This window comes from Dermacentor andersoni, chromosome 10 (genome assembly GCF_023375885.2).
Source record: "Dermacentor andersoni chromosome 10, qqDerAnde1_hic_scaffold, whole genome shotgun sequence".
Taxonomy (NCBI): domain Eukaryota; kingdom Metazoa; phylum Arthropoda; class Arachnida; order Ixodida; family Ixodidae; genus Dermacentor; species Dermacentor andersoni.
In genome coordinates, this window is record NC_092823.1 from 16,581,524 (window position 1) to 16,703,419 (window position 121,896).

General features: G+C 47.0%; 1 protein-coding gene across 1 annotated transcript; it reads left to right on the plus strand.

Annotated features, from left to right (window-relative positions):
- Positions 1-26,970: 26,970 nt before the first annotated feature.
- On the plus strand, positions 26,971-116,180 carry LOC126519321 (chymotrypsinogen A-like). The gene is made up of 9 exons (XM_050168952.3): positions 26,971-27,157; positions 38,760-38,926; positions 53,412-53,652; positions 55,628-55,747; positions 63,296-63,521; positions 73,440-73,539; positions 81,815-81,974; positions 89,740-89,891; positions 115,812-116,180. Exons 1-9 carry the CDS (start codon positions 27,118-27,120, stop codon positions 115,992-115,994), a joined length of 1,389 nt encoding a protein of 462 aa, XP_050024909.2. The 5' UTR covers positions 26,971-27,117; the 3' UTR covers positions 115,995-116,180.
- The last annotated feature ends 5,716 nt before the right edge of the window (positions 116,181-121,896 follow it).

Sequence of the window (121,896 nt, forward strand, 5' to 3'; positions counted from 1 at the left end):
TCAGGAAGCTGGTTCTACAGATGTATAAATGTCAGGGCATGAATGCTCATACTACGGCGCACACATAGCACAAAGAAAACGTTTTTCAAGAGTTGTCCCTTCTGGCAGATATGAGTGGGCCATAAGCAGCAGAAACTTTATTGCAGGACATTGTGTAATACCGCTTATGAAAGAATGAAGAGAGTGAAGAGGCTTTTAACAGCAGTACCTCATGGTACTCTAATAAGAGGAATTATGAGCAAAAACATTTCTGGTAGAGCACTTAAACAGGAACTTTCTGAAAGACAGAAAGTTCGAGGTGAGAGTTGGAGGTACACTTGGCCCACACACACCAACAACACGGGCATACTACAAGAAACACTACAGCCTATGGTCTATGGGAAAGCTATCTTATACAGAAATCAAGAATGATGCAACGAGCCCTCGACAACACTGCAGACTTTCTTGGCCAGTCTGGCCTCTTGCTTTCTGATCAGTCAGCTCATATCGACGTCGGAAAAAAAGAAAGACTAGAATCAAGAACTACCACAGATTGCACATTGTGATCCACATAGCTGGACAAATATTCTCGCAAGTCAACATCCACAAATCCTCAGCTAGTGTAAGCCCATGACGGCAGAGCCAGCATGTGGGTGAAACAATTATGCAATGCCTGGACGCAACTTCCACACCTGGTGAAAAGAATAATCTCGAAATAATGAGGGTGGACGAGTGGATACTATAGAAAATCGCAGATGCTGTGCTTGTGTCCAAGGTATGGTACGGTATGAATTACCAGCAGCACACAAAAAAGACAACTCATCGAATACAGGCATCGGGTAGTAATAACAGGTCTTTCCAACTTTACCATGCTTGAAGACCTCTATGAGAAAGAGCTAACGAACAAGCACCTAGACAGAGTAGAGTTGCAGCCTGCAGCACAAATTTTTTGTCTCAAGAGCTCAGAACCTCGTCCCAAGATACTATGCCAGCTAGCATATGAGATGCAGACGACTACCCGTCCCTTCAGAAACACAACCTCAGGAGTACCTGAACTTGAAACACAACAGGCCCATACTGTGGAATATGGGGGCAAACAATTAGGCCAGGAGACTATATGCAACTGCCAAACACACAGAGGAGGTTGCTAATCATGAAGATGCAAGCAAACATAAGGCACATATGGCATGGCAATAGCAGTGTAACAGTAGTATGACACTACATAAAACTAAACCCCATATAAGTGAGTACCATTCCAAGTCATCCTACACCTAGAAAAGCTGAACTGAAAGCAATCAAAGCAGCACTTGTAGTGCAGATTACACCCTGCACAACACCCTGCATGGATTCACCAGAAACTGTCTGGGCCTGCCCATCACACAAGCGGGCTTATAAGCCCGACATAATAACTGAAAACTAGATGAGTTTGTGTGTATTCCCTATTAACTAAAGTGCAACAGATAGACAACACACAAGAACGAAGTGCTCTGTGTGTTCACTTCGTTCTTGTCCACCGTATTTCTGTTGCACTATAGTTAATGAATTCATAAGGCTGCACAGGAGAAGAATGATACCTCTGCCCAAGGGCCCGATCTCACATCCAAATCCACGCGTGTGCACACACACACACACACACACACACACACACAAATGTTGCAAGAGTGCATAGCATGAAGCAGTATCAACAGGATGACACTAGATATGGATGAGGACTAACTTTCAACTGAGGTTCATTTATAAAAATGTGGCGAGTTATATAAATTACCAGAAAAAATAGGATGAGCAAAACGAGAACAAGGTGAAAGCAGGAGCCAACGTTTCGACAAGTGGACTTGTCTTCTTCAAGGTCCACTTGTGGAAACGTTGGCTCCTACTTTCACCTTGTTCTCATGTTGCTCATCCTCTTGAATTTCCGTCTCCTGCCTTCCCTGAGTTTTCCCCAGAAAAAGAAAGACATCTTTGAAGGATAGATAAAAATTGGTGCTTGATGCAGCCAAACATAAATAAAAATGCTACAGAAAGAAAATAGAGAAAAATTCCAAGTGCAGGAAAAAATCATTACAATTGCCAATCCTGCATGCCAGCACCTTTCGAGAAACACTGTTGTTATTCCAATAGACAGACTGACAGCTTGCTTATGCAAGCACATTCCTCCAGTTCCATGCCATTGGGAAAAAAATGAGTTTCCTGGAAGGTAGCCACATGCACACTTGGTGATCGCAATGTTTTTTTTTCCCTGGACTTGTGTATATATATATATATATATATATATATATATATATATATTTTTTTTTTTTCTCCCTTTCCTGCTTTTATGTTTCGTTTCATCAAGCACTAGTCTTTATCAGGTTTTATTGCTGTACTACTTTGTGGTAACCTTTATAGATCACTGCATTTTCACAATAAACCTTTTAATTAGAAGTTAGCGTACCCTGTTCTTACTGCTTCACACTGTACATTCTTGCTACATTGGCCAAATAAAAGATTTTATAAGGTATCACGAGGGCCATTAAAGTGACTTGTTGCAGTCTATAAAAAAAAAATAGCCTGGCTGCAAATGGCGCCAGAGAACACATAGGACAAACAGGAAAACCGAGATGATCTAACAACCAAAAGTTTAATGTACACATTGAGTAAATGTTCGCTGACAAGCAATAGACTGAACATACACAAAAAGAAGAAGCAAGAATTCATGTGCGTTTCCTGACACGAAATGCATCCATTTCTAACGGAGGCCGTGCTCACAAGATTAACCCAGCATTTTTAGATCTACAGCTTCCGTAATTTCTCTAGGCAGCCGATATGCACAGAATGCTAGCTTCTTCCTCTGCAATGCACGCTCAGATGTGGAGAGTGCATTGTAGAAGAAGAAGCTAGCATTCTATTTTTATTTATTTATTTAGTACCCACAGCGCCCATTCAGGCATTACAGTGGGGGGGGGGGGGGGGGGGTACAGATGAAAAACAAGCATCAAAATTGCAGGTTTGCATAAATTTGTGTAAGTCAACAACACATTATTATAGGCCGACAAAAAAAGAGGAAAAAAAAGAAAAGCACACAGCTAAGTTGTACACAGCCATATCGGAAACAGGCATGTTGCAGATGTCACATGTCACATTTGGAAAAAAAAAAAAAGAGTACATAAAGCACAATGATTACAGAGACTCATAATGAAAAAGCGAAAAAAAAGAATAACAAATCGAATAATAAGTTGCAAAAAAAAAAAGGAAACAATGTAGTGATTAAGATACAGTGCGACAAAGTGAAAAAAAAGGCACTAAAAGAAAATGTCATTTGCAGCTGGGATTGTTTATAGGTCATGATGATTGCTAGACGTACACGGGATATTTACCAAGCCTTAGGGATCACAAGATTCGATTGCTTTTAATGCAGAAAAGAACTTGTTAGGACAAGAAATTCCTACAATTGAGGAAGGAAGTCGGTTCCACTGACTGATGGTCCTTGGGAAAAACGAGCTGCTAAAGGCCGATGTATTACATTTGTATTCTCTTATCTTCTGTTCATGATCTTTGCGTGCTGATGTGTAGTGAGGCTGGTTTATGTACACGTCACGTGGAATTCGAGTATGAGAGTGATATATGCTGTGCAAAAGCTTCAGTCGAAACGACGCTCTTCGGTGCTGGAGAGATTGCCAGTTTAGCATTGCCTTAGATTTAGTTGCACTAAACTGCCTGTCATACATTGCTATATTTAGTACATATCTTGCCGCCATGGACTGAACTTTTTCTAGTCTTTCTTTGTTGGTTACTGATGAAGGATCCCACACAGGGCATGCGTATTCGAGCGCAGATCTTACATATGATTTATATAGTAGCTCCCGGGTTTGTTGTGGAAACGCACGTGTATTTCGTCGTAAAAATCCCAAGCTCCGACAAGCTTTGCCTACGGTATAATCTACATGGCGATTCCATGATAAAGAGGGGCAAAAGTAAACGCCTAAGTATTTATATTCACACACCATTTTTACTGGACAGTAGTTTATCGTATATTCAAATTTTCCAGGATTTTTTTTTCTGGAGAACCTCATACACACCGTTTTCTCGAGATTCAGTTTCATTTCCCATCGCTCACACCACTCGTGTATGGCATATAGGTCGTTTTGAATTACGAAGCAGTCACTTTCACATGTAACCTTACGGTATAATATGCAGTCATCTGCAAATAACCTAATATGGGACTGTACATTTTCATTAATGTCATTGATATAAAGTAGGAAAAGAAGGGGCCCCAGAACTGATCCCTGAGGTACCCCTGACGTTACATTACTTATTGCAGATTGTTCGCCGTTTACGACTACATATTGTCGCCTCTCGCGTAAATATTCGGCGATCCATGCAATAACTTGGGGATTAATATTAAAACTGGTTAGTTTCTGCAGTAACAGGTAATGTGAAACGGTGTCGAACGCTTTTTGAAAGTCAAGAAAAATACAGTCGACCGATGATTTGTCGTCCAGGGCTGCCGCTAAGACATGTGTGAACTCTACTAGTTTGTGACGCATGATAATCCTCGCCTAAATCCATGCTGATTTGGGTTAAATAAAGAATTACTATCTATATGTTTGACTACTGCAGTATATAAAACATGCTCTAGAACTTTACTGCACACAGAAGTTAGTTATATGGGACGGTAGTTATTAATAATGTTGCGCGGGCCAGTTTTATGTATAGGAGCAACCGATGCCATTTTCCAATCAGCCGGAAGGGAACTGTGTTCCAAGGACTTCTCAAAAATAATTTTCACATACATTGACACTATATGAGAGCAAGACTTCAACATAAAATTGGGTAAACAGTCAGGGCCCACAGCTTTTGCACAATTTAAATCACGAAGCAGTAATTCAATGCCCCAAGCTTCGATCACTATTTTAGGCATGGGTGTGGATTCGTGTTTTAACAATTTCAGATCTTTCCGATAATCTGTTGGGGCAGAGAACACTGATGTAAAATAAAGATTGAACAACTTGGCCTTTTCTGTGGCGTCGCAAATTGTAACATCGCCATCGGTCAAAGCGGGGATAGAAATGTTGTCTTTTTTATTTCGTTTTATATGCTTCCAAAGTTCCTTCGGACTTTGCTTTATCTTACTTTCTATTGTTTTAAAGTAGGCTGATTTGTTTGGATTGTAGCGTTGTTCACTTCCCGCGTTGCCAGTTTTAGTTTACAAAAGTTCTCTTTAGAAGGGTATCGTTTAAATGAACGGTAAATTCTTTGCCTACGCTTCACTAAAATATTCAGTTCTTTAGTGTACCATGGCTTACTTCGATTACGCCTTCTAGTCAATACCCATGACGGAACAAACCGGTTGCGCAGTTCAAAGATTTTTTCTTTAAATAGAACCCATAGGTTTTCCACAGAGTACTCATCCGCAAGTGTTTCGAACACAACGAAATATGCTTCCAGTGAAGCATTGATTGATTGGATATCAGCCTTGGCGTAATTGTACATGCACCGATTCTTCTCACTGTAAACGCTTACATGTTTCATATTTATTTCGCTTAGCACGACGTCATGATCACTTATCCCTGGCAATATTTCAGTGTTCTGGACCATTTCCGGCGTATTTGTGAAAAAAAGATCTAAGATATGATTTCCTCGCGTAGGTTTCAGCACAGTTTGTCTTAATGAAAGGAGGTTCATGAAATCGGCAATTTCAGATGTGAAGCTAGGGGAGCTTCCAGAGGCTATCGGCTGTTCATTCCAGTTGAGATTAGGCAGATTAAAGTCCCCACCCACAATGACGTAATCGGATGTGATTTTTGTAGCTGTGGCAGTGAAATGAGACAATTCCCTGGCTGAACCAATTGGTGGCCGGTAAAAGGAGCAGACTGACAGGGATTTGCCGTTCGGGAGTTTCAGCTGACACCAAACAGCTTCACTCCTATCTTCTATAATATTTACGCGTGTAGAAGGGATGCGCTGGTCTACCAAGATAAATACACCACCTCCGTGGTAATTTCTATCTTTTCGATAAACTGTAAAGTTATCAGGAAATACTTCAGAGCTTGCTACGTCTTCATCGAGCCATGATTCGGTGCCAATAACTACACTAGGTTTGACCATGTGCACTAAATTGCTGAAAGCATCAACTTTGTTTTTAATGCTCCTACAGTTGACTACCAAAAAGGAAAGTGAAGTCGGTAAAGAGTTATTGGGTCATTTGCACGGCACAACCTTGTCTGAAAGGTCATCATAGGTGTACTTGATGCAGTCTATGTAGAGTGTGTCATGCCTTAATTGCACACGTGCGTCCTTACTTTTGTGTTCCTGAGCAAATCGCCACAGGTTTCGCCTTCTCTTGCGCACTGGCTCAGAAAAGTCTTCCGACATACTGATACCTGTATCTTTCAAATTCTTGGCCTTTCTTAAAATCAAATGTTTTTCTTTCAGAGACCCAAACCTTGCGATCAAGGGTCGCGTTTTCCCTTCTCGAAATTTTCCAAGTCGATGGGCTTTTTTGATCGACTCAGGGTTAACTTGCAGTTTTGTTGCGCATACTTCCTTCAAAAGCAATTCAGATGATGACCAAGATTCGCGAATATTTGTATCAGGTATGCCGTAGAACACGAGGTTGTGCTGCCTACTACGATTTTCAAGATCATCGACCTTATTTTGGAGCAGCTGTATCACCCCGTGCTGTGCGTCATATTGTGCGATACAATCAGTAACGGCGGATTCTAAGTTTGGTAATACTGACATTTTTACTTCAATTGACGACACACGTGCAGTCAAATCATTTATAGCTGCCTTCTGTTCCGCTTGATTCGCCTCAATAGTATTAAGCTTTCGAACAATCACATTTTGCCCATCCAAAATTTTCTGTAGTGTCACATCAGTGCTAGGGCCGGGATTCATTTCAATATCACCACACAGTATTAATAATAAGAAATAAAAGGCATAACGACGCAACAACAAAATGCGATGCCTTGAGCGGTTTCTGGCGTCGGAATGCATACGTACACAGTTATACAGGATACGGGGTGGAACCGGCAAGATAAGAACTGCAAATGTTCTACATGGTATACATTCACTAACCTGCACGAGAAGCAGAACATACGTGAGCGGCATTGCCATAGCACTGCCGGTTCCACGCCCCAGAGGGACACTGCAGTCTGCCGCCTTTTGTAGGCCGGTGATAGTAGCTGTGAACCATGGTTCGTTGACTGTGGCTGGACATATGCCGGATTCCACTGGAGAAGACGTCACCGGTCCACGATCGCGTGCATTGAAGATTTCGTCGCTGTTGCATGCGAATACTTCGGTGATGTTGGCCATAATCCTGTGGTTGTCGCATTCGTGGCCTGTTGAAAGCGCTCTGGAACTACATGCAACCTGCACGAGAAGCAGAACATACGTGAGCGGCATTGCCATAGCACTGCCGGTTCCACGCCCCAGAGGGACACTGCAGTCTGCCGCCTTTTGTAGGCCGGTGATAGTAGCTGTGAACCATGGTTCGTTGACTGTGGCTGGACATATGCCGGATTCCACTGGAGAAGACGTCACCGGTCCACGATCGCGTGCATTGAAGATTTCGTCGCTATTGCATGCGAATACTTCGGTGATGTTGGCCATAATCCTGTGGTTGTCGCATTCGTGGCCTGTTGAAAGCGCTCTGGAACTACATGCAACCTGCACGAGAAGCAGAACATACGTGAGCGGAATTGCCATAGCACTGCCGGTTCCACCGTCGGCTGCCTAGAGAAATTATGGATGCTGTAGATGCAAATACACTGGGAGAATCTTGTGTCAGCATGGCCGCTGTTACACTTTCAGAGATGGATGCGTTTCCTGTTGGGATCTGTATGGACACGCATCAGATCTTGCTTCTGCTTTTTGTGTAAATTCGATGTATTGCTTGTCAACCAGCATTTACTTAGCATGTTCACTAAACTTTCATTTGTTAATACACCTCATGATTGTCTTGGTCTCTAGCAGAAAGGTGTTCATTCTTTTTACAGTGAAGCTGTATATGCCTAGGCGAAACACTCATGGTCCGATCCCAAAAACCTTAGTGTAGGGGTATGAGCCATTGTTTAAGGGGGTGTGAGCCATTGCATTCGTCTTGCATGATGGACGGAGACATTTCTTCTTGGGTAGACATAGCAATGATGCATTTCAAACATACATTTATCTGCGTATTATTGCAGGGAAGGGACACAGAGGGGGATGGGGTTAAGACAAGATCATGATGTCATTATTATCTCGCAGCAAAGGTGTGGTGGGCCATTGGCTAGACCGATAGTGACGTCGTTTCTCTCTAGCAGCAGAGCGCGCGTGCAGCAGTCTCTCTCCGACTTCCCAATAGGTTCAAAAATGTGTCCCTGTATTTAATTAAATGAAATGTGCAGCCCCGGTGTGTCACTTGGTAACTACAGTGCATAACTGAGTCATAAACATTATGATTTACGCATTACAAAACACAAGTGCGTAACATAATTCAGAAAGACTTTGATGGACCCGCTGGATTAACACAATGAACCACTCATTGCACTTTCCATGATGGTGATCTTGCAAAGTGCGATGTGTGGCATTCCAAATAAACAATGTGATAAACCCAAGCGAAACATGTGCATAACCTCATTAAGAAACATAGACATAACCAATAATATAGAAATACGTGAATAAACCATTGGAATTAACCCAGTGATAAACACCGGGGCCGCACATTACAGCTTCGCTGGTTTACCATCTGTACAGGGTGCGTGGACAGTAACTTTTTCTGTTATTGTTTGTTAAGTATTGTATAATGTTGTGCCAGTAAAACACGTTGGGCTAGTTGGTGTAATGTATTGGTACTGCTTTTTTTGCTGGTTTCTTTCTTAATGTTGTGCCCTTCTTCCTTTTGTAACAACTTTTTTATTCCCTCTTGCATAATACTCCAACCTTGCAGCCTGCGAGGTACGTAAATAAATAAGTACATAAGCACGTCATTCATTCATCTGCATACACCTCGCACCATTTCTTGCTCAACAAACGTCACTATGTTGATGTCTCGCAGCGTGTATCTACATTAACTGCCATTTGCGTTTCGGTACGGTTTGTGAACAGTGTAATGCATAAAGATTACATGACATTAAGGTTGTGACCTATGCGGTGCATAAGCAAACCTTGCAAAAGATCACATGTTGGATTGTTGAAAATAAGACAAATTGTATATATTGCAGTTACTTTAACAGATTTAATTGACCACTTGACAAAAGCTTCACTTCGCATAGATTTCAACACGTACACTGAATCTGCAGTTTTTTTTTGCTTATTAATGTAGTCGTTACTGCATGGCCACATAGTAGATTTGAAAACAAAGTTAAATAAATTTGTTTTTTTGCAATATAACAATGTGTAGATCACTGCGATTGTAACACCAGAACTTGATACAAACATGCACAGTATAGGATGCAGACAAATGCTCAGGACAAACTCCAGAATGTTTGCATCATGATACTTATGAAAGTGAACGGTTGCATTCCATGGCTGTCAATGAGAGGGAGAGAGAAAACTTAATTTTGTTCGTGGAACAAAAACGCATGGATAAGCTTAGACATATAGTTATTGCTTAACACTTTCGAAATGAATAATTATAGCTTGCTATCGACATTTAAGCAGCCTTTCGACAGCAAGAAAAGGAATCAGTTTTTCCAGCTCTGAACATTGAACTGCAGGAAATGCTAGCAGGCATAAAATTCTGCCAATATAATCTGTTTAGGAATACCAAATTGGAATAAACATTGAGACTTGCATTTGTACTTTCTCTTGCTGAGCAATCTAGTTTGAAATGACTCCCATAAGCATGCCGTAACAATGTTGATATAATACAGGTTAAATGCATGACTAGCTTAAGAAATCTGGATGATTGCTATAAAAACAGTGAAGAAACTATAATATCTAATAACATTAATAATATAATAATAATATTTATTTCCACAAAACAGGCTAACCGTGAGCGGCGTGCGAGGCTGAGCACAAAGCTGAAAAATTCTACGGCAAGTGCGCCTGCCGTGGGCCTACGATCCTGCATTATGAATAGCGCGTATTGATATGGTCTTCTTGTTAGAAGTTCCGAGTATACCACCAGTGCGAGACACGGGACAACAAAGTGGACGAGAAGCGTGTCTTTTAGAATGCTATGTTACAACGTACAGGTTTCTACAAAAGTGACGGTAACTGCTCGAAACATTTGATGCGTCGGCTTTTGCGCCTTTAGAAATATTTAGAGAGGGCTCCCACATATATATTCGCAGCGCAAGCACGGCGATGGACGAACCAGGCTAGCGCTAAGGTTGAATTTCACAACACAATTTTCGTTCCACGTCGTAATCACACAGATCGTTTGAGGCTTCGTTCACGGGCACACGCGGACGTTCGGGTTGGTGCTTCTTGTTGCATTTGGCGTAAGAATACGGCTAGGAGCAGGCACCACATATGCGTAATGACGGGCAATATACACGCATCATTTCTCCAGAAGCTGACGCCGAGCACGGGTAGCGCGAGGATCTTGTTGGGCTGACCCGACAACTTCGTGGCAGCCGAATTTCGAATACTGCATATGCGGTGAGGGTAGCTATATGAATTTGTCGATAGGTCATCTTGTAGATTGTTGTAGCGCAGGCAGAACGAAACGGTCATAGAAGGTAGATAAGACAACACACAGCGCTGAACAATGGAATAAAGAATCGCTGAACCACCTGCGAACAGCTGTTTACGTGCGCGATGTCGCACTGAACTACAGAAACCGCCGTCGCGCACTCCACGACAAATCTTAACTAACGTTTTTAAATTAGTAAACGTACATATTATTTGCTTCCAATCAAGATAAGTCAATAATATTATAGTGTAAACGTTTTATTCACTACAATAAAATAATTATGCAGCGTGTGCCACGAAACCTGGCAGTAAGCAACCCTGGGCGTCGCAACAGTCGCATTGTTAAAATCGCAATCATGTGAAATGAGCCCTCTAAAAACCGCATTGCGACGCGTGCGACAGCACCGATTTTCGTCGTTGCAGTCGCAGCATGTGAAACAGCCTTTAGGCGGTGAAACGTGTCGTCTGATGAAGACAAGTACACGTGTCAATACCCCCCTCTTAAAAAAGCATCGACCCGATGCTGCAAACAAACGAAAGTAATAAGAAAAGCACTTGTACCAACAAAAACAACAAAATAAGGAAGTTCGTCAGCGTCCGTAAAGGGGTTTAAGGCGCACCACGTGAACCACTTCAGATCGTGTGCGGCGCCGCTGTGAATACGGAATGCCGTCTGGCACGACCTCACAGTCCAGCGCGCCAATACGTCGGATGACCTTGTAGGGTCCGAAGTAGCGTCGCAGTAGTTTCTCACTGAGTCCTCGTCGGCGTATCGGTGTCCAAACCCAAACTCGGTCGCCGGGCTGGTACTCGACGAAGCGTCGTCGGAGGTTGCAGTGTCGGCTGTCGGTCCTCTGTTGGTTCTTGATCCGTAGGCGGGCGAGCTGTCGGGCTTCTTCGGCGCGCTGGAGAAAGGTAGCGACGTCAAGATTCTCCTCGTCAGTGACGTGCGGCAGCATGGCGTCGAGCTTCGTCGTCTGGTTCCTGCCATAAACCAGCTTAAACGGCGTGATCTGTGGTGTTTCTTGCACCGCCGTGTTGTAAGCAAAGGTTACGTACGGCAGGACCGCGTCCCACGTCTTGTGCTCGACGTCGACGTACATTGCTAGCATGTCGGCGAGGGTCTTGTTCAGGCGCTCCGTGAGACCATTCGCCTGCGGGTGGTAGGCAGTTGTCCTCCTGCGGCTTGTATGGCTGTACTGCAGAATGGCTTGGTTGAGCTCTGCTGTAAGCGCTGTTCCTCTGTCGGTGATGAGGACTTCAGGGGCACCATGTCGCAGCAGAATGTTCTCGACGAAAAATTTCGCGACTTCGGCTGCGCCGCCTTTCGGTAGCGCTTTAGTTTCAGCGAAGCGGGTGAGCCTCCGTCGCCACGACGATGCACTTATTTCCGGATGTTGACGCCGGAAACGGTCCCAACAAATCCATCCCGATCTGCTGAAATGGTCAGCAAGGAGGTTTGATCGGCTGTAGTAATCCTGCTGGCCTTGTCGGTGGTGTCTTGCGCCGCTGACAGTCTCGGCATGTCTTGACATAACGGGCGACGTCGGCGGTCAGACGCGGCCAGTAATACCTTTCCTGTATCCTCGACAGCGTTCGGGAGAATCCGAGGTGCCCAGCGGTTGGATTGTCATGTAGGGCGTACAGTACTTCTTGACGCAGCGCTGACGGAACAACAAGAAGGTAGCTGGAGCGGACTGGTGAGAAGTTCTTTTTTACGAGCAGGTTGTTTTGTAATGCGAGCGAAGACAATCCGCGCTTAAATGCCATAGGTACTACGTCGGTGTTCCCTTCCAAATACTCGACGAGGCTTTTAGCTCCGGATCTGCTCGTTGTTGTTTAGTGGAGTCTTTTGCGCTTATTATTCCGAGGAAGGCGTCGTCATCCTCGTAGTCTTCCGGCGGGGATCGATGTGGGCGCGTGATAGGCAGTCGGCGTCTGGGTGTTTTCGTCCGGACTTGTAGACCACCGACTTGTAGATTGGGCGAATGTGGTATCCTGTGTTAACTTCTGGTTTCGGTTTTGGGTCTTTACGTCAGGGCGCCACTCAGCGCCAAACGCTGTAAGTTGCCTCCGCAGAAATAAACATTCATTCTTTGTCTGGTACAGTACTGAAGCTGTCCGGCGCTTTCTTGCGGCGCTGCGCGCCCCGGCCGTTTAGGCTTCATGCCGTAAACCTTTCGTCCGGCTGCCCCGTCGAAGCTACAACAAACTGGCGATGAGGTAAACCGCTCACTTTACTTTTTACGTTCCCTTGCCTTTCTACTTCTGCTGCTCCCCTGCTTCCGGCATGCAAGACGCTACGCCCGCTTCGACGTCGTCCACCAAAACTCCCCCGCCTTTGTTCTCCGTGCCCAGCATGGCGTTCGCACCACCCATGCCACCTTTCCTTGCATCACCCGGTACTCCTTGGTACCGTGGCTCACATGGAAACGTTCTTTTTGCACGTTTCTTCAGGCGACCGGATGCGAAGCATTACAAGACGAGAGGAAGAAAGCCATTTTACTGAGTAATTTAGGCTTTGAGGGGCAGCGTCTCTACTATGACCTCGCGTCGCAAACGGACCAGACAGCCGCTACGTTCGAAGACATTCTTCGCATCTTCGACCAGCACTACGAAGAAAGCTCCAATGCCCTGGTGCACCGCATTATCTTCCGGGACAGGAAGCAACTACCTGGGGAAACCTTCCAGGACTTCGTCACCGCGCTACGAAGGCTAGCGCCTGGTTGTGCGTTCGGCGCTTGGCACGACGAGTCTCTTCGCGACCAAATCCTCCAAGGCGTTGCATCAAAAAGAGTACGAGAACGGCTACTATACGAAGGATCGTCCCTCACGTTCAAGAAAGCCGATGAAATCGGACGAAGCGTGGAGCAAGTTGACAAGGAACTTCAAGTTTTCAGCAGCTCGTCTATTCAGCGCGTCTCGACGCAACGCCAAGATGGCGTCGCCAGCCATCTCCTTCCTCGCCCGGGCGTGCAAGATGGCGGTCCCCGCCTCCCTTCTCCCTCGACCCGGCGCCTTCAATATGGCGATCAACGGCGTGGCGGACAGTCGCATCCTCGAGCGGCCGGCCAACGTGACGCCCGGCCCGAACTCTGCGAAGCCAGTCGAGAATTCGCACCCCGTTGCTACCGATGTGGTTTACCTCACCACATCGCATCCGATCCAGCCTGTCCGGCAAAGCACGTTACCTGGCGTGCGTGCGGAAAAGTGGGAATGGTTTGCCGTTCGAGGAACCGAACGCAGCGACAGCCTCCTGCTCGAAGGCACCTTGTTTCCGTTACCGCTGATACAGAATCAGTCTCTACAGTCCCGTTTGTGCTTACAATTCAAGCACTGAATTTTCGTCCGGCAACAATTCGCGCCGAAGTCCTCATTGCGAATACTACACTCAAGTTGCTTGTGGACACATGAGCTACAGTGTCGCTGATGAACAGCTCCCTATACGAAGAACATTTCAAGGTTTTTCCATTATCTCCTCCGAGTCTTCGACTCAATTATTCGCAGGAAGAAATTCTGCATTCAGGACGTTTCTCCGTGCTCGTCAAGTAGCGCAACAACGCTGCAGTAGTGACATTTCACGTCACGAACCAAGGCACTTGTCTTCTGGGCTTAGATGCCATTCAAGCTTTGGGCATTGACATTCAAGGGTCTTCGCTCACATGTCAAGTATCAGGACTTCCAGCTGACCCAAACGTTCAACCTCCGTCTCTTCCGCACAACGCTCCAACAGAGTTGGCCCATCTGTTCTCAGGGCAATTGGGACTTGTAAAAGGCTTCGTCCACGACGTTCGTCTCCGACCTTCCGTGCAACCAGTCTCAGCGAAACTGCGTCCTCTACCTCTGGTTCTCCGTGAGCAAGCCTCCGCCGAGCTGCAACGCCTGGAATCAGCTGATGTCATCGAACGAGTCACTGCGTCCGAGTGGATTTGTCCACTCGTCGTCGTTCGAAAGAAGGAGAATTCCATTCGACTTTGCGTCTATCTTCGAGACCCCAACAAGGCTATCATCATCAGCGCCTTTCCACTACCAAGAGCTGACGAACTGTTGCATCGACTCGCTGGTGCTACTGTCTTTAGTAAGTTGGACTTGCACTCCGCTTATTATCAGGTTTTATTATCCGAGAAAAGCCGTGAGCTTACTACTTTTATAACTCATGACGGTCTTTTCCGCTTCAAGCGTGTGTGTTTCGGTTTGGCATCTGCGCCATCCGCTTTCCAGCAGATCATGTCATCTGTTTTGAAAGACTGTCCAGGCACCTTGTGCTACCTTGATGTGCTTGTATGGGGTCACACTCAACGTGACCACGACAGAAATTTGCAAACAGTCCTGTCTATAGAGGATAAGTAATGCAGGCATGCAGCTTAACCGCAAGTGCATATTCAGTGTCCCAGAATTAACTTTCCTAGGACATAAAATTTCCGCAAACGGCATTTCGCCAATGGATAGTAAAATTCAGGCAATCGTGGAGGCACCACAGCCTAAGGACAAAAAGGCTCTACATTCATTTCTGGGCCTCACGTGGTATTATGCTAAATTTATCCCGCAGTATGCCGACGTAGTGGAAACGCTAAGGAAACTCCTAAGGCAAGGACAAGCCTTTGTCTGGGATCGGGATACTGAATGCAACTTTCAGGCTATTAAATATGTACTTGCATCACGCCCGGTGGTACGCATGTTTCAACCGCATCTGCCTATTGTTGTGACGGTTGATGCTTCTTACGTTGGTATAGGAGCCGTCCTACAGCAAAAATGCGGAAGTGAGCTCTTTACAGTAGCTTTTGCTTCTCGTACGTTATCTTCCGCAGAACGACGGTACTCTGTAGGCGAACGGGAAGCATTGGCATGTCTGTTTGCGTGTGAACATTGGCATGTTTACTTGTGGGGTCGACAGTCCACTCTACGAACTGATCACCAAGCTCTAGTCGCATTGCTATCTTCAAAGGGTCCTGGACAGCGACCGTTAAGAATTTCAAGGTGGAATGCAAGATTGCTATATTACAATTTCTCCATTCAGTACTGTAAAGGTGACCAAAATGTCATTGCGGACGCGTTGTCACGCCTACCTGAATGTGAACCAGCACTAGATGAGGAAATAGTGTCTTTAGTTTCATCTTGTATTACAAAGGAGGAATTCCAAGTAGCCACCCAGGCAGATCCAGTGTGCCAAGCATTAAAAGACAAAATAGTAAAAGAATGGAGAACTGCGGCGGACCTTCCGCCAGAGTTACAGTCGTATGCTGCTGTACAGTCCGAATTGTCCTACATGGATAATCTGCTCCTCCGAGGTGAACGTATCGTTCCTCCTGCTTCCTTGCGTCAGACACTCCTGTCTATTGCTCATGAAGGTCACTTAGGCATCACGAAAACCAAGCTCAGATTAAGCGGCATCTACTGGTGGTCTCACATGGATAGGCAAGTTGAGGAACTTGTGGGAAACTGCTTTGTGTGCCAGCAAGCAGATAAATCTGCCAAACCATCTTTTGCGCCATTACAACCTGTCGAATGGCCATTAAGACCATGGGAAAAGTTAGCCATAGACATAATAGGCCGTCTTGATCGTGCTCCACAGTATGCTCGTTTTGCTTTGGTCATGGCTGACTATCATTTCAAGTGGCCCGAAATTGCTTTTATGCCTTCCGCCACATCGGAAGCCATCATGCACAGTCTCATGTCCATATTCAGTAGGGAAGGATTTCCTGATACTATAGTGTCCGATAATGGACCACAGTTTGTTTCTGCACAGTTCGAAAACTTCCTGAAGGAAAGAGGCATTAAGCATTTCTTGTCCTCTCTTTGCTACCCACAGGCCAATGGCCAGGTAGAAAGATTTAACCGTGTCCTTAAAGAATTCATACAGATTGCTATTTTGGAACAGCGCGACCTCAGACTTGCGGTCTTAGAATACCTGGCAATTTACAGGTTTACTCCACATATGACTACCGGTGTGTCTCCAGCTATACTGGTCCATAGTCGACAACCACGAACTCGGCTGGACGTTGCAAACATGCCTCCAATTCATCCTGAATTTGCTTCTCCAAAGTTACGCCAGGAAGTGCAGAGTAGAGTACGTGAAAAACAGGAAAATACTAAAAAGTATGTGGATCGTCGTCGCGCAACCAAATGTCCTCAGTTTCAGCCAGGCGATCTGGTTAGGGTACGTACTTCACGGAAATCTGGCCCTAAATACTCCGGCCCGTTCAAGATTTACCGCAAAGTAGGTCGAAGTACTTTCCAGCTTGAAAATGGCAAGCGTTGGAACGCGTCTAAACTGGTGAAGTACTCGGTACGTCAGGGTGAAACAAATGAAAGGAGTCATTTCAATGACGGAACATCCTTTGACGATGGTTTTCCACCTTTTCTTCCAGTTCCCACTGGTACTCATTTTCCTGCTGCAACCCCTTCTTTGCAACTACCTGTCTCACCACCACCACCTCCGGGTTCACCCCGTGCAGAAAAGTCTCCTGAACATCCGTGCGACACTCCTCCCCAAGACACTGCCCCTGAAGGCACTCAGGTCTCTGACACACCTTCTAGTCCCTGCACGAGTAACACTTCTGCTGTTCCTCCTCTACAACCTGAACCAGTCCTCCGTAGGTCTACACGCCATAGACAACTTCCGGAACGGTTTAAGGATTATGTTTCCAAGTAGCTTGTTGCTTTAGGTTACTGTCTGCAGAGGTTTCAACCCTCCCATGCTAATTCGGCTCTTAGCGCCAAAAGTATTTCCTTTCATGTTTGTTAGGTGAATAAGACATAAGCAGTATCCTTCAAATGGGGGAATTTCTGGCAGCATAAACGGTGCTATGCGCACGCTGTACTTACTGCTATACTGCAGATTTATCCGTGGATCCTAGTTGTAGGAACACTTTTCTTCATTTCTTAGCATCCCCGCAGTAGGGATACCATACATTTCTTGTATATTACGTTTCTTGCAGCATAAACATGTAGTATGCACATTTTCACTACGGTAGTAGCCGCCATACTAATTTGTCTTTCATGCCTAAAAGTTTTTAACATTAAAAGTCGTTAGCATTCTTATGGGGGGGGGGGGGGGGGGGACTATGGAGTGTAAAGTGCTTTTACGCGCACAATGCCCAATCCACGACAGCCACAGAGACTGTCTCGAGTCAGGCTCAGGGCGAATGAGCCACCCATCACTGCTGTCCCAGGGGGCACACAGATGTTTGTTACTGCCTACTTTTGTACTTTGTGAATTATTTATGAGTTATCTGTGTGTGCAAGGCTGCATTTCATCGTCCTCCCAAGACTGGTACTGAAACTCTGCAGAACTGGAGTGCAATAGTTCATATTCAGTTTTCATGTTGTGCGTTTTTCTTAAATGGGGAAGACAAAGATATCATTTTCTATTGTGTAAAGATGTCATCACTAATCATGTGTGTTACAGTGCTAACATGTGTTCTTTGACTCGTGACTTACTTTTGTTGCGAGGAGAGCGAGTAGAGCATTTTTCCTTTCAAGGGAGAGGTGATGTGGTATCCTGTGTTAACTTCTGGTTTCGGTTTTGGGTCTTTACGTCAGGGCGCCACTCAGCGCCAAACGTTGTAAGTTGCCTCCTGTAAGTTGCCTCCGCAGAATTAAACATTCATTCTTTGTCTGGTCCTCTACTGAAGCAGTCCGGCACTTTCTCGGGGCGCTGCGCGCCTCGGCCGTTTAGGCCTCATGCCGTAAACCTTTCGTCTGGCCGCCCCGTCGAAGTTACAACAGCGAACTTGTGCCCTCAAAACAGGCTACACTCAAAGAACGGCGACAGCGGCGAAGAAAGTCGGCGATTGTCGAAAATCTGATCAGCGGGTCAAGCGCGTCGGCTTTTATAGATCAGTCGTCGAATGTTCCAGAGTAATCGCTGGGACCCGCATGCCTTCCACAAAGTTCTACATTATTCGCGTCGCGCACACATGCGATCAGATTACACAAGGTTCGGTCACAGACCGCGGATGGAAGCGTCGATAACATTCCAGAAACATCCCACACATGCAAGCGAGTCCTGCGCTGTGCGATAACATTTGTTAGGCGGTGAAACGTGTCGCCCGATGAAGACAAGTAGACATGTCAATATCATAAGCCTCTGGTGTTGTCTCCCGTACAAACTCTTTCATGTACGTCGCACGTGAACTCCGTCAACTAGTCCATAAATATAAGTTTGCTACGGATATCCGGCACATCAAAGGCACTGAAAACGAGGCAGCTGATGTACTCTCCCACATCGCCTCCCTCAGCCCTTCTACATCAGCTGTGCATTGGGAATGTCTAGCTCGGGCGCATACGGAAGACCCTGGGCTGCAAGTGCTGCGTGACCATCCCCACTGCCTCCACCTACAACTCGCTCCTCACCCATTTGTGCCTGACTCACTCTGGCGTGGCATGTCAGCGTCTGCACCTCGCCTCTTCATTCCGGCTGCCTACCGTCGTGCAGTGTTCCAATCCCTTCACGACATCTGCCATCCATGCATCCGAGCCTCGCAGCGTCTTGTTACACAGCGCTACGTTTTTCTTAGCATTAACGCCGATGTTCGCCAGTGCTAACGTTCGTGCCTCGCGTGCCAGACCGCCAGAGTGACCCGCAAGACGAAGACTCCCACGCAGTCTTTCTTGTCACCTGGCTGTCACTTTGACCACGCCCATCTTGATTCTGTTGGACCACTTCCTGCTTCTCATGACTGCTGGGACATTCTAACGATGAATGACCGCTTTACTCGTTGGCCCGAAGATGTGCCCATTCCGGACTTTACTGCGGAAACGGTCGCCAAACCCTTCGTTTCAGCATGGGGTTTTCCGCTTCAGCTGCCCCAGCATCGTGACCACTGATCGAGGCAGGCAATTTGACTCTACCCTCTTCACTTCCCTCAACCGCCTGCTCGGCGCTAAACACTGCTGTGCCACTGCATATCATCCCTGTGCGAACGTCATGGTTGAGTGGCTCCACCGCCAGCTTAAAGCTGCCCTCACTGCGCGCCTGGATCGGAAGCACTGGGTCAACCACCTTCTTGTGCTGCTTCTGGGCTTGCGCGCTGTCCTTTGTCTGGAGCTTGTCTGTTTTCCGACCGAACTCGATTGTGGTTCACCCCTGCGCCTTCATGGAGACTTCTTCGTTCCTTCGGATCCCTCGCCCCAGCCGCTGCAGTACCTTGGATGCTGTTGTGACAGGGGTCTGAAGATGGGGAATACACTTTGATCGTGGAAGAATAAGGGAACATGGGGCTGGGCCTGATATCCAAGATGCTTACAAATAAGTTTATATTACATATTTACAAGAAAATTCAAAGTACAGAGAGAATTCCCGAAGAATTAGCAGACGAAGACTCCAGCATGTCCGTCGCTCTTTTTATCCCCTGCATGGTCATTGTTCTGTCGCCTCCCCCAATCCGGCGTCAGGAGACCGATGACCTTAGGTCCGATCAATCCGGAGGTTTGCTGCCCTTTTCCTCCTAACAGAGCTTTGTCGGACACACACGCATATCACTGGGCACAAGCAGATGATGGGGGGTAGTACACTGACCCCGTTTCCGAGGTGGACGCGCCATTTGGGCGGCTGACAGGCAAAGGACCGTCGCCTCGCTACTTGCCCAAACCTTTCCTGACAGAGGTACTCGGTTGGTGGCTATAAATCATCCCATTTGAGAACAACCCTGACGAAGCCGTCGGCCCGTTTCCCATAATCGCGCTATCCGTGACCGGAGGTTGCCGCGGGGTGAACGGCCGACCACAACAATTCCTACAAGACTGCATCCAGCAACTGCGCCCTGTCCCGCCTCGATCTTCGGACCACAGCGTCTTTGTGCATCCGGACCTTGCGTCTTCGACCCACGTTTTTCTCAAACGAGACGCTGTGAAGGCACCTGTTACACCCTCCCACGATGGGCGGCACCGTGTCCTCCACAAGACGCCGAAGTTTGTCATCATCCTATTGAATGGTCGCGAAGAGGTTGTCTCATTAGACCGCCTCAAACGGACCTACTCCGAGAAACCTCCCAGGTAGCTCACCGCAGATGTCAGCGGCGTATCCATTATATCCAGCGGCGTATCCAAGACAGCCATTTCGTCGACGAGTACATTTCACCGTTCCGTCTGGGCGGGGGCTCCTGTAGCGCCCACCGATGCTGCTACGCGCGGACGCGAAAGGTCGGCGCTCTTGGCCGGCAATGCAAAAAGATGAGGAAAATAAAGTTGTGCAGCGCGTGCACGCTGCGCAAGCACGGCACGCGCTAGCCCGTTCTAAGGGGCTGCTACGCTGGTCCTCTGGATCTGGTGCTCAGCTGCAACCCCTCGGTTCGCGACGTCTTCCGCGATGGCCGCGGTCATTAGCTGTCAAAACGCTGGCGTGAGTTGAGTGGCAGCAGCATCGAGCGAAGTGACTTTCGTGCTGCATCTCGCTTCAACGTGAACTAAACGGCGAGAAGACCGCGCAGACCAAGTTATCAACCTTTGGCGCACCTCCAGTCTGTACTCATCGCAGATTGCTGTCAAGATAGGGCCCGCGTGGCCGCGCTCAGCCGCGTAATACGCAGCTGCAGCCGGAGTGATATAATCTCGACCGGGTGAGGTGGGTCCTCAGCGCAAGAATCGGGAAACAACGACGAAGCTGGGCATCGTAATGATGAAACGAAAGAAGAAAAAGGTTGTATTCACCTCATTGATACATGGATGTGACTGCCATCTGAGTCTCGAGCGGTTCTTATTAACACGTGGGCCAGCACGGCCTTAAATAACCACTGGTGCTCCTGTCGGCGTCGCCGTCTTCCTCCGGAGTCTGTCTTTCTCTTTTGCCCATCCTTAGTGACAGCTCGGGGAAAAGGGGTGACGTCCTCTTGACCTTTGGTTTCTGCTTCTATCTTTTTGTGTAGCTCAGGTAAAAGCGTGACGTCGTCGTGACGTTTGGTTTCTGCTTCTATCTTTTTGTGTCAGCTCGTGGAGAACGAGGTGGCGTCGGTTCAAAGAGAGTAATTATGTTGACGTGGGGAAGCCCGTTTGAATGCTTCTCACACCTGACAGGTCGATCATAACAGCCCGTCGGCCGCCACAGGAGGTCTCGAAGGGGCTGCAGTATTCGAGCACCTCGAAGAGACCGGTAGACATCGTACTTCTTGCTTCGTTCCGCCGATCGTTCTAGGGCCCGCCTGGTGACACCTTCTGGAAAAAAACACGCCCAGCCCAAGGCACAACAAACAGAGAGCACTCAACCAACCACAAGAACTGCCAAGTTCACACGTTCTTCACGTAACCTTACCAGAATTGTACCTGCAGCCCTCGTTTGAGATTTCTGAAAACTAACAAAGGAAAAAACCAGACTTCAGTGCGTATTTCAAGCAGCCTAATGCATAATGTTTTGTATTTCCTTTTCCCGAGAAAGCCACGTTTGTTGAGAGACTGAGAACGCATTGAAACCCAGCAATAGAGTTAATCATCAATTCAAAACGGACAAACAAAATGCCCTCGAAGAAAAGCAAAGAACAAAAGGCGACCTTTACAACAAACAAACGTATAGATGCGCCTAATTTGACAATGATTAACGCTTATAGCGCACTCAATTGGATCGTTGCCTGAAAGCTTTCGGGCCTCGCCGAAGGCACCAAAGGGCGCCAGGCATACGCTGCCCTTTGTCGTCGTCTGCCACTTTGTGTGCCCGTGACTTGCTTTTTCGTCCCCGAAAATGAGGCCGTAAACGCGGGAGGAATTGCCAGCTTCCTTTTTCCCTCATTCTCGCGGCGCATTCTACTGCAGTGACAGTCTGACTGGTCCTGGTGTTAACAGCGCAAAACGTAGACGAGACACGAGACGAGAAGACGACAGGTTTTACGCTGTTAACACCAGGATGAAAAACCAACAAGCCCAAGCCGCTCTTCTAGTGACTGGTCCTGTTCGCACACGTATATATCCGCCCGGTTTCAGCCGCACCCCTACTCGCGGAGACACGTTCTGATTCGTTGTTACGTGACGCCTTCGTTTTCTCACTCGCCACAACGAGCCCTTTGAGGTTCTGCGTGATGGCCTGTTCGCTTGTCTTACGGGCTGCGGTGTGGCGACTTTCTCTATCCTTTGCTGAGCCAAATACTTGGTTCGCTTGATCTTGCGCTGTTTAAGCAATTTTCGTCATGCCAGGCGGTGGCCTAATTCGCCTCTGAAGTTCCCGAGCGTTGGGTTCCTGCCCTGCTGGAATTTTTTTTTTTTATGATTCTGGAAAGCGGCCCAAGTGCGGAGGCATGGGGGAGTTTTTCAGCGCCTCCTTGAACCTTTTGGGACTGTTTAAACTGGTCTCGTCTCCGCAAGGAACGTCTTCCGGGATAGTCCGTGTTTCTACTTTTGCGACGTAATCGCTCTCTTCTTCATTTGCGATTCCTTCGACCACCTTCAAGAAGTCTGAAGAGCTTTCCGAATGTGTTAGTGCCAAATTGGTCTAAAATTTCTCTACTAGCCCTTGCTGTGGTATTCTCACTGACCCGAATACCTCCTCGCTAGTGCCTTTTTCACTTATTTCACTAGGTATGTGCTGTGCTTCCTGAATGTCACTGTCACGAGGCATATTTTTGTCTTCTTGCCGTGATTTATCTCTGCTGCGATATCCTCCGTTGTGGAACACGTGAGAGCTGGGAACGTATGGTCGCCGAAACTCGGGCCCTTCTTCTTCAAAAGTACCTCCGAGTGATTTGAAAATAAGTAGGGATAGTGTTTCGACAGATTTGGCGATACTGCTGCTTCAGTCAGCAATAGTCCAAACGGCCATTCAATCTTCACGCTGGCTATGGGCAAGCAAATGCTGTCCTTCTAGACTACCTGCCGGATCCACGCATATACCCCGGTGAAATCTTCAGGTTTCACAAAGGCAGGGTGGACAATGTCCATCGTCGCAGCTGAGTCCATAAGTACATTACACGGCATTCCATTCACTACAATGTCCCGAAAGTAGGGTTATAAGAGGGCCAAGTTGTCATTGCCATGTTTCACAAAATAAAAAATAAGACAATTCTAGGCTTCCGACAGCCGATCGCAAGGTGTCCAGGCGATCGGCTGTCGGAAGCCTAGAACAAACGATCGGTTTTCTAGCCTCAAACGCTTTTTCTGTTTCTCTCTCGCCTTTTATTGGGGCGTTATTTCCTCCTGAATTCTGCGCGTATTTGGTCCCACCTCCAGCTTTATCGTGGTGGGCACCTGTTTTCCTTTTTTCTGACTTTAGTGAATGACCTGACACATGTTTTCTCGGATTCGCGACGTGCGGCGAATTCATCTGCTAGCACTGCAGCACTTTCCGAGTCCTTTTTACCCGACCTATCTTGAGTCCATAGGCGCATCCCTTCCCTCAAGGAGCCATAGAACTGCTCTAAGCAGACTATGTCAACCACCTTGTCATAACAACCGAGCGCGTGTTCCCCTTTTAGCCGCTCAATAAATTACCTTTCAACTTATAAGTGAAATCTCGAAGACATTCGCCTGGTGTTCTAGCAGCCTCCCGAAAACGACGACGGAAAGCCTCCGCTGAGAGCCAGCATTTCCTTAGCAACGCAGCGTTTACTTTCTGAAAATCATCTGCATCGTTTCTCGTTAGCCTTGCAATTATTTCGATTGCTTCACAAGGAAGGACAGTCAGAATGTCTTGTGGCCAACTCTCTAGTTCCAACCCGGTTTTCTCGCAGGTTCGTTCAAAAATAACGAGAAACGATCCTAAGTCATCGTTTCCCTTGTGCGACTTCAAATATCCCTTATCTTTACTCGTATTTTATTTAATGAGATGTTATTTGCCGATTGCGTGGCCAGATTCAGCTGCACGTCTAGTTCATTTAGCCTTATTTTGTGAGCTCTGTCTTTCTTCTGAAGCGACTTGCTCAGCTTTTTGTCTTTCACCTGCAGCTCTTTGTTTAGCTTTCTCAGCTCTTTCCCTTTGTTCTGCAGCCTTTTGCCTTTCTTCTGCTTTCTCAGCTCATTTCTCTATCTCTTCCCATGCTTCTGAAATTTCGTTCTCATGAGCCCCGCACTTCTCAATCACCTCAATAAGCTGCGGCTTTCTTGACTTTTCCCGACCTCGATTTCCAACTCGTCACAAATTACTAACTCTGGCTTTCTCCATTTGCCTAAATCCACGGTCAATCCCGAACGAGGAATTTCTTACTCCGCTGTGACGTGAGGAAGCTTTCAACAGGATCCTGCACGTACAGAAACTAATTTAACTTGCAGTTTTAGAAAACACACGAACTAAAACGTGGCAAATCCTCAAAAAAAGTCAAGTGCTCACCATTCTGCTGAAGCCAGGACGAAGGGTAGAGTATCCCACTGCTGCCTACCAGTTAATATAATCTCGACCGGGTGAGGTGGGGCTTCACCCCAAGAGTCCGGAAACGACGAAGCCGGCCATCGCGATGCTGAATAAAAAACAAGAAAACAATTGTGTGCACTTCATTGATACATGGATGTGACTCTCATCTGAGTCTCGAGCGGTTTTTATTAACACGTGGGTCAGTGCGGCCTTAAATAACCACTGGCGCTCCTGTCGTCGTCGCCGTCCTCCTCCGGAGCCCGTCTTTCCGTTTGCCCATTCTTGGTGTCATATCGGGGAAAATGGGCGACATCCTCTTGACCTTTGGTTTCTGCTTCTATCCTTTTGTGTCAGTTCGGGTAAAAGCGTGACGTCTTCTTGACGTTCGGTTTCCGCTTCGACCCTTTTGTGTCAGCTCGTGGAGAACGAGGTGGCGTCGATTCGGAGAAGAGGGCAATTATGTTGACGTGGGGAAACTCGTTTGAATGCTCTCACACCTGACACGTCGATCATAACAGGGGTAAAATACCTCTACCTCTCCACTCCACGGTACCTTGCCAAAGCTACCTATTAAATGTCAAGGCCTGTCCAGTTCCCCCGTGACGTCACGGACCTTGTCCGACGTCTCGTTCGCGGCTTTGGAGAGCAGGAGCTTCGCCTGTAGCGTGTGATGGACAATATTTTTCTTTTTGCTCATTCTGTACTTTCGCTTTGTTTAGAGATTAAAAATAAAGAACGGTGGCTAACGACAAATGCATGCGAGGTGAGACAGGCCCGTGAGTATGCCACACTGGCACTTTCACTAGAAGTGAGGTATCGTTTAGTAACTTTACTTGTGCTAGACAATATTCATATGTAATTAGTCAAAAATAAGAATACCAGGCCTTGAATGTGCCACGCGTGACATAAGTATTATTTATTATAGCCAGAAGGAAGACACGAGGGCTTGGCAATAAACAGAATTGTTTTTGTTATTGATGTGAAAATGTTCGTTTTTCGTACCATACCTTAAGATCAGATATCGTGGAAGTAATGCTATAAAGAGTCTTGTGATTTTTCCTAAACAAACATGACTGCCTTTACTGTTCAGCTTCCGTTTTCTAATTACAATATTTGCCAGTGTGAATAATCGTAACTTTAATTAGCGAATACATTCAATTAGCTACCTGAAGATTTCGATTTCTCGTGCAAGTAATTTTCCGCCTACTTCTTCGTAGGCGCAACTGTAAACGCGGAACTATGCCATCTAGCTGTCCCAGGCAAATAAAGGAATTGTTCGAATTAAAAAAAAAAGAGAAGAAATATAAAGAAAACGGGCGGGCACTGCTTTGTTCTGTTTAACTCCCTGGCACTTCTCCGGACTGGTCGCTGTGAGTTACTTTCCATAGGCGCTTCCTATGCCATGGCTCTGACAAAGGTGGTCGTTTGTGCTATGCTCTCGAGTTTTCTTTCTTTTTTTTGTGGCTGCGAGCTGGGGGAACTGTCGATCGCATAGACGACTGCAGATATGAGAGCAGAAAACGCAGTGCGTCGCGGACAGAGGCAAACCATAGGCAGGGCACACTTGTGCCCCTGCCTGCATCGCGCCGCGTTTTCTACCGGTCGCGCTAGTCCAGTGGCTGAGACATCGCACCGCTTCATGAGCTCGAGGGTTCGGTCCCGACCGCCGTATTTCGGCGGGGTCAAAAGATGCTCGTGCGCCGAGATTTAGGTACACGTCAAGGAATCCCAGATGGTCAAAATTATTCAAGAGTACCTAACTGCACGGCGTCCCTCGTGTAATGAGATCGGGGTTTCGACACTAAAACGTCGGGACATGACTTAATTCGCGCTGTCTGTTCTTAATGGATCCGAATGACAAGTTCAGATACACCGGAGCAAAAACTGCAGAGGAAGCGACGCCCACTCGTATTTGTCACCCGCATGTCGAACTAGTGCACATATCTTACCTGATGATAACAGTTCTCTGTGATCAGGGCTATGTTATCTCGTCAGAACGCTTCGCCAAGCCGAAATGGCAGTGAAGGAATATCATCACTTAACCTGGACGATTGCCAGGCTCGCTATCTATGCGATACGCCGTAAAGGCTGCAGCGTAGCATGCACGCAATGAAGTGAATAATGCTGAAACCTCCGACGCCATTACATTGATTTCGTGGCGACAGTTCTATCGTGCGGTTGTATGAACAGTGGGTGTATAGAGACGCGCATATCACAGCAGGACAAGCCCGAGTCACAACTAGACCAGCCACATACTGCGTGCCAGAACGATGAAGACCCTGCTCATATGCATCATCGCTTCCGCGATAGGTAAGTTAGGTTCGAAGAATTTTGTGAAGGCTCGTGAGAAATTCCACCGCTCCGGTTAGTTAGAAGCCTGTAAGGAATTTCAAAGTGATTTTCTTACAGGTGACATACTGTATGTGCTAATAACCTTGATAAGCGCTGTGTGGATTTCCAAAACGGGAAAAAAGCCGAAAATCTGAATCTGCAAACACGATTACGCGCACTCGTGCACGGATGGGTCAGCGCGTGAACGACCGAACTGGCTGAGCTCGGAGGGCTCCGGTGTTCTCCTTCGTCTTTTTCTTGCGGGGTGAAACGCACGTGACACACCATAATAAGCAAAGCCTCTGAGGCACAACCACTTATTGACAAAGCATGGGAACATAAGAAAATGCGGTGTGTCGGCACTTTCGCTTCGAGAGATGACAAACGATATCGTAGTGGTGCGACTTCGTCAACGTGGATATATGTACATTGTCGCGTACCGAGCGACACGGTGGCGCTCGAGGAAAAGAAGCCCTTTACGGCATGAGCTGAAAACCGCGTGATTAGGTAGGCCTCACTGCGGCATTGTGGCGCCACTGTCCAGAGAACAATGTGGTGCGCAACAGCGAGCAATGTAGTACCTAATAAATCTATCGAAGAACAGTGCACAACAAAACGGTGGTTGAGCGACTATCATTAATGCGAAAGCCTTAAGTGCCTCACCGGTCGAACAACCCGTCGTCCGGGCGTTATCGAAAAATTGACCGTCCGCCGTTATGGCACCGAAATTCAATGGCACCAAATTTGATGGTGCCACCCACGACTATTGCTGGGAGTTGAACGCAGCACCCTTGGTGTTAATTAAGGCGAAGTTAATTAAGATACAGATAATTATGATAGAGTTGATTAAGGTGCTAGAGCCCATTACCTTCGGTGGGAGTCGAACCGACGAACTTAGGCGGCATATAAGGTACAGTTAATTAAAGAGTTAATTAAGCCACTCAAGCCTACGACCTTTGGTGGGAACAGAATTCAATGGCATCAAAACTGATGGTGCCACCATTGATGGTCGAATCCACAACCACTGGCGGGAGTCAGAACCACGATCTTTGGAGCTGATTAAGGCGACGTTAATGAAGACACGCTTAATTAGGATATGATTAATCAAGGCACTCGAACCCACGACCTTTGGTGGAAAAAACAAATAATAGGAAGTAACAACGCATTCGAATGGGAATGTCAAGTAATTTAATAAATGTCCCCTGAGCGCACAGTCTAAATTTCCCCTTCATCCTCTTTGGCTTACGCTAAAGTGACGGTCAACTTGTTTATTCCATGTTGTACACAAAGCGTGGCATTTCAGCCTTTGTTGTTGCGAAGAAGCTGCACTCACACGATTGGGACGAAAGCGAGCAGCCGGATTCCATTGCCTTGAACCCGGCCTCTCACTGCCTCGTTGCCTCATCAGTCGCCCGATAATCTAATCTTGCGCTCTGCTTTCTTTTAATATCCAGAGGCAGCTGCTGTGACCCATTTTTATGTAGGTGTAATTCCATACCACGCATGTGTGTGTCCGCAAGTAAATTTGGGTCATAGCTAAAAAATTTGCAGTAATTAAACACACGATTAAAATCATGAAATTACAAAAAGAAGCAAATTATCAATAAATAGGTGAACGGTAGCGCGATTCAAAGACAGGACAAAAGAAGACACACAGGTGTGTGTCCCTGTGTGTGTCTTCTTTTGTCCTGTGCGTAATTCGCGCTACCATACAACTATTCAGGATGCGTTACCAAGTGGCTCATATTGCAACCCTTAAGAACCTAATTATCAAGGCCATAGTACTGGGCGACAGAACCTATGAATGGTTCCTCGGGCGCTTTTAAACACAACAAGCCTTGTATATCATTAGACGAGAAAACAGCACACTTTGGGTAGAGCCGCGGGTGAACTGCAGGAGCACCTTTTATGAGCGTGAAATCTAGCGCGACAGCAACGATGAGGACGCGGCGACGTATATACAGAAAATGAATAACAAAGGGAACATCCGACATCCACCCGTTCGTAGCAATTACTACAAAGGAAACCTATCCCGGTTCCTCTAAAGAAAAGCCTCGCAGTTGAAGAAACGTTTGTCCTGGTCCGGGACTCGAACCCGGGACTGCCGCCTTTCCGGGGCAGCCGCTCTACCATCTGCGCTAACCAGGCGACAAGCAGATGGCAGGACGAAGTCGAATTTGTCAACAACTCGAAGCGAAGGCGAGATTTTGACGTAATAGTTTTGTGGAAACCCGGAAGGTGGAGAGAAGTAATCATTAAAGGGAAAATCAGACACCCACCTGTTCGTATCGATCGCTACAAAGGAAACCCATACAGGTTCCTTGAAACAAAAGCCTCGCAGTTGAAGAAGAATTCGTCCTGGTTCGAGAATCGAACCATTTTAACATTGCAATCTGGCAAGCTAGAGTTCAAACTTATATTTATGAATAAATGAAAACGCTACAGATTTCCCACCAGTAAATGGAAGCATAGCCCACTCTCATATATCTAATTAAGGTTATACAATTCGTCACTTATTACTCTGAGGCGCACATGGCGCTCAAGCAGCAGTTTTGTCAGCTGCTCTGCCGCTGTTTTGACAGTGACAGCACATCAGCTCACGTTCGGTGGTTCCTAGCCCTCTCTGAAATTCAGAAAACATTGATCAGCTGATGCAGGTAGCACACACTACTTAAATTAGCGTAGCAAAATAATAGCACATTGGCTGTTAAAAGCCTCAAACTGCACTGGCTCACGTAAAGGAAACAGTTTAAATGTGATAGCTGACTATTCAACCAACAAAATGGACCTTGCTTTAGCCTTGTTTCTTGCCTCATCATCATGATTATCAGCCTGGATACGCCTACTGCAGGGCAAAGGCCTCTCCCATACTTCTCCAACTACTTCGGTCATGTACTAATTGTGGCCATGCTGTCCCTGCAAGCTTCTTAATCCCATCCGCCCACCTAACCTTCTGCGGCCCCCTGCTACGCTTCCCTTCCCTTGGAATCCAGTCCGTAACCCTTAATGACCATCGATTATCTTCCCTCCTCATTACATGTCCTGCCCATGCCCATTTCTTTTTCTTGATTTCAACTAAGATATCATTAACTCGCGTTTGTTCCCTCACCCAATCTGCTCTTTTCTTATCCCTTAACGTTACACCTATCATTCTTCTTTCCATAGCTCGTTGCGTCGTCCTCAAATTAAGTAGAACCCTTTTCGTAAGCCTCTAGGTTTCTGCCCCTTACGTGAGTACTGGTAAGACACAGCTGTTATACACTTTTCTCTTGAGGGATAATGGCAACCTGCTTTTCATGACCTGAGAATGCCTGCCAAACGCACACCAGCCCATTCTTATTCTTCTGACTATTTCAGTCTCATGATCCGGATCCGCGGTCACTACCTGTCCTAAGTAGATGTATTCCCTTACCACTTCCAGTGCTTCGCTACCTATCGTAAACTGCTGTTCTCTTCCGAGACTGTTAAACATTACTTTAGTTTTCTGCAGATTAATTTTTAGCCCCACCCTTCTGCTTTGCCTCTCCAGGTCAGTGAGCATGCATTGCAATTGGTCCCCTGAGTTACTAAGCAAGGCAATCTCATCAGCGAATCGCAAGTTACTGAGGTATTCTCCATTAACTCTTATCCCCAATTCTTCCCAATCCAGGTCTCTGAGCACCTCCTGTAAACACGCTGTGAATAGCATTGGAGAGATCGTATCTCCCTGCGTGACACCTTTCTTTATTGGGATTTTGGTGCTTTCTTTATGGAGGACTACGGTGGCTGTGGAGTCGCTATAGATATCTTTCAGTATTCTTACATACGGCTCGTCTACACCCTGATTCCGCAATGCCTCCATGACTGCTGAGGTTTCGACTGAATCAAACGCTTTCTCGTAATCAATGAAAGCTATATATAACGGTTGGTTATATTCCGCACATTTCTCTATCACCTGATTGATAGTGTGAATATGGTTCATTGTTGAGTAGCCTTTACGGAATCCTGCCTTGTCCTTTGGTTGACGGAAATCTAAGGTGTTCCTGATTCTATTTGCAATTACCTTAGTAAATACTTTGTAGGCAACTGACAGTAAGCTGATCGATCTATAATTTTTCATGTCTTTGACGTCCCCTTTCTTATGGATTAAGATTATGTTGGCGTTCTTGCAAGATTCCGGTACGCTCGAGGTCATGAGGCATTTGCGTATACAGGGTGGCCAGTTTTTCTAAAACAATCTGCCCACCATCCTTCAACAAATCTACTGTTACCTGATCCTCCCCAGCTGCCTTCCCCCTTTGCATAGCTCCAAAGGCTTTCTTTGCTTCTTCCGGCGTTACTTGTGGGATTTCAAATTCCTCTAGGCTATTCTCTTCCATTATCGTCATGGGTGCCACTGGTACTGTATAAAACTCTATAGAACTTCCCAGCCACTTGAACTATCTCGTCCATATTAGTAATGATATTGCCGGCTTTGTCTCTTAGCGCATACATCTGATTCTTGTCTATTCCTAGTTTCTTCTTCATTGCTTTTAGGCTTCTTCCGTTCCTTAGAGCATGCTCAATTATATGGATATTATACTTCCTTATGTCAGCTATCTTACGCTTGTTCTTTAGCTTGGAAAGTTCTGCCAGATGTATTCTAGCTGTAGGGTTAGATGCTTTCATACATTGGCGTTTCTTGATCAGATCTTCCGTCTCCTGCGATAGCTTACTGGCATCCTGTCTAACGGAGTTACCACCGACTTCTATTGCACATTCCTTAATAATGCCCATAAGATTGTCGTTCATATCTTCAACACTGAGGTCCTCTTCCTGAGTTAAGGCCGAATACCTGTTGTGTAACTTGACCTGGAATTCCTCTATTTTCGCTCTTACGGCTAACTCATTGATCGGCTTCTTATGTACCAGTTTCTTCCGTTCCCTCCTCAAGTCTAGGCTAATTTGAGTTCTTACTATCCTATGGTCACTGCAGCGCACCTTACCGAGCACGTCCACATCTGGTATGATGCCAGGGTTAGCGCAGAGTATAAAGTCTATTTCATTTCTAGTCTCGCCATTCGAGCTCCTCCACGTCCGCTTTCGGCTATCCCGCTTGCGGAAGAAGGTATGCATTATCCGCATATTATTCTGTTCTGCAAACTATACTAATAACTCTCCCCTGCTCTTCCTAGAGCATATGCCATATTCCCTCAGTGACTTGTCTCCAGCCTGCTTCTTGCCTACCCTGGAATTGAAGTCGCCCATCAGTATAGTGTATTTTGTTTTGACTTTACCCATCGCCGATTCCACGTCTTCATAGAAGCTTTCGACTTGCTGGTCCTCACTGTTGTAGCGGGTGGCAGAGTGACGGATACGATCCAAGAGCACGTACCGCGCTGTTTTATTTCAGTGACAGCGAACTATATATATATAGGCTGCTTGCCTATGACGTAATATAAAAAGAACGAATCATGTTTGACACGTGTGGCACAGCACTTCGTATCACTTCTCCCTTTCTTTTAAAACTGCACTATTTGCACGGGTCTTCGTTGTCGTGTAGACCTCCGCAAGACCGGCGGACTTGGGGGACAGAGAGCCTGTTCGGCTGGGAGGGACGTTGGAGGTGTTGTCGAAGGAAAAGGCGCAGCGCCACTCGCTTCTGGAGTGGCCAGGCTGCACCGGCCTTCTGGCGTTGACGTTGGCCGACTCTTGTTGTCCGGGCTAGGTTGAAGGGACTCGGACGCCTCCGCTTTTGGAGTCACGGGTGACACAGGCACGCGACGGAAAATTTGGTCGAAGTGACGCCTGGCTAGGCCATCTGGAGTGTCGACCGTTACAAGGCGTGAACCCTCTATGCTCTTGACGATGCCTGGACGCCAACGCTTCCCTTGGCCAAAGTTGCGCACCCACACCTGGTCGCCGGACTGGAATCTGGGAGGCTGCGAGTAACTTCGAGGTAGAGAAGGGACGCAAGTATCCAAGCGCGAACGAATTTGGTAGTTCAGCAGCAGCTCTGAAGGAGACTTGCCGCACGGTAGTGGGGTACGTCGATAGCCTAGGAGCACTCGCTCTAGTTTTGTTTCGAGATCGTTCACCATTGAGTGCTTAAGAAGGCCATCCTTTATTGTGCGGACCGCACGCTCTGCCAGACCATCAGATTGTGGGTGGTACGGCGCACTACGTAGATTGAGTTATGTTGTTGACAGTCATGAACTGGGAAAATTGCTGACTTGCAAACTGAGGTCCGTTATCTGATACAACTGTTTGCGGCAAGCCAAAATGCGCAAATAATTCTGGAAGCCGCGCGATTGTGACTTCTGTGGTCGCCGACTTGACGGGAAGTGCCTCAATCCATTTAGTATGCGAGTCGACGACTACAATAGCATGCGTCCCTCTATCGGTCCAGCATAATCAAGGTGAAGCCTTGACCATTTGGTTCCCGTTTATGACCAACAGATAGGAACCTGTCGATGGGGCATTGGCTGAGCTTGTACACATGAGATGAACGAACGTGCAAGGCTTTCGATCTCACCATCCAACCCAGGCCACCAGAACAGCGTCCGAGCCAGTCTTTTCATCGCAGATGCACCCTGGTGTGACCGATGTAGCTCAGCGAGCATGGAGACTCGCGCTTTGCGGGGTACGACGATGCGATATCCCCAGTAGAGCAGGCCTTCTACACTTGACAGCTCCAGTCTTGTGCAAAAATAAGGTTGAAGGTGATTGTGACACGGTGACAAGCGTTTAGGCCATCCATTCAGTACAGAGTGCTGCACAACGCTAAGGTTTTCATCTCCGTTCGTCAGCGCCCGTATGGCATCCGCTGGCACGAACGAGCTGTCAAGGGTCTCTGAAGACAGCACGTATTCTGGTAAGGTGCCCGATCGACAAACGTCTGTTATCGGCACGGGCAAGCGGCTGAGTGCGTCCGCGTTGGCGTTTTCCTCGCCGGCCTTGTACTCTATGCGGTAGCTATATTGGCTTAGAAACAGAGCCCATCTCTGAATACGTGCCGACGCCATTGGGGGCACAGGTCGATCACAGGTTACTCCGAATACCAGTGCGAGCGCTTCCTTCTCGAGCTGAGAATAATTCTTTTCGGCGTGTGTTAACGTGCGTGAACGGAAGGCAATGGGCTTATCCAATTTTCCAATTTGGTGCGAGATTACGGCACCTAAACCCGCAGGTGACGCATCGCATTCCAAGCGCACTGGTTGGTTGGGATCGAAATACGTCAGAACAGGCGAACTCAGAAGTGTTTGTTTAGCCTTGAGATATGAATTTTCCTGCGCCGTTCCCCAGTGCCATTTATGCTCTTTTTCAAGCAGAAGATACAACGGGGCCAGCATCGTTGACATGTGTGGCAACAACCGGTGATAATAAGGCGACAGACCCAAAAACGAGCGCAGTTCGCTCACATTCGTAGGCCGTGGCGAGTCGCGTATTGCTGCTAGGTTCTTCTCAAGCAGATGCGAGCCGTCTTTGTCAATGCGATGGCCCAGGTAGACGATTGAGTCTTTGCGAAAACGGCATTTTTCGGCCTTCAGCTTGATACTATTTTCTTGAAGCCTGCGCAAAACGTCCCGAAGCACTGAGCCATTATCGTCTTGACGTTCCGCTATCAATACATCGTCCAAATACGCCTGCACGGCTGGAAGACCGGCCAGGACCGTTTCCATGCGCCGCTGAAAAATCGCGGGAGCCGAGGCAACTCCAAACGGAAGACGGTTATAGCAGAACAACCCCTTGTGAGTGTTTATCACGGCCAACTTCCTCGCCTCCTCATCCAATGGGAGTTGGTTATATGCATCCTTAAGGTCCATAGTTGTGAAAAATGATCCCCCACATAGCGACGCGAAAATGTCTTCAATGTTTGGTAAAGGGTACTGCTCAGTTATGCACGCAACATTGATTGTGGTTTTGAAATCGCCGCAGATGCGAAGGGACCCGTCTTTCTTCAGTACTGGTACGATTGGCGCCGCCCACTCAGAATGTGCTATGGGCGATAATATGCCTTGCTCTACTAAACGGTCCAGCTCAGTTTCCACTTTTTCACGAAGAGCATAAGGAATTGACCGCGTCTTGCGGAACTTCGGTTGGGCGCCTTCTCGAATGTGGAATTTCACAGGTGGCCCCTGAATGTATCCAAGTCCTGGCTCAAAAAGGGCAGGAAACTCGGTCCTGAGGCTGTCAGGATCTGCTGACGTCGATTGAACCGTAGCGAGAAACTCGGACGGCAAAAGCGAGAACGCTTGGACTAAGTCCCTTCCGCAAAGGCTGGGACCCGAGCAACTTGTAACTATCAGTGTGGCAGGTAGTCTTCCCCGCAAAATGGGCTTCAAGGTGCAGTTCACCGACAATGGGTAGCTTGCCCAAGTAACAGCTGAGCGTGTGTTTGCATTTCGATAAACGTGGCCAACTCAGACGGTGCTTTAGATACACCTCCTGTGGAATGATAGAAAACGGTGATCCCGTGTCAATAATCATGTTCAAGGGCACGCCACCCCAGCGGATAACTCTGCGGAACGCCTGGAGCAAAGATTTCTTTTCCCGCGATTCCTGCAATGTGAAGACTGATGAAATATCGCCTTCCTCCGTTTCGGATACAGCGCTCTCATAATGAACTGCGTTAGCGACGCCATCGCGCCTACGACCAGCCCGGAGCCCCGACCGGGAGCGGCATTTTCTTGCGAAATGACCAGTCTTCCGACAGCGAAAACACTGCTCCTTTTTGTGCGGACAGTCGCTTGCTTCGTGATCGTAGTTTCCGCAGCGTGCGCACTCAGTATGGCTTTGCTTATGTTTGGTGAAGGCCTGATATCGGCGCGATTTAGTCGCTACAGTACACACCGCTGCCTCATTATCAGGTCTAGTCATGGCGCTTACTTCCAGTGCGGCTGTCTCTGCCGCTATGGCAATCGTTTCAGCTTGGGCAAGCGTGAGCTCAGATTTTTCAAGCAGCGTCTGCTGCACCACCTGATTTCGTATGCCACAAACAGTGCGATCCCGTAACATACGGTCCAAACAATTATCCGCAAGCTTGCGTAGCTCAACAACATAGTCCCGGACAGATTCGCTTGTAGCCTGATCCCTTGTAAAGAACTTGTAACTTGCGGCAACCTCATTAGTCTTCGGCGCATAGTGGTTATTTAGGATGGTAAGTGCGTCCTTGTAACTCAGGCCATTTACTTCCTGGGGGGCGCAGTGTCCAGCAAGAATGCCTACCGTCTTCGTTGACAGTGTCGAAACCAAGAGCGCCCTTTTCTTATCATCTGTCTTAATATCTTTGCTTCAAAAAATGCCTCCAGTCGAGTCAAGTAAATATCCCACTTATCTTGATTTTCGTCGAAACTTGGGGTACCGAGGTTCGTAGCCAGGGCCATGACCGCCGATGCTCCGTAGACTCAACTACTTTCAGTACCCAGCAGGACTCCCAGCGCTACAGAGACGCCACTGTTCGTGGCGGTGGCTCCGCGGGGTGGTCACCCTCGTCGCCACTGTTGTAGTGGGTGGCAGAGTGACGGAGACGATCCAAGAGCACGTGCCGCACTGTTTTATTTCAGTGACAGCGAACTATATATATATAGGCTGCTTGCCTATGACGTAACATAAAAAGAACGAATCATGTTTGACACGTGTGGCACAGCACTTCATATCACTTCTCCCACGTCCACATCTTGTATGATGCCAGGGTTAGCGCAGAGTATAAAGTCTATTTCATTTCTAGTCTCGCCATTCGGGCTCCTCCACGTCCGCTTTCGGCTATCCCGCTTGCGGAAGAAGGTATTTGTTATCCGCATATTATTCTGTTCTGCAAACTATACTAATAACTCTCCCCTGCTCTTCCTAGAGCATATGCCATATTCCCTCAGTGACTTGTCTCCAGCCTGCTTCTTACCTACCCTGGAATTGAAGTCGCCCATCAGTATAGTGTATTTTGTTTTGACTTTACCCATCGCCGATTCCACGTCTTCATAGAAGCTTTCGACTTGCTGGTCCTCACGACAGGATGTAGAGGCGCGTAGACCTGTACGACCTTCAATTTGTACCTCTTATTATGTTTCACAACACCTGCCACCCTCTCGTTAATGTTATAGAATTCCTGTATGCTACCAGCTATATCCTTATTAATCAGGAATCCGAGTCGTAGTTCTCGTCTCTCCGCTAAACCCCGGTAGCACAGGACGCGCCCGCTTTTTAGCACTGTATATGCTTCTTTTATCCTCCTAACTTCACTGAGCCCTATTGCATCCCATTTACTACCCTCTAATTCCTCCAATAGCACTGCTAGACTCGCCTCACTAGATAACGTTCTAGCGTTAAACGTTGCCAGGTTCATATTCCAATGGCGGCCTGTCCGGAGCCAGCGATTCTTAGCACCCTGTGCAGCGTCGCAGGTCTGACCGCCGCCGTGGTCAGTTGTTTCGCAGCTGCTGGGGACTGAGGGCCGGGGTTTGATTGTTGTATTCATATAGGGGGTTGTGGCCAAGTACCTCACCAGCGTAGCCAATCCTGCTCTGGTGAGGGAGTGTGTTACCAGTTCTGGTCACCGGGATCAGGCCGCACTCCAGGCTTGTTTATGCAATTTTATCAACCCACGTATTTTTTTAATCCAGTGGAAAATGGCGCGGCACCGGGATTTGAACCATAGTCCTCTTGCACACGAGGCGAATGCTCTATCTCTACGCCATCGCTGCATTAATTATAATGCATAATGCATATAATGTATAATGAGCTATAGTCGGATGCCACTTAAGTCGGCAGTAAAGCCCCGCTCACGCCCTTATAACCGCTAGTCACTGTCCCTCCGCGAGGCTGCAAATAGTTCGTACTTCCAACTTTAGCTGTTACTTAAAGAAGGCGGTTACCACAAAAATGAAATTATAAGCGCCTAATTTTATAGGTTTTCATTCGGCTATTGTAGTGAAACGCAGAAAGCCTAATTCTTTAATGAACGGAAATAAAACGCTTGCTTCCCTGCAATTTATTGTCAAGTTTCACTTCAGTTGGCAGTGAAGTATCATGAGTAAAACAGGCTCAGCACTGAAATAAACTGTACCGCGGACTTTTGAAGAGTGAAGTTATCGGACTCCATACACTTTATCATGTTTGTTGCACACCTCGTCGCTTCTGCCGATGAAAAGACTCAAGAATAGCAGACGCTCCGGAGGTATCAAGTATGACGCCATTTTGAAAAGGTCTCATGACGACGATTGTGTTTGCGTTGGTAATTGGCTGGCGGAGTAACAAAACCCCGCGAGGTCAGTGTACCTTGGTTGCCAACTGCTGTTTTTTATGTTGTATCCTATGATAGTTGGTTCATAGCTAAGACGAGTTATGATCGCCGAACTGAGAGCGCGGGACAAAGGAAGACAAACAGGGACGTTGCTAATTCTCGGTGAACAGCGACATTCTCGTCTATTTCTCTTTGTTCCACGTTTTCAGTTCAGCTGGTAATACTCGTTTTATATTAAGTCACTTCGAGGCTGAGTGCGACTGTAGTTGGTGTCTGTGAGAAGTGGTTCTCGTGGGGAAAGGAGGAAATGCTGGCACTGTCTTCTGCAACCCATGCAGGAGCACTATGAGACCCGCATGTGATGCCGGTATTTGGCCCTTTCAGGTGCTTCGGCGCACAAATCCGCCGAAGTGACCGTCAAAGACAGCTTCAATGTGCTTATCACTGGAGCAACCGAGGGATACGTGGTCAGTCCTGGATTCGCGAACGGCACGAGTTACCCGGAAGATTTTTACGGCAGTGTGACGATTGAATCGTCAAAAAGGAGAAGGGTAAGGCTTTCCTGCTAAATTTATGCGGATTGCGAAAAGGACGCGCCGTTATGCTTTGCGATTCGAAATATAAGGCAGTCGCGTGAGGTATGTATAGCTGCAATCGAATGTGTTTTTTTTTCGGTCTACATACTACAGTTATTTCGATTTAATATATAAATTTTGTCCATAAGCTTAAAAAGAGCTCGAAGAGTCTGTTGGTCGACTACGTGAGTTTGTTAAGATTTGCGTGTGTACATCCACAAAAAATAATGATAGGAGCCTAAATATCAATGATCCTGACTGTATGTATTGTAAGGACTTAAAGCTCCCACGTTGCTAAGAGTGATGAGGTAGCTAGTGGCCCAATACTACACCAGGGAGGCCAATTCCTGTTCTGGTGAACGAGTGTCTGTTGAAGCTTTGTGGACCTTTCTAAATTGGTTGTACCTGGACCAGTATGCTCCACTGGCTCTCGGCATTTTTTTATGTAGAATGATGAAAGGAGCAAATTTGCATGGGCAAGTTCGAATAAGCTAGCGCAAGAGAGGGTAATTGGAGATCGCTGGGGGTGGCCTACGTCGTGCAGGAAACATAGAGGATGGTTATGATGATGGTGATGATAAAAACTTCCACAATGCGAATTCCGAATCACACTTTCTAGAGATGTCTCCCTCGAAGAGATGAGAGATGCCTTGCTGGAACAAGACCGCACCGTGGTAGACCAGTTTTGACAGGCGAGCAATGAAATCTCCGATGCGGTACTAAATAGCATGTCGTCGCTAAAAATTAAGATTTCTTCGTACTTCGTTTCAGTTTCAGTTTATTCGTTCATAACAATTTGTTACAAAAAATAGTATACAGACAAGGGTACCGAAGTCAGAGACTGCACCGGGACCCTTGGATTAGAAGTTATATAAAAAATAAAGCGGAATACAGAGCAGAGAAACAAATTGTGAAATATGCAAAATATAACTAAGAAACTGAGTGACGACACACATAAAAGACAAAAGGAAGAGAAAAGATGGACAATCAATGTTAATTACATAGCTTCTAAATAGCAAAATAACATTGTAGGAAATTAATCAGACAGCAAATAATTCTTAACTTAATATTTGAAAGAGTACAAGGTAGATGACAACTTAATGGAATATGGAAAACTGTTCCAAAGTTTAAGCGCGCAAAAAGAGGAAGGCATCTTTTCGTAATTAGTATGACATAAAGGCAACAAGAAATTTCCTTGTATTGCAAACCTTGTGTTATTGCGATTAAAAGGGAGATCAGAACTAACGAAGTTGTAAGGAACTTGTTGAGTCACTAATTTGAAAAATAATATCGCTAAATGATAGTTAAACAAATCAGTAACTTGAAGAATGTGGTTTGTACGTAGTTGTGAAGAGGCGTTAGTGAAAAAATGGCTTCGCGTTATAATGCGGATAGCCTGATTTTGAATGTGCTGAATAGAGGAAAGATGACAATGATAAGTATTACCCCAAGAAGCGATACCATAAATGATATGGCTATGAATGAAAGCGAAGTATAACGATAATAATGCTTCTATAAAAAAATGCGCGTGATTTGAGTAGTGCTCTAATGCCAAATGCTGTGTTTTGTTTGATATGTGCAATGTGGTTAGTAAGGTGGGTATCTAACTTGATGCCGATGAAAGAAACACAAGTGGAGGCAGGAATGTCATGCCCATTCAGAGTAGTGGTCGCAGAGCAAGGTAAATGTCTCTGTGATGACTTAAATAACATGAATTGCGTTTTCGTAGGGTTTATAACTAGAAAATTGGCGTTACACCATTCAGTAATTTTTGACAGATCACTGTTTAGTTTCAAAGTTAGCGAAAGTAATGATTTATCTGAGAGGGCAACAGTCGTATCGTCTGCGTATAATATAGGTAGGGAATAATTAAGGCAGTCAGGTAAATCATTTATATAAATGGGAAATAATAGTGGACCTAAAATCGAGCCCTGAGGTCAATAATTTTGCTTTCAGAGAAAGCCCCGCTGGCGTACACTGCTAATTCACGATTAAATAGGTAACTTTTTAATAAATTAAGAGCTGAACCAGAAATGCCAACAGACTCCAGTTTAGTAAGCAAAACTTTGTGATTTATTGTATCAAAGGCTTTAGTAAAGTCTAAAAAGACCGAGCCAACAAAGTATCCGAGATCAAGTGAATGTGGAATATAATCAGCTAATGCTAGCAAAGCCAAGTTAGTCGAGCTTCCTGAACGAAAACCGAACTGACAGGGTTTCAGCAAGCCAAATTTGTTGAGGTAAATGTTAATACAACGAAGTATTAATTTTTGTACAACTTTACTAATTCAAGGTAAAATACATATAGGACGATAGTTCGCGACTTGAGCTTTGTCACCCTTTTTATGAACAGGAATGACTTTAGCTTTTTTTAGGCTTCTAGGGAATATACCGGTTTTGAACATAAGGTTAATTAAGTTACTGAGAGCATCAGAAATAGTCGGAGCAACACTTTAAATGAAATGCAGAAATTCCAGCAAAACCAGGACTTATGCCCTTTAAGCTGTAAATCTCAGTAAGGACTTCTTCAGATGTTACAGGAAACAAAAAGAAAGATTGGTCGCATCGGTTCGTATGATAAACAGAAGGAACATGGCTAGTATTATAAATTTCATAAATGTGATTACTGAACACAAGAGCAATGCTAGGCGGGTCAGTGATATGCACATTATTGTAAATTACTTTTTCAATGGAACTGCCAAAAGGTGGTACATTCAAAAACTCGTTGATAAGTTGCCGTTGTTTTTTTGGATGAAACTTATTTTTCATGAATTCATTTTCGTAATATTGCCTTTGTGATTTCTTCAATAAATTACTGAACAAGTTGCAATATTTCTTATAGTCTAATGCTAAATTAACATTGAAAGGCTGTTTTTTAGTCTTCCTATACATGTTTTCTTTTTTCCTCATGCTCACAAGTAGCCCATTAGTGATCCAAGGATTATGCGGAAACTTAAATTTTTTTTTGCACTTACCAGTGACAGTGTTAGCATGAACAAGTTTTAAAAGTAAAGGGGAAAATAACTGAATCGCTTCTTCTGGATTTAGTTTGGTAGCTATAACTGTCCAGTCAATTTTGTCAATTACGTCAACAAAATTTATATTATCCAGACGAGACGTAACATAACAGGGATCTGACCTAGGAGGGTTAGATTTGAAAGTGACGAATACAGGGTAATCATCTGATATGTCTATGTCAATTACACCAGACTCTGGTGAAGGCGAAATATTAGTGAGGGCATGGTCTAAGAGGGAGCTGCTTCCTTGAGTGGAAATCCTGGTGGCCGAAGTTGTAAATTGCTCAAGCCCAAAGCCGGAAAAACAGTCCGAATAAGCGCATACTATACTATCGTCGACATCAAGCAAGTTAATATTTATATCACCTACTATTAGGATAGGCTTGTTTTCACTAGTAATTGTTTGAAGAACTAAGGTGACGAAGGAAATCAGGTATGGAAGAATATCATCATCATCATCATCATCATCATCGTCAGCCTGGTTACGCCCACTGCAGGGCAAAGGCCTCTCCCATACTTCTCCAACTACACCGGTCATGTACTAATTGTGGCCACGTTGTCCCTGCAAACTTCTTAATCTCATCCGCCCACCTAGCTTTCTGCCTCCCCTATACTACGCTTCCCTTCCCTTGGAATCCAGTCCGTAACCCTTGATGGCCATCGGTTATTTTCCCTCCTCATTACATGTTCAGCCCATGCCCATTTCTTTTTATTGATTTCAACTAAGATGTCATTAACTCGTGTTTGTTCCCTCACCCAATCTGCTCTTTTCTTATCCCTTAACGTTACACCTATCATTCTTCTTTCCATAGCTCGTTGCGTCGTCCTCAATTTAAGTAGAACCCTTTTCGTAAGCCTCCAGGTTTCTGCCCCGTACGTGAGTATTGGTAAGACACAGCTGTTATACACTTTTCTCTTGAGGGATAATGGCAACCTGCTGTTCATGATCTGAGAAGGCCTTCCAAACGCACCCCAGCCCATTCTTATTCTTCCGATTATGGAGAACGGTAAATACAGCCAATAATAATTCCGCCACAATAATTTGGAAAAGACAAGGCATCGGTTTCGATCCAAACAGTTTCGCAGTTAAATAGATCTATGGAAAGGTCCAGTCTACGTTTATATTTTATGTGGGGTGCCACGAAAATCGCGTTACCACCATGTTGATATGCAACACCGTTACAATACTCAGCCTGATAGACATGGAACCCGTATAAATTGCTATCAGCCGGGCCAAGCCATGTCTCAGTTATGCAGATGAATGAAAAAGTTTGGGAAAGAGAGTCGATGAATGAAGATATGTTATCATGATTCTTACGCAAACATCGCGCATTGAAGTGAAGCAATGAACAACCAGCAGATTTAAGCAGTGATGTAGCTTCAGAAGGTGAAAACAAAGACATGTTTGAGGGAATGACTGAATGACTAAAACACAGACTAATCGCAAATCAGCTTAAGCGATCACGCTGAGGTCAGACTCAGAGCTTATGAAGAACATTTTGCTATTTTCGGTCTTGCGCGGTTTATTCTGACAGTTGTCTGTCCAAAGGAACTGCCACTTATGCTGCTTCTTTAGAGCAAGAGCTCGGCTGAACAGACGTTTGTTCTCAAAGGTGAGGTGCTCATTGACATAAATAGGGCTATAATTATTACCAGAGAGCCCAATCATGGAGGTTCTCAGGCGTGCCTTTCGAGAATTACGGATGAAGTCATTCTTCTTGAGACGGGAGCAAAACCGAACAATTAAATTTTTATGGGGTGATTTACTAGCGACACGATGAACTGTGTCGATGTCCGCCACATCAATTTGACAGTAAATTGCATCAGCGACAGTACTCCAAAATGGCAGAGCAATCATCTCCTTGCGTTGACGATATGCCTTTAATTTCAATATTGTTCAGCCTGCTGTACTGCTCCATTGATGCAATTCTTTTTGTCAGGGATTCATTTTGTGCTGTCAAAGCCTTGTTTGTAGCTGACAGTCCATCAAAGGTGTATTAGGGTGTATTAAGGTGTATTAAGGAGTATTAAGACCGATTAGAGTGGATTAAGGAGGATTAGGGTGGATAAGGGTGTATAAAGGAGGATTAAGGTGCATAAATAAGGGTTAAGGCGTATTTTATATTTATTTATTTATCATACCCTCAGGGCCAGAGGCATCATATAGGGGAGTGGTACAAAAGAATATGTGGAACATAGAAAGTAAACAAAACGCAGAGATTAATATGAACAAAACACACTGCTATAATACAAGAAGTTCCTTTCTGTACAATGTTAGTTGCTGTGTCACTAAAAAGAAGTTCCTGGTTACACAATGTTAGCTAATGTTCCACGAAAAAGGCTGTTATCAGTAGTATTTACGATATCAGTGGGAAGGTGGTTCCAATCTATACATGTGCGAGAGAAAAAAAACTGGCAAAAATGCTTTCTGCGGCATAGATAGGTCGCAACTTTATGACAGTGATCAACACGCTGTGATACACAATGGGGTCTTGTAAAGAAGTGCGTGTGCAGTGTAGAATGATGTTGAATCCCATGAAAGAGTGCTAGACGTGCAATTCTACGTCGAACAGACACCAAAGGAAGAGTAAGATTATGTTTCATGGAAGAAATTTTATTTTCATTTCATTTATTTCTTGTATGAGACATACCGATATCTCAGGTTTAGGGTGAATGATCACAGTTGTCTTATAATTAGAAAAGATCAATCGAACTGAGTTATCTTGAACAAGTTATAAAGCCGTTTACAGGTTATCTTGGCCAGGATCCCATATAGAAGTAGCGTATGTAATTTAGGGCGTATAAGAGTTTTATAAAGTAGGTGGTTTAGGTTAGCGGGTGAGCTAGCGAAGTTCCGACACAAGAAGCCTAACGTGCGGTTAACGTTGTTAGTAACGTATTCGGTGTCAATCGACCATGACAAGTTCATAGTTGCATGTACACCTAAGTACTTGTAAGAGTTAACTATTTCTGAAGGAGCGCTGTTTAAGCGGTAAGTGGCATGTTGGTGGTAAACACGGGGTACATGTAGTGCTTTACATTTGAATATATTTAGTTCCATTAACCACGAGTTACACCACCTAGATATTGCGTCAAGGTCGACTTGCAACCTGTTAACGTCGGTTTCATTGGTTATTCCGCGAAAAATAACATAGTGATCAGCGAACAAGTTTACGTTAGAAGACAGTGCAGCAGGAGGGTCGATAATATATATGAGAAAAAGGAGAGGGCCCAGAACTGAACCTTGGAGTACCCCAGAATGTACATCGCTGAAAGAAGAATTAAAAGCATTAACTGTAACAAACTGAGTGCGCTTTGGTAGAAAGAGCTTAATCCACGTGAGAAGGTTAGGATCTAGATTTAGTTTATTTAATTTGTACAAGAGAGGTCTGTGGCAAACCTCGTCAAACGCTTTAGCGAAATCTAAAAATATACAGTCGGCAAAAGAAGAACGATCCAAAATTTGATGTAGCTCGTGAGTGAATGAAGCCAGTCGTGTTTCACATGAGAAAGAAAGCCGTGCTGAGCTGGGATGAAAAATGAATTATACTCGAGGAATTTAACGATGTTGAAAAAAATTATATGCTCACGTAGTTTACAACCCGTACTAGTCAACGAAATGGGACGGTGGTTATGTGGTGAATTTTGACTTATGTAGGGGGAATCACTTTCCCAATTGTCCGTTCTTTAGGTAGTGTGGACGTATCTAGGGACTACGGAAAAGCTTTGTAAGAATAAGCGACTTAATAGCATTAGTACCTTTTAGGAATTTTGTGTTAATTGAGCAGGGAGAAGAGTTAATATCGAGATAATTATTTAGCTTTAGAACAGCAGACGTTTCAACAATAATTGGAGGCATTTGTATATAGTCATGTTCACGTGTGGCAGGTAGAACACGTTTACACTTGGTGGAAAAGTTTTGACGAAGGTATCGTTTAGAGAGTAGCACATTGCTCACGTGGAAGACGGGACCCCGAAGAGTCGTCCAAGGCGATGTGGTCACTAGATAGGGGATTGATAGTTCTCTAAAATTTTTTAACGGTTTTTGTTAGCATTGATGGAAGAGTGGTAGACAAACATTTATGCTTAGCAACTTTTAATGCAGGTATGTAAGTACACAATCCTAATTTGTAAGCAGCCCACCTCGATTCGGCAGGTGAACTTTTAGCCAAGCGAAAAAAAATTTCTTTCAGTTGGCAAGCCGCTTCATATGGGGACCATACCAGGGTGCTTGTGGATTTAGAACAATTTTGCGAGTCGGTATGTGCTTGTTGGTCAGTTGTTTTACCTTAGCAACGAACAAGTTCCAGTTACTTTGGACTAAACGGTTGTCAAGATCAGGGTGGGAGTCGTCTAGAAGTGAGGTTCATTCTCCGTTAATTGCATCAAAGTTGGCCTTTTTGTAATCGTGTATAATCTTCCGCTGCTTAGTGGTTTTCGGACTACTTGAGTTGAAAGCGAAATGAAGAAGACAATGAACGCTTATGCCAGGTAAATGTGTGATTGAAGGTATCAGGTCAGGATGAGAGGTTAGAATTAAGTCAAGCGTATTTGCTACATTGGCGAAAAAACAGAACATGCGTCTACAAACTCCTTGGCTTGTTGGGAAAAAAGGTTACAGCGAGGGTTGGCCACTGTTCCATGTAATGTTTGAAAAGTAGAAGTCGCCAAGGACTACTATAGGTGATGAAGGAAATCGATTGCGTACATGGTAAATAGTGTCATGGAATTCACTGACAAATAAAGATGACGTAGAGGGCGGGCGGTAGAACACACCTATTATTATGGTGTGATAACCAAGTGTAATGGAAGACCAGAAAGCTTCCAAGGCCCCGATGACACTGATGGAAGATGAAGGTATGTCTCTTTATACAGTGAAGAGAACACCGCCTCCTCTGTGCGCTGTGCGATCGCAACGGTATAAAATGTAGTTCTGTGCGCAGTGAAAAAGTTCAACGTCACTGAAATGAGGTGACAATCATGTTTCGGTTAAGGCAACGATTTGGGCATCGCATGAGTCTATTGCGGATGATAAGGGGTCGTATATATTAAGAATTCTGCGAACGTTGGTAAACAGAACCGATGTCGGAGGATGTGATCAGGGTATACACAACCACTACCCCTCGCGTTTTCGTACGATGATACACGTGTCGCATGTGTGAGTGATTGTCAGTGTTGATTCTGTTGTCACGATGTGTCACGAATTCTGGAACGGAGGCAGTGGTAGCGTGAAAAAATAACACTTATCATTCAGATACAGCTTGTCGTGACGAAGCTTGAAATGTTCAGAAGGAGAAGCCTGTCTTTCTCAAATCGAAAAGCTTCTTTCTAGCGATGCGTGTAGCAGGCGAAAAGTCTTCGCTTATAGTTGTGCCTTTTCATTTCATTTCATTTATCAATACTGTTAGCCCATTTTTTGGGCCGTTACAGGGTGGAAAATATTTGTTGCAATGCAGAAAATGCATTGGCAATCACAGCCTTGCAGACGTGCAGATACAATATAAAATTAATGTGCACAACCTGCGGCTCACAACAAAATACAAATGCGGTAGTAGAAGCACACACAGCAACATCAATATTTCCAAGTAGGTGAAATTCGCTACAAACGATCTGTCGTGGTTAATTTGACAGGTCAAGGTAAAGATGTATAGATTTTCCAAACGAACTCACAGAGTCTGTTTGCGTTATGTGTTGTGGCAGCGAGTTTCCTTCTTCAATTGTTCGTAGGAAGAGTGAATATTTGAATGTGTTGATCTGAACTTGGAGGGGTGTAAGTTGTTGGTTGTGACTGTTCCACAATGTTCGGGCCGAGCACTGCGTTATGTACAGTCCGGTGTTTATGTTAAAGGAGTTACCCCGCAAAATATAGAGGAGTTTGAGTCTAGGAACTCTTCTCCGCTCTAGCAGCTGAGGTAATATAGGTTCTGACAACATCCCCGAGACTGAATCCGTGGACTTATATCTAGACAGAATAAATCTAGCCGCCATCTTTCGTACTTTTTCAATCCTTGCTATCTGGTTTTTTACTATAGGGGTCCCATACGATACAGCCATATTCCAAAGTTGGCATTAAAAGTGTCAAATAGGGGGTTAGTTTCGCTGTCGTGGTTGCCTGCCCTAGTTTCCAGCGCAATGTTCACATTTTTCTCTCGGCTGCACTACAGACGTTATGAATGTGCCTATCCCAATTTAAATTTTCACTTATCGTTATGCCTAGATACTTGAAGTAGCTTACTTTCTGTAATCTGTGTCCTTCAATTTCGTATTGAAACGGGAGAATATCTTTAATTTCGTTTGTTTTTCTTATGAATGACGTTTTGCTATGATTTATTCTCATTTTCCATTTTGTGCACCAGTCATGGACACTACTTAATGCCGTGCTTAACATAATTTGATCTTCTTTGGATGTTATATGTGAGTAAAGCAGGCAATCGCCTGCGAATAACCGAACCTTAACACCCGAGGAAACTGTCTACAATATCCTTGATATAACACAGAAATAAGACGGGACCGAGCATGGAGCCCTGGGAAACACCTGATGAAACACTCAGAATGCCGGATTTCGCGCTGTTGATTTCCACATAATGTGTTCTATTTTTAAGATGCGATTTAATCCAAGTGACAATAGTACTAAACATTCCAAAATTCTTTAGTTTCCTTATAAGTTCTATGTGTGTAACCCGATCACATGCTTTCGACATATCAAGACCAATTGCATCTACCTGATTTTTACGTTGATTGCTTTTGCTAACCAGTTTCTACGAGCTGGGTGATCGTTGACAATCTGCGTCTCAAGCCATGCTGATTAGGATTAAGCGGATTTTGGCCCTCAAGGTAATCAAATAAACTTGCCGATATTATATGCTCTAATATTTTGTATCATGTGGACGTGATTGAAATTGGCCTGTAGTTTTCAACACAATGTTTGTTACCGGTTTTGTGGACAGGTATAACTTTCGCTCTAAACCAGTCGGAGGGCAATTTTCGCTTATCCAATTTTCGCTAAACAGGTGCCGCACCGAAAGAAGTCTTTCTTTGGTTTTAAAACAACTGAACTTTACCATTGTTGGTTGACATTTATTTGGTGCTAAACAACCAATTCGGCGTGCTCGCTCGATGAGACTGGCAGAAACGCATTCAAGAACCGAGCTAAAAGGTGCAACTATTTTCTGTTCCCTTTCTTGCCAAGTTTCCTTGGCGTCCGGTGGACTATAAATGATTAAATTGTCACGACGGGGCCGCTCTTCTTGTTCATTCAGTCGAGATTATAGCAGTTCATTTCTAGTAGTGACCTGTTCAAGTAATTTTTGCATTGTTACGAGTTGTTCCGCGTACCGGTCTAGTGTTATTGTTTTTTCTTCAAGCATTTCTGGTCTTTTGTTCATTCCCCTAATTTTAGCATCTATGCTTTTCTGTCCGTTCTCAACCGTCTTATTACCTGCAGAAAATTCAGCTTGCAATCTGGTACTTTGAAGTGAGCGGTTATGCACACCTTTAATAAAGTGAAAGAGAACCTTGATTTGTTCAGCGGGGTGAGGGAATAGCTTTCTAAAATGGATTCGGAACGAGTATGAGGTCCAGGGATAGTCTCAATGTCACCGGAGCATATTAGTATAAAAGTCATAGAGAAGCATTCACATAACATCTCACGCGACACCCGTGGGCATGGGAACAGTAGCAGACACAGGGAATTAGACCGTTTAGCGTATAATGATAATTGTACACCAACCTGCATCACGAAAGGGAAACAATTAAGAGCCATGCCGGTAGCGCTGTTCGCGTGCCCACTGAAGTTGGCTGGTGCACGCGGCGTATTTATATCATCCGCTTGTACTGAAGAAGACGTTGACGATATGGCTGAACTCGGGTGAACAAGTCCGCCAGGTAAGGGTGCATCCAGGAAAGGCGCCATCTTGTCGATGTCGGAGATCAGCATCCGCAAGTATGTTGGTTGTGAAGGAGATAGGGCAGTAGCATGGTAATCAGCTGCCAGCCTGACCAAAAACCGGGCAATGAAGGCCTGCATCACGAAGGCGAAATGATCAAGAGCCATGTCGGTAGCGCAGTTCGCGTGCCCACACTAAGGAGGATTAAGGTGGATTGAGGTGGATGAATGAGATTTAAGATCGATTAGGGTGGATTAAGGTGGATTAGGGTTGATGAAGGAGGATTAAGACCGATTAGGGTGCATTAAGGTGGATCAGGGTAGGTTAGGATGGATTAGAATTGATGGAGGTGGATTAAGACGAATTACAGTAGGCTTTACAAGGCTTTTGCACTCGCGTCTCTTAGGTGCGAGTGCCTAAGCACACCTTGGATTTTTAGAATTTGCTTCGATCTGCACTTCCACGGGCGCATGAGTGGGCGACGATTATTATTTGGTTTTCTCACAGATACATGGAATGTGCAGGGGGTTTTCACATGATCGAGCGCTCTTGCTGTTGATATCGACATCTAGGCGAAGGACAGGAATCTTCGCTTTAATAGCGAATGTCTTAAAACCACCTTTCTGCGGTTTCGTTCTGCGAGGAACCCTTTTCCATTGATTTAGCACGACCCGAAATCATTGCAACAATGCGCTTTGACTACGAAGGTTGAACAATGAATCAAGATTGTGTTCATGATGTGGTAATGCAGAGAATGTTCTGCAGGCAGTAATGCTTAGCACTGCAACGTATTTCACCCTAATCCACCTTCATCCTCATTCATCGACCTTAAACCTCATTTATCCAAGATAACCCTTCGTTTACCTTAATCCACCATATTCCTCCTTAATGCACCTTCATCCTCCCTAATCCACCTACATCGACCTTAATTCTTCTTAATAAACCTTAATCCTCCTTAATACACCTTAATCCGTCTTATTACACTCACTAATCAATCATTTAACTTTGCTAATTAGTACTAATATCTAACACATGGCTGGACATGCTTTAGTTCGCTTCCGGCCTTCGTTGGGTCACGTGACATTTTCTATACTGCGCAACGCGACCTTGAAACGGAGACCTAAGGCTTTCGCTTAATAAGCCACACGCAGAGTGATGTGCCACGAGCAATACTAGCTCAGACGCACAAAGTAAAGGATTTCATCATGTGGCACAAAAATTGTCTCGAGTATAGAACTCGCCTTAAAGCTCCTTTTACATCGCTATACCTCGTTCATACGGCTTTAAGAAAAAAGAAAGAAATAACCTCCTCATAAACGTTGCATACAGCATTATCGATGCTGTTATCAGCATTTCCGAAAATTTTCCACATCGCAAGGGCGCGCAGCTGGCCCAAAATAACGCGCCTCCATGGAAGGCGGCGGCCCGGGGGAGGCCAGCGGCAGAGCGCGTGCCGTGAGCGCCGCCGGCGCCGCTGTCGAGTTCGGTTCAGCAGCGCAGCTTACTTTCCCGCAATCCTACCGTGGGGCTCCGAAGTATAAAAGTACGAATGACAGATTTGTACTTGCGATAACAGTACAATAATAATAATAATAATGACACGTGTACATGTTTATCTTTCTCGGGTGACCGCGTTTCACCGCTTAACAAATGTTAACACGCAGCGCAGGACGCGCCTGCATGCATATGAAGTTTCTGGAATTTTATCGACGGTTCCATCCGCTGTCTGCCACCGAACCTTGTGTAATCTCATTGCATGTATGCGCGACGCGAGTAGTGTAGAACTTTGTGGAAGACACGCGGGTCCCAGCGATTAGTCTGGAACATTTGACGATTGGTGTATAAAAGCCGACGCGCTTGACCCGTTGATCAGACTTTCGACGATCACCGACTGTATTCGCCGCTATCGTTGCGCTATAAGTGTAGCCTGTTTTTGTGGGCACACGTTCGATCAATAAAAGCTAGTTTTGTTTTTCACAGTATTGCTACTGTGTTCTTCAACGTCACCACCACGTGACAATAAATTATTGCTGACATTATATAAAACTGGTGACGTCGCTGTCACCACGGCAGGGTCGTAATAAAAAAGAAACAGAAAAAGAGAAAAGAAAAAAGAACGAAAAAAAAAACAGCTGTGCTGAAACTGGTTGTGACGGCGTTCCGGCTCATTGAATACTATCGCTTAGCAGGAGTCGTGCAGCTTCCTGACAACTCATCTGCACGCCGTTCAGTACACGGATTTCATTTCTTTAGTAGAGGAAAAGCGATGTGTACACATGCACAAGCTAGGAAAAGCAAATAAGCAGTATCGAAGTAACAGCCGAGCCAAAGAACGCTTACGCCTTAGTAGACAATTCTCACAATTTCATTTTTTAGAGCGCAGCTCTTTGGCGTCCGTTCCTGGGTTTCGCGTCGTCGTCGGCGTTGTCGTCGGCCTCGTAACCAGCTCCGCCCCCCTTTCATCCCCCCAGCGCTAGCAGCGACCGACTCATACCGCTGGATGCCGCTGACGCCGCTAGAGAGTCAAGATAACGTGACTGCATAGAACACCGTCGCCGCCATGCAGAAAGAGGAGGTGTCAGTCAGTCGGTGCTATCTCTTCCCTCCTCCCTTTATCGTGTTGTCCGCTTGCTGCGCGCGCTTCTGCCCCCATCGTTTGCCGCTGGGTGTACACGCCGCCCCCCTCCCCCCTCTTCCTGCGAGTCTCCGGTTGTCAAAGCGCCGGCTCGAACTTAATTCCTTTCTTCGCTCCTCCTCCAATGCAACCCCTGTGCGGTGGCAATCAGAGAGCCAGATCGGTGGCGGCGGATCTGTATATGTGCACCGCCCGAGCCGAAATTGCCGCTGCCGTTCGCCCTGTGCGGTGGCAATCAGAGAGCCAGATCGGTGGCGGCTTGACATAAAGACAAACAGCAATTTCCTAACACTTATGCGGGAGAACATCCCGTTCCTCTCGCTCGTAACGCGTCCCACGGCTGTGACAACCTCGCGAGGCACTTGTATAGATCTCGTCTTTGAGAATCAAGCATTGGTGTACCAAGTCGAACATATATCAGTCTATTTCTCCGACCACAAAGCTTCCTTCATGACTGTCAAGAACTGTTAGTGGAGTCTTTGTTAAAGGAATACGTGTGAAAAATAAAAAAAAAAATTCTGTGATAGCGCATACATGTGTTGCTCGATTTCTTTGCCTCAATCTATCGAAAAGGTGAAACAGCTTATTTGCTGCGCTCAAATTTCGCATTAGGAAGTAACGTAATCGTCGGTAATTTTTTTTATTTGTCACAGGCAGGATCCATGCTGTATTATTACCGACCTGCTACGTATCTCGTGACATCTCTGGTGTTCCAAACCTCGCGTCGAAATCAGCCTGAAAGCTAACTTTGAAATATGTCGGCTGAACAATGCAGCGATGCAATCTTAACACTTGTGATGACATAAGCATCTCTGCCGTAAAGCTAACTTCACACACGGACTAAAATTAGATACCACGCACTGTTTCATTGAGTGAGTACCAGCTTCAGCGTCTTTCTAATGCTTCTCCTCAAACTACCGCCAGTACGTGAAACTGTACTTCGAAGACGTGGACCTCGACGCGATGAACTACTGCAGCGGAGACAGGCTCGAGATATGGGAAACCTTGATCGTCACGAACCGCCGAAGGCTCTCCTTCTGCGGTTCGCACCGGCCCCGACCCTGGGTTTCCCTCGGCGGCAAAAGCGTCAAGATTGTCTTCAAGACAGACGGAATGTTGGCAGGAAGAGGGTTCAGGATTCGGTACAATGTCACCGCTGATAGAGGTCAGTCGCATTTTCGCCTCCCGCTTTCCACTTTTCGTGTGTTATATTGCCGACATATGCGCCAGTAACCGCTTTCAGAGACGAAATATTTATTGACGTCACTGAAACAGATGTTAGGATTGTACATTGGGCAAATTGCCACCCATCCATTTTCGACTTCACCACTTTTGATAGATACATGCGAAAGAGCGCATGCCCGGTGCTCTTTCGCTGTCGAAAGTGGTGCAGTTGGTGGTGAATAACCATTTCATGCCTGAAAGCCGTTTCTTTCTTGTTTTATTCACACCCAATTTTAAGGACGAGCATCTTTAAAGAAGTCTTGAGTTTCTGCTAAGCAGACATGACTTAACAGTCTGCTGGGCTTCCGTTTCTGACATTGTGACACGCTATGTAAAGTGAATATTTTTTTTAAAAGAACGTGGCAGGAACCATTCTAGAATATTGTCAATGTCAGTGACAGCTTCATTATGCGACCTTGCTGTCTACCTCCCTACAATTACGTGATTCACCGGAAACGTTATGCGCGCAATCTGATACAACCCTCTTTCGGTACGAAATCGGTGAAAACAATTACATAGTTTTGAATAGCAGGCTCGTCTTGCGCCGATCGATAACTGAATAACAGTGACAATACCGTGAAATCAGATATCGCACTACCACACACGTCCTACCAATGGTTACGCTTTTGTCTTACCTTGTGCAGCTTTTGCCCTCTTCAGTTTATCGTGCGAGAACGCTGTCTATCCAATCAATACAAGTGCGCGATGCAGAAAAAGAGAGCTATAACTTTAAAAGTTATTTGGCTGGTATTTTTATTTCCTGCGTGTACACTGCGATTTAATGTGGGGGCAATCGCTGCGTTTTTTGGTAATCTACCTGCAAAGGCACGACAGAGCCACCTGCCATATATGCGACGATTTAAAACAATTGTTCGAACTAAAAGAAAGGCAGGTGACACCCTTCCTGCGCGACGCATTGTTGAGCGACACATGGCGCTGAAAGCGACGTGGTTCCGATAACGAGAGGCCTATGCAATTAACGTCACGTTGCTTTGACAAGTGACGCACAAGTGAGTAACGACGATAGTGGCGTGTACGTTGAGGTGCAAAATTAATGTTCATCCATATATCGAGAGGTCGCACCAACAGGTTCACAGGTATTGCGTAGATACATTATTTAGGAGCTGTTTCGTGAAACTGCTGTTTATTACGTGCTGTAAATCGCAGATGTGAGTTGCGTGTACACGATATATATTCATTCACACTTCCATGCTTGCCACTACGCGCGCTCTGAGTTGTTTGCCTGGGAAAAAGATTTCCCAGTAAATTATTAGCTAGTTTCTAGACTTACTGCCTGCCTGCATGTAATCAATTCCGCGTGATGCCATTGCCTTTTTTGTCACAGTCGTTGGCAACGTGTTAGGAACTGGCACGACCCTCCAGTTTATTATGCGACGCCAGGTTTCCCTACGGAATGCTTGTCTCTATCAGGCAGGCAGAGAAAAAGGCTTCTGCACAAAACACGAACAGCTGTGCACCGCTGTGCTATGAGGACAGGGTAAGGCAGATCTTATTTTGTTGCAGCGCAAGCTTATGTACGTCTACGTGAGTTGAACGTGTACACAATCTGTGTGGCACAAATGCGCTTGCGTTCTTGTTCATGTTTACCGAGATTTTACACGTGTTGTATGACGTTTCGAGGGTGTATATATAGCGACGAGAACTGGACATAAATCTTTTGTTGAAAGCTAGCGCTGTGTGTGTCAGATGTGCCTTTCTGTTGTCCTTGTCGTTCAGCTTGCGCTACAATAAAATAAGATATGCTGTGCTAACTAACGAGAGTAGCACAGAAAACGTGAACGCGAAGTTTACCAACCGGCATGAAAAAACAACTTAAATTTGCAGAGTGTCTTTCGCGTCATTTTCCCCGTTCCTGCGTGTTTAGAACGTTCTCAAACCCTGCAAAATCTGCGCAGACCTCTGTGACAAAGATCAGTTCCAGTGCAAGAACCGTCAATGTATTCGTCTCACCGGCATTTGCGACGGCATCATCGACTGCGCTGATGGATCTGACGAAAAGTCTTGCAGAGCTGGAGGTAAGCACGAACAACACTTTAAACCATTCCAACCGTTTGGCATGCTGTCATTTAACGTTCAATGAGCATTGCAGCACTTGGCGTTCTGTTGTTCTCTTCCTGAAAGCTGCAGCTTTGTGTGGCACTGAACATTTCATAACTATAAAACTAGTTGCATTGTTATCTTGAGGCTTCTGGTTAACCACCCTGCCTTTACTCTTTCTCTGTCTCTTGCTTTGAGGCCACATAAAGAGTAAGAAGATTCGTGTTCAAGTTTTCAATAGCAGTAATTTCATTTTTCACTCACCTCGATAAGTGGAGGAAAGCAAAACAGTTACAGGCTTTCTTAGTTTCCTTGGCTCTGGTTTCCCTAAGCCTATTAGCCTAACCATTACAAAAAATATTTGTTGTATTTTATTTAACTGTCAACTGATTTTGGTCTATATTGTCGCCGTACAACGCGGACTGTAGACAGGGAGACGTTCAAGAGCCGTAGGACAACTTGTTCCAATACAAAACAGGCCAGAGACACGTCTTCTTCGTCCTCGCCGAATCCCACTGACCCACTAGACAAAATCCGTTAATGTCCCTATCTTCGTTGTCGTCTGCATAGAAGAATAGACGCACGCGTCATTTGTCCCCCACTAAGAGAGCATCGTCCCGATGCTAGACCAGAAGTGTCACTTGCGGAATTAAGGGTCTCTCGCATAGTTATTCGCTCACATACGGCTTCATGCGGACAACGTGCACAAGTTCAGGACAGTGCGCGCGGCGCCGCGTACAAGTGGGACTCTCGGGGACGACCTCGTACGTGACGTCACGACGCGCGTAATGAGTGTAAGCAACATATTATAAAAACTGGAAACCCCACAGGGCCACGATTGTAGTCTTTATCGTTATCTCAGGTGCGCACCAGAGGCCTCCGGCTGCCGGTATTATTTTTCTTTTCGCTTGCTAGAGAATTTTACCGCATTACATATAAGTATTGTGGAGAAGCATTTTAAAAAACATTCGCCACCATGAAATGCGTATAACGCCCTCCCTCCCCCTTAAGAAATAAAGAAAACAAGAACAATACCTACCAGACCACAAATGATGCAAAACAGCGTCCATGAAATGGAAGCAGAAACAGGAGTGTAGTCTTCAGAAACCACCCCTCATCTTGAAAATATACGAACATGTCTTGGGTTTATTGGCATTGTTCCGACACATTTCTTTAAACCACTGCTTATTCAAACAAGGCCTATAATCTAAGAAAGTGTGGAGGATTCTATAATGCCTTGCGGTTACGGGCGCAAGCGCAAATACTTGACCTACTTCTGGTACGCTAATGAGGGACCTCAGAGAAACCACCTAAAAAAACAAAGCAAGTGAAGATGTTATCCAATTGATAGTAGCATAATGTTTCTACACTTGGTTTTATAACTGGGAGATCACTCAACTAGCCTAGAAGAAACAGTGCAGTGACAGGGAAGCACTTCTTAATTTGCTCTTAATCCTCATGGCATGCAGAAGTAAGCTTGAGTTCATTCTATGTGAGTGTAGAACTGCGGTAAATAAAAGTGATCTCATCCAAACGTATGTTGCAGAGCATTGTCCTAATGAACAACAGTAGGCTTGCATGTTGTTATTGTGCCATCAAGCCTACTTCACGATTTAGAGTGTAAAAAGATGTATAAAAAGACGTACAAGAAACGAATTTCATGGTGGTGAATGTGCTTTAAAAAGCTTCTCCACAATACTTATCTATACTGCGGTGAAATTGTATAGCAGGCGAAAAGAAACATAATACCGGCAGTCGGAGGCCTCTGGTGCGCACCTGAGATGATAATAAAGATTACAACCGTGGCCCAGTGGGGTTTCTAGTTTTTATAGCATGTTGCTTACACTTAGTACGCGCGCAAATTTTTTCTTCGCTTCACTGCAACACACTGTATGCTTCAGCGCGGAGGCCTTAGGTGAGCACCTGAGATAATAATGAAGGTTAGAAGCGTGGCCAAGTGAGGTTTACCGTCTTCATAATAATGCATTGCCTGAAGTGCGTATGCGCGCAAATTCTCACTCGCTTCACTGCAATACACTGAAAGCTTTGCCGCATTACATATATGCGTTGAAGCTATGAGAAATTACCGTTTTGCTTTTTGTTCATAACTGAAGAATGGTAGAAAGATCGGTGTTTTAGTAAATAGAGATAGAGATATAATTTATTTGAAAGAAGGCAGAGAGGTCGGCCTGAGCTAAGGTGCTCTAGAGTTTCCCCCTTGGTCGATGCCTTATTCCAATAAGCGGCGGGACAATTGCGTGTTGGCCACGCGCTTTTCCTCACGCATAGCGGGTATAAGAAAATCATATCCCACGAAGAATGGGGCGTCACAGCTAAGCCGCACGCGAGGCTGCAGGAAAGTGCTTATGGTTTGAAGCATGCTTTGAAGGCTTATGCACGCACACGTGCAAATATATGCGCGCTTCTCGTTCCGCGTGACATACGCTCAGTCACTCCATATGGCGTAGAATTATTTTGGACAAGTGCGCGCTCCGCGTAACGTATGCGGCGTTAAGTCTCACCTGATCGTACGAGCGTTCTCGGAAATATGCGCTTTGGACTGCAACAAAAACTTACCGTGTCGTCGTTATTGCTGTGGCCTCAACACATGGCTCCGTGGTCTTGCCGCCGTCTTCTTCCTTGTCGCTGTGGCACGTGTCCACGTTACGCATGAATGCTTTTTCAGCGTCGTTGAAAACGGAGCGACGCGGCGTTCGGCAGCGAGGCGTTGTCAAAGGCCTCCACACACAACCCTTCTCGCAGGCGTTTCTTGAAGCATTTCAAGTTGCTTCACGTGCCCTCGCGTACACCACAAGTGATGCGTGCTCCTATCACGAAATAGGCGTCAGTGCCCGCTGCTACATCGCTTTCACCGCGACGGCGGCGCAGCGTCGGAGCGCCGACGAACTTAAATCTCGGAGGCAACGTCTGAGGCCGCGGTCTTGGGTGCCGCCATGCTAGCGGAAGTGGCCTGCGGCGAGCGCCAATAGGCGCGCAGCTCTGACCCCCCTCGGTGCCCAGGGGATATGTTTCCCTTGTACGCTACCGGGTGTCCCAGTTAACTTGAACCAATATTTTGAAGAAAAAAAGAACGAGAGCTCTAGAGAAATCGTACTGACAGATAAAGAACATAAACTACATTACTTTTATGGCTAACTTAAAACTACACGAAACTCCATACAGCACAAGAAAGCCAGAGTACTGGCACGTACCAAAATCGCGCACAAACTATGGATCACAAATGCTGTGCTCCAGGCTACCTCGGTTATTAAACGATCTTATAGTTAATAAAATTGATATTGCAACTTGTTCTCCTCCTGATATTCTTGATTTTTTCTCTCATATGTGAGTTGTACAATGCCTATGTGCTTTTGAAGTGCAGTGAGATTTCGTGTTTTTGCTTGCTTGCTCACATCTTGCTTTTGTTGTATTTTTTTTTCCTCGCCTGATTTGCAATGCGTATGCATGATATGTTGTAATGCTTGAATATGTAAGTACTTCGGAAAACTGTATTTCCGCTCTGCTGCTCCCTTATTTTCTTTTTGTATTAAGGGTACTTGGGGCTGGTCAAGCTGCTACGAGCAGCTTTTTTCCCCACTTTACCCCCGCAAAGCTGTATTTAGTTTTTGTGGAAATAAAGCATACATACATACATACATACATACATACATACATACATACATACATACATACATACATACATACATACATACATACATACATACATACATAGTAGCCGTAGTCATGTGTATTTACAGTTAGCATTTCATTCATGCCGAAGTATTAATTGAATAATAGCTTTTTATATGTGAACGTTTTAATTATTGGTTGAATCGCAAGAACATCAATTACACAGTTGGAGGTCACCTCAAATAACCTCCGAATGAAACGTTTGTCTCGTCCTCAGCTTTGCCTCGTTGGTTTATCCGAGATAAAAAAAAGCGCGAGACATCCAAATACGAAACAGATACGCGCTCGCGCGCCGCTACTGAAGCGCTCTCAAGAGAATAGCCACGGATGCACGGATATATACTACCGGTGGCAGCTTCATACAGGGCTTCACGCTATGCGATGGTCGCGGCATCATGAGGACACGCCGCTGACCCATTGATAAGCGTAGTGGAGCCGTAGGAAGGGAGGGGGGATTTCAAAGCCGGGATAGCCTGACGGTGCACCGGGAACGTATGTTCCTTTTGTTCCCTTCAGCAATAGAAGCAAACGTTGCACAGGCTATGTCCATTCAATGCATTTTGGCGGATTTGTACAGGCAGCACATGCTGTTGTCGATTACGCAAATAATTTTTTGCTTGACGTGTGAGTGCGCCGGTAATAATGGGAAATATCAATGGTACTACGCCAGTGACTTGCTCTTCAAGAAGACAGTCATGCCCTGCGCGAATGATCACAAGGCTGAAATGATCCTGGCTCTGGGGGCGGCGCACGGCGACAAGAGGTAGGCAGCCAAGCCATTGCGGATGTGGCATTGGGGAGGACGCCCTACTCCGTCAACAATACTTAGAACTTAGGGAATCCTTTGCGAGACGGCTAGCTTCACAATAAAGCGACACAGGACTGCGACGGTAGTTCAAGAAGCGCAAACGGATGTTTTCACATTCTGTGCTGCTAAGCCTTACGGTAGTGTGTGCGACGCCAGTGCGGAGGCCGGAACGTCAAGGTCATCAGTGTGGAGGATCTTAAAATAAGGTCTTATGCACCCGTACCATGTACACCTTCATCAAAAGCTCGAATACCGAGATTTTGGAAACGGACTTTGCCTATTCGTTTTTCGCGAAATGTGAAGAAGAACCGGACTTTCTCACTCCAGCGCTTTGGACGGATGAGGCTAATTTCTCCAAAAACACAGAAGTTAACCTTCACAACCCGCACTACTGGAGTGATAGGAATCCCCACTGGCTGGCACAAACACGACACCAATGCCAGTTGTCGTTTTATGTGTGGAGCGGTATTTTTGATGGCAACATCATCGCACCCATATTTTTTGACAACACACAAACGACGCAACGCTACGTCAACGACATCCTCGAGGGCCCTGGTTTCCACATGATGATGCTCCTGCGCACAGTAGTAGTCAGTCTGTGGCTCGACATGCTTTTTCCTGGACCGTGGATTGACCGGCACCGAACTGTGTACCCTGGCTTGCAAGGTCGCCGGACATGACACCACTGGACTTCTTCTTGTGGGGGTACGTGAAATATCGCGTGTATAGCGGCGAAACTACCACACCGGACGCCCTAAAAGCAATAAGCAGAGTCTGCCGCGAGATTCCAACGTTGTTGGTAAAAGCTGCAACACCACAAGTGTTGGAAAGAAGCAGGTGCTGTATTGCTTCAGACGATGACCTGTTTGAGCACGTGCTAGAAAATAACCGGCCACAACTGGTGTAAAACTTGAGTGTTTAACGCGCCTTCATGATGTCACCCTATCTTTACATATAAAAAGCTTGCGACAAAGATAGAAATAGGTAAAAAACTGATTTGTTTTGCCTCTTTTCCGGAGAAAAGGTAAATTTCCAAACCAGTTGCACCTTTGGATGCTTCTTTGCGGGCGGCTGAGACGTCTTACGTGCTCTTGGTTTATTTCCTATTGAAATAAACTCCTGAGGAGCTCTTTTCCGTTCTTCCGAGAGCTGCCTTTTTTTCTTTCTTTGCGCTCTTTTTCGCACTGCCTTTTTTTAAACATTGGTTGAATTTTATTTGCAGCTTTGTTTCATGATACCCGAAGGTTAAAGCTATCCCGAGTGCCTCATGATCGAGAGCATTCTTGCGTCCGTAGATGCTGACGCTTATCGCAACACGCTAGTTCGGTCGCGAAACATCTCGAGCCATCTTAGATGACGAAGCCTCCTAGGATGCGGCGATGAACGAATACGGCCGCACATTTTTCAACATTTGCTTGGAGGCGCTTGACTAGCGGCGCGCGAGCACGCATCTATTTCATATGTCGCGGGCTTTTGTTTTTCCTTGGAAAAAACAACCAGGCGCACTTCAGCACGAAATAAATGTTTGATTCGGAGGTTACTTAAGATGCCCTACAACTTTGTAATTGACATGCTTGCGATTAAATCAATGATATAAAAGTTAACTAATTAAAAGCCATTAATTTATGCTTCGTGAAGAAAAAATACTGGCTGTAAGTACACAAGGCTGCCGCTACTATGCAGTCGGTACGATTTGTCTAGAGCTCTTGGTTGTTCTTTTTTTTTTTAATCTCGATCCAAGTTAACTTGTACACTGGGTATAAGTGCCACGTCGGTATTGTTGTGTAGCAAAGAAGAAATTGTCTTAGAAAGACTGTTATGATTTGCTTTTTGTTAGTTTTTTCCACTGCGTGCTATTCAAGATGACACTGTATGTGTGACCTCTTATGCACGGTGTGGTCTGCGCACTTGCCTAATGTCGCTCTATGTTCGCACGTGGCTTCCAATAAAATTCACTTGCGAGTTTAGCGCCTGTCCTTTGTCCGACTCACTGTCCCGTCTAAAGTTAGCTTATTATTCCATGCTAGAGAGAGAACCATCTGAAAGTCATGCGTACTATACTGGCTCTCGCAGATGATAAGCCTCAATCCTCGCAGTTAGCGTTGTTGCTACGTCTTCTAATTTTTTTGTGTCATGTTGCTCGCGATAATATCAATGGCGACATGTCAACCGTTTCGAGACGAACTTTAGTGTCAAATCAAAATATATTCAGTGCTTTTTGGATGCCTTGTTTCATGGGAGAAGTGTGTGATAGTCTCTGGAACTTTGAAAATATGTATCAGTAATATCAAAACAAGTTCAGCGGTTCACAAGGAGACCCCTTTGCTGTTTAACGAAGAATTCTTAAACTCTGGTGCTCGCCGACGTCAGCCCTAGTTGCTTAAAAGCATTATTGCGTTTTTCTTCTTTTTCTTAAGCATCGGGACTGAATGAAAAGCTGGACTCGGTGTTAGTTGACTTCGTAGCGCGAACAGACTCTCTTCCTATCTTCTTTTCTGCTCATCTGTGCCCTTTCCCCTCCTCCCCAATGCTGAGGAACCAATCGGGCGGTTACTATGGTTCACCGCTCTGGCTATCATTTCTCTTTAATTCTTTGAATAAGGGAGCCGCAACTGACCCTTTAATGAAGACTCATGTTAACGTGGACGCTAAGCTTTATTTCCCCCCGGCTTCTGTTAGGAAAGAATGAGGTCACTGACCACAGATAGGAGACAATGACGCTTCCTGGTCCGTACGTATCGCTCGTTCACAATGAAAAGACGGCTACGCAAAAGGCTCGTAAGTAGTCTCGTGGTGCGCCCAAGACAACTTAGAAGCATTCTACGTAGCCACCCTCTGATTGCGAACGAGAGATCCGTACGAACCACGAAAAGTCATTTTACGTTGACTATGATCAGTGACCTGCTTCTTTCTGAACCATGATTTTACCTGTCCAGCTCTAGCCTGCACCACAGCCAGGGGCGTTTGCGTCGCGCACTGTGTAGTGCACAACAAGGCCTTAAGCTAGGACGGTCGCTCACGCATGCAGCCAACGGAGCACTGAAGAGTATCCTGGACGTTCCGTGCGGTACGCCAGTGCATCTGCCCAACAAGCACACCGAGGACAGGCTCGTGGGAGGCACCGAGGCTGTGCCCCACTCGTGGCCCTGGCAAGTCAGCCTCGGCGAGGCCGAGTTCGAGGGGATCGGCCACTTCTGCGGAGGGTCGCTCCTCTCCAGCCAGTGGGTGCTCACCGCCGCGCACTGCTTGGAAGAGTGAGTGGACTATCTGCATCGAAGGGATGATTTTAAAGCGAAGATTTCGTTGCCTTTTCCTTCGACTGCCGCAGCTTCTGCTGTCTTGCACACCACGTCGTGGGGTAGTTCAGACCATGCATATACAGGGAAGGAGCGTGGCAGAGAAGGAAGGCGACGCGAGAAACTCGTTTGCACCTTTCCACCGCGTCGCATGTGCGCTGTGCCCTCTGATGTTCTTTAACTCCTAACATTAGCCTCTTGACAGCCGTAATTCCCCGTGACCCCCGCGAAAGCATTGCGGAAACTGCAGCGCTTACCCTTCAACTAACGTAAGTCCTGAGGAGATGTAGATGGAATGGTAGAGAGGGGGCAGGCAGAAGAGGCAGAGAATGGGTAGAACCGGCACAGTCGCGAAACGAGTGAATAAACACTTTGCCAATCTTCGATCGCAGTTTTCTTACACGGGGGAAGCGCGGGACAGGAAGAAGGCGACCTGCGAATGTGAGGAAACACTACTACTATAGAGACGACAACGGTTGCGGGCAAACTGAAGGTACGGTACAGTACGTTTCTGCAACTTCTGAACATTACACACCATTCAAATTTGTAAAGCCGACAACTGATGCAAGGCGTGCAGACGCAAAGCCGCATTAAATCACTATAGGGTCTAGGCGTCACTGTAGAAGCGGTTGCACGTCAAGTTAACTATTCTATGTCCGCCTCGCCATTGCTCGACGTCATGGGTTCGATGCCGACTAACTATCCCGACGAGAGTGAAATACAGAAACGCTCGTTCACTTGAATTTAGGTGCCCATTAAAGAGAACCACGTTGTCAAAAGTAATCCGGAGGACGCCACTACGGTGTGCTTCATAATCCGATTGTTGCTTTGGCACGTAAAACCCCATAATTTTGCCAATACTTCTACCGCGATGCGATGTACCTTGTGAAGCAATGAGAATGCTCAATCCTCTCATAGGTTATGAACAATAACGCACAACAATGCCTGAAACAAACACGTCTCCCTGTGTGTTCTGTGTACTACGCCGACTAACAGCAGTGGTGCACGCAAGGTAACGTTTAAATCGACTCACCAGTTTCATATTGGACTAAACGTTGAAGAAATTAAACATCTGCCGCCAACATCATCGCTAATGATCGTCAATCAAAGGAAACAGCACAAAAAGCTTCGCTTACCTCCATTCCGACAGTGTGTGGGATCCGCAAAAATTTTTTTACGCTAATAAAGAAAATATCCCTCATAGCTTTGCGTTCCACTAATGATATTCAAGGCAAATGGAGGTACGACGTCCGGCCGCATTACTGACGACAGAAATAGAGAATAGGTCAGGGAGAAATTCTGAAACGTAGGCTCGTTAAATACCACAAGAGGATAAAAACATTCACGCAGAGCTTCCTCTGGGAGTTGGCTAAGTATGCGTAAGCATTGCGCAACTTGCTCCTCTGCATGCAGCCCGGAGTGATTATCAACGCCACGAAACGTATCCTGCCTGTACAATGCATCCACATTGGGCGTCTCTCTAGTCACAGTGATGTGTTGAGTTGCAGTTTTTAGATCATTTTGAAGTTGTTTGATCCAATCCTGAAGGGAGGGGGTGTCCTGAAGAGCTAGGGAGGACTGATTACGCCTAAATGCATCCCAATTTGTTATCTTAACAATACGTTCAGAGTGCACGTTGGTTGTAGCTGCAGTTCAGTAGCTAGAATGTAATGGTAGCTGCCCAGGTTATCCACGAGATTGTTCCAAGAGTGCTGACCTACTCGTCTGACCATCGTGGGCACGTGTCTCTGCTTGCGCTGCTGCCTAATCGTGTTGATTGATCTGGTTCCGTCAGCAGAGTCATGCGATGGAGAACCTGAGCAAGCCGGCGTCCTTTCGGTGTTTCCGTTTGGTAACCCCAGGCCGGGTGCGGGGCATTGAAGCCGTCTACAATGATCATCTGTTTGGCCTCTTTGCATAGATGTGCAATAATATGTCCGGACTCATGCTTCCTCGCATTAGGTGCGCTGTAGATATGAAGCACAAACAGGCTGCTATGGGATCGAGAGCACGGGACCAATTCGAGAAGTAGGTGCGGTATGGGTGAGGTTTCGGGGGTGTGTTCGATAACGGTCATATGTTTCGACACTAATTGTGGCTGTGAGGTGTGGTGTGTTACTAATTATTGTGTCTGTGTTCGTGTTGTAGCCGGTAATTGTAAGAGTACGATGCACTTCCTGCAACGCTATTACACCGCGGGGATGGGGCTGTGTGGCGATGAATTGCGTAAGGAAGCCGCGTTTCCGGCGGTAGCCCCTGCAATTCCATTGCCACACGCTTAGGAGTTGGGGGTCCTTTACGGTTTCTGGCCATGATCAAGTATCATTTGAGTGCGTTTCATACGCGAGGGCTGTCCGGGCGGCGTCGCATAGGTCTGAGAGATGCCAGGAAGTGAGTGTTCCGGACCCAGTGAGGCGGATTTTCGGTCCGGTGACAGTATTCGGGCAGGACGAAGGTAAGGACGTGATCTTCGCGCTTCACGTGAAGGGGCCAGGGAGCGTTTGCATGAAGGCGAAGAGATTGCAAGTTGGCCGAGTGTACCCGCTGTTTTCGTTTGATATTGGCCAATACCTGCTGGACAGCGGATTGCAGGACCTGTTGTATTAACTGTTGAAATGGAATTGTGAGGTCGGTCATAATAACCTCCTTAATTTTTTCATATCTGCCTGCATTATGGCAACCAATTCGGCCTTGAGATAGACGGCCATTTTGTTCAGTGCCTGTTGTGTACAGTAGTCGTTGCGAGATGTTTGTACGGAGTCATAAAGACACGGCTCATTGTCGGTCATCATGGCTTGCGGAGTGGGTTTCGGCTTAGAGTGTTGTGTGATGGAAGGGGTGTGGAGATGTGGAGAGGGGGATAGAGGTGGGAACTGGGCTACCCAGCTTATCGCTTGCTCCTTCTTGGCGGAGCCATTTCCTTTATGGCCACGGTCCCTCGAACGGCCGCTGGTGGGAGTCCGGCCCTTGGATCGGCGCTTGCAGCGACTCGTTTGGCGGTGATCCCCGGCTGAGCCGCACGTGCGGTTGCGCCCTCTGGTCCAGGGCTTCTCCGCCGAGTCGCTGCCGCTTGGGTCACATTTGGCTGCGCGCTCTGCTCAGTCGTCGTCCCAGACTGGCCCTGCGCTGATCCGATCGGGGGGCGCTGATCCTTATGTATTTTTTTTTTTCACGAAGCACGTGCTATTTGTTGTGTGGCGGCAATTGACGCGATAGACAGCGATAGTCAATAGCGGGATGAGCGCCGTTGCAGTGAATACATTTAGGTGTGCACTCATGTTCCTTCGGAGGGTTTGAGATGCCACACGCCGGGCTACGGGTTTTGTCAGGCGTGGGACACACGTCCGCCCGATGGCCCGATCGACAAGCCGCCCGATCGACAAGCACACGCTGCACACCTGTTGGCGCGGTCGGTAGACGTGGCAGCCGAGTTCTGCTCCGTACATACGGACGTATAGCGGGGTACATGGGTGCCGGAGAATGTGACCAGGGCCGTACTCGTAGGTCCTATCATGCGAGCGCGTAAAACAGGAGCTTCTGAGCAGCGGAGGTTTGAAAGCAGCGTTTTCGTAATTGATGTAGGGCTCAAGGCCTGAGACTACACCCTTGCGAGAGTTGTCTGCGGCAGCTACGTATACGCTTGGACGGCGTGTGGAGTGAGGCGCACGGAGATGAGCTTTTTGAAGCCGTGCCGTGAGGTACTCGTCCGGTGTGCTGAGCACCGCAAGATTTTGCTCAGTTCGGACGCGAGTAATTGACGTTTGCCCTTACCTATTTGATTTTCTTGTTATTTTCAAGTATTGGGCATTTTTTTTTCTTCTTTTTTCTCTTTTCAAGCGTCGGGTCGATGCTCTTTCGAGGAAGGAGTAATGGCGCGCAGCGTTACTTGTCCGTTCGTGGCCCCCATAAGAAAGTTCTTATCGCGTTTTGTTTCCGCGCATTGCTCATCGTTATCAGCTTGCTGTTCGGCACGGCGCATTAGTGTGCTCGTGCCGAATGTATGCTTTTGAGTGGGGCGGGGTGTAAATACTTGCCTCAGTATCGGCACGAGGGTCATCCCCGCACCGACTGTCGGCGGTGGCTACACGCCACACCGCCACTCTAAGTTTCCTGACTAGCTACCAGTTTGCCCTAATAAATCTTGTTTTAACGATCCCTGGGCTGCCGTCACAGTGCAAACGCTGTCACGGTACACGTGACAAATATATATATATACATGCGCTCCGAACAGGCTTGACGGCAAAGCAGGGCCAGTGCAGAACTTTTTGAAAAAATGTTACCTGAGAGGCACTGTATGTAGCTAGTGGCACAAGCTTCCGCCAGCAAGGGGTATTTAAACGTGTTAGGAGCGAAGGTTATTGGCATTACCCTTCAATTCTTCATCGACGCTCCCTCTCAACCCTCCGTATCACGTGCACTGCGTTTTCTGTAATGCTGCGCCCAATATAGGTCACTCGATTTATAACGTGCGCTTGCAGCGCACGTTTCGTTTTGCGTATCATTGCCCTCAGGGGCTTGAGTGACTTGCTGAAAGCCGAGATTCTCGCTCAGCCTTACAGCTGAGCTGCGCGCATGTATAACCTAAATGGTCGAGCATGGTGCCCTAACGCCGAGACAGCGGTAAAATTTGGCCAGCTCACATACCACAGCGAAGTGGCCACATTTGAACATAACATTGCTTCTTCTTGATGCCGTTTTTCACAGCTTATCGAGGCGCAAAACGTGTCTCCTGTTTGAGCATGCAGGATAACTGCGCGTTTATAAACGGACTTTTAACAGAAACACTGAGTCAGTTTTGACTGATCAAGTATTCTTTTAAACCTCGATTTTCGATAATTTCGCCATAATCGGTTGATTATTACGGTGGGGAGTTTGGTCATAGAAAGAATGCGCGTTGTATCAAATACATTTAATGCCTATTTCCAATCCGTTTTCACGCGCTGGCCAACCTGGAGTGCGCCCGTGGCAGTCGCTGACGCCCGGACGGGCGGAGTTGTGAGTCGGGCATATTGAACTCGCTCTTGCAAACAGACACCAAGAAGGCGCCGGGGCCCGATAATATATCAAATGTATTTTTGAAACGATGCTCGCAGCAGCTGTCTCCATTTTTGGCAGATAATATTTTACGAATCGCTGAGTACAGCCTCTCTTCCCAAGGATTGGCTATGTGCCAAAGTAATCCCCATTCATAATGAAGGCAATAAATTACACGTGGAAACATATAGACCAATATCGCTAACAAGTTGCTGCTGTAAATTAATGGAACACATAGTAAGTAAAGCCGTCATGACATATCTAGAAGAAAATAACGTTTCATATCCCAAGCAACACGGTTTTAGAAAAGGCTTGTCAACTATAACACAATTATTAGAGATAACACATGACTTCGCGTCAATAATTAACTCGAAATTGCAAGCTGATGCTATTTTTTTTTATTTTTCGAATGCTTATGATCACGTCGTGTACTGTAAGCTAATCGAGAAAATATAGTCTATCGGAATTGAACACAATAATAGAATGGATAGCAGCCTATCTGTCAAACCAAACTCAGTATTATTACCATAAATAATTATGGCTCGGACCAACTCGAAGTTTATTCAGGGGTACCACAGGGGTCCGTATTGGGACCATTATTATTTTTCATATACGTTAATGGCATAGCTGGTTGTGCAGAAAATTGAGTAAAATTGCGGCTCTTCGCCGATGACTTGGTAATTTATACATCCATGCAAGGAATCGATGACCAGCTTAGACTAAATACTACACTAAGAAATATAGCCCGCTGGTGTGACATGTGGGGAATGGAAATTAACCTTAAGAAAACACAGTATATGACCATAACTCACAGAAACGCGATCTTTAGGTCCAATTATGCATTAATTGGTAACGATTTAATACAAACTGAAGCAGTAAAATACTTAGGCTTAACCTTTACAAGTGCGTTAAAATGGAATATCCATATCGATAATACATGTACGAAGGCCTTCCGAACACTCCGCTTCTTGCGAAGAAAATTAACTGCAGCACCATATTATGTGAAACTAAGAGCATATAAAACTTCAGTAAGGCCAATTCTTGAGTATTGTAGCATAGTGTGGAACCCGTACCAGAAAGGTCTCTTACACAAATTAGAAAGTATTCAATACAAAGCGTTGCGATTTATATACTCTAAGTATTCTCGACACGAAAGCGTAAGTGCTCATAGAAACCAAGCAGCACTGCCAACCCTTGTTCGTCGGCGTCGTGTGGCTGTCATGAAGTTACTTTTTATGCTATGTAATGACAATATTAATATAAATAATCGAGATTACGTGCAGCCACCACACCGACACTCCTATAGAACCTGTCATAATAAACACATCAGGCAGTATCCGACACAGTGCAACACGCTAAGATATTCATATTTCCCGTGGGGAATCGAAATCTGGAATGCGTTGCCAAAGGAAATTGTAGAATCAAATTCTGTGGATGGCTCTGTCACAAAATTAGAGTCATATTTTGGTTCCTCATGAAAGTATTCGAGCGCGTAGTTTAAAGATAATGAGTTGGTTGAATGATTGGTCACTATTGCACGTGTGATTGTATACTGCCTTATGATTTCAAATGTAAATATTGCAATGTGCTGAATAGTGGTGTTTTATTATAATTTTATTATTTTTTATAACTACAAGAATGTTATACGACTAATGTTGCAATTGTTTGGAGCACCTTTTGTAATTCCTTGATTAATGACAAACAAAGAAAGTGTCTTGTGTTGAATGCCAGTGTTGTTTGGCAGATTTCATTTTTTTTCTATATTTCTTTCGTTTTTTTTTCTTCTTTTTCATTTTTTTCCTGTTTTTCCCATCCTCATGTGTATTTGTACAATCCGCTTCCTGTTTGGGCATCTGCAAAGGCCTACAGTATTGTTAAATAAATAAATAAATAAACGACAAAAAAATCCGCGGTCTTACGTGATTCCGGGGTGTTACGTGCCAAAACTCCGATCTGATTATGAGGCACGCAGTAGTGGGAGACTCCGGATTAATTGTGTCCAGCTGGGGTTATTTAACCTCAGATTAGTCTAGTAATGGGCAACTTCAATGCGAAAGTGGGGGAAAGGCAGACTGGTGAACAAGCAATTGGCAACTACAGCGTCGATTCTAGTAACTCTAGAGGAGACATGCTGGTAGAATTCGCCGAAAGGAATAAGCTTCGAATAATGAACACCTTTTTAGGAAGCCTAGCAACAGAAAGTCGACCTGGAAAAGCCCTAATGGTGAAACAAGAAATGAAATTGACTTTATACTTTCTGCTGATCCCAGCGTAGTGCAGGATGTAGAAGTGATAGGTAGGGTAAAGTGCAGTGATCGTAGCTTAGTGAGGGCTAGGACTCACCTCAATTTGAAGAGAGACAGAGTAAAATTGGTCAAGAAGAAACAGGCCGACCTAGATGAAGCAAAAGTTAAAGCAGACAAGTTCAAGCCAATACTTGCAAACAAATATGCAGTCTTAAAACAGAAAGATGAAGACGACATAGAGGTAAAGAACGAAACCGTAACCAGGCTCACTTCAGAGGCAGCAATTGAAGTGGGACACAAGACACCAAAGCAACCAGTAGGCAAGCTCTCCCAAGTAGCGAAGGACCTAATAAAGAAACGACAAAGAATGAAAGTGTCCAACTCAAGAGATAAGATAGCATTCGCGGAACTGTCAAAACTGATCAACAATGCGACAAGTGATATCCGAAATTTTTACGTGAGAAAGACTGAAGAAGCCGTAAAAATAGACGCAGCCTATAATCAGTGAGAAAGAAACTTGTCATAGGGCAAACCAAAATGTATGCACTGGAAGATAAGCAGGGTAATACCATCAGCAATCTCGAAGGTATAATAAAAGCAGCGGAAGAATTCTGTACTAACCTGTACAAAACCAACAGGACTCAGGGGTACTCTATTCGAAACAATAATGAACCGTATACAGAAACTCCTCCTATAACTAGAGCATGAAACGGGGAAAAACGGCAGGAGAGTATGGAATAACAGTCCATTTAATCAATGATGGAGGAGACGTAATGCTAGGAAAACTGGCGGCTCTCTATACGAAGTGTTTATCGACTGCAAGGGTTCCAGAAAACCAGAAGAATGCAAACATTATACTAATCCACAAAAAGGGAGACTTTAAAGAATTGAAAAGTTATAGGCCTATTGTCTTACTCCCAGTAATATATAAAATATTTACCGAAATAATCTCCAATAGAATAAGGGCAACACTGGACTTTAGTCAAAACAAGGGAAAAGGCTGGCTTCAGCAAGGGATACTCTACAAACGATCACATCTATGCCATTAATCAGGTTATCGAGAAATCTGTAGAGTACTATAAGCCTCTCTATATGGCTTTGATAGATTACGAAAAGACATCTGATTCAGTAGAGACACCAGCAGTCATAGAGGCATTACGTAATCAAGGAGTACAGAACGCTTACGTAAATAGCTCGGAAGATATTTACAGAGGTTCTACAGCTACCTTAATTCTACACAAGAAAAGCAGAAGCTGCCTATAAAGAAAGGGGTCAGACAGGGGGACACAATTTCTTAAATGTTATTCACTGCTTGCTTAGAAGTATTCAAGCGATTAAACTGGGAAGGCTTAGGAGCAAAGATTGACGGCGAATATCTCAGCAACCTTCACAGGAAGAGGCCTTCATCCTGCAGTGGACATAAATATATGATTATGATGATGATGATGATCCAACTGTGATGTGCAGGCCATTTCTAGACCCTTTTATTAAAGTGTGCATTATAGTTATCAGGTAAATATATTTAATCATTCCCCACTCTTGGGTAAAAAGTAATTAGATTCAGGTAAATATGTAACCATTGATTGTGAGCCGCCATTTCCCCTTGAAACTGCGTGAATGCTAAGCAGAAGATTGCCATTTCCGGGGGGAGTTCTCGGGCGCCACCAAGACGGATGCCATTGGGGTCAGGGGGGGGGAGTGCTTATTGACAAAATTGATTATCCAGTAGGGGTCAAAGTGATTCCGATGAAGAAAAAGCGCCTTTTCCCCGCAGGCCGGAGAAAAGGCCATAAAAAGTCGCAGCGCGGAGGTGTGAGGAGGAAATTTCTGAGATCTTCAAGCCAGCGTTCGTTTTGCTGCCGTCTCATTGTTTTTTGTTTCGTATTTATTTTTCTACTTGCCCCAATGCCAGCAAAAAGGCTAAATAAACCAAGTTAATTGTTGAGTCGCCACGCGCCCGCAATCGCAACTTATCTGGCCAGAGAGAGTTGGACACACACTGACCTGGGACAGGGCGTCACGGAGAAAATCCACGGAAATCCAGCCGTGCAAATAAGCGTTCTGCTTTTGTTCTGCATCGCGTGGCCTCTTCTTTGGTGTTCATTCCAGTTAACTTTCTGGGGCCTTGCAGGCACATGTAATAACGCCAAAATACCAGGACAGTGCGACCCAATTTCCCAAACGAAAATAAATGTGGGAATAATAGGAGTGCTTTTCTTGTGCGTGTCCAATCTTTTGTTGCAGCGTGCTGGCCAAGAATGATATCATTCTATGCCAACTGCCACGTATTTTTTCTCGAATGTAAGAATGCTTAATTCGATGGTTGATTAAAAGAAATCAGCTTCTAATATGCTAGTACAACGCCACATCCTACTACCGCGCCAACCGAACATGTTCTTTATAAAATAAGGTGCACTCTTACGCGATGATCGACAACGCGGCGCGTAGCCGTTTCTTCCGCGGCCAGAGCGAAGTGCGACGATGGGCGCCTGCACCTGCTCGCACCGCGGTTCTTCTGCAGGATAAAGTCCTTGCACCGAGGATTGCATAACCATTCGCATATGCCAATTGTGTTCTTCAAAAATTTGTCTTGCAGTCGCACCGCGGAGGACGTCATCGTTATTCTTGGCGCGCACAGTCTTCTAGACATCGGCGACGTCATCACACGCAAAGCTGACACGCTTCTAGCGCACTCTGTAAGTACGACGTCCACGTCTTGTTTATGCGATAGCATTACAGGCACATTTCACCCATTTTGGAAGTAAACAATTAAATTCTGGGGTCCTACGAGCCAAATCCACGATCTTAGAGGCACACCGTAGCTGGGGACTCCGGATTAATTTTGACTACCCGGGGTTCTTGAACGTGCGCCTAAATCTAAGTACCCACGGGCGTGTTTTGCGTTTCGCCACCATCGAAACGCGGCCGCCGGGATTCAATCCCGCGACCTCACGCTCAGTAGCAGCTGAACAGCCCAACCCAACCTACCACGGCGGGTGTCGTGCATTGGAACCATCCCCAACAGAGGCCCACCAAAGGCGGTGCAGCCTAGGCGGGCGCACACGCCACACGCTCGGCGGCGAGAAGCACGACGTGCGATCGCGGCCCCGTGCTGCGCGGGAGGTTCGATCCCGCCACACATTTCTTGAGGCTGACGTGATCCGCTTCGGAGGAAAGAAAGCTCGATGTCCGTTGAGCGTACGCGGTTGCATCACAGTGGGCACGATATGGCGGGCTTATATATAAAAAAGAGAAGCATAGAAACGTCACTTCGACAAGGGAGTGTGTGCAAGGTCGCCCGTGACGCATGCGGACCATGGTGTCGAGACGACACGGTTGGCGCATTCTGAGTGTGCTATACTTCGAGAGTTATGGGTGTTAGTTCAGGTCTAGATTCTCGTTCTTTGTCAACATTCACAATTGCTTGTTGCACTCCGTAAGTACTCGTATTGGAAATAATGTGCATGCGACGTCAATGCAAGTTTCCCAGAATCTGGAAGCATGGGAAGAAACCGCAGCCGTGTGTCACCTCTCAGGATACATACGTAAGGCACTGCCCCTGCGGAGGGCAAAGCCTTACACACTGGTGTTTTGTTAACTAGGGCTCCTATAACGTAAACCTATTCCAAACTTTTCTATTCCAGTTCTGCAATCAGCCCTCCGCGATTGGTCAAAAGCTTTTTTGGAATACCCCCCCTTCACCTGTCTGTCACGCGACGTCACGAAAACCGCTATACCTCGCCTTCTGATATGGTGTGTATACACTGATTATTCATGATTTGACGGAGCAAAAGAAAAATTTTTATTTATGATTCGACGCCTTTTATGATTAGCCTTCGGCTATTGGTCGAAAGTTTTCGGGCTGCACCCACATCATCTGTCTGTCACTCGACGTCACAAAACCACAAAAGCTTATCGCGTCAAAATGACGTGTACGCGTTAAAGATGCATTAATATGCCGAACAAAAGTTAATTTTCTTCTGAATAGCCGCAGACTGCCCCGTTTCGAAAGCAATAAAAGATGGCTGCCGCTGATCGCTCCGGCACTGGCTACTCGTACCTGCAGGAGAGCATGGGTTTATTTGCGTATGATAAACTTTTTGCCAGGCCGTGTAACGTTTTCGAGCACTTTCGGCACGTTTACGACCTCGTTCTGCGAACTCTTCTTTGCTGAGAATCCGTTTTAGCGTCATTCTTAGGCTTCCCTTGCATGCCGCCTCGATTTTCGAGCAGCGCCGCAAGCGAAGTAAGGGAAAGCGGACCAGTCGCCGACGCCGGCACCACCCTCTTCATCCGGTTATCGATTTTCAGTGCAGTGGCTCGGCCCCATCGAATTCCCGACTACTTGAGGGTGCTCTTCGCCTCTTGTCAGCCAATCAGATAAGACAAGCCGCTAAGCGTAGACTATGTTATTCGTTTTCCAAGCAAACAAAAGTGACCTGCTGTGAACGAGGACAGCTCATGATTGTTCGTTTCAGAAAACATTCCGGGTGACCGCCCGATGCTTGCGTCGGCGGCTACGCAGGTTTGACGTCAGGAGATTGGAATGAAAATAGATTGGAATAGTTTTACGTTACAGGGCCCTAAGTATAGGCACGACTTCCACCATTGGCCGCTACCGTATGTAAAAAGACAGGGAAATTAAATGGAGTTTCAAGGGAAGGGTACAGTTAAAAGGGCTTTACCAGCTGTGAATCTTCGAGACATTCCAGGAGGGAGCTCAAGATTTATTTTCTGTGCGGCTTCCTATGCTTAGCTGTCCGCGCGGACTACCTTGGAGGTTCTCTGCAGCGAGTGCAACGCTTTGGCGAGCCGAGATGGCCGGCGACTGCATCTGCGCTGACTTCCTGCATGCCTAGTGTTGCAGCTCGCATAATCTCAGGAGTCAGAGAAGCGTTGAAGCGAGCAGCAGCTCGAAGCGTTCGCTCCCCGAAGCCGGTGCTATTCATCACTCCAGCGTTGTGACAGCCACTGGTCGCGGTCATCGATTGAGACCTGTTCATGTCTGCCTGTGCACGCATGACACCATGCTTGTTAATTTAGTTAGTTAGCATATGTTTACTGCAATTTACTAGGCCGATAAAGCTACCAACCTTACTTCGCGTCGTTGTGTAATCCTGCACTATCGCTACAAATACTTCGCCTTTCGGGCGAAACAACGGCTTTCCTTTTAAGAAAAGGACTAGGCTACTATCCTGCTAGCATGCCCGCCGTGCACTCGTTCTTATTCTGCTGAGGCAGCCTTTCACTGTTTTCTTTAAATTATAAGCCTGGTTACAGCACTAGTGAACTAATAGGAAGACAGAAGCACGAGCTGCACTGGGATGAGCGCTGGATATCAACTGGTTTTACTGCACCAATGCTAACATGCATGAAAGCACACTCACATCAAAATTCGAGAGTGCACGTCACATCGCGCGCCACTCATCCTCTTGGCCAAGTAATGAATCTCTTCATTCGAGGATAGGAGGTACGCCAATGCAGTTGTCGCCTTGTTGTACATTGATACATGAAAAAAACGAATTGATTGACTGATTGATTGATCGGTTGGTTGATTGCATGCAAAGTACCGCGCATATCAATCTGCACTTTTCACGCTGCTGAAGCTGCTCTGACGGCTCGTCCGTATGCTAGCTGAATTTATATCCGGCTCTTCTGAGGACGTGCAGAGAAACCTTGCGCTGTGCTTTCGCCTTCCTGCTGTGGGCTTCACAGTCGCGCATTTCATCGTGTGCTGCTGTGCCCAACACTGTCCGTGTTTTTGATCTACTTGCCACGTTCTTGAAATACCCAAACTTTCCTGCCTATGAGCTTTCTTTCTAGTCATGTCTATGAACTTAATATCCGATGCCACCCAGACTGGGTCGTCACCGGAGGTTATATTCACCAGCGCACGCCAAAACGCGTTTTCAATTTTTCTTTTTTGCAAATTTGCCCAATACTTATTGCATCACAATTGCAACGAGATATATTATTGTCACGTTGTAGTGACGGTGAATTGCCAGACATTGTCAAAACTGTGAGTCACGAATTTAACGCTTTATTCTGCTAGCCTGTGCTCAGAAAAACAAGTAACACCATGATATAGGGGAACACAGTCGTTGGTGCTCCAGTGTACATCGCTATTCGTGTCGCGCACGCAATCCGGTCACGCAACATTCTCTCGATGCGTATATCATCGGCGGCGGCGTTCAGCAAAGTTCCATTACAGGAAGGTGCATCTCGCGCCGAGCGATAGCCTTGTAACAGCAGTTATTTAGCCGGCGAAAAATGGTATCCACGAAAGCAGAAACAATGTCCTGGTGCCAATGTTGCGGGCGCTGCTCCTATCTGTCCTCACCTTGACGTACCTATCATCCCCATTAGATGCATCATCTTCCTTTCTCTGGAAGGTGCTGGAATAAACGGCTACCTAAAAAGTCCCTCGATGACGACAGTCTCTTTAAGTGCAGAGAGGAGCTGTTTCAGGGGCGCTAATTGCGGGAGCATGTCATACGGCCGGGCGGGCGCACAGGCGCCGCTGGGACACATCGGGACGAAAGCGCGCGAGTCAGCGGCAATGTCTGGAGACGAACTGCTCGCACAACGGGGATACCGAGACAGCGAATAGAGCGGCATCGAGGCCAGATGTGATCGGGTTCAATATTACAGACTACAATTGTTATGTTCGCAGAGAGCACTACATCCAAAGTTTGCAGGGTAGCAAACCGGACGTCTTTCTCGTTAACCTCACTGCCTTTTCTTGCTTCTTCCTCCCTCTGAGTGAGAAGCTAGATGTGTTGGATCTATGTACGTTTTCAACACGATACATTTGTGCTAAAAAATACTACATACGCTATATAAGAAGACTGTCGCTATATTATTATTGGCGCTTTGGCAGTTAACCATGGCCTTTATCGTACGGGACTTCCACTAGTATCTGGACCACGTATATCTGATGCCTGAAGACCTTGTCCTTTATACTTTTTTTTTCCCGTGCTATGCAGCAATCACTTAATGTGGCCCACACCTTCAAAGGGTGGCACACCAGGACTGAAAAAGCGGATGCTAATGGCTTAGCAAGCCTTGTTTAGTGCCGTGTGTGTGTGTGTGTTTAGCTTGTGCTCTTTTTATTTCTCATAAATGTGTTTCTTCGTTTCTAGTTTCCTGTTATGAGAGAAATACAGAAACGCTGTGCAAGCATGTCGATGTTGAATCCCGAACTCGCTCAAGCTTCTACCTTGTCGGGTGGAAACAGTTGTGAACAGCTAAGGCTGAAAAAGAGACGACGACAAGCTATCGGTCATTCGCAGCCGCAAAATTACTGCGCCCAGTACTTCAATGAAAAAAAATATATAAAGTTATACGAAATTTATGGTTTATAAGAGGGACGCACAATATTCTGAACAGACGAATATCGTTTCATTGCTACTTGTCTGCCACACTCTTGTGCAGAACTGTATCCGACGGAATGTGGAAATTGGTAATATAACTTTAGAACTTTTTGCACATGGTGTGGTGTACTTAACATGGCTTAGTAAGCCTTGTTTAGTGCCATGCGTGTGTGTTTAGCTTGTGCTCTTTTTTATTTCTCATGACTGTGTGTTTCTTCGTTTCTAGATTCCTGTTATGAGAGAAATACAGAAAGGCTCGTGTACATGTATTTATGTCAACTTAAAGACCCTCGGGTGGTCAGACGTAATCAGCAGACAGACTACTGCGTGCCTCATAATTAGATCGTGGTTTTGACAAGTAAAACGCCAGAATTTTATTACTGACATTTAGCTTCCTGTTACCTCCGTCTTTCATTTTTGTCCCTACGTATATCTATAACTTCTTATTAAACCAAGGAAGCCAATGTGCGCAATAAATAGCTGCCATGTACGCTCTCACAATATGCACTGTTCCTCCTTGACCAGCATCATTCACTGTTCACATTTGTAAATTACGAGTGCCTTACATAAAAGATTAAGTGAAGCCACGCGCGCGCGCGAGCACAGTCGCACAAGAAGAGAAATTCCGCGCCCTCGCTCCGTTAGCCGAAATTTCGAGGCCCGACCGAGGGCGCCCGGGGCGGGACGCCTGCTCGCGAAGCCCGAGCACAGACGCCCGAGTGGAACGCGACTGCCGCACTCGCAATGTGCTTGCAGCCAAGGAACCCTCGATCAGTTCAGGTTGCGAAAGTATTCGAAACAGCATTTTCGTTCACTTTGATGTGATAAATTGATTGCTAGCAGAGGAAATGAAGACCGAAATTCTTCCGATTCCGCGCCGGAACCTCGACGCCGGTGCGACAATGGGGTGTCCACAATTTCAAAGCGCTTTCTCCGCATTTGCGGCTCGGTAAAAATCCTTGAGACTTGCTTGTTTCAGTAGCTGAACGCAATGCAGTTCCACTTTTGCCGACAAAAAATGAATGTCTAGGCTCGAGCAGACGTCGTCAAAATGCATCCCGCCAAGGGAGCTGGACTTCAAGGCACCACTGCCTCTCTTGTGACTCACCGGACCTCCTCTCACGGTGCCTTTACCATACTAATGTAGCTCATTCTCGTCTTCAACGCTCCTTTAAACGGTACGTCCTCAGCCTATAGAGTGCCTCCAGTATACGTGACGCCTGCATGCGACGTTTCGAGCGGAAAAAATTGAACCGTTCGTCGGTTCTCCTCAGCTTTCATGGACATGCTCGAATGCGCGCCTCCGAGCGGCTCCGACTCGGAATTTCCCTGCGGCGCCCTCAATGCGCCTAACTTGGAAATTTCTCCACCATCTTCACCCGAAGTGCCTTCTATTTCCACGCAGTTTCATTTTGAATTTCAGACGGCGAGCGTTTCATCAACCAGCTAGTACCGATAACCGTAACCCTGATTTGCGCAAATCAGATAATTTCTTACGGCTCCCTTTGTGCATAATTTCCCAGCGAACTTTTCATCTGTCTTAAAGCAGCGATTCATACAGAAGTGTAAGACGAACTTCTCGCACCACTCCTATTCCTTTTATTGCTTCTCTTTTATAAATTCTTTATAAAACATTTCCTTATTTCACCACAGAATCAAGGAAAAAACTGGCCTTGAAGTTTGAACACATATGTGGTGTTCTTCCTTAATTATTGGCACAGCGTGTATAGCTTTGAAATTCGTAAAGATGCATCGTCCGAGACACCCTTTGTGCCTAAAACAAAGTTTCATGTTAATTGCATAAACCTAAGAAACGATGCTAGTGTGTATCCTTTATTACTGTGCAGTACTGCATTGCAGCAGGATTTATAGTAACAGCTGTTGAGTGAAGAAATGCGGTCCCTTCCTTTTATTCCTTAAAAGCACTGAAAATGTTAAAAAGTGTCTGGAATAGCGCAGGAATTAGGGGACGAAGAAAAAAAGGAGAAACGCCGCAACATGCACCCATAACGAAAATTTCGGACATGTGACGGTTGTGAGGAGCTTCTTTCCTGTCTTCTTGTATAATCATAATCGGCATCATCATCACAACAACAACAATAATAATAATAATAATAATAATCAGCCCATTTTATGTCCACTGCAGGACGAAGGCCTCTCCCTGCAATCTCCAGTTACCCCTGTCCTGCGCCAACCGATTCCAACCAGCACCCACGAATTTCCTAATTTCATCGCACCACCTAGTCTTCTGCCTTCCTCTACTGCGCCTTCCTTCTCTTGGTACCCATTCTGCAACCCCAATGGTCCCAACGGTTACCTAACCTAGGCATTAAATAACCTGCCCAGCGCCATTTCTTTTCTCTTAATGTCAGTTAGAATATTGGCTATACCCGTTTGCTCTCTGATCCAAACCGCTCTATTTCTGTCTCTTAAGGTTATGCCTACCATCCTTCAATCCATGGCTCTTTGTACGGTCCTTAACTTGTTCTCAAGCTTCTTTGTCAGTCTCCAAGTCTCTGCCCCCTATTTCAGCACCGGTAAAATGCACTGATTGTACACCTTCGTTTTCAATGATAATGGTAAGCTTCTAGTCTGGAGCTGACTATGTCTGCCATATGCGATCCAACCCATTTTTATTCTTCTATGAGTTTCCTTCTCAAAACCAGGGTTTTCTGTGATTAATTGACCTAGGTAAACATACTCCTTCACAGACTCTAGAGGCTGACTGGCGATCCTGAACTCTAGTTCCTTTGCTTGTGTGAGTCTTTTTTGGGCTGATTTCTTCCGAATACAAGGAGGGCGACGATGCGTGACGAAAAAGAAAACCGAAGCACCACACAAACAAGAGGAAGTCGCGACGACTTGAGATTCGTTCGTGCAAGGCGTCCACTAATGACAAGGATAAATACTCTTGACACACAGTGGCTGCGTCATCGCGACCGCGCTGTAATGCGCCATACTCTTTCTCATTATAGCATGACTGCAAGCATAACCTCAATGAAATCCACTCCTAATCTACCATCTCTCGCACTGCTTCACAAGCAACTTCCTCTATGCCTCTTTCATAAAATATTTTAGCATCCTCAGCTACAAAGCGAATTGCTTTTGTTACCGCAATTCGTACCTTGAACATTTGATGATGCTAACAAGTTCAGCATACGAGCCTGCAGAACAAACTCCTTTTCATTTTTCTTTTTTCCATGCCCATCTCTTGAATGGAATGAACTTCCCGCGGAAATGGCAACCACTTCAGTACCACAAATACTTTAAAAACGCCTTAGCTAACATTGTATGGACAAGACTTGTGTATCTATCAGCTTCTTTATTTCTAACAATCCTATTGCGTTTCGTTCTTTTTGAGTTTTTCTTTTCTTAATGCCCTAGGTAGCATTGTATAAACATGATTAATTTTTGTTGCTGAGATTAATATTCGTTAGTAATTCGTCCTCTCTCTTATATTTTTGTTGTATCTGTAATGGCTCTTTTTTCTGATTGTGTATTCATGTAATGCTTCGGCCCTGAGTGAATTCCATATAAATAAACAAGCATCTCACACTGACTTGAAAAACATTTATCAAGAATACCATTTTTCTTCCAGAACTACAGCGCTTTGAACAAGAACTACGATATTGGCCTGGTCAAGCTTGACATGCCCGTAAACTTCACCGACAAAGTGAGGCCTATTTGTCTGCCAGAAAGAGGCAACGATTTGCTTCGGAACGGCGAGTGCTTTGCAACTGGGTGGGGACAGACAAGAGGTGAGAGTGAACGTTTAAAGGGGTTTAGTGCCGTTTTGTACAGTATATCACAACCGCAAACGAAATTTCAAAATACGCTATCGCTGCACTCACAAGCTGACAAATAATTTGTCAGTTGTACGTCCCGTAGTCACATATATGCAAAAGAAAGAAAGAAATTGAGGCAGACACCATTCACGATGATTGTCTATGTAAGGCACGATATATATATATATATATATATATATATATATATATATATATATATATACATATTATTATTATTATTATTATTATTATTATTACGATAATATTGGCAGATACCCGAGAGACGAGCCGCCGCGAGAACGACGACGAAGTGGGCCTGTGCCCTTGGCGCGAGAACATGTCGGCCTGGCGCTCTGGCTCCAGTCCAGTGTAAATAGCTTGTAAATAGCCTCTTCCGTCTGTATCTTTCCACATGTAACATTCTGGTGGAGGTGAGCCATCTCCGTCCTCGCCACGGAACTCCGGAGTGGTCGGTACATCGAGCTTGTCACCATGCCTCCCGGTGACGAGACCACCTCTGCAACGGCTTCGGCTTATCCGACTGCTCCTGTCGTCACGGTTGCCCAACATCGCGACCCTGGTGTGTTCTCTGGCCTGGAGGGACAGGACGTTGACGAATAAATCAAGCTATATGAACATGCCAGCGCTAATAGCAGGCGGGACCCAACGATCACGCTCGCCAATGTCATATTTTACCTTGGCGGCACCCCACGCGTGTGGTACCAGACGTATGACGACGAGATAACCAGTTGGGACAATTTCAAAGAAAAGCTCAGGGAACTCTTCGGCGACCCCATTGGTCGCAAGGTTGCCGCGAGAAAGGCTCTTGCGTCTCGTGTTCAGACATCTACAGAGCCGTACGTTTCATACATCCTCGACGTCTTGGCCATATGCCGAAAAGCTGACGACGCTATGTCTGAAGCTGATAAAGTGTCACATGTCCTAAAAGGCATCGCCGACGACGCTTTCAATTTGCTTGTTTTCGGCAACGTCTCGACAATCGACGCCATCATTAAAGAATGCCGTCGTCTTTAACAGGCTAAGAGCCGCCGTATCACACACCACATCACGCGGCTACCCAACACTGCTGCTACGTCGACATGTGAGGGTCGACCACGTCAGGCTACCACCTGTGACGACGTCACCCGTATTGTTCGCCGCGAGCTCGAGGCCGCCTGTCCGCCAGCTTTCGCCGCGACGCCTCCCGATCCGCCTGCAACCACGATTGCGATGATTCAGGCCGTAGTCAGACAGGAATTTGAGAACATGGGTCTGAACTCCGTGTGTACAACGTCTCAACCCAACGTTCCCCAGTTCTCTACCGGCCCTTCTCGTCCCCGACAGTCCTTTTCTGCCATATCTCGCCGCGAACCGTCCGAATGGCGTACCCCTGATTACCGGCCGATCTGCTTCCACTGCTGTCGCATCGGCCACGTCGCTCGTCACTGCCGCAACCGATGGCCACCACCTCCTCGGACATACGCCGCCACTTATTCCCGCACTTTTGGACATTCTGTTCCCTATGCCACCCGCCATGAACCCACTGTTGCTGATGCCCCTGCGCCGAAACTTCGCTACAGCCGCTCGCCCTCACCTCGACGCCGTCAGTCTCATTCGCCCCAACCCCGCCGCTTCTCTTCGCCGCCTATCGCCTCCCGGACCCAGCCGGAAAACTAGGCACTGCAGCTTCTGGAGGGAAGCTGCGTTGTCGACCCTGCCCTCAAATCCTCTGCTCACGTTACAACGAACCAAAACCTTCTTGACGTTGACGTTGACGGCTATCCTGTCACTGCACTCATCGATACAGGCGCACATCTTTCTATTATGAGTGCTGCCTTCCGACGACGACTCAAAAAGCTCCTCACCCCAGTGTCGGCACGCGTCGTCCGCGCTGCGGATGGCGATACTGTGCCTATTATCGGCATGTGTACGGCACGAGTCAGCATTGCCGGCCGCCACACCTCTGTCCCCTTCACCGTGATTGCTCATTGCCCCCACGACCTAATTCTCGGCCTCGACTTTCTCTCCGCGCATTCTGCTCTTATTGACTGCTCTGCCAGTACCCTTCGCCTTGAGTTGCCGATTCTCGCAGAACCTTCTGACGCACCCCAGTGCCGCCAACGCCCCACCGGCTTTATTCACCTGCCGCCAAAATCAATAGCCTATATTGAACTCTTGTCTTCCCCACCATTTCCTGATGGCGAGTACCTCGTTACTCCTCTGCCCGACATTCCACTACAGTATGACGTTACCGTGCCTCACAGTATACTTACTATTACTGCGAACCGCACTCGCATACCTATCTTTAACTTTGGATTGGCAAAGCAAATTCTACCGCAAGGTATTTGCCTTGCCAACGTTGATTGTCTCGGCGACCATCACGTGGCATCGTTATCGACCGATGCATCTTGCGAGCTTAGCAGGCCCATCGTGCCAGCCTCGGCCGCCGACCCCAAGATACAGAAAATGGTTGCGACGGTTCTATATATATATATAAAAGGAAGGCAGGGCTATGTTAACCAATCAACGGCCCGGTTGAGTAACCTACGCTAGGGGAACGGAGAAGGGGAACAGAAAGAAGGGAGAGAAAGAAGGGGGCAGAGGGACGTGCACAGACAGCACTACAGAATCGAAGGCGCTCGCACAGGCCAGACGTTCTCAGAAAGCTAAGTATGCACAGCTGGGCTAGTTGGTTGTGATTGGCATTATGAAACATCAATCCAGAATCCAGAAGAGAAGGACAACACGAACGCCGGACTTCAACTAAATGTCATTCACGGAAAACCGGGCTATATGTACACACATTGTTCCACATCAGTCAAGTACAATCTTGCTCATCTCCCGCCCTACCAAGCCGATTCGACACACATGTTTGCCCCGAGATAACTAAGTTATTCTTTCCCGAGCACAACAGAAGGAGCACTGACCCAGTAATCGTTTTCATTAGAGATACAAAAGGCTTCGAAAATCTCCGGCGTTTGAGTTGTCCTTCTCGTCCGTGTTCAATTGTGCGCTGGAACGATGTTTCATAATGTTCTCCGAAAGCACAAAAGTGCTGTGACTGCCTTCTTAGCCGATGATCTGTGGGGACGGTGTCCTAGTATTGTCTGTTCACTCAAGGACGATGATCTAGTTTCCTGATGCGTATTGCATACATTGTCTTTATGCTTCAAGTTGAGGACAGTGCCACAATAGGTTGTCAATGTTCCTCGCAGCCGCAAACATCACATGCACTTCGGTCAGCTATTCTAATTACTGCCGAATAAGCTTTCGGCAAGGCAACGCCCAACCACAACCGACACAGAATAAACACGTCGCGTCAGTACAGTTCGGCTGAACGTTCGAGTTGCAGGGAAGGGTTTGGCTGTGCATTCTGGAGCACCTTGCTTGCACGTGCGGTATTCCGCTCAGCTAACGAGTATGCGTGCTAAAATGCGAAGCTGTCTCGCAGCATGCGTTTTTGAGAGAGCAATGGGGACGTAGCGGTTTTCTTGGTTTTAGGTCTGAGCTACCTTATCTGCGTCATCATTTCCAATGATACCGCAATGGCCTGGTATCCACTGAAAAGAGAAAAGTCGAGAAAAGTAGGTCATGGCCTGTTTGTCTAAAGTGACCAACTAACGACTTCGCATATCAGTTGACCGTGCGTTCGATTTCGGAAAAACGACTGAATGCATTGTAAGGCCGGCCTTGGATAGCAGAAGACCGCCCATTTTTCAGGACTCTCTGTATTGTTCACCCGAAGCGCACTGCGGTATGCGGCGATCTCTGCAGCTGTATACGTAGTGACATGGGAAGTCTTGAACAATTGGGTTATTCCCCTTGTGAGAACAACTACAGCACCACCGGAACTGGTTGAGGTAGTTCACTGATGTTAATGTCGATCAGTATAGACGCGTGTGCAGTCGCTGTACTTGTCGTACGTAAACTAAGTGGCGTAACTGCAGATGACGGTAAGTCCGAATTTTTCTCAAGTCCTGGGATTGTTAGCTTTACTTGAGCATTGAGGAATCAAAGGTCTTACCACAGGTGCGTACCGTGATGTAAGGAAGGCATGGCGCGCAAGGACAGTTGCATTGAATGTCGTGTGGGACCTTTCTACTGGCAGACTTGCGAGGTGGTGGCAGGGGTCCGCGCGAAGTGTCTTATGAGCACACGCATTGTCTTAATGGTAGTATGCGTTCTGATAGTGTAATCTTGAGCGATTGCTATAACTTTTGTCGTTGACGCGCTCCGCGGTAGACCAAGGCATGTCCGGAGGGCTTGGGTACCTTGCATTGTATTCAGGTTATTTCTGGAGGGGTGGACGCTGGCCGGTAGGCTGTACCACAGGAATCCAATAAAGAGGAATCTGTACAGTTGCAGCATGAAGTGTATTGACACTCCCCGGGTCTTTCCCGCTAAGAACCTAAACATATGGCAAATTCTCATCAGACGTTTATTTATAAAATTCACATGAGGGGTCCAGAAGAGATTTCTTTCAATATTCCCCCTCCAAAAATATGTGACTTGTGCTGTACGAGATCAGCTGCCCGTCACCGGGTATCACGTATGAAGACACTGGTTTCCTGGTAAATGCTACCACCGCAGACTTTCACATGATATTTGAAGTCCTTGTTCCCTAAAATAGAATGATGTTAAAGTGCCAGCCATCTGAAGCCGCGCACGGAGCTGATGTCGCGCCACACCCAACGTCCAATATCCGCGTACAAATGTCGCCGGGATAGATGGAAAGCCGAAAGGTGCACGGAAGGATGTCGGCGAGTCCAATGAGTGTTAGATTGAAGAACGCTGGACTCAATACTCCGCCCTAGGGAACTCCATGGTTACCGTAATGCTGGGAGGTTGGGTACGTCCTTGGTAAGTATTAAAAAGGACCTCGTTTTGTGGGCAGCTACTAATCCAGAAGTAGATCTTGCCGCCAAGTCATAATGCTTTTAACGTGCTGAAGGTCGCTCTGTATGTTACATTATCATATGCTCCTTTAACATCCAGAAACAGGCAACAGATTATCATGTACAGGAATTCTGGGGCTCGACGTACGTCACCAAGTCGACAACGTCGTCTATAGAAAAGTGACCATGCCTGAAACCGGCCATTGCGTCTGGATATGCCTCTTATTGTTTGAGATAGCATTGTAATCGTGCTCGAACCATCCTCTCCATTAGTTTTCCGATAGAGTTGGTAAGCGAAATCGGTCGATGTGATGAAATGGGTAGAGGCGGCTTGCCAGGCTTGAGCAGCGGAATTAGGTGACTGGTCTTTCATTCCTGGGGAATCGTCCCTGTACGCCAGGAGCTGTTGAACAAGAGCAAGAACATTTTCCGAGCCTTTTCGTCAAGATTACAAAGAGCACGGTACGGTATACCATCGGGTCCTGGTGATGATGAACGCCTGCACAAGGCAAGTGCAGCTTCGAGTTCGTTCATAGTAAAAGGACTGCCCATGCGAGGGTCGCGTGAAATCGGCGAGTGGTCGAGCGTCGATGTTCCAGCGCAACTAGTTTCGCCAGCAATCGTCCTGCAGAAATCGTCAGCGACGCCAACCTCTCTGCACTGCTGGTGAAACGCCAAAAACTTGAAAGGTGACAGTTCTCCATAGGTGAGAAAAAGGTTTTCTTGGATACAAATACTCGCAGAACGACGTCCATCTTTGCGATGCGAGCTTGTCCATGCGACGCTGAGTTTTCTTTTCAGTTCGTCCTGACCAACCTCAAGTAATGCGCGGGCTTTGTAAGCCTACATTTTCGCTCGGCACGGTGACGAATTGCACGAAGCTTCTCAAGCTCAGTGTCGCAGTCGGTGCATGTAGACGTTCTCGAAAGCGAATGAGTGGCAGCTTCTAGGCACCCTTTGTAGTGTCCTCTAGGCTAGAGGATAAGCCATGACAACAGACGTATTCCAGAATAGATTTGAATATCGGCCAGTCGATATATTGGGTGACGCCGCATAACTTGGAGTCCATCAGCTCTTTAATCATAGGTGGAGAGGTGGTCACTTCCCCACGTTTGAATATCTAAAAACCACCTAAACTTTCTAGTGAAGGACCGTGAAACAAGAATGAGATCCAGGCAGCTACTGTAGACAGTTCCACGCCGAAAGATGCATGTAAAGCGTACGGACCCAGAGCAACGCAGCAACACATGCTCTGAGAATGTGCCAGAAACAATGGCACCGAAACCGCCACCGTTCGCGACGCGTCCATAACCGCGGCCTCTAGCAGCGGACGCCTCGAGCTCGCTCCTCCCTGACGTCGCCTCAGCTGCGGGGGCCGCCAGGGACCTTCTCCGTCGGCGTCGCCCATGCTGGGAGGCGGCTCTCAAAAGTTCAAAGCTGGAAGACCAGATCTATGTCGTCGGGCAAGCCGAAGATGCCACCCGAGTCCAAAGACTTGTAGCCGCCACCCGAGGCCTCCACAACTAAAACTGTCGGACCATTCTTTTTAATAAAGTTTATTTTCTTCTTGATCTTGTAGGTTTTAAACAAGTATCTACTATATTTGGAGAGCGCAGCGAAGAGGTAGCCGCCGTAGCCAAGGTTTATTTAGGCTGGCCAGTCATGGTGCCGTGAGATCTCGGGAGCTGATTCTCCAGCTGAAGAAAAGCAGACGGCAAGCTGCTCCTGCAAAACTTCGGCAGGCCATGCATCCGCCGAAGGTGCGAGCGCAGAACATCGGGAGGCTCGCCTGCTGCTGCTTGCGGCGACTTCTCGAATGCCGATAGCATCGGGGTTGCGTTGGTCGCTGCAGGCATCGCCAAGGTTGTGGCGTCACCACGCCGGCGTTTCCGCCTAGTGGAACCGGTGGGAGAGCCTCTGTATCGGTGATGAGTGAAGTCCCCCGAACGGAAAGCGGACAACCTGCGGGGACGTCCAAGGAAGGAGAGGGCCGTAGAGATAGCTGAAAGTGCTGGCGTTTGGCGCAGTGAATTCCTTGGAAAGCGTCGTCATGCAGCTGCCTTTGAGCTGATCAGGAGGCTCACGAACCGAGTAGAGGTTTGATGCTGGGGCCGGCACATGGTGACGATCGGCACGGCTTTACGCATGCGTTGTGGGACGACAAGACGCGGAATCACGCATGGTTCGGATGGCGAGAGATGCTGTGACAGGAGCGCCAGCTGGAGGAGACTGAGCGCTCGAGGTGACATAGTGAACAAGGATGGCTGCCCGCGAGTCCTCCTAGAAGTGGGGGCCCGTGGATGACAACCGGAACCTGGAAGCTTGTTGAGAAGGAAGCGACTGTCCAGCTGGATGAACCAGATGTCCGGCATGTCAATGTAAAATTCCTGGACACCCTACAACCGCGGGACGTCTGCCAGACTGCGTGAGGCCACATCACTCGCCTTGATGAAGTCAGTGCGCTGAGGCTGACGTGGCGGGGCTCGGTCGTCCGGGTCACCAAATTGGGGGGGGGGGGGGGGGGGGGCGGAGGGAAAAGGGAGCCGCCAGGGAGGTGCAGCGGGGTCCCGGGAGTGCCCGACACCGCTCAGGTCGAGCGCGCTAGCGTGTTCTACATTCTCGCTCTACTTGCACGTGAGCCCATCATTTTCGCCTGTTTTGGAGGCAATAGTCGCGCCGCTACAAATGCACTGAAGTTTCCTTTTCCATTGCATTACACACAAGAATATAGCAGTGAGAAAGTCAATGATTCTGAGATCTTGTTGCCTTTTCATCTACAAAGCTCAGTGTTTTTCTAACGAATACTCAAATAAGATCACTCTTATTTTCGCTTCTTTCCACAGGAAGCGGAAGTTTTGCGACGCTCAAGCAAGCCCACATGAGTGAATTGCCCTTCCAAGAGTGCCGAAACGCCGGTGGTCTGGTCTTCAAGGAGCTGGACGAGCACAACACCTTCTGCGCGGGCGACCCTCACGGAGAGCACGGTGTTTGCCATGTGAGTTAATTGCACTATTCCTAAAACAGTCACACCACAGCATCATCCTCAATCGGCACCTTCGGCAACTGAACACAGCGGATTGATGCGCTCTTGAGAGGAGAGGCTGACAGTCGCAGTTGTGTGTGTGCGACATATGACGTGACACCAGTGATAGCCACGGTCTCAAACTTTAAACCTCTGCACCAAGCGCGTAGCCAAGATTTTTTGGAGGAAGGAGGGGTGGCGCTAAGGTTTAATTGCGGGGAGGGGGAGGGCTTTCTATTCCCTCTTACCCGTCCCCCAGATTAGGGTAGCCAACCAGACGCATTTCTAGTTAACATCCCTGTCTCCTCTCTGTCCTTCCCCCTCCTCAGCTTCGGGGGCTACAGTTTCACTATTCTCTGTTAAGAATCCCATGCTTGGTGTAAACTATTACATTCAGCAGACCCTTGGTCTGAATGAATGAATGAAACCACGTTGATTCCACATTAAAATGCGCCGAAGACGCTGCAATAATAGCCTTGGTCTCCCCTGAAGGCGTGTACCACCCTGTACTGGTCTGGCGCAGGTTTTCGAAGGCATGCGCCATTATACACAGGCGACGTGCCATGCATAAAAGGGTGCAGGGCGCCGACCGGAAAATTTTCGGGGGCGAGGGGGGTGGCTGAAGCCCAGTCAGCCTCCTCCCCCCCCCCCCGGCTACGTCAATGACAGACATAGTTGGGCACAGTGTTCACGGAGTTCATTTCCATACGAATAAAGCGCGTGTCCGTAAAAATTCATTGCCTCGCGCTCATCAATCCACTGTTGAATGACGATATAATTGATGAGGCCCAGAAATGCCCGTAATTGCTCGGTGGAACATGGACGTCATTGGCGACCGTGTGGCGATTACCGCGCCTTAAACATAAGTGACGATTCCCGATAGGTGTCCTACACCTCACATCCACGAATTCAACACATCGCTTCATGGATGCTTCATATCTAGTAAGATATGAAGCATGGGTGCTTCATATCTAGATCTAGTAAAAGCCTACCATCAGATTCCTGTCGAGTCTTCCGACATTCCTAAAACCGCAATAACTACCCCTTTCGGGATGTTTGAATACGTGCGCATGCCATTCCGGCTCCGTAATGCCGCTCTAGCATTTCAGCGGTGCTTAGATCAAGTACTCTGTGCAGTCTCTCTGCTGTGGAACACGAATCTGACCTACGTAAGGTGTTTGAACGCCTCCGTCAATAGGGCCTGGTTGTAAACGTCTTGAAGAGTGAGTCTGACGTGGCTTCTCTCGATTTCCTGGGCAACTGAGTAGACTACCATAGCATCCAACGCGTCCCATCCCGTGTCCAACCCATTAAGGATTTCTCACGTCCGGGTTGCCACCTTGTAGGAACAGATGGCCCACAAAGAAGTGCCATTTATTAAACAGATGACTGCGTTGATGTCGCGGCTACCATCGTCGAGCCTATATGCCTGATGGCGCTAGTCCAGTTTCTTCTTCCACCACGGGCCTCTATGAGTACGGTCCACGACAATAGTTTTATTTTATCTATAGATTTGATGCATTGGTATTGAATAGCATTGGCGGCATAGTAGACTGTACAGGCGCTGATGGCAAGAGCAAGGTTGCATCGGGTTCGATGGTGAACACGGATCAAACAGCACAGTCGAATGCGTCTGTGCAGTCGTAGTGGGTGATCGTCGCACCAGTATCATCGGTGTCTGTTCGCTTGGGATTTATAATTTCCGAAAATGTTTGGGGGTTTGTATTTAGCACATTGGGTAACTTACAATGATGAAACTGTAGTTTTCGGGAGAAAGAGCGAGTACTCGTATTTTTTTCTCAGCCTCGCAATATTTTCTCCGTGCCAACGGACACTGTTTCAACTTCGCAGAACGGAAAATATGTTTTCTTTTGTTTTCTAATGTTCTAAGGGATTTCGTAAGCCACGGTTTCTGTTTGTTAGTACGAAACGTAACAACAGAAATCTGTTCTGCTCCTAATTTGGCAATCTTTCTCAGAAACAGCGATCAGTTCAGCTCTAATGAACGACTATAAGATTGCTTGAAAAAGCAAGGTAGAAGGAAACAAATTCACTGTTTATGGCGTCATAGTCACACTTGTCGCAAGTGCGTGTGGTTTTAGGGCTCATTCACACCGGCGACTGACAGTGGTCGCGCGACCAAGTTGGTCGCAAAGCGACCAGTCGCAAATGGTCGCAAACGGTCGCCTTTCTTGAAAAGCGACCATTTTGGGCCAGTCGCTCTCTGCGCGATTTTTCAGTCGCGCGACCGTGGTCGCAAAACTGATAAACCAATCAGCGGCGCTCCGGAAGTGATCTTTCGTGTGTCTACATCCGGCCTCCTCCGGCGTCGCGTTCAAATTCCGCGTAGGTTTCGAGAGTTCTCGCTGAGAACGATAATCTCCGGGATTGCGACTTGCGGGTCGCGCTCAGTCGGGCTTGCCGGTGTGAGCATCAGTCGCCTTCGGTCGCTTTTTGATTGCGAGTCGCAAATGGTCGCGCGACCTCCTCAAGTCGCCGGTGTGAATGTGCCCTTAGTTCGAATTTGTCTCCGTGAAAACAGAATGAATCATTTTGTGGTCCCTTAATTCCCGTAGGTATGTTAGTAAGGATGTAGGTTAAGTTGAAATTAAGGCAAATTTCAAGAAAATATATTTTTCAGGTCGAGTTGTGAGCTAGTACTCCAGCCAATGCCAGGATAGATGAAGTCGTCAAATAATAATACATGTGTGTTCCTATGTCTACTTGTGAGCTGATATAAAGGTGTTGTTAATCTTAGTGGCGAAGTTTGGGTCATTACTCGGCGGCCGGTAGCAAACACCTGTAGTCGGGTACAACTTTAGAAAAAAGGGGAGGCCCGCCCAGATGACTGAAGCCCGACAGCCTATTGCCTCATCGATTAAAATAGTGCCGTTTAAAAAGAAAAGACATGCTTCCAAAACGTGTAATTATCGGTACAAATGAAGACTTTTGTATGTTGAATGGTTTGGTAGAGCTCTCGTGATTGGAATGCTACAGTACATACCGGATCGCGAGGGAAAAATAACCCTGTGCCTTCTACAATACTGCGCGTCGTCTGCCTTTTAGCTTCATTGCAGGAAGCAAAAGTAGACAGATCAGCTCTGCGTGGCTTTTGCGCTGGTTTACATGTACACGGCACATTTACTACTCGTTTTCCGAGCTTCAAATGAATCAGTTGCTATTTAACAAGTACTTAAAAAAACAATGCACTTGTTGAACCTGGGGCGAGAAGACGATCGAGGCAGAAAAGGTACAAAAATGCTTCTGTGAGCGCAACACATGCCTGACTTTCAACTACATCTCCACACATCATCATCCATTGTACATCTTCTTCATGTGTACATATCATCACCAGCAGCACAGTTGTGGTAGTAGCACGAGCTAGGCTGGAAAAAAGCGGTTCCTTACAAGTGGTGGAGGTGCTTTTTGTTCCCCAAGAACTATCGCACGTTCTCACAGGAGATCCGCTCGGGTCGCCGCATAACGCCACCGGTCATGCGCGCTTCAGCGAATCCAGGCACGTCCGAGACCGCTGCTCTACTGCCGCCTTCACCTTCCGTCGTGACCATCAACAGCCGCCAGCGCAACCCCCAAGTCATCGCTGGTCTACGCGGGGATGACGTAGAGGACCGGCTCCAGAACAAAGACTTCGCAAGCGACTTCAAGACTTCACAGAAATTACGGAACCTGTCCCTACCTGTTCTACCTGTCCGATGTCGCGTAAACCTAGTTTTGGAACCATGAGCCAGATCTTCCTGACAGGGTGACGTTCACGCAACAGCTTCGGCTGGTTTTCGGTGCCGCAGCTGTTCGCGCCGAGGCCGCGAAGAACCTCGGTAAGCGCATCCAATTCCCTGGGGAATCGTACACCTCATACATTGAGGATGTGCTTGCATTGTGCAAGCGTGTGAACGCCACCATGTGCCAGAGCAGCCAAATACGCCGCATTGGTAAATGCATAAACACCGTCGCCTTCAATGCCTTGCTACGCAAAATCCTGCTACCGTCCAGGATGTGATAACTATTTGCCAGCGACTTGAAGAGCTCCAGTCCCTTCGGCTATGCAACGATACCTCCAATTATCCATCTCGCTTGGACCATGGACTTGAGCACGCTTATCCGCGACATCGTCCGTGAAAAGCTTCACGGGCGGTGCTCTTCCTGCGCTCCGCAAAGTACCGTGCCTTCTCCACCGACCGGCTTGTGCGACATCATTTGGCAGGAGATCACGTCCGCATCGCGTCTACCGTGCTCCGACGGCCCCTGTACTCATCAGGTACCAACTTATGCCGACGTTGCAGCGCTATCTCCAGCCATTACCGCCCCTCGGCCTGCACCAGGAGACCACCCCCGAGTGGCTTCGTTGTCACCGCCAATGCGTGTACAGCGTCACTATTCCACTGCGCGTCCTGCCAGACCAATGTCCTACTACTATGGCTATCGAGGGCCCATCTCCCGATGTTGTCGACGGCGTCAACAGAATGAGCAACGTGGCTAAGTTCCAGAGGAACGCACAGGCGTCCATCCAGTATTGGGCTATCAGCGCATGTCTTATTGCTCCTCTTATCACCGGTGACCTCCTTCCTACCTTACTGATATGCCCGTGAATTCTCGTGAATCTCGTCGCAGGTCACCGTTTCCACGTCGTCGTTCGGTGTCGCCTCTCCGACCCGCTTCTCATGTCACGAATGCCCTCTCGGAAAACTCCCCGATGCAGTTTTAGGAGGGGAAACTGCATCCACTAAACAGCCTGCAATTCCTCCGGAGCGACCACCCAACTTGTTGTCAGTGTTTGTAGAAGGTGTATACGTCGAAGCTCGCGTTGATACAGGCGCTGCCATTTCGATTATTCGTGCTGACTTTTGTTCCAGCCTCCGAAAAGTGACCACGCCTTACTCCGGCCCTTCTCTTTGTGAAGTGACCAACGCTATTACTCGTCCAATCGCGCAGTGTGCTGTTTGTGTGTCCATAGACGGAATTCGTCACCACATTGTTTTGCGGTATTTCGTGAGTGTACCCACGAACTCATTTTGGGGTGAGACTTCTTCTGCGTCCGCTTGTATCTCTTGTCGTCAGCGCCTCATACAACTGGATGCCACCGGCAATTCTCTTCCTAACCATGAAGAACGCATTCGTTTCGTCACTTCGTCCGATTACGTTATTTGGTCATCTAGAGAAGAGACTATTAGTGTCAACTCCTGCAACATTGTGGATGGCGACGTACTCATTCTACCCTACAGCCATACCCTATCTCGAAAGATTCTGATTACCCTTGGCCTTATTCGCTTCTCTGAGGGGTCTTCATTGCTTGCCGCCTTAAACGAAACAGCCCAACCACGACTGTTGCCTCGTGGATCAACTGTCACTGGCGCTGTTGACACTCATCCCGCTGCAATTGTCACAGTTTCGACAATGCAACTCGAGTCAAGATCGCTGCCAAGTAATCCGTCTTCCACACCATTGTTGGCAACCATGAGCCCTGACCTAACGCCTGCCCAGAGTCAAAATCTCCTCGCACTATTTAACAAACACCATTCCTTGTTCGACGTCAGTTGGCCCGTCCTCGGTATAACTACCGCCGCGTACTTACCGCATACAGACTGATAGCTCCCGCATTGTAAAGCGGCGCCCATATCGCGTGTCTCTTACAGAGCGCAAAATCATCGAGGGAAACGTATCACACATGCTTAGACGAAATATAATACGTCCTTCCTCGAGTCACTGGTCCTCCCCAGTGCAGAAGAAAGACTGCTCAGCGCGTTTTTGCGTCGATTACCGTGGGCTGAACAAAATCACTCGCAAAGATGTTTACCCCCTGCCACGAATCTACGATGCACTAGATCCGCTCCACGGCGCCGAATATTTTTCTAGCCATGACCTTAGATCAGGCTACTGGAAAATACCGATGTCCGAATTCGACAAAGAAAGAAACAGGCTCTACGATGGGCTCTACAAGTTCAATGTGATGCCTTCTGGACTCTGCAATGCGTCTGCCACTTTCGAACGCATATAATTGACAATGTCTTGCGTGGTTTGAAATGGAAAGGCTGCGTGTGCTATATCGACGACATTGTAGTGTTTTCAACCACGTTCTCACAACACTTGCAACGTCCTGATGAAGTCCTCAATTGCCTGTCTTGAAAACGTTGGCCTGCAGCTCAACACCAGAAAAATGAAGTTTCGCCAGCAATACTATTAAAGTTATGGGGGCATTTAGTCAGAAAACAAGGTATTCGACCGGACCCTGCAAAATTTGCTGCCGTCCTCGACTTTTGCCATCCGCTGCGTCAAAAAGACCTTCGCGGTATTCTCCGAATTGCTTCTTACTTCCGGCGCTTCATACGCAACTTTGCTGCGCTTGCGTCCCGCTCCATCAACTCCTCGTTAGTAATGCGCCCTTCGTTTGGTTCGCCGAATGTGAACGTGCTTTCCTGGCTTTGAAACATGCCCTGACGTCGGACCTAATACTTCGATCCGAGCGCGCCCCCCATCCTTCACACTGATGCTAGCAGTCATGGTCTCGGTGCCATTCTACTGCAACATGAGAACACCTTCCGCGAACGAGTAATTGCTTATGCTAGTCGTACACTAATCACTCCAGAGAAAAATTACAACATAAACGAGGAGGGAGTGCCTTGCTGTTGTTTGGCCAATGCAAAAATTTCGCCCATACCTTCACGGCCGCTATTTTACAGTCATTACCGACCATAATGCACTGTGCTGGCTTTCATTTACACTTCATTCATTGTTTTAGATAAACACTCGCGGTTATAAATAGCATATGGTTTATATTTTTTACAGCGTAGCTGTAAAATGTTAGAAAGTTAGGTGGCAGAAAGTTAGGTGGGCGGATGAGATTAAGAAGTTTGCAGGGATTACATGGCCGCAATTTGTACATGACCGTGGTAGTTGGATAAGTATGGGAGAGGCCTTTGCCCTGCAGTGGGCGTAACCAGGCGGCGGCGGCGGCGGCGGCGGCGGCGGCGGCTGCTGCTGCTGCTGCTGCTGCTGCTGCTGCTGCTGCTGCCGCCGCCTCCGCCGCCGCCGCCGCCGCTGCCGCCGCCGCTGCCGCCGCCGCCGCCGCTGCCGCCGCCGCCGCCGCCGCCGCCGCCGCCGCCGCCGCCGCCGCCGCCGCCGCCGCCGCCGCCGCCGCTGCCGCCGCCGCCGCCGCCGCCGCCGCCGCCGCCGCTGCCGCTGCTGATGATGCTGCTGCTGCTGCTGCTGCTGCTGCTGCTGCTGCTGCTGCTGCTGCTGCTGCTGCTGCTGCTGCTGCTGCTGCTGCTGCTGCTGCTGATGATGATGATGATGATTACCTCTACTGTCCAAGGAAATTTTGGTGTCGTTGGCGTGGTAAGCAAAAAGCTCCCCATACGTAGTCAAATCCCGCAGACAAGGCAATGCCGGGCCGACCTACGGCGAAGATGAAGCAGGCGTTAAGCACTCCTCATACATGGGCCGATCCCAAAGATAGCGCAATACCGCCCCGATCGGCGGCGGAGGCGAAGCAGGCGTTAAACACTCCCCATACGTGGTCCGATCCCGAAGATAGTGCTCTCGCGATAGCGAAACGCGAGGGGAGACGCTTGTACTTCATCGAAACATGTTATCTCCGTTGTATTCACTAATATTCGCATTATATTTAATAAAAGGGACGAATTGTGTTCTCTGGTTGATGACACTGATGCTGACATAATAGCGATAACTGAAACTTGGTTGACTAACAAAATAACCAACGAAGAATTGTTTCATTGCCGTAAAAGATACGTTGTGTATCGGAATGACCATACTGACAGAATTGGGGGACGTGTATTGCTTGCTGTTAGTAAAACTGTTGAGTGCTTTATTGTACCGATAATCACTCAAATTGAATCTATCTGGTGGTCATTATCTTAGGCGTCTGCTACCTCCCACCCTCCTATACGTTTTGTGATCAATCAACTAACAGTAAGATTCCCTGGAGCAAAGATAGTACTTATGGGTGACTTTAACTTTCCTAACATAAATTGGTCGAGCACATGTCCCTTTTCTAACCCATCATCCAGTGAGTCTAATCAGTTTATCACTATTTGTTCTGACTTTACACAAACGGTCGTTATTCCAACACGTGTAGCAGGCACTACGTCATCGTTACTTGATCTCGTGCTGACATCATCGGCTGATATTATATCCCCGATAACGCACTTACCTGGCCTTAGCGGCCACGATACATTACATATTACAACCACGATATCACTACTACTGAAACTTAAACGATTTAAGGAAATAAAATATTATAAAAAGGCTAACTTATCGGCAATAAACAACGAACTTGCTTCCTTTCTTGACCCGTTTTTACTCTGCCATCTCGATCGTTCTGTCGAGACAAATTCGCGCCTCTTAAAAGAAAAAGTATCTGATCTAATAAACCGTTATATTCCAGTCCGACGTATATATTCAAGTAGTAACGCACCGTGGTATAACAGACACCTTAACAGACCAAGTAACAAAAAGAAACGCCTATTTCGTATCGCTAAACGGTCACTAAATACTGAACACTTGTTCTCATACAAATCCGCTACCGCGCCGTACTTTTCTAACTTAAGGTCTGCGAAGTTTTCCTCGTACAACATTACCCTTTCCAAGCTACTGAAAACTAACAGTAAGGCATTCTGGAGCTCTATGAAAGGAGATAGCACTATAAAGGTTACTCTAACTTCACTAACTGGGAAAGCAATCGCCGACCACGCATGCGCTGACGTGCTAAATGACACGTTCGTACAGGCCTTTTCGCCGTCTTCGCATGCTACTCCTCACAAAATACGACCCGAAAAATACCCCCACATGGATCCCATAGCATTTAATAGTAACGGTATTAAATCGATTATAAATAAATTAGAATTAAAAACGGCATGTGGTGTTGATGAAATCAACATTAAATTTTTACACTGTACTAGTTAGTATTGTTCAATAATTTTACAATTGCTTTTTCTCAGTCGCTTCACAACGGCACATTGCCTTTAGATTGGAAAACGGCTAAGATTATTCCCATTCATAAATCTGGTGATACGCATAACCCTTCTAATTATAGGCCCATTAGTTTGACTTCAGTGCGCTGTAAGATAATGGAGCACGTAATTTATTCTCGGGTAATCAATCATGTTGAATCTAACAGCTTCTTTACATCTAGTCAACATGGTTTTCGTAAAACATTCTCCTGTGATACCCAGCTTCTTTGCTTTACTAACGATTTGCATCCCAACTTGGACGCAGGCTTTTTTACGGACTGTATATTTCTTGATTTCGCTAAACTTTTGACAAAGTACACCACAGATTACTGCTATGTAAACTCAGAGCACTAAAGATTGATACTAATGTAATTAATTGGATACAAGCATTTCTAACACACCGCATGCAATTTGTAAGCGCCAATGAAGTTAATTCAACTCTAACACCCGTCAAATCTGGCGTTCCGCAAGGCTCCGTGCTTGGACCGCTGTTGTTTTTGATCTACGTTAACGATTTACCTAATAACATTGCGTCCAAAATTTGTCTTTTTGAAGATGACTGCGTAATATATCGTAAAATTACTAATGATGCTAATATTTCATCTTCAGGACGATTTAAACACACTGCATAACTCGACTATAAAATGGCGCATGCAGCTTAACGCCAAGAAATGTAAATCGATGCGAATATCGCGTACTAATGAAGCTTGTCCTGCCTATTTACTTGATAACATTCTTTTACAGAGCGTAAAAAACTACAAATATCTGGGCGTCCATATAAACTATAACTTATCCTGGAAGTACCATATCAACTTTATAACGAGCAAAGCTAATCGTACACTTGGATATCTTCGCAGAAACTTCTCGTTCGCACCATTATCACTCAAACATTCGTTATACACGACATATGTCCATCCACAGTTGGAATATGCATCATCAGTATGGTACGAACATCATGCCATCTCAGTTAATTGCCTTGAAAGTGTCCAGAATCGTTCCGCTCGGTTTATACTAGCTAATTACCATCGTACGGCAAGCGTAACACAAATGAAGGCTACACTTAACCTACCTTCGCTGTTAACCCGCAGGAAACAATCACGCCTATGCTTATTAATTTTCATAAGATTTACTACCAGAACGCGGCGCTTCGGTCAGCATGGATTAATCCAGCACCATACATCTCCTCAAGTAGAGATCATACGCATAAGGTACATGTGCCTCGCTCTAACATGTTCGCAATCATTTTTACCCAAAACATGCAACGAATGGAACGGTCTGCCAGCATCTGTTGTTAGTATAAGTATTCCTGTTCAATTTAGAAATGCTTTAGTTAACTACATTTAAATCATGAAACTTGCGTTTAATATATCATGTGTCTTTTCATTGTATAAATACTATATTTGCAACTTAACTATGTATGTATTGACCTATCATTCCCAATTTGTTTTATTGAAAAGTGTGTCAAGAGGTTTGTATGGTGAACTACCACTATTATTTTTTGTCTATGATGTGTAAATCCGTGAGCGAGCATAAAAAAATTTAAAAAAATTAATTGTGGGGCTTCATGTGCCAAAACCACTTTCTGATCATGAGGCACGCCGTAGTGGAGGACTGCTGAAATTTGGACAACCTGGGGTTCTTTAACGTGCACCTAAATCGAAGTACACGGGTGTTTTCGCATTTCGCCCCCATCGAAATGCGGCCGCCGTGGCCGGGATTCGATACCGCGACCTCGTGCTCAGCAGCCTAACACCATAGCCACTGAGCAACTACGGCGGGTCTGAGCGAGCATAATTTATCATTGTTACTTATACTGTTCATATCATAAGAAGCCAACAAACATTGACACCAAGGACAACATAGGGGAAATTACTTGTGCTTAATGAAAGTGGTGACGCTGGCTAACACTCCTAGGGTTCTACTGGGACACATAAATACCCAAGAAAGTGGATGGGGAAACAGCGCCGCGGTAGCTCAATTGGAAGAGCATCGCACGCGAAATGCGAAGGTTGTGGGTCCGGTTCCCACCTGCGGCAAGTTGTTCTTTTATCCACTTTGATTTCCATTAATTTATCATTTCTTCATTTCATTTATTAAGCACAAGTAATTTCCCCTACGTTGTCCTTGGTGTCAAAGTTTGTTGGCTTCTTATGATATGACTAATAAAAATCGGGCCCCTCGGTTAACCCCCTTTCTTCTCGTTAATTACTTATACTGTGCCTTTTCTGTACATCATTGTTACCTCCTTTATGTTGCCTCTCCCCTTTAATGTGTACTTACTCTGAGGATACTGTAAATAAATAAATAAATAAATGCCGGACCGACCCGCGACGGAGGTGGAGCAGGCGTTAAGCACTCCCCATGAGTGGGCCGATCCTGATGATGAAAAACTTTATTGATCCCTGTTTAAAGAAAAGGGGTCAATGAAATAGAGGGTGGGGGGAGGAACTACTTGAAGTCATCATCATCAGCCTGGTTACGCCCACTGCAGGGCAAAGGCTTCTCCCATACTTCTCCAACAACCCCGGTCATGTACTAATTGTGGCCATGCATCGTCCCTGCAAACTTCTTAATCTCATCTACCCACCTAACTTTCTGCCGCCCCCTGCTACGCTTCCCTTCCCTTGAAATCCAGTCCGTAACCCTTGATGACGATCGGTTATCTTCCCTCCTCATTATATGTGCTGCCCATGTGCTTGTGCACATGTGCTTGCTGCCCATGTGCCCATGTGCTTTTCTTATCCCTTAACGTTACACCCATCCTTCTTCTTTCCATAGCTCGTGGCGTCGTCCTCAATTTAGGTAGAACCCTTTTCGTAAGCCTCCAGATTTCTGCCCCGTAGGTGAGTACTGGTAAGACACAGCTATTATATACTTTTCTCTTGAGGGATAATGGCAACCAGCTCTTCACGATCTGAGAATGTCTGCCAAACGCACCCCAGCCCATTCTTATTCTTCTGATTATTTCCGTCTCATGATTCGGATCCGCCGTCAGTACCTGCCCTAAGTAGGTGTATTGCCTTACCAATTCCAGTGCCTCGCTACCTATTGTAAATTGCTGTTGTCGTCCAAGGCTGTTAAACATTACTTTAGTTTTCTGCAGATTAATTTTTAGACCCGCTCTTCTGCTTTGCCTCTCCAGGTCAGTGAGCATGCATTGCACTTGGTCTCCTGAGTTACTAAGCAAGACAATATCATCAGCGAATCGCAAGTTACTGAGGTATTCTTCATTAACTTTTATCCCCAATTCTTCCCAATCCAGGTCTCTGAATTCCTCCTGTAAACACGCTGTGAATAGCATTGGAGAGATCGTATCTCCCTGCCTGACGCCTTTCTTTATTGGGATTTTGTTGCTTTCTTTATGGAGGACTATGGTGGCTGTGGAACCGCTATAGATATCTTTCAGTATTTTTACATACGGCTCATCTACACCCTGATTCCGTAATGCCTCCATGACTGCTGAGCTTTCGACAGAATCAAACGCTTTCTCGTAATCGATGAAAGCTGTATATAAGGGTTCGTTATATTCCGCACATTTCTCTATCACCTGATTGATAGTGTGAATATGGTCTATTGTTGAATAGCCTTACGGAATCCTGCCTTGTCCTTTGGTTGACGGAAATCTAAGGTGTTCCTGATTCTATTTGCAATTACCTTAGTAAATACTTTGTAGGCAACGGACAGTAAGCTGATCGGTCTATAATTTTTCATGTCTTTGGCGTCCTCTTTCTTATGGATTAGGATTATGTTAACGTTTTTCCAAGATTCCGGTACGCTCGAAGTCATGAGGCATGGCGTATACAGGGTGGCCAGATTTTCTAGAACAATCTGCCCACCATCCTTCAACAAATCTGCTGTTACCTTATCCTCCCCAGCGGCCTTCCCCCTTTGCATAGCTGCCAAGGCTTTTTTTACTTCTTCCGGCGTTACCTGTGGGATTTCGAATTCCTCTAAGCTATTCTCTCTTCCATTATCGTCGTGGGTGCCACTGGTACTGTATAAATCTCTATAGAACTTCCCAGCCACTTGAACTATCTCATCCATATTAGTAATGATATTGCCGGATTTGTCTCTTAACACATACATCTGATTCTTGCCAATTCCTAGTGTCTTCTTTACTGCTTTTAGGCTTCCTCCGTTCCTGAGGGCATGTTCAATTATATCCATATTATACTTCCTTGTGTCAGCTGTCTTACGCTTGTTGATTAACTTTGAAAGTTCAGCCAGTTCTATTCTAGCTGTAGGGTCTGTAGGATAAAGGAGGCCTTCTTGAAGTAGGCCTCCTTTATCCTTCAGCCCACTCCAGGATGGCCTCCTGAAGATCGAGCGTGGAGCTGCGCAAGGCAGCCTCCCATTGGTCCTCACTAGATATTAATTGCTTGAGGAAAGGGGGAAGGGGGTGCTTAGGGCATCCCCACATGATGTGGTTTAAGTCTGCTTTGGGAGAGACACAGAATTTATGAGAGGGAGAAAGGTAAATGGCGGGATTAATGCGGTGGAGGAGGTACGGGGACGGAAAGGTGCGAGTCTGCAGCTGTCGCCACAGAACTTCACACCTACGCGCGGATTTACCCATGAGTGGCGGAAAGGTTAAGCGGTCTAATCGGTAGTGTGTGCAGATGTTGTCGTAAGTAATAAGTCGATCGTGCGCTGTAAACGGCGCCTCCTCCTTGGCGAGCTCCGACACATCTGATGCCTGAGCCCGGACTTTAAATCCTCGGGCACTGGCATGAGCCGCCTCGTTTCTGGCAAGGCCGGCATGCGCGGGAGTCCAGATTAATGCTAGTTTGCCAAGAGGAGAGAAAGGACTGGCTTAGAGACCCTACCCACTCCGAAGTTATGTATGGCTGCTTTGGAGTCGCTAACGATAACTGATGAATTTGGGATTGTGAGGGCCAGGGCAATGGCCGCTTCCTCCGCCTCCTCCGAGGAAGAGCCAGGAATGGAGGCGGCCGCAGCGACCTGGCCGTGAGAGTTAATGACCCATACTGCGTAATGATTTCTGTTCCAATATTCGGCGGCATCAACATAGAGCACGTCTTTTGAGGTGGAGAATTGTTTGTGGAGAGCCTTTGCTCGCTGCCTCCTGCGCTGTTTGTGGTGCACAGGGTGCATGTTTTTAGGAAGTGGGAGGATGCAGAGGTTCTCGTGTATGTGATGTGGAATGGTGTATTTAGTCTTGATGATGGGTGCCGGAGTGACAGAAAGAGTTTGTAGAATGTGTCGACCTGTTGCGGTGTTAGAAAGTCTGCTATATTGGGATGTGAGGTGGGCTTCTGTGAGTTCAGTAAGTGTGTTGAAAGTTCCAGTAAGCATTAGCCTTTCAGTGGAGGTACGTATGGGGACCCCCAGAGCGAATTTATATATCTTGCGTAACAGAGTGTCGATCTTACCTGATTCTGATTTAAGGAAATGTAGATATGGTGTTGCGAATGTAATCTTACTGATAACGAAGGCCTGAATCAAGCGGAGAAGTTCGGCCTCCTTTAGTCCGCCATGTTTATTGGAGACTCGCACTAGAAGGCGAAGGTGTGATCGACTGGGAGTGTATGTAGGGTATATGTGTTGAGCCGGTTGCTTTGAACGTGTAAACCGAGCACCCGGAGCCTGTCCACTCTAGTAACGGGGATGTGGTTTAGGATGACCTGTATACTAGACATGTGTTTTCCGGCCCCCCGGTGGGATGGCAGAAGTAGCTCTGATTTTTGAGGGGAGCATGTGAGATTTATAGCCCCGGCATGAGCCACGACGGCGTCTGCTGTGGCCTGTGGAGTGTCTTGAATCTCTCCATCGGAGCCGCCAGTCGTTCAAAGAGTGATGTCATCGGCGTATAGTGAAAACTTGAGATCGGGAATGGACCGCAATGCTTGCGCCACCGGCATCATAGAAAGATTAAAAAGAAAAGGGAACAGCACTGAGCCTTGGGGCGTGCCGTAGCTACCTAAAGCGTACGAAAGGGATTGCTCTGTGCCTATGTGTATCGTTGCGGTACGGTTGGATAAGAAGGTACATATGTAGTCATATGTCTTTCCGCCAACCCCAATGAGATTAAGCTCTCGAAGGATGGCAGATTGTGAAACGTTATTGAAGGCTCCGTAGAGGTCCAGACTGAGAATTGCTTGCGTATCTAGACTGTTATTGGGTGTAATGATGTCATGTTTCATTCGAAGCATGATATCTTGGCATGAGAGAGATTTTCGAAAACCTACCATTTCTGATGGATAAAGATTGTTGTCTTCCATGTATTTACTGAGTCGGTTGAGGATGACGTGTTCGAGTGTTTTACCTAGACAAGAGGTTAGTGATATAGGCCTGAGATTAGAAGTGTTGAGTGGTTTGCTTGGCTTTGGGATAAAAATTACCCTGGCATCTTTCCACGAACTAGGGAGGGTGCCAGTGTCAAAGCAGTGATTGAAGTACGCCGTGATGGCTGTGACAGAGTTGTCGTCTGGATTGCAGAGTATTTTATGATTAATAATGCCGGGGCCTGGTGCTGACATTGTGCGCAGGGTGGAGACGGCATGGCGAACCTCTGCTTCCGTGATAGCGGCGCTAAGTAGGTCGTTGAGTTCACCAGTATATTTTGGCATGTCATACTTCTGAGCGGGAGGCAGATGTTTATGGCGGAGGTCGTCGAAGAATCCGTTGAGATTGTTTTTGTGTGCATGTAGCAGTTTGTTTATGCTATGGTTGTGGTGTGTGCGCGATGTGGTAGGGTCTAATAAGTGTCGCAAGAGTTGCCATGTGCACTTGTTATCGAGGTTGTCATGCATGCTTTCACATACCTGGCCCCACTGCTGGCAGGCCAGTTGTGTAGCGTACTCCTGGATCTGGAGGTCTACTTTGGCAATTCTGAGTCTTAGTTTTCGGTTGAACCGTTGCCTCTTCCACCGTTTGAGAAGAGACTGTTTGGCTTCCCACATGTGTAGAAGCTTGGAATCAACCGTAGTGAGAGCGGTTTCGGGGGGCAGAGTGGTAGTGTGCGTCTGGGCGTCTGAGTGTAGTTGTTGAACCCATTCTGAAATGTCTTGAATGTTTGTGGGAGCGGATATCTGGCGGGCCTCTCGAAAATTGTCCCAATTGGTAAGGCTGAGGCGTTTGGGTGCAAATGGTTTGTGTTTGAATTGTAGTGTGATGGTAATGATGTAATGGTCGCTACCGAGGTTAACTTGTGAGTTGTGCATGTGACGTGTTGGATTCTGTGTGTAAGCGTAAGATCGGGGGAGGTGTCCTTAGCTACGCTGTTGCCTAGCCTGGTTGGTGCATCGATGTCGTTATGTAATGTGAGTCTGTGCTCTTGTATGTGGATCCATAGGGCTCTGCCCTTAGGAGTAGAAACGGAGCGACCCCACAAATGGTTGGGTGCGTTGAAATTTCCAAGAATTAGGAGGAGGTAGTGGGTGGCAGCGGCAATAGCTTGAGCGAAAAGGGAGTCAAAGAGGTGATGTTTGTCTTGTGGACGACTATAGATATTGAGAATGTAAAGGCCAGATGCATTATTTTTGCGAGCAATAATTTCTAGAAAATCGTGCTCTATATCGACGCTGTTGAATTGGGAGTGATTGGCAGTGAATTGCTTTTGCATAAGAATTGCCGTATCGGGCCGGGAGACCTTATTGGTCTGATAGACATTATAACCTGGGAAGCTGATTAGTCCGTGAGTTTCCTGAAGCGCAATGACAGCTGGGAGATTAGAAGAAGAGGCTAGAAACTGGTGGAGGTGTGCTTTCGTTTTTCGAAACCCCCTACAGTTCCACTGCCACACTTCAAACTCGGAGCGTGTCGGGTAATTGGCCATTGTTAAGCGGAGCTGGTGGGGAGGCGGATCGAGCAGGTGGCACTATGTTAGGATGATTCGCGGTGACTCCGGCTATCCATCTTGTAGTTTGTTGGATGTGTGCTTGTACGAATTCAATAAATTTGTCGAGCTTTTCATTCCTGGCTGTGTAATCTGTATTGATTTTTTCAATTGCAGTGAGTATATTAGGAATTTAGTCTCCAACGCGGTTAGCCTGAAGATAGTGCAGTGACGGGCCAATCCGCGGGGGAGGTGAAGCAGGCGTTAAGCACTCCCCATACATGGGCCGATCCCGCAGACAGTGCAATACTGGCCCGACCCGCGGCGGCGGTGAAGCAGGCGTTAAGCACTCCCCATACGTGGGCCGATCCCGCAGACACTGCAACGCCGGGCCGACCCGTGGTGGAGGTGAAGCAGGCGTTAAGCACTCCCCATACATGGGCCGATCCCGCAAACAGTGCAATACTGCCCCGACCCGCGGCGGAGATGAAGCAGGCGTTAAGCACTCCCCATGCGTGGTCCGATCCCGACGATAGTGCAAAACCAGCGTGACCGCGGCGGAGGCGAAGCAGGCGTTAAGCACTCCCCATATGTGGACCGTTCCCGAAGATAGTGCAATGCCGGGCCAACCCGCCACGGAGATGCAGTTCGCCAACATACACAGTTTCGCTTGTCAACTTTGTAGTGTTATCGGTTATCTCTGATCTGACCATGCACTCGTGTGCACAGGCTGTGACGTCATTAAGGAAAAGGGATAAAAAGCGGCTGTCTAATAAACACGGGGCTTTTTGAGTTCGTGACTACATCGGAGTGGCGTCACTCTTTTGCTCGCATCAACGCTCCGGCGGCGGACACGACATGGTGTCAGAATTGGGATCGACCCCCCATCCTAGTTGCCTTGCGGCGATCGATCTGCGCGACGACGGCTCCGCCAGCGGCAGCCGCGCCACCGGCAGCCATCTCGCCACCGACACCCTTCAACTTCGACAGGACTTCCCGAAGATAGTGCAATACCGACCCGACCGACGGTGGAGGTGAAGCAGGCGTTAAGCACTCCCCATACGTGGGCTGATCCCGAAGACAGTGCAACGTCGGGCCGAGCCGCGGCGGAAGTGAAGCAGGCGTTAAGTACTCCCCATACGTGGGCCGATCCCGAAGATAGTGCAATGCCGGGCTGACCCGCGCCAAAGGTGAAGCAGGCGTTAAACACTCCCCATACGTGGGCCAATCCCGAAGATAGTGCAATACCGATTCGACCCATGGCGGAGGTGAAGCAAGCGTTAAGCACTTCCTATACGTGGACCGATCCCGAAGATAGTGCAACGTCGGGCCGACCCGCGGCGGAAGTGAAGCAGGCGTTAAACACTCCCCATATGTGGGCTGACCCCGAAGATAGTGCAATACCGGCCCGACACCCGGCGAAGGTGTAGCAGGCGTTAAGCACTCCCCATACGTGGGCCAATCCTGAAGATAGTGTAATACCGGCCCGAGCCACAGCGGAGGTGAAGCAGGCGTTAAAGGGAAGCTGAAGAGTCTGTCGAATTCAATAAGACGCTCATATACGGATGCGGGAACCTTATAAACCATGTAGGTAAAATTTGGGTTTTTCTTTCAATTAGGAGCGACGTAATCGTCTGTTGAAATTGCACTGTAGCTCCGCCCCCCGTCGAATGCCGCGCGCTGCTGCTGACGCTGACGATGCGAGCGGAGACCGGAAACGGCGGTGTTGTGACGTCAACTCTAGTGTTTCGTTTCTTCGCAGCGTCCGCGACCGTGCCTGACCGCGCTTGTTTCTGCGTGCGTGCCATCGTAATCTGCTTCGATCGACCCTGCATTCCTTTGTTGGTGCGTCTGTGTGTATGTAGAGTGGTAGTCAACGTGCGTGGTAGTCAACGTGCGTGGTAGTCAACGTGAGTGGTAATCAACGTGAGTGGTAATCAACGTGAGTGGTAGTCAACGTGGTAGTCAACAGATGAAGGTCACTACACGTACTGCATGAACCGGGAAGCTTTTCACGCGTTTAAACCGTCTTTGTAGATTGCCGACAGCTTTGGACAGCGCACAAATGCCGACGATCGGATCCCCGCTTACGTTCCACGAGGAGGCATGCAGGAACACACCACTACAGTTGTTTGACCGGGAACGAGCTCAAGAGATCGGCGAAAGATCGGCGAGATCACTAGATCGCTTTGCAAAAAACATACTCACCAAAGAGCATTTTCAACACGAGGAGATCCCAAGACTGCTTTCGTTCGCGTCGAAAGCACTGTTCGCACCAGCATCGTTTGCTTCTTCAAGAGGCCGGCTCTTCGCAATCGGCTCTACATGTAGGGAGTAACGCCGAACGCGCGGAGTAGTGCGGACGTACCCACATCGGCTCCCGTTTTTCAAGGTTTTCTGCTGTTTTGCGAAGCCGACCCACGGAAACTGTACCTTTTATGAAGCGGCAAGTTCCGAGGAATGCGCAGATAGTGGACTCTTATCGGTGGGTGGACTTTTCACCATTTTATGACATCTTGAATCTCCGACCACGCCGCGAGAGCGCCAACCCTAACGGGCTACGCCTACTTACGGCGCGGCAACGCGAGAAGGCGTAGGCCTAACCCGGTTGCCGGCGCGGACGACCGGCGTTCCAAGCGAACTACTGAGCAACAGAAACCATGCCAGGGACCATAGTTGTCGAGGGGATGGAAATCGCCCCGGAGAAGCTCGATGAAGCGGGATGGACCACCGCCCTCGGCAGCAAGCGAAAACAACCAACGAGTACGCCGTCGTATAGCGGGCAACGTGTCACCAAGAATATGCCGGCTGGCAGCCGCACGGCCAACTCCCCGGCCAAAAGGTTCATGAAGCAGGTAACGGCAGCCTCGAGGCTACCTAAATTACCGAAGGACCAAATCAAGATCATCGTGCGCCCCAAGGGAGGCCTCGACGTTTCCAAAACGGATATCATACTCCTCGCCCAAGCCCTAGCCATGGCGGCGGCCCTGACGGAACAGCAGACTGCCGAGGACACCGTGTGCCCAAACAAGATGCAGAACATTTTGGTTATCTCTACCCCTCACGATCAAAACGCCAGGGCATATGCAAAAATCAGCAAAATACATACTAAACTCGGCGCCTTTGAGGTGTCAGCCTACATTTCTGCGCCTGATGACACGTGCAAAGGTGTAATAAGAAACATCGACCCTTCATTTGACGAAGCAGCCCTTAGGAGGATGATTCTGAACCCAAGAAACCCTACGGCATTAGAAGTCAGAAGAATTAAGAACACGCAAGTAGTTGTTATACTCTTTGACGGCATGCGAGTGCCCAACACGGTCATGTGTGGAGCCGCCCTCGTTCCATGCTTTCTGTACAAACGGCAGGTGGATGTATGCTACGCGTGTGGTCACGTGGGTCACAGAGCCGACGTGTGCCCCAGTAGCGAAGAGGAAAAGAACAAGTGCCGTGGCTGTGGGAAAATGAAGTCTTCAGAGTCGCAAGAGAAGGAACACCACTGCACACCTAAATGTGAAGCATGCGGCGGCCCCCATATCACCGGGGATAGGACATGCAAACAACGCTACCTGATCCCATATATCGTTAGGCGTCGGCGTCGAAGGCGACGGCAAATGGAGCGAAGAATACAGATGGACAGCGGCGAAGACATCATGATCTCCTACGCACAGAGCTCGGCGACACCTGCGGCAGCCCATGGTGGATCCACCCTGCGAGCCCGCTCACAATCGAGGGGGCGCTCTCGCTCCAGGAGGCGAACCGGCTCAGGGAAAGGCGGGAATGCCAGCGCATCGAGATCGAGATCCCGGTCCCGGTCTCGCTCCCAGCCCGCCAAGCGGGCCACGTGGGCCGACAAAGTCAAGGGCTCCGGCACAGCGCCGTCGATGGGAAAGAAGACTACGACGGCCAAAGGAGCAAGTGGTGAGGCACAGTCAGAGCAAGTGAATGATCCCCGAATCCAATCACTTGAGGCGGAAAATCAACAGCTCAGGCGCGAACTTGCAGAACTTAAGGAGGCCTTAAATAGCATTAGAGGGCAAATCTCGAACCGCGACGAGGATAAAATTAAAGCTCTAGGCCCGCTTGCTGGCAAATCCAAGCGTAAAGCTCCCAACCCAGAACCGGTGAGCGAGACAGAAGAGGAGGATGAGATGGCCGAGCCGAGCGAAGCCACAGCTACCGCCGCCGATCCTCCGGCCAAAATAAACAACAGAGGCAAGCTAGCTGCCATAGAAAAGACCCTAGGACGCATGATGGAAATGCTCTCCGGGATGGAGACGAGATTAACTCAACTAGAGAGGCCCAAGGTCCAAGCCAAAGGCAGGCTTACGGTGTCGACAGTGCAGAATCAGGCGAACCCGAACCCCGAAAGTAGGGCTAAAGAGCTAATTGATCATTCTCAGTAGACAAAATGGCGAACACAAATAGCAACAACCTCAAAATTTGGCAGTGGAACTGCGCAAGTTTCCAGAGGCGCAAGGCCCCATTGGGACAGCTTATCAGATCTATTGCGGACAAGCCGCAAGTTATATTGTTACAAGAAACGCTATGTACAGCAGAATTTTCACTCTCGGGATACCGCACCATAGCATACAGGAGTGAAAAGGGCAGAGGTATCGCTACCCTAATCAGAAAGAACATCTCGTTCGTTGAGCACGAGGTCCGCGCGTACAAAGCGGGCCTCGAGGCCCAGTTAATAGAAATCGTACCCAACAGAACAATCAATTCTAACATTTTCATTCTCAACGTGTACAGCGCACCATCGGACAGGAAAAGAGACTTCAAAACATTATTAGGCACCACGTCTAGGGCGGCGAGAAGCGCGCCTCTCGTTGTCGCGGGTGACTTTAACGCACCCAATACGGAATGGGGGTATGGTTACAAAAGTGCAAAAGGAACGAACTTAGCCTTCAACGCTGCAGAGCTCGGCTTAATACTCGTCACAGACCCAAGGCTCCCCACCAGATCCGGTAATTCGGTCAGTCGAGATACGACCCCCGATCTCACCTTCCTCCGAGGTATCGAAGGCACGTGGGACAACCTCCAGGAGGGGCTAGGCAGTGACCATTACATACTTGAAATTCTGTTGCGTGTCAAACCCAGACCGCCCGCGAGATATGAGTATGTGGTCTGGGACCTCTTTCGAAAAATCAGAAATGACACAGTCCCGCCAGACGAGACGTATGCAGATCTGCTAGAGAATCTGAACTTGGCAGTTAAAGGAGAACCAAAGAAATCATTACGGATCTTGAAGTTCCTAAAATGGACTCGAAACTCGCTCACCTTCTGGAGGCCAAACACGCCCTCTCAGCAAGGTGGAAGACCCAAAAGCTTAATCGTAGACTAAGATCCAAAATCGCGCTTCTTAACAAGGAGATTTAAACCTATTCGGCCCAGCTCGCGCGGCAGCAATGGGATGAGACGTGTACCGAAACGGACGGGCGTATGCGAAGAGGTAGCAAATGGAGCTTATTGAAAAGTCTCCTCAACGATAAACAGTCTAAGGACACCCTTAACCTTGCAACGGATAGGCTCATTAAGAAGCAAATTGCAATCGGTCTCACCAACATCGAATTAGCCAACAACTTAGCTCATACTTATCTCCCCCTCGCTAAAGATGCGGATCGCCCGGTAGAGCGTGTGAACTACATGGGATTCTCGGCACCTGATCTAGACGAACCTTTCACCGTGTCAGAGATCAGACACGTTCTCTTCAATCTAAACGGCAGGTCAGCCCCGGGACCTGATGGAATCACGAACAAACTTCTCAGGAACTTAGATGACAGCGCAATCGAGATAGTCATGGCCAAAATAAATGAGGTATGGAAAAGTGGACAGGTCCCGATAGAATGGCGTAACGCAAAAGTGGTACTCATACCCAAACCAGGAAAACCCCCACATATAAATAATCTGCGGCCTATATCCCTTACATCATGCATCGCCAAGGTTGCGGAGCACGCGATACATAACAGGATAACCGAACATATTGAAAACAAGGAGCTCTTTAGACACAACTTAATTGGCTTTAGACAGGCGTTGTCCACACAGGACGCTATGCTTTTGCTTAAGAAAGCAATCTTTGATAACCCTACTCGCGACGTGAGAGGGATCCTCGCACTGGACCTCTCCAAGGCCTTCGACAGGGTCACGCATAAACACATACTGACGGAGATTTCGTCTCTCAACCTGGGCCAGCGGTTTCATGATTACACCAGATCTTTCCTCGCGGATCGCAAGGCACACCTCCGATTAGGCATGGTCACAGGAGGACCCTACGATCTAGGCACCTGCGGCACCCCGCAGGGCTCGGTCCTGTCCCCACTCTTATTTAATATAGCCATGCACAAGCTCTCCACTCGCCTCGCTGCAATCCCAAACGTTGGTCACGCCATTTATGCGGATGATATCACGATCTGGGCACCGGGCGGATCGCTAGCCATGCTCGAACACTCGTTACAGAGCGCGTTGGAGGCTACTGAAGACTTTCTTTCAAACACGGGCCTTGAACTCTCCCCCGCTAAATCAGAGCTATTGTTATACCGCCAGTCCAGACAGGGGGTCAGAAACCTTGCGCCTCTGGAAACTCTGCCGATAGAAATTCGAGCTAAAAATGGGCATCCTATACCGAGGATGGACTCGGTGAAAATTCTAGGCCTCCTCATTAACGCCAAGGGCTGTAACTCGACGGCCCTCAACAGGCTCACTGGACAGGCTAGTAATGTCCTAAGACTTGTAGCCCGCGTCTCAAATCGAAGAGGCGGTCTCAAAGAGGACAATTTGCTCAGAGCCTATCAAGCATTCTTCCTGAGTCATGTTATCTACATCGCACCGTACCTTAATTGGGGTAAAGCGGAAAAGGCCAAGCTCGACTCCCTAATCAGAACCGGCCTCAAGCGCGTGCTCGGCCTTCCGCAGTCCACAAGCACTGAGAAGCTGCTGGAGCTAGGACTCCATAACACCATCGATGAGCTAATAGAAGCTCACACAGCGGGTCAAATAATGAGACTTTCATCCACTAAGCCAGGGATCAAGATCTTAAAAGAAGCGGGAATCCAACCAAGACATGAACCGGCTACCAAAGTTAGCTTGATCCGGGAAACCAGAAATCGCATCATGGTTGAGCCCGTTCCGCGAAACATCCACCCAGTGCATAACGAGGGTAGGAGATTGGCGAGAGCCAAGTCCATCCTTAAAAAGATAAATCAGAAGAAACTAGATGCCCTCTTTGCCGATGCTGCCAGATATGACAGTGGGGATAAGTTCGCTGTCTCGGTGGTAGACGCGGCAGGCAACCTGGTCAATGCAGCCTCTGTTTATACGAAGTTTGCCCATGTGGCGGAGGAAGCGGCGATCGCTCTGGCTTTTCACAGCTCAAAAGTTCCCGCTATCATCTTCTCGGACTCGCGCACGGCGGTTAGATCCTTCTCGTCCGCTATCGCACTTCAAAAGACTAGGGCGAGCAGCGAAACATACCACATCTCGTGGTTCCCAGCCCATCTAGATAGCTCAGTTAACCCGCTTGGATGTAATCCTAACGAGCAGGCCCACCGGAGAGCGCGTGATTTCACGTACCGCGCTGTCGCGGGTAGCCAGGCTCGTAACGAGGTCAACATCCACAAAGATCCATTATGTACTTTCCATGAAATTGTTTCCCATTATCGACTGGGCAGGAGGACATTTCCACCCCCTCACCCTAAATTGAACAAACCTCAGGCTAGCACACTCAGACTTCTGCAAACCCGTTCGTATCCCTCTCCTCGGTCTCTTAACAGGATAGATCCTGCCCACTCACAGTCGTGCCCCAAATGTGGTCATGACTCATGCTCTTTTGAACACATGCTCTGGCTGTGCCCAGCCCTTAACGCCTCTCCACCCATCACGAAAGAACAATGGCAGGAATCGCTCAAGAGCAGCAATCTCCACATGCAACTCCAGGCTGTCCAGAGGGCCCACGACATTGCGGCGGAGCTTCATCTCCCGGTCCCATCGTGGGTGGCGCCACCGACTTGATCTTCGGGAGCCTTCGGTTTTAGCTCCCCAAGATCTCAGTCCCTCAGGACTCAAATAAAGTTCTTGTCATGTCATGTCTCTAAATTTTCCATTACCGTCTCAGAAAAACAGCACCAAACTACCTGGCACCGCGCTTCATGTGTAGTGGCAGCAGTCGGTTACTAGTGTTGACGTCACGAGGCGCCCGACCAATCACAGGCGGAAACGAGACGCGCGAGCTGGGCGTGTCCGCTGCTGCACTTTTCGTCGAAATAAAATATATTTGCGCTTTCTTTCGCTCAATTTCGATACGATATTCGAATTCGGAGGGTTGAAAACCATTATGTACAGATGTTCACTCATTTTTTCTGGAAAACCTTTCAGCTTCCCTTTAAGGGTCCCGCATACGCAGATTCGCTGGTCATCCTTCTTCATAGAGTGGAAGGGCACTGAGTTTTCTTTTGTGTGTCTGTTTTCACAAACTTATTTTCGAGAAGCCGGATCACGGCTCAGAATGAAAGCACGCGGCACAAATGGGTCATCGGTGCGATAGACCACCAGAAAGAGTTTGGGAATTCACTCTGACGAGGGGCAGCCGCACACGACTGACGCGAGTCGGCCTCGAAGCGCGGGCGACTGCCTTGTCCACCGGGGGGGTTGGGGGGGATGTCACCGGCCGTCCGGCTTGTGACGTCAGTCTAGAGTACTCGCCCATTGGTGGAGGCTCGTGTGCATCCACCTCTTAGGAGTAAACGCCCCTTTTTTCTAAAGTGGTACCCGACTATTATTGTATTGCATTGTATAGGATAGTTTTGGGTGCAGCACGAAAAATTAACTATAGGATTTCGAGTTCAGATGAACTGTCGACGAAGGAGCAATGCAGCCGGCCACCCAAACGAATAAGAACGCCAGCTGCCGGCACGTGTAGACGATTTTACGGAAGATACGACCCACGTCAGTCTTCCAAAACATCGGTGTTAGACACGTCATCGGTAAGCCATGTTCCAGGAAGTATTAGTATATCGGATCAGGATGAAGAGACTAGAAAGCTCGCGTTTGCGGTGGAAAACGGGAAAGCACCACGTTTGAACTTGCACTCGTTGAGCGCGTACTTTCACGCAGGGGGACAGCGGCGGCCCGCTGTTCTGCGCCAAGGATGGCACCGGTTGGAGCGTGCAGGGCGTCGCCAACGCCGTCCTGAAGAGCACAGACTTGGGGACGCTGTGCGGCGTCGGCAGCGACTCATTCTGGAACAGGGTCAGCGCTCACCTGACCTGGATCCGCCATGTCACTCGCGTCCTGTAGCACTTTCATCAGTTTGTAGCGCGTTGTTCTGTAGCTGATCCAGGGCGTCCAGCCAGCCCGGCGTGCAAAATTTGCACTGTGATTAGCATGATCGAGCCAATGAGCGAAGAGACAAGTTTCCCTTAGCAGGAAGAGATGACCGTTTCGGCAATAAAGTGCTGCGGGACTGTTGGATTTCGAAAACTATTGCAGCGTCTTTTATTGGTAGCTAGAGACACATTTGGCGTACCACCAGCAGCCGTGTGAGTTTCTGAAAGGGTACTGTCACGCAATAATTACATGGCTTGCTGTTACACTTGGTCATGCCCCCACAAACAGCGCTGACAAATATCCTCGACTCTGCCGTAGTATATATTGTGTTATTAGCGTTTGCCTGTATGTAATAAGTAGAACATGTAAACTAAGAAAACGAAAACACACTGTTGAAACCAAAGCACAATGAACACGGACTTGCTCTTTCGTCAAACCATCTGCGAACCACTGGTACTGTTTCCGTTCGATATGATTTTACACTCCAGCGTAAGTACTGAGGTAATCATAGAAAGCGCAACTCTATCAATAGAGAGAAAAACTCAGTTTCGCCCGGACTGCGAAAAATCGATTGCGATAGCAAAGTAGCAGATAGCTATACTAGGTAAGGATAATAGTTGTATCAGCCGTATACATTTGTAAAAATTTGTTTACTGACTGAATTAACAAGCCTGGTGTCGCGCGCGCACAAGCGCGGGCACCAGGCTTGCTTGCAAAACTCGCTTTCAGAACGCCGGAGTGAGGAAGCACGGCAGCAGCAGCGAGCGAATTGACCTTCGTGCTGCCTCTCGCTTCAACGCGAAGAAAGCGTCGACAATACAGCGCACACGAAGCTACTAGCCATCATCGCATCTTGACGAGTGCTTGATAGGCTCGCAGTCCGTTGACGAAAATGCGCCGAGCCAGGGGAGCTTGTACCGTTTTGCCATTTACGCAAGGACGTCGTTGGGACCGGCCGCATCGAAGAAACGGACCCTGCATGGTTGGCCCAGTAGCACCTGTGGAAATACCAACGGTGAGCGCAGGATCGCAGCGGCGGTGCCGCGGCCACGGATTCTTTTCTCGGCATTTGTGTTTATTTTATATTAACACAACTCATTAGTCAGCCAGTAGAATCCGCTGAAACTTCTATTTGTTTATTTATTTTCAAGTATCCTACAGGCCTCCGAGAAGGCATTGTGTATAAGGAGGGAATACGGTAACGTATTCGTAAGGAATTGGGAAGCAAAAGACGAGCATCACTACAATGAAAGAAATATTCACGCAACATATTCACGTATGGAACATTAATACGATATTAGCAAATGCAATATCAGGAGCAATAACATTAAAAACAGTAAGCAGAATAACATATTAAATAAACGATTTGCCGGCATACAGTCATAAATACAGTAAAAAAATGTATCACTTACATTCTTTAATTGACTTGTAGAGAAATGCAAGAAAGAAAAGGGAAGGCAAGACATGCTAGGCAAGACCCTGCCAGTATACTTGACTTAGTTTTAACTAACAATCCTGATATATTTTCCGACATAATCCATGGAGAAGACATCACTGACTATGATGTCACTACTGGATCCAGTAACCTTCGCGCTAGCAAAAGGACAGTTACCAAAAAGAAAATAGGATTTATGGCAAAGCCAACTTAGACGCAATTAACTGTGAATTAACAGCTTTTTCACACCAATTTCTGCATGAGTTTCATTTACGCCCAATTGAACAGAACTGGGTCCTTTTTAAAATCAGCTTCAGTCACCTCATCGCCAAGTTCATTCGCACGTTATCCATTTCCTGCAAAAGCAGTTCTCCTTGGTTTACCACCAACAAGCGTCGGCGGCCTTAACAACAAAAAAAGAAAAAGAAACTATACAGGCAGGCAAAACTGATTGGTCTTGCGAGTGCACATCATAAATACAAAGCTTGTCAAAAGGCTTATAACGCATTGCTACAATCTACTCGCCATAACTTTTTTTCTCAGGGCTTGCCATACATGCTAAAAAATAATACTCGTCGGTTTTGGCGTATGGTGAACCCTGAAATTCATGCTGACATCAGTCTTATTGATTCTAGTGGTATTCCTATACTCCATTCAGATTGCGCTCAACTGCTTCTTAACTTCTTCGTAGTTTCGACTGCCCCATCGTACAAATATATGCGCGTTTACCTTTCATCGGACTTATCCTGGACAACGCATGCAGCAACTCTATCATCCAAAGCTTCTCAATCTCCCGGCTACCTGCGTAGAAACTTGCGCAACGTGCCTTCTGATGTACGAAAATTTGCATATCTTATGTTCGCCCACAACTAGAATACGCTTCATCCACATGGTAACCATATTGTTACGCGAAGGACGAGTCAGTGAGACGAGCAACTATGTACAGGTTATATTTACAACAGCGGTCGCAGCGCTAACCGGTTAGATTCACAGCGCGACCCAAGTTCCTTCATCCTCCTCTTTTCACGAGTGATGGCCCCCATGCACCTCGTTTAAACAATCAAATATCACAAGCGTGTAGCCATATTCGCGCGCGTGCTGCCCATCACACACGCCATATCACACGCGTGCTGCCCTATTCTGAAGCTGTTCAGAATAGGGCAGCCAGATTCATCTCTGTCAACTACGACTGTCATTCGGGAATCAACCGAATAAAACAAGACCTTGCATTTCAGTCACTAGAAGATCACCGTGTCATTGCTCTTTCATGCCTTTTTCACAGGTACATTTATAGTAATTACTTTCACTGTTTGCCGCTTCATGCTCCTGTGCGCACATCTCGACGCATTCATAACGCACTTAGTTTCATGCGCATTCATGGTCAAACGCAGGCATTTAACTCATCAACACTACCTAGAGCTATTGCACATTGGAGCAGTCTCCCGGATCACATGGCAGCCATCTCCAATCGTGAAACATTCCGTGATAACATGGATTCGTTGCGTGTTAATATTGTGTAACGATGTTCCACTTTGCTATTTTTCTGTCGAGTAGTTACTGTTGGCCCCCTTACTCAATGCCCTTCAATGGGCCTGTAAGGTAATGTGGATAAATAAATGAATAAATAAATAAATAAATAACATTTGTAACAATTTTACTCATGAAAACGTTACGCATTGCCTACATTAAGGGCTTTAGTGGGAATCACTATGTACAGCGTAGTCATCAGTGATCCTGGTGTTTTATGTGTACTAACCAATCTTAAAACGTTATCTAGTGCAGATCATCTAGGCTTCAATAATAAGATTTCAAAGAATACATCGCATAGTATTTTTTTCATGTTAACCGATCTCTTTTCCCAGTCACTATCAACTGCCTGCATTCCTAATGACTGGCTGAAATAATGCCCATCTTCAAATCAGCGGATCGTGCTTCTCCGCTTAATCATCGTCCCATCTCCCCCTACATGTAAATTACTCGAAGATATCATACTCAGTCATCAGCATTCTTCAGGACCATAACACTATTTTCAAGCATCAGCACGGTTTTCGCAAGGGCTACTCATGCGACACCCAACATGCCGGATTTACTAACGACATACACGTACCGATAGACGCTGGGTTTCAGGTTGACGCAATATATTTAGATTTTTCTGAGACATGTGATCGCGTTCCACACCATAGGATGTTACTTAACCTTTCGCAACTTAATATTCACCATAATTGCACGCATCACTGATTTTCTCTCATCTAGAATTACGTTTACATATCACGCTCACCGATTGCACGCAATTGCACGCGCAATAGTCGAAGCACGCCTCTCCGCCATTCCACGTGATGTTTAACCAGCTACACCGCGTCGATCTGCGCGTTCGGAAGAATTACTGCTCCCCGTCTAGCCGTTGTCGCTACCTATGGCACCGGGAGTTTAGCATTTTCGGTACTTGACGCTATCGTGGAAGAAAAATAGGAAGAAACAGGTATAAACATATGCGCGTAACGGCTCAAAACGTATGCAGAGAAGCCATAGACTGCTGCATGCAAGCAATTAAGCAGCAGCTCTTAGCGCCTGTGAAAGCCGCTTTAAAGCGCTTCCTCGAGGAAGAGACTGACAAATTTTTTTGTCAGAGGTCGGATTTCCAAGAGAGCTGTGCAAATTTGCAAACCTCCCATGTTCAGGTGATCGAGGCGTAGCTGCAGCACGCTGATTGTAGAAAAGAGGTAGCCCATGTTCATGTTTTCACACATTTGGACACCGTAGTTCGCCCCAAATGTAGGTGCTGAAGGCTGCGCGACGCCTCTTATAGCTTGTTTCGTCAAATACTCACCTATACGATTACAATACTCCCTAAAGCGAAATTTGAGCACAGCTTCATAGTGTGTTCATATCGCGATATGCTGGCTGGCGCGGACAATCTGTCTCGTGCGGCACGTTGCAAACGGAGCGAAATGCGGCGGGACTGCATCGCTAACCGAGAGATCGCCAGAGACAGCGCGTGGGTGACGCGTGGACGCGACAGACCTCCCAGGAGGAGACGCGCGCTAAAGTCCCTCAATCATTTAAAAGTACCGCCAGGCTTTGATCCAGCCGACAACGCCTGCGATAGGCTGATCGGTGACATGTGACCTTGCTCCGCCCCTTTGCCGCCATGAAAGTTCCTGCGCGCCGGGCGAAGAGCGCGCGTTTCGCCTGTTGTGCTTTGCACATCGCTGCGATAATTTCGTTCCGGGAGGTCGGAAATGCCTTGTTGCTGTGCGGTTGGGTGCCGAAACCGGACGAAGGATGGCAAGAAGTTATTTTGCATCGCGCGCGGCAACCAGAACCTAACCAGACGAAAAGTATGGTTACACAGAATTGCACGGACGGACTTTGAACCGTCGGTAACAGCACGACTATGCGAGGCAAGTAACATACAACGATACAAAGGTGCCATAGAAAGTATACACGTGCGTGTGTCGATCGGTGATAGTATTTCACTCGCGTGCATGAATGTTGAGGGCCGAAGTTTGTGGAGATTATTTTAGTTCGCTGTGAGCCCGCTGAATAGATCGGCATGACCTAGGATGCGAAGGACCGAAATGCCTTGTTGCTGTGCGGATGGGTGCCGAGATCAGACGGAGGACGACAAGAAGTTATTTTGCATCCCGCGCAGCAAACAAAACCTAACCAGAAGGTAATTCTGGTTGCATAGAAATGGACGGAAAGACTAAACCGTCGGTAACTGCACGACTATGCGAGGAAAGTAACGTAGAGCGATACGAAGGTGCGAGAGAAAGTAAACACCTGTGTGTGCAGAGCTGCAGTATTATTTCATTCGCGCGCATGAATGTTGACGGCCGAAGTTTGTGGAGATTACTGATTTTAGTGCATTACAAGCCCGTTGACTTAGCAAGTGCAGTATGACCTAGCATGCAAGTAAATAGTGGGGCAGAAACGCATTAACTCGCTGACAAATATCCGCATTGCGTTACGTGCGATAAAAAATAAAATTCAGCAGCGAATTCTACTTTTACACTTTCCTGTGTTTGTGCGCGCGTTGTTAACTGCGCTTTACAACATGTCCAAAATGTAATTTCCAATATCCTAATCGTATTTTGTGCATTGCATATGTGAATAAATATATTGCTATGTGCCTGCATTACTCTGTTTTTAAAAACGAATACTGCATAGCCACAGCTACTGGCCGTCAAATAATAAAGCGTAATACAGTATATCAAAGTACATTACATACAGCTGCGAGCTCGTTCCTTCCAAGTTTCCCTTACACTCGAAGATGTTTCAGTAATCGGCAATGCCATTTTACTGATGAAAAACACACAACTGCAAATGAACAAAAGAAAAACGCCACAAGCGATGCGCGGATTGCCAGCAAAACACAGTGCAGTAATAGCTGGGTCAATCCGCGTGCGTTTCGTATAAGGGCCCTCTAATTCTTAC

What these genes read in the sequence shown, in the direction of transcription:
- LOC126519321 (XM_050168952.3), top strand. Translation starts at nt 27,118, where the DNA reads ATGAAGACCCTGCTCATATGCATCATCGCTTCCGCGATAG. An exon ending in AATCGTCAAAAAGGAGAAGG is followed by an intron (nt 38,927 to 53,411) that starts GTAAGGCTTTCC and finishes AACTACCGCCAG; the next exon opens with TACGTGAAACTGTACTTCGA. An exon ending in GAGAGCACGGTGTTTGCCAT is followed by an intron (nt 89,892 to 115,811) that starts GTGAGTTAATTG and finishes ACTTTCACGCAG; the next exon opens with GGGGACAGCGGCGGCCCGCT.